A 121,635-nucleotide genomic window follows, 5' to 3' on the forward strand; every position below is an offset into this window, starting at 1 on the left:
TCGACTGGATAAAGACAACAACATGATCATAGATATCGTAGCCTACAGTTGGGTGAAAGCTGCGCATTGTGAAGAATTGTCATTTTCCAGACTGGCAGGCAAAGTTAAGCGAGCACAACAGGACACACGTGCAGTCAAAGCGGCTTTCAGTGCCGCTTTGCTGCCAACCATAGCGCTTATCTGAAGCCAGGGCGCGCCACTGAGCAGCCGAGGCTTGAGCAGGTGGATTCAGGTCTTTTTTACTTTGTCGCGCACACACCCCCACGAGACGAGAGCGCGGGGCAAGCAGCGGCAGCGGCAGTGGTAACTATATCAGGAGTCACCCTGGCTCACACACACACAGGAGGAAAAGACATCTGCACTGCTTTTCTTTGTTTACCGCCTGCTGCCTCTGAAATGAAGGAGATCGCCGCTGGTTTTGAAATGCCAAGAAGAGCTTTTCGGCATGGATGAGGGAAAAGTGTGCCGCGCTCTGTCGCCTCCCGCTGCACGCTGTTAATTGCTACCCGAAGACAATTAGGCAGGCGTAGAAGAAGATATTGGAGAGGAGAGACGCTGCAGCGAAGCCGGTTTGGTGAAGTTTCTTTTTTTTTTTCCTCTCTTTTTTTTTTTGAGTGAACTTTTGAAGATCAAGTCAAGTGAATGTTGCGCCATGGAGATAAGGACGCGACTCGGAGCCATGCTGATGTTAACGTGGATTATTCAAGGTAAGCTAATTAAACTGCTCAGCTTAATTAAGCTGCATGTCGCGTGAAAAAGCAGAGTGGAACGTGCCTGCACATGTGAAGTTTACAAGTCTATATCATGAGAAAGTGAACCTGTCCTTGAAGTCCATCCATGTACATGTAAGTAAGTTGTATTACCTTTTCCCCCACACACTTATCGGATGTCGGCATATTATTTACTTATTATTATTATTATTATTATTATTATTATTATTATTATTATTATTATTATTATTATTATTATTATTATGCTATTATCATTTCAGACACTCATTACTGTAAAATTTTGAGCACAACTACGTCATCCATCCATTCCAGCTTTCCCCCCCTCTTCTTGCACTGTGACTGACTGCTGTTCTTTCTTGAGGGAGAATATGGTTGAATGCGCTGAATCGAAGGGAAGTTAAATGTTACTCCTTTTTGGTTTCGTTTGAAGGTTACTGGCGCTTGTGAGATTTCTACCTGAGAGAGCAGGATGTCCTTTACCGATTTTGCCCTGGAAAATCCCTCATGTCAGATTTGGGATGTGGGTCACGTAACTATTAAGGTCAAATATAATAGCATCCTACATTAATTATCACTCTTCTCCTTGCAGTTTGTCATAGTGGGGCTGAATAAACTTTAATTGCATTGTCAGCATTCAGACTTTAATTCCAAAATGGCTAAATGTCACCTCTTCTCTCCCCCTGTGATCCGTAAAGGCTCTTAAAAGACCTAATGACATCACGTGCCACTTGCTAATGTTTGGGTTAAATGCAGTTAATTTGTTCCTTTCCTATTGCCACATGCTCTATTCAGTGCCACAGCCATTTCCAAACCCCTTAAGGCTTGTCTGAATTGGCCAATCTTGTAGCTGTCAACTGTGTTCCAGCTTCACTCCTTAAAAGATGTTGGTATCCCTCTAGTGTGGAAATCAGAGATTGTTACAAACTCTATCTGGATGTCAGGATCAGTTTGGTTCAAAACCAAATGTCAGCCAAAGACGAGGACTATGAAGGAATTCTGTGTCCCTTCGGAAACCTAATTTTAAATCTTGATTTACATCGAAGAACAGACAAATGAAAAATGCAAGTTTTTGTGTAAAGTCTGTTTATTTATTTTTAATTCCAAGCTTTTGCCTTTATGGACTGTCACATTAGATTGTCTGCCTTGTAGCATGCACCGATTCATACAATGAGTTTTTACACTGAATCTTTATCCTGATGCAATTTACTTGGACATTCATCAGGAAAGTGTTAGGGTTATGGCTGAAATATTGAATCTTTAAGTAAAATGCGAAAAGTGAAGCTAGTACGCATGAATTTGACTTTTCCAATTGACGAGTTTAGCTTCCACTGATGAAAAATAAATGAATAAAATGAAAGTGACAAATTGCAAAACAAAACACTGTATGCTTTTAATTAAAATGTCTGACACATCTAGTCACAAGGGGTCACAACCAGTTAGAAAGCCAGGATCAATGTAGAGAGTGGTTCAAACAAATGTTTTAAAAGAAAAGCTTTATGGTACACCAGGTAATGTATCTTCTATGTATATTTATTACAAGTATAGGCAAACCTTTGGTATCCTTGTTTCTCCAATGTCTTTCTGTCTGGCCGCCTTTTGAAATTGTGCTCAGGTTATGCTCTGCAGACGCAGGGTCTATAAGCTGCTGTTTGCGAGCAGCTATATCCCTTTCACGGAATAACTCAGGGCTTATGGTAATTCTGATTATGTATTGCATGATTAGCTAAACAAGAAATGAGATTGGGTGGCCAGACCCTGAAACATGCAGCGATCCCAGTTGGATGCATGGATTTTAATGACGATGACTGCTAAGCTTGGCCTGTGAAGTGACAATAGCCCTGCTTATCCAGTGATCTCGGGACAACCAAAGTCATGCCGCAAAGCACACACGACAAATAATGAAATCGCCCCCCCTGAAAATGCCAAATAGTCCAGTACTTTAAATGCCATTCAAATATCACACTGACTAGGCAAGGGAAGGGTTTGATATTTTGTGTGGTTTATTAGAGGAAGAGTAACAATTTATTAAAATCCAAATAAGAATGCAATTTACAGTCAAATGCAATGCAATTTCTCCATGTTTCTCTGAGTGAAAATGGCACATATACAGTACCAGAAGCTCCTATAGAGGCACAGTAACAGAACATACATGACCGATACAGTCTTCCCCACTGTGTTCACCTGCTGTGTCGGCTTTACTATAAGAGCAGGCCACAGTGATGTGATTCAATTCCCTCATAAGAGACTGACTTTCTAATTTATTATCATAGATTTAAGGAGGTAAAGCTAAATGTATTAAGTACATTTCTCCATTGTGAGATCAATAAAGGCCATCTTGTCTTATATTTCAATAGTATGTTTTTTTTGTGTATTGACCGTTTTGGTATTAGACAATAATAAAGGACCAGTTGCATAGAATTCTCAGCACATTTGACCAGTTGCTTCAATCATACCTGTTTTCTTGCACAAAAGAGTACCGATCACTAGGAGTGAATCATAACCATCAATTATCTCCATCTGCTGCAGAAAAAAACACTGTTCTGAAAGTGTTGTGAGTCACTTTCCTGAGTTTTAATTTGCCCGGTCCCTGCCACCTCTTTCATGGCCCATTGCATCTGTTAGGCTAACTCCTGTACCTCTGTTTGATGAGGGAGCCTAATTGACCGCAGTGTCTTATGTGGACCACAGACCCCCGCGGAGGTTACAGACTCGAACTGACGGCACCGCGGCCTCCGGTTACTACAGGTCTCTCTCATGTAAAACTGGGTCATATTAATTGGCTTCACAATATAGCGGACAGTGCAGTTGTTTGTGTTTGTTTGGACCTTAAAGCTGTGTCCATAGACCGAGTCATTATAAACATGGTGTGTACACAAATGTGTTCCAATCTTAGTATATGTGTTACTAACATTCTGCATGTATAGTTGTGGGGGCTAAGTGCTCTATAGTGTATGTTGACTCATCCACCACATGGGAACTTTTAACTTTGCTAATCAGATTAACCAGATCTGATTTGAAGGGTGCAAACCTAAGCATTAACACTTTTAAAATGCAGGGTTGTGTCATTATTATTACAACTATTGATTAAGAACAGTTAGTGACAAAATTAATTATTTAAATCCAGTGACATCCTAAAGTTTTTATATCTGTTCTATTTATGAAGCAGGTTGAGGTAACACTTTATTTTACACTACCCTTGATACATTGTACTTAGCTAAATTTAGTACAATGTAATGTGCTCTGCAACAATGTGTAATAACTTGTACCTGGGTTAGATATACAATGGAATAATATGTATTTGTAGTTTGTAGGTTCAAAATGTAAGAAGACATAACTCTAAGTTAAAGCCCTAACCCCAAGGGTCTCATGTCCTATTACATTACATACCTATAAAGTACTAATACAAGTTATTCCACTGTGTATCTAACCCATAGGTACAGGTTATTACACATTGTTAGGAGCACATTACAGAGCACATTACATTGTTCTAGATTAAGTTAGGTACAGTGTATCAAGGTACTGTAAAAGAAAGTGATACCCAGGTGGGTAATAAAATCCACATGTACATGTTTGTGCTGCTGCAAAAATAATACAAATGTACGGTTTTGAGAAAACATGAAAAAAGGGGGGGGGGGGAATCTAGTTTGCTGCTTTTGCACACTCACAAAAGTTCACGCCTGTTGTAGATTACATGATTTGCCTCTATATTACAGAAGGATGCAGCTTCTATATAAGCCTGAGTGTAGAGTCTTGATTTTTCTTTCCACTATCAGAGTTTGACATAGAATGAATAGGGGCGTACGTGCTGATGCCACTGTATGTACGTTTGTTTACACAAATGATCAAACATGGTTAATGCACTTATTATTTTGTACTTTTTTCATTTACATATTATAAATATCTCATGTAGTTTATATTCTTTTGCCAAAACAAAAACTAAACGAATAAACAAAATCCTGGCTGGTAAGTTACGTTACTCAAAACACTTCTGACAAATTTACTTTTTTAATGAGTTGGCGTGAATGTTAATGAACTCAAAATCAAAAATGAAAACCGTAAAAAATAAAGAATAGCTTTTAAAATTACAGTCACCTCCATGTTCCCAGATCTGTCAGCGTTTTGCTTTGAGCGTGAATCCCTTTGAAGTCTGAAACCTTGCTTTTTGTGCATCAACAGCACATATTTTCTTTCCCTTTAATCTCTCTGGACCAGGATTTATTATATTTTATTTTTGCTTTTGTAAGTGTAGCATATAGTTAACTCATTAAATAGCTTTCATTTAAATTTTTAACCATCAGCATATAGGAAGGTCTGTATTTTCCAATTGAAGTTACATCTTAGTCTCAGAGTATGACTTTGTGATGGACTCAACATCATGTCTCCTCTGGATACATGTGGGACTTATTGTATTATCATCTGTTGTTTGGTTGCTTTGTGAACAGCAAAAGCATTTAGCAAGAGCATTCAGTTGTCCACAATCTCCACATCTGATAATTAGAGCAGATATTATCCAACTCAGGAGTCACCGCCTGAACCAGTTCACCCTCCATTACAGAGCTGCTGTTTCTCAGAACAAACCCAGTGTACAGTGTGGACCATTATTACTGGGAATCATGTGGTTGAGCTATAGTTCACAGTTCTCGTTCCTTTCGATAATAAATATCTCAGTGATTTCAAGATGATGACTGTATATCTGCGAAACCACTATACTATTGTTGATCGACCATGACTGAATATTCTGCTGAGGTGGAGGTTGTGAATACTAGTTTTCATTTCTGATTAATACTTGTTGCCGCTGTTGCGTGTTTGACACAGAGGCAGTAGAGACGGATGGAGGCCAGTTCATGTAGCGAGTGTTGGATCTGGAGTAACGATCCGTCAGTGGTTACCAGTCGCTTGGACCAATAAGGAGTCTTCACTGCTGCCAATTAAGCTGTCACTGTCCCCCCCCCCCCCCCCCCCCCCCCCCCTTTGACCCCACCTCCTCTCCCCCGCACGCACCTGAAGTTGTGTAAAGAAGCTCCCTCAAATGAGCGCGCTGCATTGGACTCGGCTCCTGTAAGTGATGCGTTGCACAAGAATATGGCATTTACGCGGCAGGCGTAGGCGAAGGTTGTGATGATTTAGCCCAGGTGCACTCTGGGAAAATGGCTCTCACTAATGAGGTCCATTCCTACTTTGAATGAGACCTTTGCTCTGGCAGAAACCAGTGGGTAAACTTCACAGACCAGGCCTCTGCCCACACACCAGGGATATGCAAGAATGCTAACGAGAATGCAGCACATTTGAACTGACATTAGAAAGACATTTTGCCATTATGTGCATTGCAATTTCTACTCAAACTTTAAATCGATTGTTCCAGAAGCCCAAAGAAGTGTGTGTTTAGTTGTAAAGTGAAATACCTGTTTTCTAAAAGCTTTATTCTCTGGACTGTGCTTCTGCTGGGCTGTCAGGTGGCAGAAGATGAGTTTTGCACTAAGACGTTGGAAGATTATAGTCCTGTTTTTTTTCTAAGAGCAATGGGAAATGGGATTTTTTTTTTCCTGGGGTGTCATAGGTTTGGATTGGTTTGCAGTCAGTCTGTATCTGCAATCACTTGCAGGTAAAAGGCCTGAGACCAGGGCAGTTTAGGCTGAACATGTGTGCGAGAGGCGCTAGATGCTATCAGGCCAGAGATGAGAGATTAGTATTCATTGAGGACTGAGGGCCCTCCTTGTGCTCGTGTTGCTCGACTGTGTGGCAGATGGAGGCAGCTTGTTGTGGCCAGATTAATAGTGTCATCTGCAAGAGGTGTAACCTGGGCTTGCGATTATGTGAGGCCAAAGCAGGTCCTTGAGGTCAATCCTCTGGCACTGGTGCAACACTTTCACGCTCTCCACTGTTAATAAGTGCATTACGATCTGGCCACACCAATGTGTTAGGCAATTTAAAGAAAGCACAAATCCTCTGTACTTTTCATTGCATGCTGACAGTGTATTTCTCTAGTACTCGTCATTGCATATTAACAGAAATTCTACACAAATGGCTTTTGCTGTTACCACAAAACCCACCACTTAGCGCTGCAGCCCCCGGGTGTATGTTGTGGTCGCAACATCAATTTACTTTGAGGATCAAATTTTCACTCTGTTTGTTCCCAGTGGTGCTTAGGCCATTGCCATTACAATGAATACCTCTGGGTGTTGATGCTTAGAATAGAACAACCACACGCAGCGTTAAAGGCTGAGGTATTTTTTTATGATCTAAGGAATGTGTCAAACTCAGGAATAATTGGCTCTTTGAGAAGACGGAGGGCTGAAGCTGGTCAAAGTAATGACCCTGCCATCACTCGCACTGACACACTGCCTCTGAGCTACTCTGATGCCATTAGAGTGGCCTGAGAGGTCTGATACAGGGACAGTTCCCTGCATCATCACTAATGTTCATGGCCTTCTGCAGCAAATGCATGCTTCAAAAGTTTAATATTAGATGACCGCATTAATAAATTGTAGGTAAATATTGGACTCAAGTCACCTTCATCCTTCTTGTTGCTGCTGGTTCAAATATAATCAGATATGTTATACAAATCATGTTTTTACAGAGTTGAATGTTGAATGTCTGATCTGAAGATCTCTTTTTTCTAAAGCCAATATTAAAACGGCTGCCCACTTTGAGCAGCTGCGTCAACATATTTGCATTTGTGCATAGTTTGTTTTGCTCTTGAAGATCCGTCTGGAAATACCAGTAAATTCGGTTCAGTGCTTCACACTTTTAATTGTGTTTGAGATGGTTTAAGATTGTTTTAGTGTAATGCATTTGCAGTCCATAAACCTGAAAACGTCACTTGCTTGGAAAGCTCCGATTTGTTTATGTTTATAAACAATTGCTTTAAAGAAAACCATTTCCTGGAGTATTGGCACAATGAGGTCCAATATCATCACATTGTGTTCATATTTGATGGATGATTTTCAACATAGTCTTGCATTACTTGCTGACTGTGTATCTTGGCCAGCCAAACGCAGCAGCCGCTCATGCGGTAAGCTACATATACGAGGATGCATTTTTTTCAGGAGGGAATTTGCTCAATTCTATTTCCAGCCCCAGAGGTTGGTTAGTCCTCTAAATTGATCTGGGAACACAGCTGCCTCAAAGAGACCTGCTCCAACCTGATAAGGCCAGTAGCCATGGCACCTTCACAGCAACCCCCCACATCAAATATGTTCATACATTTGGCACAGAACAGGTTAAAGGCTCAAACTTTTAAATGTAAAGTTAAAAGAATGTGCTGCTATTTCTGGAATATATTGTACATTTTGTACAATCTATTTTAAGGCTGCACAATTTATCACTATTGAATCAAAATCATATTTTGAATGTTAGCAATTGCCAAATCACCAGACTGAAATGTTTTGGTAAGTACAATCAACATCCTTAGCAAAGAACAAAAATATGTTGTCTTCATGCTACACTAAATGCAGGCGCTTTTTCAATATAGGACTGAGAGCTTCATCTGAATTTAATAAAAATTGCAATCGCAACTTAAGTCAACAATGAAAACCGTCATGAAAATCGTGAATGGTCACTGCATGTGATTTGGAGTTTGGAGGAGAGCAATTGAACATGTATTAGGCATTATACAGAAAATTAATCTGGATTGATGTGTCTCATTCATATACAGTATTTACCTCCAAAATGTTGCGCACACAAACACACACACACAAACACACACACACACACGCGCACACACACACACACACACACGCACTCACACACTCACACACTCACACACACACACGCGCGCACACACTCACACGCACGCACACGCACGCACACACACACACACACACACACTCACACACGCACACACACACACACACACGCACACACACACACGCGCACACACGCACGCACACACACACACACACGCGCGCACACACACACACACACACACACACACACACACACACACACACACAGACACACACACACACATGGCTGTCTAAAGAGCTGAAACTACATGTGACAACTATAAGGATCAAACACATTTTTAAAGTTTAGTTTAGAAGCTGTGCTGAATACGTGCAGCTTCTGTGGTGGCATAATTCAGTTTTCGAATAAATATTTTATGTTGCAAACAGATAACTAGTGTTCTTTTAAAAGTACAAAAGTGCTCCAGTTTCTCTGCTGTGCTCCACAACACTACCCTTAATACTGTACATGTATTATTCATTAGATCAAACCCAAACATATCATTACCAGAAAAAACAGCTCATATCTTCTCATCTGGGCACTGACATCTGGGCTGATTTAATAGGATGAAATAAATTACCAGTAATTGTCTATAAGCATTTGACAAGTCCAGATAAAGCTCAGTTGATGGTATTTCCTCACCACATGAATCTTTATGTGGCACATGAGGGACGAATCCAAACTATTTCTGATCATCCATATGCAAATCAAAATAAATGAGGCAACCTTTCAGCCTAATAAATTTAGCTGCAATAGTTTGAGTCACAGGAGCTTGCTTTCCCTCAGAGACTGTAGAGCCAAAAGGTTTTAAGGCGTTAGTTTTACACAGCTTGTCTATGAGCTGAGAATAGTTATAAGTCAGTCTAAAGATATTGAGTCACTCTTTTAGAAAAAATATGACTTAGTAATGATCTTTTGCATTAATAGTCATTTATTCAACATGTAGCATTTTCATTTAATCATGAGAATGTGCATAGTTAATATAGAAACCTAAACTACAAGCACTTGAGTGGCATCAACTTTTGGTCTTTTATGTAGAAAGATTTATTGCAAATAATCACATAGATATTGAACTTTCATGGAGTATGAGCATAAAGCTGGCCTCAAGAGCACACAAATTTTGATCTTATAACAAACTGTTACTAACTAAGTAACTAGTAAAAAAAAAAGTAACATTGCATTTTGCATTTTGAAATCTTGAAAACTCAACAAAGGGCAAGCAAAGTGTAACTCTCTGGCAGTTATGGAGTTTCTCATTCCCATGGTGGTCTCCTCAGTCATGCCAGGGGACAGTGGTCAGTGGCCATAATGTCGCCTCGTGTACAACTTTTGTCTTTGGCGTCTCCCTGCTTCCTAAATCCGCTCAGGCGGGTAATAGGATTAGAACATGGAGAGGCAGCTTAGAGGACCTGGTCTGCTGAAACACAATGATTGTTTATGTGAAAGACATTTGCTCGTAGATGAGAGTGTGTGTGGGCGGGGTTTGGGGGGGGGGGGGTTGGCAACCATTGGTGACACTCATCATTGTCATTACTATTCGAACGCCAGTAAAACAGGGCCCCTTCCAAATACACTACATAAACAATATAAAGATGTTGACTATACTTTCGCCTGCCTCAGTGGCCTCAGCCATCTACAGTACTCTGATCAATGCTCTGTGGAAGTGTGGCCGAATTAAACGCTTAACCCCTCTGTTGCCTCCAGCCCAGAGATCAGGACTGAAGTGATTTAAGACAGGCTTCCTGCACGGTTTACTATCAGCTGTGGATTCCCTTAGTCTTCTCTGCTATTTGTCTGCATTCATGGACTGTGGATGTTCAGGTGTATTTTCTTTGATGATTCAAAGTCAGTACATGTGTAGCATTTTAAACATACACAGGAAAAACTATACTATACTGTATTAGGGTTTTCATTACATGAGCTGTTTGTGCTTTGCTGCCTGTATATTGTGTATTGCTTTATATTTTTGTACAGTAGACCTTTCTGTAAAGCGCTTTGGTCAACAAGAGTTGTTTTAAAATGTGCTATATAAATACATTTGATTTGATGTCAGAAATTTTCACAAGACAGGAATTTACTCTTACCCAAAATAATAATAACATGCTGTATCAGAAAAGTGTGTTTTACAGTTTTATTATTGAGCCCTCGAAGGTCCTGTGAAATGCTGTCTTTTGTTTTGTTTTTTATTTGTCTAAAAGGTCAAAAGAAACGCCTGGATAGAGTTCGACCAATGAGGGTTCTTTTATTTCAGATAATTTGATCCCAAATGATATGATATGAAATTACAATGAATCCCATTCCTGCTAACAGACAGCGCTGTGGCACAGATAATACAAGTATAAAGTATATCTTCATATCAACACCAACCCAAAAGCAAGAAAAGCCTCATGTCTCGCTCCTGTAGTCAGATTGGTTTATGCCCATACTTCAAGACCAAAAGACAATATTCTGAAAGCATGAATTGTTTTTAGCTCTTTAGAAAAAGACACTTTATATATGTAATATGCATGAATGAACCGGAACACAACTCCAGGTACCTGTATGAAGAAACATTTTGACAATTAAAAGCTCAATTGAATTGCCCGATTTTTACCCAGTCCTACTAATCATGCTATTTACTTCTAATTTAGTCCAACTTTTAAGAGGTGGTGCTGCCAAAAAAAGTTTGGGATTTAAAAGACACTGCATTTGGTGTAATTTTGTTATTAGCGATTCATAATGAACTCAAACCGTTTATATGTATTGTTTGTCTTGACATTTGCCCATGTAATTGTGTAATACTTCTGTCAGGCAGCTGCTCTCATCAATAAACTAATTGCAGTCGTACTTAGTGTTGCTAAGGGGGATTACATTAACACCAGTCTAAATCTCTTACATTTGTCACTAAGCATTTAAAAGAGATGGCACAGTCGATTCTCTTGAGAGCAACTCTTCAGAGTGTGATCCAGGCACTTACACCAAAGCTGTGTTTATGAGGCTTGAGGAGCCTTTAAAGCCACTCTTCCATCATGCCAAGGTGAGGAAGCACTGCACATCCCTCTTAACACCTGACAAATTGTGCACAAAGCGATATTTGTGCCGCATGGCCTTTGTTGTGTTTACCAGTCTGTTTGTACATCTGTTCCAATCTGTGTTTTCCACAAATAGAGCCCTGTTAAAGTCAATAGCTGAAGTATATGGTACATCACGCCGGAACAATCCTGGCTGAGTGTTTATAGGCCTATTTATTATAAAATATCAACTGTTCCCATACAGCCTTTTGAGGTAATTTAATCAGCTGGGCCTTGTCTTATTCCCTCATTGGCAATCATTACATGAGCACAGTGTTCTCTATGGTGCATTCAATCTAAACATAATCTCTGCCATTTCACCCTCTCTACAAACTGTATGAGCATATGCCTCATGCTTTATGATGCTATGCAGTTTCGTCTGTCTCAGGGAGCTCTTTTTGACAAGTGTTTGTGAAAACAATATACTGCAAGGAAGCAAAAAGGAATCCTCGCTTAGTCTTTGACTTCTAGACTTGTTCCAAAGTATTCAGATAGCTAATGGGTCCTGAGACAGTGCTAGGCTCTAATAAATTATATACAATTAATAGATGCTGTCTTTTATGGAATAAATGAACATCATCTTTGTGTTTTATGGTTCTAGATAATACATTAATAATGCAAAGTATAGGTAGTGAAAAAAGCAAGGTAGCTGTAAACCGAGTAATGTTAAAGTTCTGGACTTGAACAGTCCTCAGCCCTATTGGTAAGTAGGCATTAAGAGATAATACATTTTGTCACACATGTATGTAAATATGCCACACTGAATTGTAGCCAGGGACTGATTTAAATGTGTTGTTCCACAATGTAAAAAAAACACTCTCATTGCATGCCCTCGTAGCCACTGAGCCGCTGTCGCCCCGGCAGTGCTGTGTTAAAAGGGTTTGATGTGACTTTATGTGTTATTATTTGCCTCTCCTATGAAATTCAATAACAAAAAGTGCTGGCGTCACATGAAGCAGCCTTGCAGAGAAACAGGAAGAATGTGATTTCTTGGAAGCATATTGAGCTGACTGTCCTCGAACCACAGCGCTCAGGTCCTAGCCTGGAGTGGAGCACATCCTTCAGACAGACACTGAATCTTTACCAGCTGCAGCGGCCTCTCCTGTTACTGACCCTGCTGCACTTAGACCTAACTGGGAACAGAACATCTCCCTATTGGGATCAATAACATGCCACATTAGCTGAGTGATGCGCAGCAGACTCCAAATTACCAGTGCAAATCGCTGTGCCTTGTTCGCCATGAATCAACACCCTGCGAGACAGCTGAGTGTGTAAAGTGCCACACGTGCTTCGCCGCCGGTGCTGCTGCTGCATGAGGCTGCGCTTGAGCACAAGAAGCAAGGAGAAGTGAGGCATTTACAATTCAGATAACAGATCAGGACCAGGAGCATTGTCTATACCAGAGAAAAGGAAAAATATAAGTGTAAAAGGCTGCTGCACTTGATAGGAAGCATGGTTTTGAAGACACCCATTGCAGTTGTGAAAGCTTTTGTGAAACTGGGGGGAAAAAAGTTCCCTGGTACAAAAAATATAATGATGTGCAAATTGCACAAGAGGCACAACGAGTAACTATGTCAGTGACTTGAGCCACTTACGCAAACCGTGAATGTTGGATGGATTGATCTCAAGGGTGACGAGTAGCAAAACAACAAACTAGCAATCACAAAAACCATAGAAAGCTGTTGACCCTGCCCTGAGCTGACCCGATCCATATGTGTGGGCGTCAGGTGTAAGGCCCAGGTGTTCAATGCAATGCACTGGCATGAATCATAATAGTTTTTCTTGCTTGTTTCCTCTTGTTTACAACATTCTCGGCACAAACAGGAAAATAGAGAAACAAGCAAAAGTTTCAAACCTATTGAGAAGGTGTCAAGAGGCTTTAAAACCTTTGTATTAAAGGAACAGGCCACTGTTTTTTCCATACTGAGATATGTTCTTACCTGAGCTTAGACGAGTTGATGCGTACCTGTCTGGTCTTTGTGCGTGCCTGTGGAGGAGCTTGGTCGCTTCTAGCTTCACCCCGTTTGGAGCTCTAGGAACATACTGAGAGAGGCCAGATGCTAACAACATCTTTGGTAGTTTTGTGACCAGACATGTACGCATCAACTCGTCTAATCTCAGGTAAGAACATATCTCAGTATGTAAAAACGGTGGCCTGTACCTTTAATGTAAATGTTTAAATGTGACTCTTGATTCAACCCTCTCTATCTCAGTGATAAACTTGGCAAGGCTTTGAGTTTGTCATGTTGCTCTCTCCGATCATAATCCACACTCCTCTGGTGATAGCTGTGTGGAAATCTGAAATCAGATCACTCAACTCCTTAATTACACTGCATTAAGCCTCCTGTCCCAGCGGCGATGGGGATCATACCCGGCACCGTTCTTCTTAGCTTGTCCTATCAACGCCACAATCTCCCTGTCACCGTTTTGCCTCTTCCAGTGGGGGGGGGAACATATGACAGATCTCAGAGATATAACAGCCACGCTCGCCCTGGTGCCTGCCACACTAATGGTTTATAAATATCACCTTCAAAGACCAGTGGAGGTGCGAGGGTGGAGGGCGCCGTGGTGGTGTAGCATTGCAGACCCATTTAGGCACAATGATTTCCATGCCACTTGCCCCTTTTGAGCTCAAAGGTCCGGGGTTAGGGAAAGAGCTGGACTCGTGATGGACAGCTGGGCAGCTGCTGGGTCAGGCCTGCTCATGCACTGCCTACTGTAATAATGGTCAGCTACCAAATGGCTTAATCAGACGGCTTCTTACGCACACACGCCCCCTCAGCTAGCCTTCTTACTGTCACAATGGGCATTTTTGTTAGTTTGCTTGCACACACAGCGTAAACAGCTACAAGTTGTGTGTGGCATGTGCATATGACAATTACAAATGTTGTGTTGTTGAGTTTTTCCAGCTCGGGGGCATGCGGTTAAACGTGTTGGATATCCAAGCTCTAAGACCGACATGAGGGGCATTTAACCCTCCGCAAACATGCACAGCTCTGTAAGCGTGAATACATAATCACCTCTGCAAACGATCTCAGATGACAAGCTGCAAATACTCCATCGGGCTTGGTCCAATCAGGTCCTTTACTGTTATTTGAAATCATGCATTGTGAAGCAAAAATATGCCATTTTAATATAATACCTCTGAAAGGAAGAGCCGGAGGGAGAGTTTGTCCTTTTGTCCGGTTATCTATCCTCTACTGTAAATCTGGATTTACCCTCTGGGAAAGGTATATTCCCTTAGGATTTATGGGTTAAATGGTTTCATCATTCATTGGTCAATGTTCAAAGTCACTTTAATCCAGATTGGTGTAGGTAACGCATTACTCTCTGTCAAATTACATTTTTGGCATAAACAAAATGCTTCAGAATTCTGTTTGTGCTTTTTGTTTTAGATACATTTACTACACATTTGACCATGCCTTGAATGTTATGATCTAAATTAATGTTATTTATTGGAGAAACAAATAATACTACAATTTGAATGTAGATAAGTGTATTATCTGAAGTTCGGGAGCAGGAGTCAGGACTGCACCTTTCCGGTCTCCATCCTATAAATACTCTCCCTGTCCGTCTCCTCAGTCTCTCCTCAGCGTCCCTCCCACCCTTATTTCAATACTCCTTCTATCTTTTAGGTCAGTGGGGATGAAAGCCAGAGAGCTCGTCGTTGTCTCCTACAAAGCCCCAAAACGACAACAGAACATTATTCACCGCTGTCATCCTGTTCAATAAAGTTGTTTCACTTTGAGGCTGTGGTCCTTGTGAGTGAAGTGGCCATTACAAGTTAAGAATATGAAGAATAAGATGCACAGTAGTGGTCATTCAGGGTGTCCGCAGGGCATTAAAAGTCATTCAACGAATTTAGCCAAAATCAAGGCAATGTCATTAAAAAGCATTCAATCAGATTGCATTACATGTCATTTTGTTCAATTGTCTTTCCTCTGTTTGATGAAATGTTTGCAAATCTTAAGAAATGAGATATGCAGTTACTTGTTTTGTTTTGATTTGTGGAGGGCAATATACAAGTTGATGGTAGTGTGTGCTTCATCTCTGTGGTTTGACATTTCAATTGTTTACTCTTGATTGTACTGAAGGAAGTCAAATGTCTGTTTCAGCATGCTGCGCTTGGTTAAAACTGCCCCTGTGAGAATCATGTGAAGATTAAGCGAGTTTAGAGCCATGCGTGGAGAATCAATTTCGACACAATGAAAAGTTGAAAGGGATTAAGGCGCGTGCGATGTGATAGCATACCCGAAAACACTTTAAAATAGCTGCAGAGATTACAGTAATGTAATCCAATTGAGAAAGCTTCCCCAAATATTTATTATTAAAGCACCATCTGTTTTTATGCCTGCAGGGTCAGTCCAATAGGCACTATTACACCAGCACGCCCATACTGTTGTCCTACATTCTTCTCTTTCTTGTCTGGCACAAAGTTGGAGAATAACCCAATTTCCCCTTTGTTAATTTCAGTTCTCTTTTAGCATCAACAAATAAGGCACACATGCAGTTTCAAAGCACTCATTTCAAAATAAAGGTCACATGCACAGTTTATCCAAAGGAACCGTTTGTGGAGGAGTCAAAAATATAAATAATAAATGAATGTACAGTGTGTTTCATGGCTGAACCTCTGGGGACAGTTTGTTGATACAAGATTTAAGAAGTAAAAAAAAGAAAAGTAACGCTGACCATGAACTCTCTCGAGGTGCAGATGAAGAGGCAACGCCATGGACATATAAATAGGCAAAAACTCTCAAATTTAAAAAAAAAAATATCACACACTCCTATTGTGTCAAAAAACAACATTTTAATTATGACTTTTTGGCCCTGAGGCCTTCTTCAGATTATTTTGTTCTTTTCTTGAACCAGTGCACGAGTTCATCATGATATGAAAATATATTTTTCGACATCTGCAATAAGAGTGTGTGATGTTGATTAGAAGAAGATTCAAGTACAGCAGCTATGAAGCTGGCTCACATATCTTCTAAAGTCGGGCTACATGATTTAACAGTGCACATCTTTATAAGGTTTCTCTTGAGAGGGCGAGAGTGAAATATTTCTCTTTTATTTCTTTCTTTTTGACAGAGACAAGGTAATCAAGACAAGGTAGAAAGCACGTTTGTAGCTGACGAGATGTGTAAAGAGTGTACGGTGATTTTCTACTCCTGTTTCTGGTTTCTACACTATACATTACAAATACAGTACTAGATGCTACATTACATGATCACACACTAAAGATATCAATGCATTGCAGTTTTTATTGTTGCTAAATTGCTAATTAAGTTCCATCTTATCCCAAATGTACATAGTGAACTTGGGCTGGACTGTATATCCAATATTGTTATTGCAATATTGTATAGTTGACAAAATATTTATAGAAATGACAATATATAACAAAATTAGTCTTTCATTCATTCCATACTTTTTGTTTTTGCTATCACGGGTTACAATGAAAAGGAATGGTAACTTAAAATGTCTTTTTTTTTTGGCAAGAATTGTACACAATTTGATATGTAAAATATGCTTAGATTTCTGTTTACTTTGAATTGAATGTACCATGTAGAAATGGTTTGGTATAATATAAAAATATTCAATATTCTCATATTGTACTGGCCAAGAGGTCCCTCACGTATTGTGGAAAATACTTTTCCCACAGGAATGAGTTGATCTACTTTCATGTCAAAGCTTTTAGGACATTTGCAGCGTGTGGCATGATTAACAAACTGATAGAGTATGGTTTAAGAGTCAAGTGAAGACTCACAGGAGGAGGTAGAGCAGGAGATTTCACGGTAGCAGCAGGATGACTTAATATTCACCAGCCCAAGTGCTCCTGGGAGATTTAACAGGGGGGGGGGGGGGGGGGGGCACACAGACTAGGACAGGGCAGTCTTTATACCCTGCAAACTGTTTGGTCCTCACCTCGGCTTGAAGAGAAGAATATAGTTTCTTTACATATATCTTCTACAGAAGAGCACAAACATGTATCATTTAGTACTTGGTGTTTGTCTTTAGTAACACACAAGTTTAAGACTCATATTATTACTGAACACTTTGTGTGAGTGAGTGGTTGGTGGTGGTCGGAGGGGCCGATGGCGCAGACTGGTTGCCTCGCTTCCATCAGTCTACCCCAGGGCAGCGGTGGCTACAATAGTAGCTTACCACCACCGGGTATGGAGTGAATGAATAATGCAATGTAAAGCATCTTTGAGTGTCCGGAACAGCGCTATATAAAACCATGCATTATTTTTATTATTAAACACGGATGCTCTGTTTCAAGTCGCTTCCTTTGGATGTGCTGCCCCCTGTGGGTCACAACGAGTCAGTAGGAGAGATAGTGCTAACACTGAGGGTTTCATGTGATTACACAGGGCTGTGTTAATTGGACAGTTAACTCTTGAACAATAGCTCATATCCAGGATGCCCTGAAGACAAACAAAACATTGTTTTTAAAAGAGAAGAATCCAATTAGTAGATATACAGTGTGGCAGGCCTGAACGCCTAAGGCACGGTGTAATTAGGACAGAGTTTGCACAAGCTGTATGCTATCATGTCTTTATCCTTGTTATTGGCAGCCCTTCCTGACTTTTTCTGAGGAGGATTTTGTTTGACTAGATCCAAATGTCAAACTGTTATCTGTGGGCTAAGACACACACACACCACAGATGGAGACAGGGACAGATTAGTGCAGATTTTCTTCATTTAATAAACAATTGAATGACATAATTCTGAGGATAAACCTGTTCTTAGAAGCAGCGTCTGCAGTGACTAGGGCATGATAACACTCAATATCAGCGTCCATTCACATAAAGGTGAACACGTCTTTTATCCTATGACATTCTGTACATTTGTACACAGTGTTCAAAGTAGTAGTAAATGTCTCACCTCTTTTATCAGGTCCTAAACAGTCAAATTGTGTTCATTGTTACACAAATATTGTGCATTTCTCTGTTGAAGAACAAATTATATCTGAAGACATACGACCTGATCCAGAAACCTATTTGAAGAAAAACAGACAGACAATCTCAACAAACCGATACACACATATTAATCTGGTGGTGCTTGTCCAGGACATGGCTTAGCATTGCAAAGAGAGGGCTGGAATCAAGGCTGCATGATTTGATGTGCTGCATTTTCTTCTAATGCTTCTTAGGGTCAGTTAGGGTCAACTCTACATATCCACAGGTTAATCCGGCATGCTTGAGAGAATTCAACACAGAAAAAACAATAATTTTAGATTAGACGTTATTTTTTATGACATATTCCTTTTCATCTGAACATATACTTGTCTCTAACACAGTTTGAATCAGCTGAAATAAACTTCAGACTGTGAGAACCGTACATCAGCCGGGCATGATCATGATGACACAGAGGATTAAAAGTGAAGTCATGCCTGCGTGTGGAGTGGTAGTTTAAATGCTGTTTTGATGATGACCCACTGACCACGTATTACATCATATCCATGTCTTGCTGCACCTCGTGCTCACGTGAGGTGACAGGATTGGGCCTCAGATCGTTAAAGGATTACGGAGCTCATTCTGGATGACTTTGCACTGTCCCAGAACCACATGGCGGGTCTACAGACAGCTTCAATTCTATGTAATCTATATAATCTATAAGCTCCGTGTCTGCTGGGCTGTTCATGCATGTATAATTTCTATGCCACTCACACAGTACTCTGTGTCCTGTCCCGGTGCCACAGCCAATCGGCAAACTCTGGTGGGACATGTTTTTTTTTTTGGTCTGAAAAGAAGGAAGGCGTGTCTGAGTGAACAGATGTGGAGAACTCGGCTGAGTATCAGTCATTTCGACTGCTCTCTCTCCACATCCCCATCTAATCATCTGCGCTCTCTGGCTTTATCCAGTTGAGCATTTCCATGACTAAGTTTTGCACTTTGCTAAAGGATTTACTGCAGTGGCTTTAGTTGCCATTTTTATTTGGGATAGGTTTGGAGCTAGGTTCAAACTGGAGCTGCCGCCAGAGACAGGCTGCGGAGACCAGCTGATTCAACTTCAGCTGGGCAGCTCCGGTGACGGGGCGCCTTGTGAGTTTTATTGTTTGCTTTTATTTATTTTTACCACCATATCATCCCATTATCTGTCCTCATCTGTATTTATGAGATATGATTTAATCTGTTGAATCTGTGTCTCTCAGTCACAGGAGATTTCCAATGCAGACAAAGGTTTTTATACCGCAATCTGTTCTGGGTTGCTTTTGTGCTGCAACCCAGTGCAGATGATGGCTTCAGAACTGTGTCTACATTGACTATGGCACACATATGTAATTTCTCTGTGTAATGTTTATATTTAGTGGCAAAACAGCAGTTCAAACATATCACCCTGTTGCGCTACACCTGACTTTGAAAAGAATAACTGCATATAAGTGCTTTTTATTGTACTCATCTTTGAAAATCATGTTTAATTGTGTTTCAGGTGACACACACGGCGTGGAGATCCCTTCTAGAAAGATCGAGGCGGTGAAGGGTCAGAAGGTTACGCTACAGGCCTGGTACAGCCCCAGCTCTGACATCAGTAAAAACGTTGTCCTCTGGACCTTTGCCAACAACCAGACCACTTCGGTGAGAGCTTCTTAACATAGTATAAACAATCAAATACAGCTTTGATCTTTTGTTTAAAAGGGATGATTACATTTTTTTCTCCTGTTTGATAATCGTAAAAAAGATCAGAAATATTGTGGCCAAAAAGATTCAGCTGATGACTTATCTGCCAACACTGTTCTTGGTGTCGCTGCACATATGTGCTGCTGTCACATTGTGTAAGCGTGGTTGATATAATCTTTCACCCTGTGGATGAGCTCGTCTTGAACTGACAATCTTATACCACCGTCTGTATAAGTATTTTATTGATTATTGGTTGATATGTATTATGTACAGTTTTAGAAACATGATTATTTCATGTTTCTATGACATTATTTATGTTATAGTAATTGTCTAGGCCTACATATCTTATTTTGCATAAGGAGATCATGAGTTTGGAACTTGTTAACATTATTATGATTAATTTTTATTTGAAGAAAAATATTCACTCCTCTTTATGTTCTACATTGCAGCTAATTCATTATAGCTCAGGTGAGGTGGGTTATGGCAAAAATGTGTTCACTAAAAGAGTGGGCTTCAGCACGGAGATGCCCTCAGCAAACCTCTCCATCTACATCAACAACACCCAGGAATCAGACAGCGGGCGATACGTCTGCTCAGTCATCGTCCCGGAAGATGTTCTCATAGGAGAGCTCACCCTAAATGTCAAAGGTAAGGACGACAGCATCGGAAATGTTTCAAAGGTTAGAGTGCAGTGACCGGGTGGTTACATGGACGTGTTAGTAAATACATATTGTAAACAGATAGCGCTTAATCAGAGATTCAAACAAGGTTACCATTTTTTTGCTCCTTGCATCAGACAGAGCTGTCTGTCAGCGTGAGAGCTGCATCCTGCTGCATGTCCATATGACAGTGTATGCTGCTGCTATGTGTTTTACTCACTTCAATCTTCAACATGATAGTACAGACAGCCGCATATACCTTGTATGAAAATAATGAACACATAGGTTTGTGTTTATTGTGTGTGCTGGCAGGTTTCTTAGAAAGCACTTTAAATGCATAGCTGCTCAGTGAGGCACTACAGTAAAACAGCCTCTGTCTGTCATATTACGAATCACTCCAGACGTTTGTCTTAAGCAGCAGGCATTCCCTTGTTGCTTTCTAAATCTAACTCACTGTCACTTTTAGGTGAACTTTACTGCTGGACACTTTGTATGTTTGCTGTTAACTTCAAGAAGCGGGTAGAAGTAAGAGTGGGTTCTATGACCACTGCTCACTTTCAGCCCTAGATTATGTACAGCTCACATGCACCTGCACCTGTCAAAAGCACAGTCTGTTGACGTGTCTGTGTCTGCCCACAGTCCCTCCATCGCCACCTGTCTGCACCATGACAGGGAACCCAGTGGTGAAGGGAAATGTGACTCTGCGCTGCACGTCCAGCCAGGGGAAGCCCGCTCCTCAGTACAAGTGGACCAAGGCTGCTCCCTTGTCTGAGGTCTTCTTCTCACCAATGCAAAGTAGGTTCACTCGACATTTTAGTTGACCTTATTCCAGCCTACTAGTTTTGTATGTGAACTATACAAAAAACAACTCTTTTTTAAAAAATACCAGCAATACTATGAGTGTAAAAAGATTCACAAATTATGGCATTGTGAACATTTTATATGCTATTTTGTATGTATATGTATATATATGTACAAACATCATAATACTACTATACTATAGGTTCTTGGATTCACTAGGTTACGGGGACTAGAGGGAATGTTTGTCTGTTTACCCTGATCTCTACATTGTGTTGAAAAGTCATTTACTCAGTGGTATACAATCATTAAAAGATCAGTGCGTGTGTTATTCTTCCACAGTCAATTGACGACATAGTACCCTTTGACCTAAAGCAGATGAACCCTCATCTGCGCCCACGGGGTCACACAGCAGCTTTGACCGCTTCAACTGCGCGCTTTGATTCTGCATCGTCCTGCCATGTAATGCTAAATCCTCTTTACAGATTGACTCAGACCATAGACTGCTGCTTACTGGTAGACATGAAAGTCAAATGAGAGGTATAGACACTGAAATTAAACCCTGAATTGAAGGCTCAAACAAAAGCCATTGCACTTAATACATTTAATTAAATGCCAAATGCATACAATATAACATAATGCAAGTATTTAGTTCATTAGATATCGTGATAATACCCCCCCCCCCCTGCCTTTTGAAATATTGCATCAAGGGAAAAAATATACCTATCATTGCTTTTCTCTATCAATATCACATTATTTTGCGATGATTTCTGTATCCAGTGAGACAGTATAGAAAACACCATCTGTTCCTGAACAGTAGGATTTACAGTGATTGGTTTAGTATTGGCTTGACTTTTTTGACCTCTTGCCTCAATCAGTTTAAGGCATAAAAGTCCCATGTCTTGTATCAGGAAAACTACTCTCTCTGATTGTGCTCTGGGCGGAGATCTCTGCTCTCTGTTAGCAGCAGCACTGCTTCTTTATCTGCTCATGGCATTCCTCTGGATCATTATTGAGTAGTATATGGGCTGTAAAAAAAAAAAAAAAAGAATGAATTGCAAAAGATATAGGCTATACAGTAACATAACCAATGTATAGAATAGAAAGTTAATGGAAACAAATAGACTATTTCCATAAATGGCAAGCGTGATGACACTGTACAGTAAATGGTTGGTAAAATGTCAGGACAGTTTGGGCTTTTTCTCTCACTCACAGTGAGTTCCCTCCTCCTGACCCTGGTGCCCATTCTAAGAAGCACCATGTCATTACTTGATCAGACATCTAAAAAACCATAAGTGCTTCTCTCTCATCCACCATTGCATTCACTCATCGCCTTCACTATGTCATTTTTCGTTCTGTACAAACCCAGAGTGGAGATCCTGTCCCCAGCCATTGCTTGTCCTTGGTTACATTGGTAAGGGCTTTCACTCATATGATCTCCCCACTGTCCGTCAGCTGTACCTGTGGACCCTGACAACCCTAATAGTCACAGCCGATTAGTCGAGAACCTTTAGAAGTGTTGTAAAGGAAAAACTCAACCCAGCAATTAAGTTCATTTTGTCATCTGTAAAAGAAAAGGTGAAAAGTAAGTAAAAGACCTAAACCTAAATGTCCGCATTATATGGGGATAACATTGTTTTACTGCATAGTCAGAAAAAAAGCAAAATAACTTTACTCTCAATAATTGCTGTAATATATATTAGGCCTTCTTGATGCAACCCTCTGTCTACAATACATTTAACAGGCTTGACTAAACAACACAAGCACTTACTACCAAGAGGGAAAAAAAGAGATGAATTTATTAAATTATACAGGGGTGAGTTTTTCCTTGTTCATTGACTGTTTTTGACCTGTAGTTACTTCTCTTCAATTGTTCATTCATAATTTTGTTGTTGTTGTTTTGGGCATTTATTTCTTGTTGGGATTAAAATGCTTTACACTTTAAAAGCAACATCTTGAAAAATGTGTTCATTTTTAATACTTTTTATTATACTATCATGTATTTACATTTGTAGAGAGTGCTGTTTATTCCGTTGTATTGTAACATTTAATGCATAAAGCAAAACTGATGTTGAGATATTTAGTGTTTTTTTAATTTCTTGACAGATTTCTTTTTGTTTGTTTATTTCATATTATCATGTTTAACAAAGTGTATTTTTTATCAGCTGAATGGTCACTTAACATTATAGTGTCAAGAGTGTCGTTCATTACAGTCACCTCCAGGGGTGGAAGAAATACTCAATATTCTTACTTAGTAAAAGTGCAGATACAGGACCAAAAATGTACTTAAAGGGACTATACGGAATTTAAAAATGTTAAATTAAGTATTTTCCTCCCCCTACATGTTCCAATAATGTCCTAATGTGTAGAATGAGCCCAGACCACAACTGCTTCTAAAATCCTGCACTGTCACTAAAACTGTGTTACTTCGGCCAGAATTAGTATCTGATAAAATGTTTACTTAAGTAAAAGTATAAAGGTATGCATTGTAAAATGTACTTTACAAATAAAAAGTACAAGTATTTAAGAGTCTAATGTGCAGGATTTTTTAAATAATTTGACTCAAACCAGGTCTAAACGAGTAAATCAAAAGTAGATTTTCACGTCAAAAACAGGAACTAAACCAGGTCTAAACCAGATCTAAACAGGAGTAAACCGCTAAACTGAATCTAAATTGGGACTAAACCACTACTTCTACTACGTCATCAGATACTTCTGATGACGGCCTGCAGATGGCGGCTGAAACATGTAAAGGTAAAAGATCTTTAACATCTCTAACCCTAGTGTCTGTCAAAACGAACCTAAAAAGTGATACTGGGACTAAACCAGTTCATCGTAGAGAGGTCACTTTGAAAATAAAATACTTTTAACCCTTAATTACACCCAAGCACATTTTTGGTAATTTTAAATTATTTGGATTTTTATCCTAATGTAAACACTCATAAAAAAAATACTCACGTTAAGGGTGCCTCGACACAAAAATGTGCTTGGAACTTTAGACAGCTCCATGAAGGAACAATATTTCTTTTTACTTTTTATTTTATTTTGAAGGTCTGACTCTCCTCTTTCCATACATATAAAACTAATATTACTTTCATAATGTTTTAACCCTTTCATTGCCAACTATCAGACTCAAAGTTGCTACAGCGTGTGTTCCAAAAACACAAACAAATTTATACTTTTGAAATTTCAAATACAAAATGAGAAATTAAAGACATTTCTGGTCTGGCTGATGTGGCCTGATGTCTGTGAAATATGACCCGACGGATTTGTTTAAAATGTGTTTATGTTGTGGCAATTTTAGTATAACACTAGTGTTGTAGGAGCTTCCACACAAAAATGTGCTTGTCAGCTATTAAAAAAATGAAGGAACAATATTTTTGAAAACTTTTTTTTTTTTTTACCTCTCCTCTTGTCATACATATAAAAAATAATGCAACTTTTTAAATATTTGAACTTTCTTTGCCAACTTTCTGTCGCAAAGTCACTAAGATGGCTCCACAGACTTACATTATAATCACAATTTTTCAAAACACTTAATAAATAAATAATAAAACACATTAAAAATTTAATTTCAAACTTCTGCATATTTTCTGAACCTTGAGGCTTCAAACTAACGCCCTGACACAGTTTTTGAAAGGTGTTTTTAAGGGTTTACCCAATTTAAAAATGTAGTCGAGTAGAAGATACAGATACAGGCTCTAAAATGTAGTGAAGTAAAAATAAAAAGTATTCATCATAAAATGTATTTAAGTAAAGTAAAAGTACCTATTATTTGCATCTTTTACTTTGTTACTTTCCACCACTGGTCACCTCTGTATTTCCGTTCAGTATTAACGGCCATGCATGGAGCGGCCTGCTGCATGTGTGGAAATCGAGCTTATTTACATCCATCACGTGGGAGGTCTCCTGGCTTGTCAAATGCCGCTCATTGACCTTGCAGTAATGGCAGCATCATTTGAGTAATGCTCTGCCTCGGCACCTCAACCGCGTCAGCGCCTTCCGGCCCATCACTGTGGGGCTTGAACTCACTCCAAGCTCGCGGTCAGCTGACGTGCCGCTAATCCGACAAAAGTGGGTTTGGTTTCTCACAGCTGGTTTTTAAGCCCGGCTATTACATAGTTATCACTTGGTTAGTAAAAAACAACAGGGATGCCACATTCTTAATCAATTTATTGATGAGACTTTAATGGATTTCTAATATATGTATTTGCACAATTATAGAGCTGAACAATTTTGGAAAAAACCTCTTTGTGCTTTAGAATGGAAATATAATTCACAGTGCACTGATCATTTTAAACAAGTACAGGAGAATCCGCATTTGAGAGACAACTGCCTAATGAACTGCTAAACTAATACAAGAGGTCTATTCTCCAGAGAGTTTTCAGGTTTCATACATAAGCTCAAAGACCGCTGGGGTTTTGTTCCCCAAGAGGACATTGTGTTACCTAAACATTTGCAAACTTTCTCTACCACTGGAATTGTGATTTTGAGCAGCCCTAGCAATAGTTTCATTATTATATTTGTGTGTGTGTGGCTTGTGTGGCTTAATCTTGGTCCCGAAGCAGCAGCAGATGGTACAAACAAAACTCAGATCCCAGAGTACACAGTAGGACCGCAGACTTCGGGATGAACACAGCTGTGTGGGGTTATTTTTTTTATTTTTTTCATATCTTATGTGATTTGTTTAACTTTTAGTCTGGATCTAGCAGTATTAATATTGTCTGCTTCTGTATATTCACTAGACGACCATGTTAGAAGGTAAATTGGACACCAGTTTTTCAATACATCATAGTTTTGATGTATTGTTGCTTAATTTTGGAAAAACGTCGAATTGTCAATTTTGGAGCCAATAATTCGGATAACAATTTGATTTGTGGTTTATATTATAAAATCAGTTCACTGTGCTTTGGAGCATTAATATTTGAAAGAGGGATAGCTAAACTAATACATGAATCACATGGGTTTCTGAACAGGTTTGAACTATTGGCGCTATAAAGTTAGCAGCTTTTGTGCAACATGAAAGCCAGATATTTTGTTGTTTGCTAAAGATTTGGCGATTTGCTTATAGCAACCATTCAGATTCCAATTTTGATTCGATTACGATTAATTGTGCCGCCCGACCAGCTATTTCCCTTGTCCCCATGAAAGCAAAATGACACCAGATGAAACCATATTGCAATGTGCTATCTGAAATTGGATTGCGGAGGATTTGTGGAGATAAGTCTCTGTAATAAAGCTTGTTTATTTCTCTGCAATCTGTGTTGCAACAAATCACGTTTAAGAAGTGCGGAGAGGAATTGATTGTGTTGCATGGTAATACGTAAACCACAGTGATGGGCAAACACATTTGTCCGTGTCATGACCTCTGGAGGGAGAAAGCATCAAAGGAAAGTGTATAGAAAGCTTTACACTGCGGCTGAAAGTGAAGGCGGCGCTGAAGAGTTGTGATGGTTAAGAAGGGGATTGATTTGTGTTGAAAGCAGCTACAATGTGGGAAGAAAAAAAGTATATTCAATAACTGACAAGAATATTCCAATAACTATATTTTTGTAATAATTATGCCTTTTTGCTAGATGAGAGACAGGGCACCCTCCGCCTGACTAACCTCACCAAAAGCGTGTCAGGGAAGTACGTTTGCCGAGCCAGCAACACGGCCGGTTCAGAGACCTGCTCGATAAATCTGGAGGTTGTCACCTGTAAGTATTTACAAAATATAATATTTCCTTTTATTGCAAGCTTGAATTCAAATCTATTAATACGTGTTGTGGGTTTTCCAAGCCTCAAATGCTGGGATGATTGCTGCAGCCACACTGGGTTCCATCCTGGGACTCGTCGCCATGGTGCTGTTTCTCATATTTCTACTGAGAAGAAGAGAGGACCCTGAAGAAGAGACGGCCAATGAGATCAAGTATGACTGCCTTTGATCTTATTGTATTTGAAAAGCCACCCCCACTTAATGAATAATTCAAATAAAAGTTGCTCTGTGTTATTGGTCAATCTTCTCAAAGTCACACTGGAACTTGTTATGTTAAAAGAGAAACGTGGTATTTGTGTGTCACCTTTATGCGACCCAGCGGCTGTATATGTGGTTTGCACTGCGCTATCACTTACGATAACGGTGGCTTCTATAACCTTCCAGGATCAGTTGTTCTGTAGGTTTTATGGTGAGAGGGTCTGTCAGCAGTGAAAACCTACTAGAAACTCCAAGAACAATTGATCCTGCAGCATCTCTCATGGCAAATAAAGGCGTCATGCTAAGCACACATACCGCCACAGAGTCACTACAAGGTCAAATACACACTAATAAATAATTTGTTTTTTTTTCCTACGTAAAACGTTGCACAATGCATTATTATTTTATATAATTTCTATTGAAGTCCCACTGCCGTTGGCCTATTTTGTGGACATTTGATTGTGACTTTTTTTTTCTTGTTCAGGGAGGACGCCCAGGCACCAAAGCGAGTGTCTTGGGCTAAGAGCACCACAGGATCCGACATCATGTCTAAAAATGGCACTCTGTCGTCTATAGCCACCAGCCCAAGACCACGAGACCCTCCGAACTTTCACTACCCCTACTCCCCAACCCCGGCTTTGGACAGTTGCTCTGTCATACACGCTTACCAGCTTCGGCCGGGGGAGGCGAACACCTTACAGGGACTTCCAGGTTACAACATCGGAGGAACTGCTTCACGGAAACCTAAACCACCTCCCACTGCAAATGGTGCTCCTCCGTACATGCGTAGTCCAGGAAACGGTGCCCCTGCAAGGCCAAATGGTGCACAACCTCAAGTCCCACCCCCGGTCGCAGTGTCTCCTCAGGTGAGCTCCTCCACCCTGACGCGGATGGGAGCAGTGGCTGTGATGGTGCCTGCTCAAAGCCAGGCTGGGTCACTGGTGTAACTTGCTGTAGCATGTCCACTGAGGCAAAAGGACAGTGGCTAAACAGTAAACAAATGCCTTTAAATGGAAAGCACCTTTTTAGTGAAGATGGATTGGGAGGAAATTACACTTTGTGCATTTGAACAAACAACTTTCAGCGACTAACTCTTCAAACTGTGCTTTCATTTGGTTTCTTTTTATATTCGGCAATTTTATTCTAGAGGAATATTTTCCAAATGGCTTTCAGTAGCTTTACAATGTGAACCATAGTTACGTAACTTTTGGTAACACAATACATACAAGTAAGAATAATGTAACGATCAGGGGAGGACAATTTAATTTAGTAGTTTTGAGCCAAGTATTTTTCTAATGGAGGTCAGGTTACGCTGTGTCAGTCAAATATTCTCAGGCCCTCTGGACTGAACACTATCCAGGTTATTCACCAAATGGGACACCTGCTTTATTTTAAACTCAGTCCAAATTTAAATGATTTTACTTTTTTGGGAATACATACAGTGTATATTTCATTTGTCTGGTAGATGGAATTGATGTTACAGTCTTATGGTTTTAGAGTATGACTTCGCAGGTTGTTGGTATGTTTTCAGATAATCACGGTGAGTCATTCTGACAGAGTGTTTTTCTTTACATTCACCAATGTGTGTTGATGGTTTGTCTGGTGAGGAAATACATTATTTTTGTCACATGAAGATAACATGTAGCACACTACTGACGCAGCTTTGTTGTTTTTCTTGTTTTCTTTATGTTTTTTAAATAAAGTCTATATTTGAACAAAAAAAGTTTACAGGATTTGTTAATATTGCACCACATGTACAATGAACTAAATAAAAACAAGCAATTGTTAAAATAACCCATTCTTACACTTGGAGCAACAAAGTACGATAATACAAACCAAAAAACCTCTCTAACCAAGTGTATCCACTAACAGTAACTATGATAAGTTCTAAAAGGCAACTTAAGGAGTTTCTTACAATACATAAGAAAGATTGATTCAGTTTGCAGCCAATAGTGTCGACAGTAACTGTTCACCCACATGAGCATGATTTTTTTTTTTTAACTGAGTTGGTTTGGTTAACATTTTGCTCTTGTTTAAAGGAAAAAGCCACCGTTTTTCCATACTGAGATACGTTCTTACCTTAGCCTAGACGAGTTGATGTATACCTGTCTGGTCTTTGTGCGTGCGCTCAGTCACTTTGACGATATCACTGCGCAGAAGTCGAAGTACTCCAGGTGTCATTACGCCTCACAATATAGTGCCCCTTTTTATCTATTTAGAAAATCAACACGTTTACTTTTGTGCAATTAGACTTGGATCATGTAACACTTCACATAACTGTATAGGGAAAATGTCTAACAGCTTGGTCGCTTCTAACGTCCTCCCAGTTTAGGGATATATCTTTGCTGGGAGAGGCTAAACGCTCACAACATTTGCGTGACTGAGCACACGCACAAAGACCAGACAGGTATATATCAACTCGCCTAAGCTAAGGTAAGAATATATCTCAGTATGTTAAAACTGTGGCTTTTTTCTTTAAAAGCAGTTATGTTTTTACTGCATAGGTCATAATCTAAACATTTTAATATGTTTTAATGTCCACAGAGAAAACCGTTGAAAAGAAAAATAAAGTACAGCAAGACACATCAGGAAAAATGCCTCAAATAAATCAAGATTCTGACAAAAGATTTCTCGAAATAATCATCCTCATGACTTCATTTGTACCTAAAAAAAAAAGAAGGGGAATTTACATACAGGGTTGCTTTGAGAAGACAACAGAGTTACATGTGACTGTAAAACTCACCCTCCAGGATTTGGTGTACTCTAATGTCACGGACAAACTGCTGAACGGGATAGTCCTTAAGGTAACCATACCCACCATACATCTGAAGGGCCTGGTTACAGATCTGCCAAAGTGGACATTAATAACACCTCAGAAAAGCCAAGAGGGAATATGAAGTAGTAAGTTAGACTCACAGAAAAGCATTCATCAGTCGCAAAGAGTTTGGCCATTGAACACAGAGAAACAGCATCGGACCGTCCCTCCTGGAGAGCTTTTGCAGCCTCTCGAACCATTAGTCGAGATGCTATGAGTCTGGTCGCCATTTCTGCCAGTTTGAACTGTAGATACTAGACCCAGATAACAGACACACTGATGAGATTTGCATAAACAGTGGGTTAATCGACAAATCTTTTTTTATTATTATTAAAAGCCATGTACCTGATTGTTGGACAGTGTTTCTCCAAACTGCTTGCGAACTGACAGGTGGTCTCTTGCTAAAAGCAGTGATGCATGTGCAGCTCCAAGGGAACAAGATGCTATGAAATATGATTGAAACATGTAGCGTGATTTTAATTTCAGCTCGAGAAGATAGTGTTATAAAGAGGACATAGATTTTGCTCACCAATATTAATTCTACCACCATTCAGGCCTTTCATGGCAATATTAAAGCCCTGCCCTTCTTCCCCGAGCCGGTTCGACACAGGAACCGCACAGTCCTCAAATATTACTGCCCTAGTTGGCTGCGAGTTCCAGCCCACCTGCAGAGCACAGTCAGCAGATTAACTCAAACACACCTACTGGTGCCATCTAGTGGCGTTATGTAAATATTCCAGTGGAGTAGTGATTAGAATGAGCAACATCTTTACCTTACGTTCCTTTTTGCCAAAGCAAAGACCTGGGGTTCCCTTTTCCACCACTAGACACGAAATCCCCTTGGGTCCTTTGCCACCTGTTCTGCACATCACAACATAAACATCTGTATCTCCTCCTCCACTGATGAAGGCCTGCAAAAGGATAAAAATAATAACTGGCATGACATCTCAAATGCAACTGTCCTTGAACTTATACCTTGGAGCCATTCAGGATGTAGTGGTCTCCATTTTTCTGTGCACTTGTCAGGAGGGATGCGGCATCACTGCCGCTACCTAAGACACACATCTCAAGTGTGATCAAGGTGTTATTCTCATTTTGAATTTTTGACATCATTACAACAAACCTGGTTCTGTCAGACAATAAGAGGCAAATTTCTCCATTAGACAGAGGTCAGGACAAAACTTTTCTCTTTGTTCATCGTTACCAAATGTGTCTATCATCCATGCACACATACTAAATAAATAAACAAAATGTGTTAATAAAGAAGTACTGTAAATTATGCATAATAAGTTATAGCCGTCATGTATTTGCTTAGTACTTGTGAATACTGATGTAAGCCGTAGTGCTGACACATCCTGTGGACAAAGCCTCAAAAATAATGGATGTGTCAAGTCGGGAAAGTCCAGATCCACCGACCTCAGGCTGAACATAAATGCCACCAAAGCCCAACTGTGCAGCTTTTCTCATAGTCTCCACCGGAAAGATTTCCTTCAAGAGATCAAATCAAACACTTGATTATTTATTTGTGACAAGGGCCAAACATGAACCAAACGAACCCTAACCTTTTGGTCCCATTCTGCCATGTGTGGTGCCATTTCATTGGCTGCAAAGTCAAAAGCCACTTTTTGAAACTCCTTCTGCTCATCTGTGAGTCCATGAGAAGCTGTGAGGAAACAAACCCAACGATCAGAGATAATAATGAATCTTTGTAGAATTGCAATTTCTTGTCAGCACTTTCGACATTATTTTACAAATCTCAACCATAGACTGTAGGGGTCGGCGTGAAACAAAGGGGTGTAGGGTCTGGAGGACACAGCCTGGACCAGAAGCAAGTGCATGTAACGTGATCACATGATAACTTTCTATTAAAATTCAAAATGTGGACACGCGCGGATCATTAATCACAAATTGCTACGTTATCTAAAGCCAGTGAAGCTGTGCAGTGACCGTTTTGTAACATAGTAGCTTAGCTTTGTATTTCGTAATGCCGTCACTTAACCTTTTTTTGGTTTGTTTTTTTTGCAACACTTACGGTCAATGCTTGAAGCTATTCCTCTGGTAGGTCCGCATCTGTTCAAAATGAGACGGTGGCTCTTGCAGATGTTAGAACCCCATCTGACTGCTCTTGCCAGGGGAGCCAAGGCTGCCATGTTTACCTTCACACTGCGTCACTGAGGTACGTCACCACGCAGCCGCTGGGGCACGTGGGTAGTGGAGTTTTTGTGCTGGAGCAGCAGCAGCAGCTACTCGTTGGAGGGAAAGTAGCTCAGCCTTATGAACAGAAAAAGGCAGCGTTTAGCCACATTGCTGGGTGCAAGAATAGCCTATCAGGGCAATCAATCGATCATTTCAATTGCGCCAACTTTGCAGTCAGCCAAGTCAATCTAAACGCGTGCACGCCTCACCTGTCTCAAAACTACCAGTGAGTGAGTGAGTGAGTAACTTGCCTAACTAATGCACAATTTTATTTACTGTTTTTTTTTTTTGACACGCCTGCTGCTGTTATAACAGGTTGACATTGTACAAAGTGGAAGATGCCACCAAAGAAAAGGACCAGATCATGTTTAAGAGCTGCAGATTCAGGTAAAGTCAATGCATACAGTTGTGTCGTTGACTGAGTGACATTTAGTTCCAATCACAGGTGAGATTGACTGTGCTGTGGATGGGGACAGTGCAATTATCCCCTCTGCAAAGGAGGCCAATAAAACAACAGGGAGCAGGAGGAAAGCTGCTGGATCAGATAAAAATGGAAATAAGGACACTGCAGACACGGCCCCTGAATACAGACACTGGCTGATGAAGTCTGAGCCCGAAAGTCGGTTTGAGAATGGCATTGATGTAAAGGTACAATAGATCTTCTGTTGTTAACATGGCATTATTTGGTTTAGTTTTCCATGTGTCATTCATTTGTTGCATCAAATGGTATCAAACTGATTGTATCCTTAGTATTAGTACTGCAATGCTGTTCAAACAATCCACGAGAGCTTTATTTGTGGAAAACATATCTTTTCATATAATGAGTTCTTGAAGACTGAGGTATTTTGTACAATTCTGCAGTTTGGAATTGAGGATCTGAAAGCCCTGCCAGATCAAACTGGCTGCTGGGATGGAGTTCGCAATTATCAGGTAGTGTTTTGAAGACTCTAACACACTATGGAAATGTGTGTTAAGTTTTATTCATTATCTACCTATAGGCCCGTAATTTTATGAGACAAATGAAAGAAGGACACTTGGCGTTCTTTTATCACAGCAACTGTAAGGAGCCCGGAGTTGCAGGACTCATGAAAGTAGATCCTTTTTTTTTATCCATATCAAGATTTGTTTTGTTTTTTCAGTGTTCTCCTTAACTACTTAATGTCTCTGCTCTAGATTGTGAAGGAGGCTTATGTGGACCACACTCAGTTTGATAAAAAGGATGTTCATTATGATGCATCAAGCAAACCGGAAAATCCTAAGTGGAGCATGGTCACTAATGACTCTTTTAAATAGTCCTCACCCTACAACATCATTTAAAATATGGTCAAACCTTTTATTCCAGGTTGATGTCAAATATCAGAGAATGATGAAGCGATATCTTCCCTTGTCAGAGCTTAAGAAGTACCATCAACAGCACAGCACTAAAGGAGGGCCTCTAAAAAACCTAGCGCTCTTTACTCGTGCAAGACTGTCAGTTCAACCATTAACTAAAGGTAAGTGAAGTTCTTTTTTTCATGTTGTGATGGAAAAGTAATAATAGTTGTTCTTTGTTTGGCAGAGGAGTTTGACTATATACAGAGTTTGGAAGACAAGGAACCATTTGAATAAGTTCATAGGCTACTGTGTCAATAAAAAGTTCAAGTAACTCATCTTTCTTACATAAAAAAAAACAGGGATTCAGATTCATTTGACACACTTCAGCTTTTATTTAATTTTTGTCAGCATGTATTTCATTGATTAGAGACCTCACTGAAGATGATGTAATAATAAACAAGGACAAAAATGTGTTATTTCAATTCACATTTCATTTTTTTCTCTGAATCAGAAAATACCATTACAACAGAGTTTGACACAGTTTTCTGAACTTAAAATTCAGCAAGACTAAGCTAAACGAAGAGTTGTGTATAGTGTTTCCTTATTTGGCATCAGTTATTCGACTTTTGTGTTAAAATGAGAAATACATGATTAGTCGTGTTACTGGTTTCAAAGACGAAAAGAATAAAAGGCAGGAGAATTTAATTTGATACATGTTAGGCACAACTTTAAAGTTTCTTCTAGTAAAGTTAGAGAAGAGTTCATACTATTAGACTTAAGTACAAATGCTCTGTATTAGCACTCTGAACACTGCTAGAATGCTGAGGTAAAGCATAATGGAAGAATAGGAAAGGTCATTCTGTGGCAATGCGAACTTCATTCTCTCAGGACACACCGAGACAAAAAAGGTTTATGCCGAACATATTTACAGAAAAGAGCGTGATAATACTTAGAAATGGACAATACATTTAAATTCTATCAAATCTCCACGTGCAAACTCATACACAGAAATGCATTGGGGAACAAAGCAGTGCAACATAAGGAAATAATGTGGAATGTCTGAAATATAAAATGCTGTAAATTACAATTAAGTAAAGTGAATATAAATTGCGAAGACGAAAATGACAAGCAGAATGTGGTCACATGAAAAACACCACATACAGTACATTTTACACAGTGTGTTGTGTTCCCACAGAGAAAAATCAAAAGCCTCTGAAACGCCTCATGGCAGCTTGAAGGCTCGATTTTTTTCCTTGTTTGTCTGTATTTGATCTCCCTTCTTCCCCCAGCAGTGAGTAAAATAGGTGCTACACCAGATGCGTTACTAGTCTGTCTCTGCAGTACTGTAGCAGACGGGTTTTGTAAATGAAAATTAGGCAGCACTCTTTACCCACTCGCACTCTCCTCCTTCGCCGCCTGTTCCAGGGCGCTCTCTGAGGCCGCTGAGCCCTCAAACCTCTGAGATGCAATGGCAGCTTGGTGAGACATGCTCTTCCTCACCACATCGCCCTTCCTCCATAAGGTGATCTCCTTCAAAGAAAATCAGGAGGAAACAATATTAGTGCCCAGCTATTGAACTTGTGTGTCAGCAAATCACAGTTTCTTCAAATCGTGAGTATTTTTAACTTTCTTTTTTTTTTCCTACCTGCTGTTTGAAGTATCGTCTTTCTTCCTCATCTATCAGAACCAGGTTCAGGTAGTATCGCACAGAAAATTTCTTGTTGATGTCTCTCATGGTTGGGGTGAGGTCATAGCCAGCCAGAAACAATCTGATTGGAATGGACTCTCCTAAAAATACAATTAAATACAACATTACTAGTCCTGACACTAAGAGAAGTTAATCCAACAGTGTCGAGTCGCTGTGTGCTTCACCCCTGACTGGTGCCCCATCCATAATCTCATACTTGGCGATCGTGTCATTTTCGTGGTACACACTGGGTCCTGTGCCTGTGGTCTCACGTTTGATTATGTCGATTTCCATGTGCTTGATTTTGATCCTCACCAACAAGAAATAGATTTTACCCACAATCACGTCTTTGAGGTGGTACCTGGACAACAAAAGGACAACATGACTAGTATGCACATACATTATTTTTCCTCTAAACAAAACCCTCAACATTCCAAACCCAGTAACAAAATCAGACAAAACAATGCACACTTGTCACTCATTTGGATTCTTTGGTCATGATAAGACATTATTCACAAATAGGGTGACCACCTGTCCCTCTTGATTGTACTGCACAGCCATTAAGGCCTCGGTCCCACCATTTTTTATAATTGTCCAGTGACATTTTTCACATCCATGTTACTCAAAACTATTTAATTTTCAGTCCTTATTTCATTTAAAAATAAATAAACATCAACACTCGCCATCATGTGAGCTTCCCCATGTTTGGTTTTGGTGATCACCACAAATAGATGTAGATATACGATGTTCTAAGAGTCCAGTTGTTTTGTTTATTGTTAGAAGTTTGAGTCAATATTAGTTTGTTGTGATTCTATGCCATCTCACTCGCTAAAATGAGTGTGTTCTTGTGATAAAATGGTTTACAGACACAATGCATTTCTCAAGTCAACCCCTCCACGTCAACTGATCAGTTAGTCACACATTTTGACAATCTGAGGTGGGCACGTTAGGTATTTGTGATTACGTGGCTGTGAAATGCTTACTTGGATTTGTTATACTCAAACTCGATGTGCAGGCAGTCTTCAATGCCAACTTCCATTTTGATGGAAGAGTTCATTTCAGGATATGTACTCAAGGTGTGCACAACAATGTCCATCTCTTTACTGATGTCATTCAGTCTTCTGATCACGGTCGCGCGCAGAAAATACCTGTAAATGGGACCAGGAAGAAAAAGATGTTAGTTTTCACTACAACAAGTAGTAAGTAAGGAGGGGGAGGGGGGGACTTCTTGTTAATACTCACCTTAACTTTACATTCTGCCCTGTGTATGATTCATATGGTTTTTCAACATGAGTAAACTCAAAGTCAAAGGTCTGTGACTGAGTTATCTCACCGGGACGGGCAAGATCTTTTACAAGAGACACAAACTCGTGGTGGTTTCCTCTGTCATAATACAGCTCTGGAAGATGAATGAAACAAAGGGGGAAGCCATTTTTTAACAGTTTTGAACCGACACATTAGTAGAGATAGTGGAAAAACTGATGAGTAAACATTTCATAAGCAATTGAATATTAAGCATCTTACCTATTTGACCAACAAACTCGATTTTTATCCCTTGGTGCTCCAGCCTCTTGCCCGGGGTTTTCAGTGTCACGTTAACCTTGCCTCCCACAGTTTCGCCGTCATAGAAAAGATAATATTTGTCTTTCTTTCCATCCTCTGTCTTGTGCTCGGCCTTTTTTCTTGTTTCAGCATCATTCAAGACGACATCAATTTCAGCACTCTGGCCAAAACTAAAGAAACTCATCGTTGGCTCTCCCACAAAGACGTGGTCTTCCTGACAAACCTGTTAATGTGTCTGTTTGGCCTGTGGAGTGTCTGATCAACGCTCCTCAGTTCGCACTCACAACACTGTTACAAAGAAAGTCAAATATACTTTACATTTACGTAGCATAAGTTACATCTCCGTGTTCACACCAGACCAAGAATCAAAATAACAGTGCGGTAGCAAAGCCAAAACGCCAAATATTGCAGCCATTAGCGCACGAGCCGCCCTTGGTGCGCGCGAGTAATGTTTCCGATAAAGCCTGCACTGGTTACAATGTTGCGGACTTTGGCTTATTTAAAAAAGCTTCAAACTGTCAATGTATTTTTGTTTTTCATGAGTAAAAACATGGAGAAAACTGACTATGTTGTCAAATGAACAGGATGTACGCCACAACTGGCACAATTACATCCGGGTGAGGATTTTCAAATTAAAGCAGTGCTGTGTCAGGAATGAACGTAGCATTGCATTCAGGTTGTTCCCTCTTATATGTGCTTGTCACAGTTATACAATTCCCTCAGGTTTTAAATTGTTAAACTTCAATGATTTAATAGAAAAGAATCATGAACATATAAGTGAACAGTGGACACTTGACACTTCCTGAGTTGGTACACAGATCAGTGACAAAAGACAGATGCTGACATTAAACACTGCAAATATACAGTCATCACTAAATACAGAGCATATACTTTCAACAGTTTTATTGCCATATTTACAATAAGGTATGGAGCGTAATAAAAATTGAAAACATAAAAAACTATGTCATATGTACAATATACTGTATATTGAGAATTCTGGACAATATGTCCAATATTCAAAACATTAAGTAAAGCACAGAAGGTCACTTATACACAGAAACAGCACTCCATAAGAAATCATACGTACCATGGTACATTTTGCAGCATTGTCATATATATGTAAGTCAGTCTTATTTATTTATTCATTAATGTTTTTAACTATTTTCAGATAGATACAATAACTGTTGTAAAGTTGTGCCTTGCCAATAGATTCCAAACATTATCCAATCTGCTACTTATTGCCAGTGTACCTACTACAGTATATACAAAAAAAACTTTTCACATGATAACGCAAGATGTTTTTTGTATGAAAGGTCAACAGTTTTGAAAAAATCATGTTCTTTGTAGAAAATGTATCAACAGTTATCAAAATTAAGTTAAAAACTGTTAAGGAATATAAAACTTCCAACATATTTTGCAATTACACAAAGTAGACCAAATTAAACAGTTTACACCATTGAAGATGTTTTCCAGGAACTGAAAATAAAAGTTTAACCAACAAGAATCAACAAAACATCACACAATACTGTAACTGTATAAAAACTTATATCAGTGCCACAAAATGATACTTAAATTACTTTGGCAAGTTGGTGATTGGATGTGCATCAGAGAATTATGTGCCTTGTTATACGTCAGACATTATCGGTCGTTGTAGGTGTTTTTCTGTCTCTTTTGTCATTTTCAGTCTTCAAATGATAAAAGACGATTTGTGCCGGAAGTGCCCCTATTAATTGGGGGAAATGCATGTTACTACAAATGTTACAGGCATCTACAGCACATGTCACAATAGTTTAGTTTGTAGTGAATTACCTCATCAGCGTCAGCGTAGTCAGTGCCATTATTCTGTGTTGGCCAGTTGTAGCTGAAAAATATAACAACAAAATAAACATTAGTGACAAAGCCCAAGCAATTCTGTGTTGACTTTAATTAAATTGTTGTGTTTTCTAACTTATTCTCGTGGTGTCCTTTTTTGTTGAAACAGCCGCGTCTGAATGTGCGACAGATGGTAAAAGTCACGCAGAAGGAAACAACCACGGCTCCAAACGACTTAAGAAAAATCCCGAGGATGTCGACATCATCTGCACATAAAGACAGTACGACAGGAGGGTTTGAGCGTCAGGAAAACATGCAGCAATTTCACAAACACTTCAATTGTAAGTTACAAAATACATGTCACTCACAAACTTCCATCATCTGTCCAGGGCACTGTGCAAAGCCAGCATCGTTTTTGGCCTGGCAGTAGTACTCCCCTGCATCTTCTTTTCTTACTCTTTGAAACTTCTGTTGAGACAATAAGTATTTTTGTATGTTTTGGCTTGCCGCAGGAGGGTAGCTAAAAAATGTACTTAATTAAGACTTTACTTTGAAATAAATTTACTCAAGAAGTAAAAAATAATCACCAAAATAGTCAATAGCAAATAAAAAAAAGTACCTGGGGAAAATGCTACTTAACTATTGTGAGTACTGAGTAACTGTTTGAGAGTAGAAGTCCGAGTTACGATTCAGTAGTGACAGAAATTAGGAAAAACAAACATGAAATTGTGTAAAACTCCTAGCATTTCCACAGGACATGCCTAAAAAATATACAAAAATATGTTTTCGGAAGAATAAAGTGCTTGAAACAAAAACGAATTATAGTCAACATGAAGCTTTTACCACTTAAAGACTTAGTACAAAGTACAAACATACTACATTATAATATTACTTAAGAAGAAGTAAAAAAATATGGTGGGGGGGCAAATAGAATGCAAATAAATAAAAACCTGTCAGTATTGTGATATTACTAACCAGGCTTCCTGTGTCTGGGTTTATGCTGTAGGAGGAGTTGATGAACTTAGGACTGGCTTTGGGGTCCTGTGGTAGCTCTTCGTCATTGTGGAACCAGCGATACTGAGGCGCGGGGAAGCCCTCGTTCTCCAGACAGCGCAGCTCAGTGGATGTCCCAACAGTGACCGCCTCAGGCACACTGCAGCGGGGAACTACAGGCTTCACTAACCAGAGAAGAGACGCAAGCATGAATTCTTAGAACGTATGTTGCTCTTTACCAGCCCTCTGAAAATAGCCCATTTTACTGCAACAATGTCCTATTGACCTATTTGAAAGAATTGGATCAGGTATAGCTGTAATGGTAATGTATGACTGTCACAGCATGAACTATATCAAATTATTGTTACAGTATAATATGTAGTATTCTATGAATGTTTTATTTGCACCGGTGGCAAACCTTTTAACATGTAATCTCCCAGGGGTTGGAAAGTTTTTCCAAGTCAAATGATGAGAGGGTCTTGCTAAAACACAAGCACCACTGTGTACAAATGTATTTGAACATCCAACAGGCAACAGGGGAGTTGTTGAAGGCCAGCTTCATCCACAAGGAAGCTGAACTCTCCCCCTCACTCCCTCTGCTTTCCCCCCTTTATAGTGTACATATGTTTTTAGTATTGATATCTATTGTCTTTTTGTATCAATGAATTGGGGGGAGCTAATTTCGGATGTGCTTTCATAGAATAAATTCAATTAAATATGGAGGTCACGACATCACCAGTAATTCAAAATAATTGACATAATATAAATTAAACAGTTCATTAGATCTTTTCTGTGCGCAAATATATTTCTTCCCCCTGGTTTGACTTTGCATATAGCTATATACAGCTGAATAATTAAGAAATCTGCAGCACGCTATTGTAGTGAAGTAATTGTTTTCTTGTGCTTATGATTTAAGACAGCTCATGCATTATTTAGGTGCATTAGCTTATAAAGATGACAATGGTATTATCTTGCAGTACAGTAAAGGTCTGGTTGTACCTCTTACAGCCAAACTGATCAGGATCTCGTCGAAGTCCCTCTGATCGTCAATAGCTGCCACTTCACAGCGATACTCAGCCGTGTCGGACCGGGTTGCGTTGAAGATCAGAATGTTGGCTGGCTCTCGGAGTTGGGCCCTGTGCTCCAAGTCGCCTTTTTAAAGAGAGGAAACGATTACAATGGCTCATTCAAACACACAGTGCGACTTCACAGCTCAATGGCCACTTCAACGCCAACGTTTTCACAGAACTATTCATTCTGCAAGGGTTTGAAAAGGGACTGTATTTGCGCTGCAGTAAAATGCCAGTTTACCTGCTATCCTGTTTTGAAAGTAGACATAACTTGGCACACCATTTTTAATCTTTTTCCATTCAATTCTTGGGTTGTTTGTAGAAATGGACTCTATTAAGCAGGTCAGTTCAATGGCTGCGAAGAAAAACACAGTGGATGAAAAGCAGCTCAGGCATCATGGATCAGGATGAGAAAAGCTACTTTAATGTGTGACTTACGCTCAAACTCATTTGCCCACACGATCTTGTCCGTGGTCCGGAGGATTACACTCAGTGATGATGGCATGTGCCCTAAGAAAGAAGAGGCAAAATTCTGATTAACCTCGATATCATAGCACACATAAGCTTTTTTATTAGAAAACGTCACCATTTGGCTGTGCTGCCCAAAAACTCTGGATTAGAGAGATAAATATAGACACAGATATGGATCGGGAGGATCTGTTTTAGCATAAACACATCCTGTTTAGAAGAAGATTAACACCTAAGAGACTAAGATGTGCTTCCTTAATAAACACATGGCTTTGTCGTTGGCAAAGACTGTATTCTTTGACACATTATGCCTGCTGGTTGTATTTTTCAAATCTGTTACAAATGCTTAGTGATTAAAAAAAAAAAAAAAAGTTCTTATTTTAGGTTTCCATACACTCTTTTAGACTTTCCAAACTGTTACGTAAAATCGAAAGAGTCAAAATAGCTCAGTGAGTAGAGAGCTTGCTCCAATGTTGTGAAGTCAATTCTACTTTGCTTACCATATTTCATATTACTTTTGAACCATTTTTATTTTATCAAAATGTTTTACTTCACACTGTAAGAAGATTTGCAGGTCTAAAATGTATCATTTTTGTTATTCTCTTTTTCCTGAATATGCAGCTATTTGAGAACAAATGCTGAGTTTCACCTTTGGTGTCTCAACACCTGAGTCAACCTGTCAGTACACACAGTACCTTTGGTTCGGCACAATGCAGAAACTGTCTCTCTGAGTGCTGTCAAAGGTCTAATATTACTAGACACCTCAATGTCCGCAGAACGACATCTGGTTATGTGGGCAATGTGCAGTCTACTGTATAACGCATGGTCTCAGTTTGGTGGCGAATACAGAGAATAAAACAGAGTGAGTCTCCTGTCAAAAAGAGCTGATCTCAGATCTTGGCTGTGTCGCTCCCGGCGGACCAGCGCTCGTGTTGTGTGTTTGAATGACAACATTCCTCTGAGGAGCAGCCACAGACAGTCAAAGATGTGTCACTGTGCAGCACGTGCTCCTCTAAGAACAAATAAGAAGAATTCACAAAAATGTTTGTTTATATAAGCAGCAAAATGAAAATATACCACATTAAGTTTTAATTGAATAAAAAGCTCTGGTTTCCCTTGGGCAAAAAACAACAACACATACATTGGAGTTCATCGCTTCAGTGCTCTCCTTAAAGCAATCAGTGTTATTTGCAAATGTCAACTCCAAATGCAAGAGACATTACAGGGTCTATGCACAGTTCACACATAATGTAGCACCGTACAGCAGCAATTAGGGAAAATTTGAAAATTATACGTTATCAGAACACACATGTATTTATTGGGGACAAATAACCATGTCTCTCTATTGGGCTGAAGAAGACCTTTATTCACTTGTCTGTGTGTGCGCTACTTCCAAACGTAATAATTACTGGGTACACACGCTTCACGCTGAGTAATGAAGGCATTTCAACTCCCAGACAAGACAAATGAACACTGAATTAGAGCAACAATAATCATCAGGGACAGCTTTCAAAAGATGGTCCCGTTTAGCCTGGAGCATTCTGGGTATTTTGTCAGACTGGCCGTGTTAGCACTCGAGTGACCGTGAGGCACACACAATACATCTCCAAGCCAGGGAGGGTTTAACATATAGCTGATGCTCACGCAATGGTGACTTATAGCCATAGCATCATCCGGACGGTCATATGTTCACAGCTGTGGGCAGAAGCCGATGAGATTTGACTCCCAGGTCTCAGCTTCCGTCTGTTGCTGATTTTCCCACTGTGTGTCGAGGGCTATTTTTACCCCTGCACTGACTGGACATCCTGAGAGACACAAGGGAAGCTCCCCCTACGAATGCTTTTGGTCTAGTCTTACACCCATAGTTTGTTTAGTGCATGTTGAAATTAATAAAAAACAATCAGTAGAAACAAGATCTACTATGGTTGACGTTTTTTTTCTGAAAACTGTTGACTTTAATCAGTAGCCTATAGCTTGACTCAATTGGTCTAAGATCCAAAGCCTATTCTGGCCCTTGGAGTCGGCCTCTGTAGTAAGCCCCCCTCCCCTTTGTGAAGGAGATTGGTATAATTCACAAAGAAATTTGCAAAAACAAACTTTTTTAGGTTAAATTAGGATATGAGACAGGAAAGTAGGCCATGTGAAAGCAGCATAATGTGTAACTAATGTGGAATTTGAATAAAGCACAAAAGATGACCCACAATGATGAGAATGCTGAAGCAGGACAATAAGCAAACAGCCTAATTTCTACCCCCACTGTTGTGAATCAAACACAAACTAGCTCTGTAGACGGCCTCATAAGTCCTGCTCCTCAATAGCCAGTCTGCAATCCTCTTATGTGCTAAATATGAATACAACTGCCATCCCCTCCTCCCCAAACAAAAGTCACATTTCTATAAAAAGATTCTTTCTCAGACATTCCATGCAGCAAATACATGCAAGTTTTCTCCTCCAAACATGAGGCACTGAGCAAGACCAAGGGCCCGAGGGACTCTGGAAGGATTGTGTAATAAGAGCTCAACAGCCATGTTACAGAATGATACTGTGTTGGGGGTAATGTTATTGATATGTGTGAGGGCTGCACAAATTGCAATTTTATGGTCAAAATGAGCAAATTGCAAAGGATGCATTTATATAGATAACACGATGTCCTCTGAACATTACAAAATAAACTTTATAAATTGGGATTTATTTATTTTTTTAAACTTGCAAATGTGTAGGTTAGCCCTTTACAAATGTGTGGAGTGCATGTGATTCTTATATCAGATTGTATTCCAGGATTTTCTCAAGTGTTGTTACTTCTGAAGTTGATTGTCTAAAACGTGCACTAAGCAGTGAATCCTAATTTTACATTACCTGAGAAGGTGATTGGCTGTGAGCTCCCATCTCTCCAAGTGCTGTTCAGCTCCAGGACCTGGAGACGTCAGATCACTGCTGACCCTTCCCACCCAGACACGGACTATTCACCCCTCTCCCCTCAGGCGATCTATCAAGACCTATAGATCCCGCCACTTAAACAGTTTTGTCCCTCCGCCATCAGACTCATGGACAAAAACAAGACCCAATAGCTTAACTACTGACTCATGAATGTAATCTGCCCAGTTGCACTGTGTGGTGTGTCCACACTTAGATCCACTGCTATCACTTTATATCACTTTATACACCTACACATCTTTAAATGTAATCCCACTGTTGTTCTATGTCAATTGCTGTCGTCTGACCATATTCTGGGATGACAGGCCGTGACCCAAATACGACTTGTGAAATTAAATGTAAAATATTGTCTTTTCCTCAAAAAAAAGTTGTTGAATAATAAGCATTAAACAAGAAAAAAAAGCTGAAATTGTTATAAAAACATCACGATAACAGTCATTCAATTCGTGTTTCTCTATATAAAATATATAAAAAGAAATGCAATCCCCTGAAAACTGTTCAGCGACCCACTTTTGAGAATTGTGATTTTTCGGACAAATATGGCGATTGTGATTCGATTCGCGATTTTTACATTTGATACATGTAAACGCATAAACTGTTAAAATGATCGGACAACATATTCTTGCTTCCACCTTTCCCCAACATTCAGAGTACCTCTGGGGGACAGCCACGTGACTAAAATAAGTCCGGGATGGAATCACATAGTGTCTATCGAAACACTTTAGAATTTGATTATGGAAACTCACACCTTTTATCTGTCGCAGCTGAACCTGAGATCAGAGGCTCGACAACCCTCAGCCTCTTTAGGTTAGGTTATTTCATCTCATTTATTCATTTATTTGAATGCATAATGAACAGACAACTAGTGCTGTAAACATGCTGGATTTAGCTCAAGGCTAATTGTTATTATTAGGTTGTTGCAGTAGTCAAAACCTCAATTGCGATTCGATAAACCTTGCAGCCCAAACAGACTTAAAGTTTTTTTTATTTATTCATTTACTGTGTAGGTTTCCAAATGAATAACCTTAAAGCTTAGTTATCATCCCCCGGGCCACACTTTGGGCACACCTGACCTACAGGGAGACAATGTGCATTGGTTTGGCTCTTACAGCACCCTTCTAGGTAAGACTGGATAGACTCTGGATTTGTCTCAATTTCGTCCTGAGTTCAAGGAAGAAATATATAAATAAATATTTTCTGTAATGATTTGAAACATTTGTAAAACCCTGGTATAAATGAAATCATTCAAATTGATGGCACGTTCTTAAAGGCTTGGTACTTGTTTGTTCCCACTGGCTCGAGGCAGCTAACAAGCCGGTAAATTCATGTTAGTGGAGCCAGACCAAGCTTATAATTCCCTTTCCTTCATTTTCCACTGCACAATTTCCCCCACGCAGAATTAGTCAACTCAAACATAAGTGTCAAAAACGTTACATATGCGGCACGGCGTGTCAGCCTCTCACACACGTACTCTCTGCAAAAGGACTTAGGTCAGGGGTTCATCTCTGACTGACGTGGGCTGCCATTTAGAAAGTCCCCTTCCATCCCCTGTCCATTTTTCTAAGAGCAGCAGGGTGACCTCCTACAGAGCACACACACACCAGGGAGGACACATCATCTGAGCCCACATAGCAGCATTGATCAGGCTCGAGCTCCAGCTGGTATGGACACAGGGATGTGCAGGCATATTATGAGCAGCAAACAAACTCTCCATGGCTGACTGTCCACGGCAGATGTCTCCAACCTGCTTCACTAGAATGACACAGGGTAGCATTTACAACGCTCTAGAAATACAGCATTCTACATGACAAGTGTTGATTTAATTGCCTTAAGGTGCTTACATTTAAGGTGAGCAACATGTCACCCTATTCACTGTTGTGTCTGCCTCTGTGGGGAGTGATTTGTGTAAGTTGGACATATTATGAAGTGTTGGCAGTGCACTTAAAGCAACCATCTTTCTCTTCATGGGTCTGGTACTGACACAACAACTGCTGTAGTGTGTGACCCCATTTTTTTGCTTAAAAATAGCTTGAACAATAAAAAGCAATATGGTAAATGGTCTCAATACTAAATTGCACTTTTCCCCTTACATTAGGCTCTCAAAGCAGTTTACATAAAGGAACCCCTTACCCATTGAACTCCAGTGTTGATGGCAATTAAAGCATCGTCCGACATTGCCTTGTTTCAGGCTTGTATTTGCAATCAATACGTTGCTTATCTTTAGAGAACAGAGCTCTTCTACGCAAAACTTCACTTCAGTTGTAAAAAATAAAATAAAAAATAGGTATTTTTAAATGTTTTGGTTTTATGCAGTGGGAGCGGAATATAGTAGCCTATAGTAAACTCATGTCAACACTTTGACAAAGACACAGTCGAGCTTTTCTCATTTATGAAAAATCTCAGTCGTTCATCACAATTTTGATAAACGTGGTCAATGGCCATTCAGGATGTTATTTTAATCTAATAGTGGTTTAATGACACGCGGTTATATAGCAACGACATTCAACCTTACTACCTATGTTTCAGCGCTAGGATGGTAACAATTATTTTTCAACAGTTAAAAGTTCATCCGTTTTCTGATTGGCAATCACACATGTATTACTACTACTATTTTTCTGGAAATGTCGTCATACAGTTACTACAAATTCTATTTCACTCCACGGTTTCGGTTCAGTAGATTTTACACATCAGCTCCTCCGTGCAGCGCTAGCTCCCGTCCGTGAGGTTAGCCAAACAGCTCCATAACAGCTGTGATTTAGTCGTCCTCAAAGACGTGCGCGATTTGTAAAAGAAAAAGCACGCAGAGCTTACCCAGACTTATGGAGAGAGCAAAACAAGCCAGGAGTCGCACCATCGCCATCTTGCAGCCTCTCGTTTGTCGGTGCAGTTGCACACACTCAGCACCTCTGCTCGGAGAGGTATGAGGATGGGGGCAGAGGGAGAAAGACTGGTGGATGTTGCCACCGAGGAGTTTCCATAGCTACAGCAGCGGGGACGGAGTGGGCGTCCCTGGGTACTGTCTGACAGGCGACAGACAGGGGGCGTCAAAGGCGCATGGATGGATCGCAAGACCACACATTTATTCATTTTATTTTTTTTGCACAAATGTAAGTAAAGTATGATCATCATCATGATAATATTGATAATAATCACAACAACAGCTACAACAATAATAGCAGTCATAACAGTAATAATAATAATATTAATAATAATAATAATAATAATAATAATAATAATAATAATAATAATAATAATAATAATAATAATAATAATAATAATAATAATAATAATAATAATAATAATAATAATTAAAAATATATATTTTATTTTATTTCATTAATCCAATCAGGCTTGGAAAGCAGTAGTGGAGGATAATAAATTGTATAGGCCTACTTGGACAGCTATTTGTTAAGTAACCAGAAGATGGCAGTGTAGAATCAACTATTGTTATATCGGCCAATGGTAAATTCCTTGCTATCATGTGAGGGGTACGTAGGATATTGGGCCGTTATATGGTTATAGTTGACATCATCACTGCCTCTGGTTCCTAATCATGGATCTATTATTAAATCGATCCTAACTGTTCATAGCTGCACATAGAGCCTACTAGACATAGTAAGTAATATAATTGTAACCAAATGATCTAAAACATCAGGTTTTGGCAAGTTTGTTGCACTTTTGTGTGTGTCTTGTCAAAAGATGGCGGATTTAAACTGAAGCATAACTTCTACAAAGACATATTCAGAGAGAAGGCCCAATCTACTATGGCTATGTCATGTGCAATATTATGTGTAGCTATATTTCAATATTAAATATTCTTAAACGTGGCCAAACTGCAAATTATTAGCGATTAGGCCTATAATAAGTTAATAAAATGCATATTTTTATGTGGGCCATGGGATGTAATAATACACTGAAGGTAGGTCCTGAAGCTACAGAAGAAGCACAGTCTTTTAAAAGAAAACACTACACTGTCCAGAGAAATGCTTGATGTAAGTGAACTGCTTTTAGTGAATTGTCTGTCTGTGACTCACTGTCAGTGTCCTGCAGATATGAACAGACACGTGTATCACCACGTGTTGAAATGTCACTATTGTAACACAGGTTCATGGAAAGTCCTTTCATTACTCATTGTTAGTGGAAAAGCATTATATACATTGATACCATGCATTTACCATTATACATCTTCTCATACTTATATTTTTCGATTAGTGTAAGCGTACCCCTTGTGATACAGCACAAAAAAAGAAACCTCAACAGCTCTGCAGCTCAATTAACACTGTGGTATTAATAGATTTCACAAGTTGAAGACTGATGCACATGAAGAGATGTTTGAAGAACTTGCTATGTATGTGGTGGTGTAAAGCTCTCAAAGCTGACCTCATCAGTTATTAAAGATGCTGAGTAAAATTGAACAGTGCATATTCTGACATAGTTTATTGTTTATCTCATCACTAGTCTCTTATTTTCACAGCTGGTCTAATGTTCTCAGAACCCGTTCACGAACATGAAAAAGGAGCCTGGCCTGAGCTGCACAGAGTTTCATGATCAGGGAACACCTTAAAGCAGACATGACAGGTTAGACTTCCCATTTCACTGCAACTTTAACCCAATTATAAAGGAAGAAAGAAATAGCAAGTTTTATCATGTTTTGTGATATTTAACATTTCAATTCCTTGTCGAACAAGGGCACAGGATGTACATGATGGGGAATTTCCATGACTGTGACCATGCAACCATATACCGATGGGCCCAAAACAAACCCATGGCAGCATCCTAATGTTCACCCCTCATTCCATACTTTATAGCAATATCAGTCTGTTTATTAATTATGTGTGGCGTGTGCATGTTCTCCCTGTGTCTGTGCTGGTTTCTCCCATGTGCTTGTTTCCCCCATCAACATAAAACATTATGGGCTTGTTAAGTTGCTCCTGATTAAGATCCACACCTCAAGATCTGGAGATGGGAGTCCCCAGTGGGTCATGAAACAACACATGTTCATTGCAACGTATTAATAATTTAGAAACATTAAAATAATACAATGTAATAATATTTTATACACAGGGAAAAATGTGAATTGAAAACAAGTATACAGTTTCAAGGGTATGCCATATGCAACAAAACAAGTTTAATCATTCAAAGCAATTCAAGTACTTTGGCCTAGGGATAAAAGAGGACTCATTTGTTGATGTTTTTTAAAACCAAAAAGAGACACATGTGGCAGTTTCCATGTACAGTATGCCACTGTATGCATTTGGAGTGTGGAACTTAAAAATTACCCTCAATGAGCTCAATTTGTGACTTTATAGTTTAGGCAGTAAACAGTTAGTCTAAAAAAAAATGTGGTCAACGCGAATTCAGAAGTGGGCAGACCAAATTTGAATTCCAAACTTCAAATATGGTGTTGTTTTCAAGTATCTCACAACTTGCATGCTTGAATACCTTTTATGCGCGTAACGCCTTTTGTTTTTACATTTACAAAGTTAACGCATTGAAGGGGCCTTGGTGCATCGCATAGCTACTACACAATTCTCTTCCAAACCATAAGAATGCCACAACCACAGAGAGAATAAGACTCTGATTTCAGACATAAATAGGTGGAGGGATGTGAGGCGAGCTGAGACTTAAATTACGATTGAGTCTGCTTAAAGCATATCGATTCAAGATCTTTGGCTTTATATATTTTATCGTGCGCATATAGACCTTTGCAGCGTGTTTCAGCAGCCAGACCGCGTCTTCTTTGGTCTGGTCATGCAGACAGAGGGGAGTGAAGACTCGACTGGCTTATCAGCCCTGAGCATGTCTGCGCATTGGGTATCGTGATCCAACAGCATCAAAGGGGGGAAAAAACATGCTTATTGTAATTGTCGCCACACCCTTCACAGACGCGTTGCATGAAAGCGTCAGGAGCCCGTTTTGCGCGTGTAAAACGGCGACATGACAACAGCCGGGCGCTATATGGCTGAGCGACAGATGAGTCACATACACACACACACTCACACACGCACAGACACACTCACACGCTCGCGCTTGCCTTGCCTCAACCATATAGGCGATGCCGATAAAATGAAATAACTGTGCAAAGGGAAGTGTGGCTCAATGGCCGTTGGGTGTTAATGGTGCACGTGGGGCCACTTTATGAGAGGTGTTTAAAGATGTGGACACGGTTTACTGTCAATGCGCATGATACTGCGGTTCCACTACTACGGCACGCTCCAACTCACCTTGCTTCTCCTGTCATTCGGGGTGCGGGCCGTACAAGGAACCAATACACGCCCCAAAGCCTCAATCAGCAGCCAATGGAGTGACGGCAGAGGCGGACCTGTGGCTGCATTCTCACACTTGGTTTCACTATGCGCTCGTAAAAACGGCCCCGTCTACTACAAACGCGGCGGTGCAGGTGTTCTGTCTCTTCGGGAGAGGATGCGGATGGAAGGACGGGGGAGGGAAGGGAAGAAGGAAAGAAAATAGGAATATGAAAACGCGGTTCTGCTAGGAGACCGTGTGGCGCAAGGTCGAATATGAGAGATTGTTTGAACGGGGCACTTTGCGTGGTATTAGCTGGTCGGCAATAGTACTATGATTTGGTATGTGGCCACTCTGATAGCAAGTGTATTCAGCACCAGAGGAACGGCCGCTCAAGGTGAGTTGAAGTGCAATATATGTTTTTTTTTGCCGCACGAAGCTCAAACGTGTCCGTGCGCGCCCGGTGCTGTGTGCTGCTTTTTTCGCATGACATTTCCATGTGTTAGGTCATTTGCACCGAGGGATGCTTCATTATCTTTCAGATGGCTTAATATGTCACGTGAAAGTTCCAACGTAAGATCGCTGATATCGGAAGAGAGATCTTTTGTGTTTCCTCCGTCGCTGACTGCTCCAGACATTTGGTGTTGTGTGAGATTTGTGCACCAGTGGTCGGCCCGGATTGTGATCGCTCCACGTCTCATCTGTGTGGTAAAATAGCAAACAGCTATAGGGCGCATTGAAACTAGCGAGGCTGCTGGAGGGATATGCGTGCAACAAAGCCTAACAAGCAGTCCCATTTGAGTTCTCCAGAGAGGGGTGTGACCGTCTTAGCCCTGAATATGGAAAAGTAGCTAAATAATGCATCACGTGTCTGGAGGAGAGAGAGAGAAGAAGAAAAAAAACACACTCTTCCGAATATGATGGAGTACAATGTTACACGCGTGCCATTCATATGCTGATTTGCGCGCAGCATCCACGGAGGGTCGTTGAGCTGAAGCACTTGCAGGGGGATCAGCCCGAGCGAACCTATAAGTGCTTTACTCTAATCAGCCGTGGTATAAACTATCAGCGCAGTGTCTCTTTTGGTAATATTTTCTGAGTACTCTCTTATTGACCCATGTACTTATTTAACCTTGCTTTTCCAACCGTGTCCAGACGAGGGAGACATGTGCCAAGCTGTCGCCTGGTAACTGATCCCAATGACCCCACAAACCCAGTCTGAACTGGTCTGCTCGCAGAGTCTGGCTCATCCGTGATGCTGCTGCCCAAGCTTCCAGCTCAGCAATATGTGGCCGACTCTTTTACTCTGCAAAAAAAAAAAAAAAACGTTCTTCCATCTCATAAGACAAGAGTTGCAATAGGACTGAGGGGGAGGATGGAAAGGGGTACAGCTTGTTACAGTTTATATGGTCAGCAACAATGTGAATATCCTGTATTGTATCCTGAGTACTTTATGAAAACTTAAGAACTTGTTTTGTTTTCATGTTGTGTTCGCTACAACTTTCCAACATAGCTCAATTATGATTTGTATGCCTTTTGATCATTATAAGGCGACAGGTGACAAGATGCATTATCAGTTATCATTTGGAGTATAATTTTGGTTGTTGTTTAGATTTGTGAATGAGTTAAAAAAAACAAAAACAATTACATTTCCTTGCCGCCATTGTCAAAGACTGTGTGGTCTAACTTCTGTCTTGTACCAAGTGCTCGTTGGGGAGGAAGCATATGGTCAGGGAGACTCCAGGTTAGTTCAACAAAGTCAACGATGACTTGGCAACAAATCAAGAAGAGACAACGGGGATGCTTGTGGCTATATAGAAGTAATTAAATGTCATTGGAAAGTGTTGGACTGCGGGATGTTGGGAGGACTATTTTGAGCTTCACTCAAAGGTCTCTCCACCCTGTCCTGTCCTGGGACCTCACTCTTTTAAGTGTTTTTGATGCTGGATTTAGGCCAACAGTTACCCTTCTCTTTGTGTGTGCTCGTTCCCAGTCTTGTGGGGTTTGCCTATGTCTTGGCACCATTTAGTCTTTTATAGGCTTCCTCTCAGCAACTGACTCGTATATGTTTGGGGAAACAGTTGCCTAAATATGAGAAAAGGTCACTGTTTTGTAAAAGACAAATGCAACAAAAAACACAGTGTATTGATATTGAGAAAGCCTTGTCTTAGAGCTGTTGTGCTTTTGTGTGATGGAAAGACTATTCAATCAACTATTCATTGACCAGAAAGTATCAAAACAATATGAAATGTTCTATGCACTAAATATATTGGTAAAAAAGATGAAGCAATTAGGTGCACTGATGCATTTGATGTGCTTATAATAGACAGTTAATATAAATCATTTTTTTTCGGCTACAAAAGTTCTCTGTCAGAGTGCAGGTGTGCAGGCAAGTGTCAGTTCGCCCCAGCTGTGATTACTGCAGTAGCTCTCCACCCGGAGTGCCGACACTGTGCACAATGCAATATAAAGTGCTTTGGATGTCATGAAAGTTGCCGTTTCTGTCATTATTGTTTCATACAATAGCGAGTCAAGCCAAAATAGTAGCCTATAGTTCATTGGTGATGGACAGTACTAAAGGCTGCGTTGCTATAGCGACGGCCCGAGTGACTACACATCGTGCATGATGTGTCTCATTATGAGCAAAGCTTACTCTACTGTAGCTGACCTGTGTGTGACTGAGCACTGTACATTCAGTCACAGCTTTACACTGTTGGATACATGTCTTTATTTGCCACTTTCATTTTCATGTTAATTCTATGAATTTATATAATAGACAATGACTATGCTAAAGTATGGATTAGTGTGCTATTACCAACATTTAAATTAATTATAAAACACACTTTCAAACCGGAAACTTTTATTTATGACAAGGAGGCTTTGTTTTTGCTGATATTTACAAAATAATGTCTGTTTGCAAGATTTGTTTTGACAGCAGAATATTCTATTGTACCATTTTTCAGAATATTCTATCTAGGACAGTGATTTCCTTAAGCTCTGGGGCCCAACTTCAGTTTGTCATGACAACCCACATAATCATATTAATTTCAACTTCTAATCAAAACATTTTGCAGTTTGGCTCCTTTTAGAGTAAAATACAGTAATTCAATCTTAAGAAACCATCAAAACTATCTGCCAGATTTTAAGTCCCACACCGACAATGGTCACTATCAACTCTTGGGTCCCAAACCACCAGTTGGGAACTAATGGTCAACATTTGAAAACTATGGACAATGATAATGATAATGACATTGATTTGGTGATTGTATAGAATATTGGAAGATGGTGAGCCGTGTATTCTGTGTCATGGAATATAAACCTGTCTTCCTCATGCTCCTATTTAGCATGTCATTTTAATGTACTGGTATAATACTACTACCACTACTACTACAACTACTACTACTACTAATAATAATAATAATAATATAGTAATAGTAATATTAATGACAATACAAGGGAACTGAGAAAGCGATTTTCCCCCAATATTTTGGAATTGCAAAAGGTGTAAAAGCATTAATTTTCCCTTTGGTTGCAGACCATGTGTTGAATCAATGTCTTGTAGGCTTGAAGTGGAAGTAATCGTTAGAAATAAATACTGTTGCATTGCTTCAGTAAATATAATTTTCTTCAATAGTGCTACAGTCTTCCTTCCTGTGCATTTCCTTATAGTGTTTTTTATTTCATTTTGACCTCTGCTATGATAGCAGTTAATCGAGTAAGCCAGAAGTCAGATCCATGTTGTAATAGTGAACTGGGCATGTGCCTCCTCCTCTGTCTGTCTGTCAGTCAGTCAGTCCCAGTGGAGTCGCCTCACAAACAAACCCTACAGCATTGTGGGAAAGCCATTTTTTTTGTGCTCATGTGCTGCTGGTCAGATGGTCGGCTTTGCCACCTGCTAAAACTCTTTTTTTCACAGAACGTTTTCTCAATAATCAAGGATAATATAATTTAATATAAAGGAAACGATAACACTGCATTCCTGGTTTAAATTTGCATGTAGTACTTTATAAATAAGTGCCAATGCCCTGTGACTAAGTTTGCTGTTGTCCTGACTGTTCAACACCAGTTTTTTCTGAAACAGATGTGATGGCTGAGATAGGTGATGTGACCATAAAGTAATCTGGCTACAAACAGTGTCTCTATTTGACTTATGTACAATTAAAATACATATACATATTCCTATATACATATTCCTTTCCATTTTGACTATTTGCCTAAAGAACAAGATCAGCTGACTACCTGAATATCCTGAGTCACCAGGTTATTCCGTCAATTGATTTCTTCTTTCCTGCATGGGCATATCCCTAGATGACAATGCCAGGGTTCCATGGGTTCATGTTTTGAAAGAGGGTCCAGGATCTGAACCTCATTGAGAGTCTTTGGGCTATGCTGGAGGAGGCTTTGCGCAGTGGTCACACTCTCCCATCACCAATACGAGATCATGTGGAACAATTAATGCAACACTTTTGACATTGCAGAAGCTTATTCAAACAATGCCACAGCGACTGAGTTCTGTAATCAAAGCTCAAGGCAGCCCAGCAAAATATTAGAGCGCGTGATCTTTTTTTTTCTTTTCTTGCGTCAGGCACAGGCTTTTTATTGGGTCAGGCAGTGTGTATCTTTTTAGTTATAATGTTTTTGTGGTCAGAATAATGCAAGTGTTATTGTTTTGTCTGCAATGTTTTTGCTGCACGTATCATGCACAAGAGAACATAATGTCCAAACTGGGTGTAAACCAGAAAAGCACTTTGCTTAAATGCTTTAAGCATACAGTATGTACGTACCTCTAGTTAAAATTAATAAAGTCTAACATTGTGGAATAACACACAAACAAGCCCAAATACCATCAGTGATGCAAACGCCCCAGTTTAAGAAACACAGATTTATTTGATTTATTTGATTTATGTGATTTATATGACAGCAGAATGATAAATGACTTCTTCGGCATTGACAATCACTGTCGTAAAACCACCATAAACTGATGAAAAGGGCATTAACCATATTGGTGCTGTGGATTTATTGGTCTGATTTAAGAAGATCTTACTCGGTTGCCTTTTTGAATGTGGATAGTTTCACCCTGTGAAACTAACTACAGTCTGTCTTTACAAAGCTTGGCATCCAGATAGCACCTATAGGCACTATTGGATATTTTGTCCCTATAAACCTCCTGTTTTTGTTAAGGAAATCATGTCGCCCTAATTTTAACAGTAGGCTCAGGTTAAGCTTATGTCAAGTGACTCGACTTACACCAACTAAACAATGTCTCCATTGTTTTTCCACACTTACTGCAACCCTGATCATTTATCTTTTTTTAAAGCACGAGCGCAACACTTCCATAGAACACCCAAAACCTGTCTTTTTACCATTCAATTGCACTCTTTGGTTAAGGAAATGCCCATTCACCAGCTGGTTTTGTGTAAGTGGAGTGTGTTCCATTGATTCGTTATTTGCCTCATGTCAAATTTGTACAAAACATGCCTTCAGAGTTATGCGCTGTTAGTAAGTTGGTGGTCACACTTATTGGCTTTACATTAGCAATAGCATAACCATGATTTAAGGTTACTATTCTCAGATTTAGTGAATACCTGATTAAAAATCTGCTTAGAAACAGTCATGATTGTGTCTTGTATATATTTACCATTGACCGTTCAGATTTCAGTGCAGTATAACTGGCATATCTGAGCACTTTAAAAAGTGTAATTTGATGAAATCGGCTCTGCTTCTGTTCAGAATCTGCTCTGGCTCAGATGAACAAAGTGGATTAACTCAATCACAGGATAATGCAGATTAAACTGCTCAACACAATCTGTAAGCAGTAGGCTACATATTGCAGACAAACTGTTAGAATTTGGTTTTAATGCACACGTGTGAGGCACATTGTCCACATGGTAGTTTGATCGGTACAGTACAGTAGTTTTTGTCCACTCTGAACTTGTACGAATTGCAGGTATTTGCAGTTCTTGTATAAATAGGCGTTCTAATGCAGATGATAGCGCTAATGAATGTGTTAAGTTATTCAGCTGGTGTGCCTCGACAGTGAAACGTCAGCATGTGTCTGATCCCTAAAGTGATTTTTCCCCTGGGTGAGGCTGGGTGTCGTGCTTTCTCTGACGCTGGAGATCTAACCGGTTCAATGCAAGCGGAGGAGGCAGCTGTAAAAAATCTATCCAGAGAAAGTAGTGCTGAGGCAGGTACCAGCTTCTCAGTCATCTGATAGGTCAACTCTGGGCTGCAGGCCTGCACATCTGTGGCCATATGCCAGGCACGTTGACAGCTCCTATAGCAAGCACAACCACAGAATCATTCATGCTTTATTTTTATAATGTGCTTAATGTTTGAAGTCATTCATTATAAATCATTGGTTGAGAGAGCATGCATGGCTATTGTGATGTTGAATAGAGAAAACAGACACGATGTTTTTATTTGTTTGTGTCACTATGTTTCATACAAATGTAATTTTTCTAAACAATAGACTTTACATGAAACTAATCATTGATGAAAACATTCTGCAGGTGCCCACGGTGTGAGAGAGGAGCCTCGGTTTGTGACAGCGCGCGCTGGAGAGAGCGTGATCCTGGGGTGTGACGTGTCCCCTCCCCTGGATGGCCAGCAGCCCCCATATGTGGTGGAGTGGTTCAAGTTCGGAGTGCCTATCCCTTTCTTTATCAACTTTCGATACTACCCTCCTCATGTGGATCCAGAGTACACAGGTATGTTCCATGCATGTAGGTAGTTCTTTACTTAGAGAAAACTGTAGGTTCTCTGTTAATGAATTGGCTTTTAAACGATTCTCCCCTTGCTCTAATATGGCAGCCTCTGAGAGCAGAGGAGCAAATAACTCTGTCTCAGCAATTTACTGCTGCATTGTACATGCATGACTTCGAACTCCAGCACCACAGAGCAACGCTCCACACTTTAGACGGAGCACTCATGTACAACAGGATCATGAATAAAGCAACATTTGTCTTACACATACTGTCCAGTGGAAGACTGCATTACAATGGTATTAACAGTTAAATCTGAGACACATTTGTTATGTGTTTCTCTGTTGAGAAATAAAAATAAAAGTCATTCTTAGTTGCCTATAGAGAAGTGAACGTTAGACCAGGTCATCATAAGAGAGAGAACAAGTGTTAACCCCAGCACTGACTTGTCTGCCATTGCTCTCTTGGCGGAGGAGAATTTGGACTTGTTTAACTAGAATGCATCTGCTATATCCACTGCTGATGGTTGCTGTTGGTATTAATATGGCTAAACGTATTCCACTCTAATACACCACCATTAGAGATCGACAAATGGCCATGGTGTGCATTCTGTTAATCTCATATTGTTTTGTTTTTGTGATTTAGTCTATTGTGATTCCATCACGGCATGTTTACTATTTACAAAAGCTGAAAGGAGAAAGAAGCAAACTGGCCCGCTCAGTCTTTTGTGAGTCAGTGTGACCTTCTCCTTAAATGCCCCTCAGTGAATTACTGTAGGAGCCCATGGTGTACCCTGTCTCGGTAAATACTGTAGCTAAGGATCATAGTAGCACAAAAGATATTGTGTGGTTCCTCCCTGTTTCTCTTGATCGATCCACCAAATATTGCAACAGATTATACACAATGATGTGCATATCCCATGTGTTTGTAATGTTCTGATGTAACATGTTGCGATCGTCAAAATAGATGCTTTAACTCTTAGTGTGAAATCTTTTCATGTGAACAAGGTACAAGTGGTGTGTGTTGAGCAGACAGCCGTGTGTACTGTAACAGTGCTGATGCCCAGGGCCAGTCTGACAGTCTGCAGCAGCCTCTCACTGACAAATGAAGCTGAGCCTGATCCCTACCCTTCACACCGCAGCGCCCCGCTCAGCACTTCAATGGGCAGGCAAAAATAGACATGACTTTTTAAGTCTAGCCTTTTTACTGCAAACGGCAAGACTGTGGGCACTCTTTGCCTCTTTGCTTCATTGATTTTCTTTTACCAAAAAGCGTCAGTGGCATGCATGACAATGTCACAAATCTGAACTATTTATCTGTTTTAATTTAGATATTCAGCTTTTAGTGCATGTGCGTTCACTTCAAACCTCTGCTTTCGGGTCTAAACTAACATCAAGCAGAGCACACCGCACTCTACAGTCTAAGGGGAATGCTGTATCTCTGCCCACTTGTCAAAGAGAACAGCCGCAAATGCTGAAGTTTGTTCTGCATTTGTTAGAATGAGCCCCGTGAGCAGTCGTCTGGAGGCAGACAGCTCTGGGTTTCACAAATTTCTTCACTCATTTGTAAACTTTTGTATACTGACATAAATCCATGAAATGTTTCTCAGCCCCTGATTTTCCTGTATTTTTACAGGCTTCAAGCAACTTTAAAGTAACTCCTATGTACATTATATTATGTGTATACTGTAGATATCAGCTGTGCAGAAACTTGGCGCTCCACTTGCATTACACTACAGTGATAATCGTGGACACATTGCGCCTAGAGCCGTCATGAATGCTAAGGTGTTTGTGTGCAGGTCGAGCGTTACTGCACGGGAAGGCGTCCCTGCAGATCGACCCAGTGCGCTCTGAGGACCAGGGCTGGTACGAGTGTCGGGTCCTGATGTTGGAGCAACAGTACGACACCTTCCACAATGGCAGCTGGGTGCACCTCACAGTCAATGGTGAGTCACAGCTACAGCAGGTGGACATTTAACATTCTTCTGCCTGGTTACAAAGCATTCAGGATAAGAACCTAGAAAGAAATATGTAGTGGGACTGCAACGACTAATTGGATCAATTGAGACTATAGCCCAATTTTAGCCACAACACTTGACAATGCCCAATCTCATTCGATCTCACAAGCTAAGCTAAGTCCGGTCTACCAAGATGGGAGACTGATGTGGAAATACCAGAGGCTGTAACTAGGGGAGTGGCAATGTAGAGATTTTGCAAGATTTTGCATCATTTTGCGACATTTTGCGCTACAATACAACTTTTTATGACGTTATGCATATTACTGGTCAATGTCATGTAGTAGTGAGGCTGCCGTGCTCCACTGCGTTCACAGTCTGTAGAGGCTAATAATGGTCAACAATACAGTGAGGGCAGTAGTGGGCAGCACTACAATTTAAGCCATTGTACCAACCAGTGTCGCACAAATACATAACCTTTAATGACAGTGTTTATAATCATAAATACGATTAACTTAATAGTTAATTGATTATTTTTGGAAACAGGACTGTACTACTGAGTGTGGATTGAATGAGTACCATAATTGTCCTTTGCAGTGTTTTGTGAATAATATGTCGGTAAAAAAGGATTGTATAAATTATTTTCCTTCCCATCACTAATTTTGTGGTCTATAATTGTCTATGATGAAGGTCGATTATTTTAAGGTTTTATCACCAGAAATAGTATTTATTCATTCTGTATATATCTGTACATTAATTTGCTCAGCAAAACACATGAGGTATAATTCAAGTAATTTTGACTTGAATCGCTGACTAGTTGAAAGCTAAAATAATAAGAATTGCAGCCCTAATATTTAGTACATTTTGATTTCTATAGGGAAGGAGTGGAACTAATTGCTGAGTAACTTACATAAAATACTTATATTTAAACCCATCTTTTTGAGTCTAAAAAGGAGAGGCTGTTGGAGGAGAATTGATTGTGGTCTCTTTGCAGCCACTCGGACAGGGATTGTCTGATACACTGAAAGCCATCCAAGTGATGACAAGACGGAAAAAAAATCTGCACCTTTGCATTTCACAGGACTGCCCCAATGCTGCAGAGGGTCCTGAGCTCCACACAGACGAGACATCAATGTCTTTCATTGGTGCCATCAGTTTGCATTGTGTGGCCCATTTTCACACAAACCCAGCACTGACCAATCTGGAATCAACTTGTGTACCTCTAATAAGCAATGTATACTTTGGCATGGCCTTTGGCAATTTAAATATGAATATTCAATTATAAAAAATGTATAATGTCACCAAAATATACTGAAGAAGAACCTTATTTTGTATAGCGCCTTTCACAGACATAGTCGCAAAGCGCTTTACGCTGTCATGACTGCACACATCTGCACCAATGGTCTCTCTGACCACCACCATGCATTCACACACATCATTCATTCTGGCCTATTGTACATGTATTTAGTGGTAGGAGAAACTGGGGTACCTGGAGGAAGCCTACACAGACACGGGGAGCACATGCAAACTCCACACAGAAAGGCCCCGTCCAAGTGGGAAAAGCTGTAAAGCACGAGCGCTAACCAGTGCGCTACTGTGTATTTTACAGAAAAGTCCATATGTTTTAGTACTTCAATTTGCATTTTCAGTTACTTTTTTCTGTTATGGGTGTCATTTTAAGGAGTATTCACAATTTAAAAGCTAAAAAGAAGAATTTTTGTTATTATTATTATTAGCTGTTATGGCAGTGTCCCTCATTATACATCACTGTGCAACCAATCTATGCTTTAAGTTTGTGGTGAAGGACAGGTCAGGTAGAATTAAATGTGGAGTTATATGTGGTGTCTTTTAGCACAAATACACTCAGGTGAATTATTTATTTTCGGCAGTAATTGGTGAAATTGTTCGAAATAACGTTTGTGATTGTTGGTAGTTGAAAGGAGTTTTTGCTAGGAGTTTGGATACTTCTTTGAAAAACAGTAACTGATCCGCTGAATTATGTAATATTTTGACGTAATTCTATTTCAGAACGTAAAAATATACCTTTGGTATAATATTATGTCGGGTTGCACAAAGAATATATGAAAATATTGTTATTGCAGGATTAGGTGCAAAATCCATATTGTAGGAAGCCACATTTCTCGAAAGCACTGAGGTCTTCAATCTGACTTTACACATTTTTTGCAAACACAGCCTTAGACAAAATCTAGGAAAGTTCTTTTTTAGTCACAATTTTCCTCTTGTGAATCATGTTTTGACCCATTTTCCCCCCAAAATAAAAACATGTTCAAATTAATAGAAATAGCACAGTAAAAATATTGCATTTTGTTTTCGCAATATTAAAAGTTTTTTTGTCTCATATTGTACGCTAGACTCAGAATGAGGCCTGTATTTCCTAACTCTGCAGTGTAGCCGAATGCTCCAATATGTATGTGCTTTGATGGCTGACAATGACAAATGAATAGGGTCGTCTGCCTAGTGTCACCTGCACACTGATGTTGAGTTTGCATGTGTCTGTGGGCTTATGAATGTCTTTTTGTGTTGGGATACCGCAGTCCTCCTCATCAGTATTCAGTCCGAGCAGCTCTCCGCTCCTGTCAGGCCTCTGTACAGCCCCAGTCACTCAGCCCATAACACATCAAATCATAGCCTTAAATGTTATGTATAGTTCACATATTACACCGCGGCATGGGCACGACCTCACTTACATTACGTGTTGCTGTTGTAGAGTGAGCGGCGGTTCGGCGCTGGGAAACGCGCATCAGCATCTGCGGAGCTGTCCTTTAGATACAGTAATGTGCAATAGGCTTTGAAGAGTTTGAAAAGGAATAAATAATACAAAAGGTTTTATATTGTTTTAACTATTTAAACCCTCTTCAAAAGCATTCCTGGATTGGTGTTTTGTGTCATTCACGCATTTTTCAGTGATGTTGCATATTTAGTCCCTCTTCCGCTCTGGCCACCGGTGTTCAGAAGGAGGAAGTGTGCCCTCTGCTGGCCATTAGTACAACCGCATTTTATAATATCATGAAACACAAGGATATTATTGAGACACATGCATTGTTTAAAGTTATGCTACAAACAATATCAAGGCAAAAGTCCACAAAGTAGTTGTGAAAGCCTGATGAAAGCATGAACCTTTAAATTGAAATGAGAGAATGTAGTATGATAAATGTTACGAGTGTTTCTCCCATAACCACCAGTTCATTTGCACAACAGTTTCATTAAATCCTGCTCTTCAATAATACAAGGTTGTGTTACTGCTACATTCATGCAGTTTGTGGTTGCCTGAATGGATATTTGTTGGGACACAGGTGTCACCACGTCTCTACACACACCGAGCACAAGCGTTTCATTGCTGTTCGATATCTGCATACGCTCCTTGTTTAGTTCCTGTGTGGGGCCGGAGCTTCCTGCCAAACGGACAGGGACGGTGCCCGCGCAGGTGTCAGATGGCGCGGCCCGGAGACACTAGGCCACTCTTCCCTTAGCACGCCCACGGCTTTAATCTTCATAGCCTTATCCTCAGTCCTTCCTGGTCCGGTTTGATGTTGTTGCATCATTTTTTTTTTTAGATCATTCTTATCACTTTGTCTTTGGTTATTATGGTTGTAATATAATGTTGACGATCATAGTAAGGGATGTGTTATTTTCTACCAGCGATGAAGCTCAACAATCAGCGGGTTTTTCGGACAGCCACCTCAAAATGAATGGAAGATTTACTGCTTTTTGTGGGCCTTTGTGCGACATGACAGGACAGCAGGAAAGGGGTTGAAGAGAGAGAGACATTGAGCAAATTGTCAGGGATTTAGACAAGCTCACAACAGAGGCAGTGTCCAGTATAGCCTGCGTGACTTTAACCGACTAGACTTTTATTTTATCTTACGTCGTGCTTTGCAATAAGTTTACATTTGTTAATTATCCGATAATGCTGATTTACCTCACTGCTGAATGTACGTGATTTCCTTGGAGACGGTGTCATAGTATGCAAATTGTGTGAACGCGTGTCTCGAGCATCCAGGCCATCTGCCGTTGTAGCGGGGTTTACAGGAGAAAATTGTGGGCGTGAGGATCCAAAAGCCTCTTTGATGTGGATATAATTAATGAACGCTGGAGTAAGTAGGGCAAGAATTTGACGTGAGCTTAAATGTTTTTTTGTGGAACATCTCTCTGGTTTCCCCCCTCACGGTGACAGTAGCTGCGTGCTGGGCTGCACACTTGACGGCGCATCGGAACTCCCTGGTTGACCAACTTTACGTACCTGCAGTTTTGGGCCCAGCGCGTTGATATTTTCGGCATCATCCCCGAAGGCTGTCATCACATTTAGGATGAGAAGGAGTGTTAAACAACACACCTACTGTAGCTACAAAACGAGGAGCTGAGGAAAAGCATAGAAAGGAAGCTCATCAATTTGTCAGCCAATGTTTTTTTTACTCACGAAGCATTGTCTTATTTATGTATCAGACTTGTGGGGGCTGATACTGTAATACAGGCTACATCAAATGCCCACAAAACATTAGATTTTATTATTCAGCTAGTTAACACTGCCTTGATAAATGACCCCTTTAGTGCACTGTGTGAATGAATAATCTCACTGTTTCTATAGCGTCGGTAATCATGGAAAACACAATATTTTAGTGTCTTTTCATGACACTAAAATATAACATAATGTGTCTCTGCGCAGCCCCACCTACTTTCACATCAACGCCACCTCAATATGTGGAGGCAAAGGAAGGAGGTAACTCGATGCTGAGCTGCTCCGCCCAGGGAAATCCTAAACCAATGATCAGCTGGCTGCGGGAGGGGGAGGAGCTTCAAAGCAACACAAAATACTTGGTAAGAAGCATCAGATTTCTGTGTGTTCATGAATACAGAACATGGATTTCACAAACCGATGGTGCGATTGTGGGAAAATGAAATGCTTTAAGCGTTGGATGATATTGAGTCAAATATCTTAAAGCAGAACTAAGTAACGTGTTTACTTTAATAAATCATTTTCATAGTCCCTCTGGGGGTAATACAAGTGTGATGGGATGGTGGGTGGTCTTTCATATCCCCCTGATGTCTTTGGCCAGAAAACCACATTTGCAACTTTCCCTGCTCCGACCCGGAGGCCTCAGTACACACTAATGGAATGACAAAGAAGAAGCTAACAGGCTAACGGGCAAGGTAACTGTGCGCTAGCACCACTTTAGCTGTGTTTACAGCAGTGAGAGTGACAAAACTGATCTCCATTGTGTAATTGGCTGGTGGCACAATGTTCAATATTCCTCTCTCCCCTTGTTTTTTCTGTCAGCGTAGTATCTACTCTCACGGACAATTAATGAATAAAAAACGCAACATGCTACGACATCTGCAGTGGCGCTTATGGCCTCATGAGTTACATAGTTCTGCTTTAATCTAGACCATTTAATATATAAATATTCTGATGGTAAATACGTTGTTTTTGTGTCGTTTTCATGTTTTCAGTTTGAGCGAATAATCCATAAAATGTAAATGGTAAAAGGACTCAACCTATAAAGCGCTTTTCTGCCTTTATCAGGCCCAAAGCACTTTACAGTGAGGAAACACACCCATTCACTCTCTCATTCATACACCAATGCAGACACTGGAGGCATATTGGGTGAAGTGTCTTGCCCAAGGACACAATGACTGTTTGCTTTACGGGAGCACGAGACGACCTGCTCTGTATCCACTACTATTTTAGTAGATATTCACGGTGTTGCATATGAACAGTGGCTGGAAAAGCAGCCATCTATGATCTACTCAGCAAGGCTGTCAGCAAATCAATGCTGCCCGAAGTAGAAAAAAAAAGCATGACTTAAGATGTGCTAAGAAAAGGCACAAGGAGTGATGTCGCCTGCTTTATTTTTTCCCAAATCAAAGACACACTCAGCACAGTCAGAATGATGCCATGACAATATATTTTTGGTCACAAGCCAGATCAGAGTGACTACCCAAATCTACATTGAACTATATGGGCTTGCAGGTGTGAAGTCTTTTACCACAGGGGTCTATTAGCGGTGACTCAGAGCTGGAGCACAGAGGAGTGATGTATTGCTGCCATGAGACGTTGCATCTTAAGTGGAAGGTGCAAATGTCACCTTTTCTCAAGTGGAAATCTCATCCTCTAACTATACTATAACAAGTGCTCGATTGAAAACACGCACAGCCTGAAGCACCAGCGGCGGCTTCGAGACTGAGCCACATGTGTGATGACTGCTGCTAAAAATTGTGACAAAAATATACAACTATAAAGCCACATTTTTGTTTTTTTTAGGAAAAGAACAAAGGATGGTTTCAGTCTTTTCTGTGAAAACACTTTCAGTTTGCATCAGATTAGAATATATTAGACCCTAGCTGGTAGTTGTAGTAGTGTGATATTATACTATTAATTGAAGTTGGAAGGGTATTTGTTGTAAATTCTATGTCAAATGACTGCACTAGAAAGCTGATGGTTTTACTTTATAGTTTTATCTGTCTGTTTACACATTTTACTCCAGTCCTAAGTTATAAGGCGGATACATTCGTAGAACTTGGACAGATTGTCAATAGTTCTCCCGGCAGCGCAGTAAAGCCTTTTAAGGATTCTAGGATCTCCTCTCTGTTGTCTGTCTTTTAACATTTTGGATCAGTAGCCCTCTGAGTATCACCCCATTTAACTTGTCTCTCTCAGTAAACGATTGGACAACATTCTGATGCATTATTAATATACCCGTCTCCTTTATAAATATTGTATTAGCCCAAATAAAAACGTTACGCTAAAACCAAAATCGCTGGTGAAAGCTGTACACTGCAATGGTTTCCGAACATGTGTAGCTGCTCCCTTCTCGCAAAAAAAAAAAAAAAAAAAAACGACGTGAGAGGCGAGATGTGCCTTTTTCTGTCATGGTCAGGGGTTTGTTCAGCTCCAAGGAAACGTCGGGGACAAATAGAGGAATGTGACAGACACAGACACACAGGGAGAGAGAGAGAAGGAAACATCTTCACACTGGACATTATTATCTGTATCTGCAGAGCGACACGAGCTTCACTCAAAGAACAGTCAACTTTCAAATTTGACATAAACTGACAAGTTGAAAACCAAATGTGGGGCTTGATTTATTTATTTATTTTTTCTTTCACTTGTACCAGGTTGTTATTTATTTCACAACTTGTGTGTCAGTAGAACCTTTGTTGAGATAACTTACTTCCAATGATATTGATCAAAATATAAGAGATTCTGCTTTAAGGCCACACTGCGTAACATTTCACCTAATAAATACAATGAAATCCAAGCATTTATTTCATTACACATATTCTTATCTGTGAAAATCCCCAATAAATGACCAAACAAATGTGTGTTTGCTGTGACCAGCTCATCTCTCCGAAGACCAGACTGACCAGATTAATTTTATTTATTATGGCAGACATATATGTAAAACGGGCTGTGGAAGTAACATACTCAGTGTAAATGAGGCGTTACTGGGAGCAGGACGTCTCCAGCTCATCTCCATGGAGATGTTGACTAAAGACAGCCAAATATGAGATTTAAATAGATTAGGTCCTCATCCAAATCCAATCTTTAATTACCCAAAGCAAATATAGCATTATTTGTGTCCCGCTCATTAGGAGCATGTTTTTTGTCGGTGGCAATAGTATTATCTATAAATGTTATGCAGTGTGCCTTTAACAGTAAATCCAGTCAACGTAATCTATTAATGACTTGTTCATAAAAACTGCAACATCAGTGGTTCTCGGGTTGCACTCGGAGGCGCCCGAATGGCAGGGGGGCTCAGAGCTTTTTCTGGTCAATGGGTCAGATCGTAAGAGCTATTATTTGAGCAAGTTAAATTGTGTTATTCAACACATACAGTGAAAAACATATGTTTACATGCACTTCATAAAAAGACACATTTGCTGTCTCACTGTCAGACAAGAAACCAGAATAAACTTCTATTTTTCTTAGGTCAATTTGAATTTTAAAAGATATTTCTATTTGTCAAATTCCAGAATAATAAGAAATAGAATTTTCAACACAATTTTTATTACTTTTTATATTTTGGGCCAAACTTTTTGGATTTCCTTCCACAAGCTTCTCACAATAGTTGGCAGGAATTCTGGTCCATTCCTCCAAACAGAACTGGTGTAACTGAGCCACATTTGTTGGCCACCTTGCGTGCACATGCCTTTCCAGCTCTGCCCATACATTTTCACCTGGATTGAGATCAGGATTTGAGATGACCACTTCAAAACATTGACTTTGTTATCCTGAGGCCACTTTGTAACCAGTATTGGCCGTTTGCTTTTGAGAATTGTCCATTTGAAAGACCCATCTGCGCCCAGGCTTTAACCACCTCACTGATGTCTTGAGATCTTGCTCCAATATTTCCTGATAGTGTTCTTTCTTCATGATTTTGTGATGATATTTTGTGAAATGCACCAGTCCCTCTCACAGCAAAACAGCCCCACAGCATGACGCTGCCACCCCCATATTTCAAAGTTGGGATGGTGTTCTCAGGCTTGCAAGATTCCCCTTTTTCCTCCAAACATGACGATGGACATTATGGCCCACAATATATATATTTTTTCCGTCAGACCACAGGATTTGACTCCAATCTGGCTTTTTGATGTTTCTTTTGGAGTAAGGGCTTCTTCCTGGCAGCATACACTCTCAGCCCATGTCGGTACAGGACTTTTCACTCTGGATAATGACAAACTCTTACCAGGTTCAGCATCTTCACCAGGTCTTCACCAGGAATTTGTTCTTGAGTTGATATTCACATTTCAGGCCACAGCACGTTCATCTCTGGGCCACAGATCCCGCCTTCTTTCTGATCTGTATGATGACTGGTCATTTCCATCAGTGTTTTAACCAATGAACGTGGCACCTTCAAGTGTCTTGAAATTGCACCCAAGGATGAACCAGACATCATCATCTGGGCTTTCCCAAATTCCCATCTCTCATTCTTCTGGAATTGGACAAATAGAAATATTTTTTTAAATTCTAATTGACCTAAAAAAATATATGATTTAATTCTGCTTTCATGTCTGACAGTGATAAAAAAAAAATGCAAATGTTTCTTTATATGAAGTGTTGGTAAACATGGTTGTCACTGTATATGACTTTACATAGGATTCCATTTGTTGAAAACATGCACAACTGTGTTATGAAGTTTTATTAAAAGGTTTTATTGATTTGGAAAAAAAGAGAGAAATGTTTAGATGCACTAGCACTTGCAACTATTGTTGTGCTAGTTTTCATTTTCAATGACTTATTGTTTTTATCACAGATCAGTCACAGAGTTGGACAGAGTGTGAATCTTGTGACTGACTGTGCGCTGCCACATTTGCAGACAGACTGGCACAGCACCAGTTTGATGATGTCTGCTCCAGTGGCCAGTGTCAGCTCAAACAGCAGAGAGGCAGATGAAGCAGGGACAGGGCTGTTGAAGATTCCCTCCTACAGCCCACATGAATGGACGGACTACAGCTGTGTGTGACTTGAATGGCCACACAACCTGTTGCATTATTTATGAGGCTATTTCTATTAGCTTTGGTTAATGTGTTTCTTCACCGCTTATTGCTTCTCGTCAATGCTTGCACACAGGGTCGTTCAGCAGCAACGTGGCTGTTTCCAAGGCTACTGTTTGAACGTGACCTAAGATAAACAAAACATATAATGCTGTATGTGTGATTTAAGTTCAATTTTTCTTTTTCTACATAATAATAGGTACATGATGGAAGTCTCACCATCCTTGGAATCACGAGAGATGACAGAGGAGCATACACGTGTCGAGCCTACAGTGATCAGGGAGAGGTGCTCCACACCACACGGCTGCTGGTTCAAGGTACGGATTACTTATTTTAAGATAAAGGGGGAACAATGCATATTAATGGACACTTAAATGTAAATATGCCAGATTATAGCCTTTGGCTAATTTCCATCTGCAGACCCCCTGGCAGGTTGATGTGTACAGAAAACATAAAAACACAAACTATACAAAGACACTATATTTCTCAGACTATTCACCTTATTCCGGAAGTTCACATTTGCACCGCCATGAATTGTGCCCGCCTCCTTTCTCCTATCAGTTAACATGGGACTGGAGAAGAATTAAATGAGTTACTACACGAAAACAAAGCCATTTTTTCGGCCGTGTTGAGAAACGGTGCAGTGTTGAAATGTTGGTGCAAATGAACATTGGCCATTTTACACAAATCAGTCTACTAAACATCAGATTTGAGTGAGGAATATTTTTCCTCGTTCTCCATTTAAATGATCGGGCTTTGCGCTCGACCCGAAGTGTCAGGACAACGGAAGTGCAGAGGCAAAACAAAAAGAGGCAAAAGTGGGCAGGGCGGAATAAGGTGAATATACACAGGATAATAACATTGGATGAACCTGTTTTAAAATGTTAAAGCACATGTTCTAATTTTAAACACCTGTCCATAGGGGGTCACTTAGGTTATAATAGATCAAACACATTATTTAACAAGACAAGAAAAGGCATTTTACAGGAGGACAACAATCCTTCAACCCTTTGAAGGAGAAGCTGGACTGTCTGACAGATTAGCAAATGTATCAGGATCTGTCAACAACTTTTTGTCATTTCAGGTTGAAAATTCACTTTTAAATGAAAAATGCTCTCATATTTACACAGCTACAGCTACACATTTACACAGCTCACCACACATCACTGACTAATACTAAAACATTTGCAGTAACATAACATGTAGAAGTAGCAGTATGTATTGCAATGTCACTCAGTGTGTCTATGCTAAGACTTTTGCTGAGCACTTATACAGTCTTCAGTTGTAAATGCTTGCAATAACAGTGCTTTTTGTGTGTGTGTGCAATTCCAATATTATGATGCTATTTTGAAAACACCTCCACAAACTATCTCGAGGTTTGCAGATAAACAAAATCAAAAACACACACAATTTAGAGATTATGACTTACACTCAAAGCAATGAATTACTCGGATCTGTCTCCTCTGTGATCTGTTTTTATTTGTCCGATGCTGTCCCTCTCTCTGCAGCACTTAGAGTCAGTAGTCCCGACTGATGTCTGAAGTTGAACTCACAGAGAGGAAAATAACCAGGAGGCTCGTATCTGGGCCCACTCATAAAAGACAGCTTACCTTTCATGGCCTCTGAGTTTGGAGCATCCTCCACTGTCTCAGAAGCCTGGAGACGATACAATGTAAAGCATGCATAAGCTTCAACCCTCTCATGTATGGTATGACTTACTGTATGTAGTATTTTAACATAAACATCTGGAGGAGTGGAAAGCTTGTGTAGTGATAGCGATTCTTATTGTTATTGATGATTTTGAGAGTTAACTATAAATGACATTTCACCCTAAGTGAGTATGAGGACACACATGTAAAAATCTCTATTTAGTTTATTAATATCGAATTCACAAAGCATCCCAGGAATCTTACTGGTTTTGACAACACAACCTCACGCTCCACACCAAATTAATTTCTTGTTCCTCCTGTGACGTGCACGTTCCGTTTTGAAGTATTGTAGCATTTCTCTCCTTTGCTTTCCTTAGGGCCTCCATATATCGTCTCGCCACCTGAAAATGTCACAGTGAACATATCCCAGAATGCACTCTTCACATGTCAAGCAGAGGCGTATCCTGGCAACCTGACCTACACCTGGTTTTGGGAAGAAGACAATGTCTATTTCAAAAAGTATGTTATTTTTTTGTTTGTTGCTGGGCACTGTTGATCAAACATGTGTGGCCAGTTCCTGCTACCGAAGTAAAGCCAAATCGTAGATATACTGTATTCCTAATATAAGAGCAGTGGCGTACCTACTTCTGTTGCGGCATCATGTTGGTTTTGTTGAGCTTGTGTCCTTTCGCTGTATTTTGACTGTGCCTGTCATTGCCTGTGCGTGTGAGCCCTGTCCCGCTGTGGCCCGGGAGGCAGTAAAAGAGGACCTAGCAGGGGTCTGTCTGCAGCGTGCCAAGCCAGTGCACTCGGATGGCAATATCACAATATTGCATGATGACTCCAGCCATGTGTCATCATATGCTCCTTATACAGTCAAGAGCTGGGCCTGCGCCAAGACTGGAGAGTAGCGTAAGATAAAGTGAGGATTATTATTGTCATTGGAAAGCAGTGCCTCGTAGAAAGAGTCGGGGACGAGATAAAACCTTATTGTCAGTGGAGCTACTTTGCGCCATTCTCCTGTGTGCGTATATATCCCAAATGATGTCCATTGTTGCTTGGCTTTTCCGCACTGCAGATTTTGATAATGCCTGTTTACTACCGTAGTTGTATCCAGAGGTGGTCAGTAGCGAAGTAAAGGTACTAAAGTACTGAAGCAGAATTTCTGAGGAGCTCTTCTTCACTTGAGTAGTATTTACATTGAGAAAGTAGCAGGCAGTATTATGTCCAAAATAAGCTTTAAAGTGCGCACTGTGGAACAGTAGGTGTGCAGATGTACTGGCAATACCACAGTCTCACAACAAGGTTTGTCCCCATCGTGTCGGAATAGATGTGGGGCCCTAATTCCCCACATCTACGGCGACACGATCCATATGTTGCTGAAGCTGTTGAGTTATTATTGCCAGCACTTAGTATTTAAAGTAATTTGTGCTTTTTACATTAAATACACATACTTTAGTATTTAAAAGCAAGCCAAAAATTCTGACTGAGCAACTTTTGCTTTCATCTGAGTAATATATGACCGGTAATATCTGTACTCAAGTAATGAAATAATGTACTTTGAACAACTACTGAACCTATCCATGGGTTTCAAATGACAAAATAAAGCAATTAACAATTCAAAACAAAGTCATTGACAACCCACCTTAATTATTCTGATGTATTTTTGCCGACGCTGTATTTCCTATTTCCATTCACTTTCTTTACCCCTGGAGTGTCTCAGGCGGCTGCAGTCTGACACTCTGCTGCTCTCTCATGGCAGCTTCATGTTATATAGCCCACTCTACACCCTCACTTGTTTTCTCTCCATGCCTTAGCCATGTTTATCCGTTGCAGTGATCTGAAGCTCCGTGTGCGTATCCTCATCGACGGCACACTCATCATCTTCCGGGTCAAACCAGAGGATGCTGGGAAATACACCTGCAGTCCGAGCAACAGCCTGGGTATCTCGCCCTCAGCATCGGCCTACCTGACTGTTCAGTGTGAGTGTTTCCATGGCAACGCTAAAGTGAAGGGGGAGGGGCGGCCCGGTGCAGAGGAGCAGCAGCAGCAGCAGCAGTAGCGCTGCCTCTGTTTAAGGCTGTTGTATTGTTTGACAACGCTGTATAGTGATGACCTTCCAAAATTTCAAGGTCACATTTCTGCACTAATCACATGCAATTAGCAATGATATTTGTCCATTTTCTTTATTAGAATGGCCTGGCACATTTTGTTCTGTGCCTTTCAGAATAACCTTTAACCTGTGATAATAATACTACTGTCATTTTGTGTTCACATTTATTGCGTAACAAGTCATTCAGTAGCCATTGCTCCCTCTTTTTTTCATCTCAGTATAAAGTTTTAGTGTGTATCTTTTTCGCAGGCTTGAGGTAGCAAAACTGTTGATCCACTTTTCTTTTTTTTAATGTGTAGACCCAGCCCGAGTGATCAATATGCCCTCAGTCATCTATGTGCCGCGGAAACTTCCAGGCATCATTCGCTGTCCAGTGGATGCCAACCCCCCTGTGACATCAGTGAAGTGGGAGAAAGATGGCTACCCTCTCAGAGTGGAAAAGGTCTGTCTTTCCTTTTTTTGCCAATAGATCTGCTACAGCTTTACAAAGAGAAAATAATTTAGTTTTTTAATGTTTTGCAAATAAACATTTAAGTCCATATGTTGTGTACTATGTCCTGAAACAAATCTCAGTGAAAAAAGTAGCAGTTGATAGTTTTATATCATCATCATAGCTTTGCTTGTCTGACAGTGATCTGTAAAACATAATAATACTGATTGTGAGCTTAAGATTGAAACTTTTTGTGTAGTACCCTGGTTGGAGTTTGATGACAGATGGAAGTATCCGTGTGGCAGAGGCCACAGAGGACTCTCTGGGCACCTACACCTGTGTGCCTTACAACGCCCTGGGTACTATGGGCAAATCCCCCCATGCCACTCTGGTGCTCAAGGTCTGTTGCTGTCAATTTAGAAGAAAATCATAAATATTATTTGAGTATTCATATACATTTGCTCATGAATGCTATGTTGATACAGGATCCCCCTTACTTTAATGTGAGGCCTGGGGGGGAGTATCGGCAGGAGGCGGGCAGAGAGTTAGTAATCCCATGTGCTGCTTCTGGAGACCCTGATATACCAACGATCACCTGGAGAAAAGTACAATTTCCTTCTTTATCCTTTATGCGTCAGCAGCCATTAGTTAATAAATGTTTTGTTTTTAGGTGGGGAAGCCTAGCAGGAGTAAGCACAATGTCCTACCCAGTGGTAGCTTGCAGTTTTTGTCTCTCGGCAAGGAGGACCATGGAGAATGGGAATGTGTTGCCACAAATGTGGTTACAAGCATCACTGCCAGCACACGTATCCTCGTGATTGGTATGAATCCACTTTGCTCTGTAACTTACAGTATACACTCTTTTTGATTTATTCTCTTTATTTTCACCATAAAGAAGTGCTACTTTTTTGGTTTATACTCTATTATCCTCTTCAACCATACAGGCACCAGTCCGCATGCACCTGGCAATATCCATGTGATGCCGTTAACAACCTCAGCTAATGTCTCTTGGGAACCTGGTTATGATGGCGGCTTCGAACAGACATTTTCTGTGTGGTATGGCCCAGTGTGAGTGCTCTTACTTTATTTCTCTTTTGCTTCAAAGTTGATGGTTAGTTACTGTTTACAAACAGAAATTCTTCGTTTTAATTATTAATTCAATTTAAAGATCAGTCAGATATTCTCTTATATCTTTGCTAAACTATACTTGTGTGTTTTTAGGTCAAAGAGAACAGACTTTGGGCCTCATGACTGGCATTCGATGCCAGTCTCTGGTGCTCAGACGTGGTTGGCGGTGCCCGGCCTAGAGCCTGGGACTGAGTACCAGTTCAGTGTGCTGGCACAGAACAAACTGGGCACGGGGCCTTTCAGTGAAGTAGTGACAGTCACCACTGCAGGTGAGTTCTGCTTTCAGCTAATTTTATTGTTTCTTTTTTGATAATTGCTGTTGTGATAGAGAGTTTATTCAACATTTCTTTCAACCACAGACACATTTAGTTTGGAAACACACAATTTTACTGAATTCTGGTAAGCAGATTAGTGTTTCAGCTCATGCCTCAAGGGCATGTTGCCACTTCAGGCTTTTTGTGCTGCCTCTTCGATGGAAATTGAATTTTAGGCAGCATGGTATTTAAAATCACTGTCTCAGCAGAAAAACCCAAGGATGTAGAATTGCATGAGGAGGGATTTTCAGCAACATCCGTGTAAAGGACAGGGCTGTGATGCTTGCACAGGTCATGGTCCTCTCTGTTGGGCAGCAAAGAGTCCAGGAATCCAATCTCTAAAAATGCCTAGTATAATTGTGTAAGATCTTTTTCAAAGGCCTATATCATGCAAAATGGACTTCTTTGATTGAGGTTTTTAATGTGAGGTCCTTCTCAAACAGTTAGTCCTCTGTCTTGACCAGGCTCTCCTCTGGGCACCCCAGAACCACTGGTGCTTCTTACTCCACCACGGTGCCTCACAGCCAACCGCACTCAGCAGGGCGTCCTCCTCACATGGCTCCCACCAGCCAACCACTCGTCTCCCATCGACCGCTACATCATGGAGTTTCGTCTTGGAGAGAAATGGGAGGTCCTGGATGACCTGATCTCCTCCACAGAGACAGAGCTGATAGCCAGAGATCTTGTTCAGGTGAGATAGAAGACTGTGCACATTATATAGTAATAGCATTGGGGTTGAGTTTGCATAAATGCAGTATACACTAAAAGCTCTTCCTTGCATATAAAGAAGCTCTAATGATTTTTACTTACTGCTTGTGCTGTACGGAATGGTTCTTGTGCATTAGGAGGCCTGGTATGAATTTCGAGTGATGGCCGTCATGGATGATCTGATCAGCGAGAGCAGCAACGTTGTAGGAGTGTCGAGCACAGGTAAGTTTTGATCGATTAAGTTTCTTTTATAAAAAAACGTACATATTTCCTTTATAACTCCTATCCACTGCACCAGATCCCTTTCCCCATGCAGAGTTGACTGATGAGGGCCTGGCTCGGCCTGTGGTGGCGGGGGTTGTGGCAACTATCTGTTTTCTGGCAGCAGCAGTATTGTTTAGCACTCTAGCAGCTTGCTTTGTAAACAAGCAACATCGTCGCAAGCTCAAGCGTAAACCAGGTTAGTTCTGAGGAACATGTGCGTGAATACAGCAAAAGAGTGAATGATAAATGTGTTATCATGTTGTTATGTCATCACAGATCCTCCTTTGTCTGTGACACACTTCAGGAAAAGCATAGAGTCACCGTAAGTAAATCCTCCGATAAGAGCTCGATCTGCCAGAAGAGGCCAGTTCTGTGCAACATCAATAGTCTTTTCATACAAATCACTAAACATTACGTCAGTGTTTATTCAATTATTGGGACATCCCAGCTATAGGTACAAAGAAGAAGTTAAAAAAAAGTGTGAAAATGCTGTTATTGAGGCATTGAATGTGGAAGAACATGGGCAGTAGCAGCCTCTAGCGGAAAATGAGTTCAGAAAAGCCATGTCAGCATTTCAGACACATTACTCAGTGCCCAGGCTGCAGTGTTTGTATTGATTTTTGATCTGTCTGTATACTTAAACCACAAATGCTGTTTGCTTTTTGCATGAGTGTTAATTAAAAAAAAGTTTTGTTTTTTGACTCATTGAATGTACACAACTCACTACATGTCTGTATTTGTCTGTATTCGTCTGTAATACATCTGTATAGTAAAATACTAAACCGCCAGTGCAAGTCCCATTCAAGATGAGAAATTGTAAAGATTTGTATATTTTTAAAAAGGGGTCCAGGCAGGTCAGGGACTTTACCCTAATGTGTTAAAGTGGAATGAACCAGGCCCATGTCATTTGTCTCCCACCGCAGGCCTCCTCTTACCCCCTTGCCCGGGGTAGAGCCCTGCTGGGATGAGCCTGCCAGGAGCAGTTTCTTGCCCCCGCCCGCCAGCCCCCTGTGAGTGCCTGCCTGCACCTATCTATAGAGTGTGCTGCACTGCACTGGCTTGGCTGCATGTTCAATGCAATGCATAGTAATAATCCTAAATGAGTATTCATGGTAGTAAATCCTCCTTGCATGTTCAGTAGAGAGAAGTCTCAAACAGCTGCATGTACAGTGCAGTGTTGTAAATATGATATTTTTGTACTAAAGCATTATGGGACCTAAGGAGCTGACTGACTGTGCTGCTCCTGGTGTGGGCAAATGAGGCCTGGTTAGATTTATTTTGCTTTCTCTCACATCACCATTTGGTGCAGCATATGGAAGCTGTTTCACTTCCGCTCCAGAAAATGTAGAGTCAATAGTTGTCATGGTTGCGTCTTTGATTCTTCTCTCATCTGTCATTGTGGCTTTGTTCATTATTTGTCCAATCAGGACCTAATCATTGGTTTATTATAATCATAATGCTGTTCATTATGACTATCCTGATGGTTGTTACATTATACTTGGAATTTTAAAATCTTTGTATCCCACTTCACCTTTTTGTGTTTTTAGGTTGTCGTCTGGGAAAATAAGTCCAGAGAGTTCACCTCCATCTCGACCCCGTTCTCTGTCTTCAGAGGGATCCCATGGTCCAGGCCTGTATGTTCGCAAGTTGCCCAGCCCTCTAAGAGAGAAAGAAAAGGAGCTTTCCTTCTATAAGAAAACCAAGCGTGCCATAGCCAGCAAGAAGTACAGTGTGTCTAAATATGAGGCAGAGGTCACTACTCCGATAGAGCTGATAAGCCGGGGTCCTGATGGTCGCTTTGTTATGGAGAGCCCCCCACCCCGGCGCATCCAGGGCTTCCCTTTTGCAGAGGAGTCCGACCTGTATCCCGAATTCCGGCAATCAGATGAGGAGAATGACTTTGACCCTGGGCCACTGCCACCCATCATGCCCACTCTGAGGCCTCAGCTCTCCCCCACGTCCTCCAGTCTGGAGTCCACGCAGCCCCCCACCTACAGCCCCCGTCTGCACAGGCCCATGGAAGGTATGAGCTTTGCAGAGGGCAGTGCACTTCATGCCTCAGGGCAGGCCCCAGCCTCTCGCTACAGGGGCTTCTCCCAGGGCCCTTTCTATGGCTATCTAGGCAGCCGCGGTGAATCAGGGATTCCACCTCCATTCTACATGCCAGATATGAGCCCACGCAGCTCTGCTCTGTCCTCACCTCCGGGCACCGCAGAGGGACCTTTTGGTTACCCCTCCATCCCTGAGGAGAGTGAAGGGCTGGAGCTTCATCAGTACACTGCCTCTGGCCATTCTCTATCACATGTTCACAGCCCTCCTCACTCACCTGATAGCTGGCAGCCTCATGAGCTGCCCTTCCTGGGCCTGGAGGGCCCTCGCTTCATGTATCCCCACCACAGCCTGCACCACCCCCAGGACCTCCCTGAGCCGCCTCCATACCCACCAGGCCGCTTGCACCTGCCCCCACTCACAGACCCAACCAGCCCTGGACTTCTGCAGCTGGAGGTCCCTATGGCTCCCCCAGGCAGAGACCGGACCATGGGTCCCTTGGGGCCCCTGGGGCCTCCCATGAGGCGTTTAGCTATGCAACAGGCCCAGAGTATCGGCCAGCTCAGACACACGGCCCACGGTGTGGGTGTACCAGTGTTGCCTTACCCTGACCCGGCGGCCCGTGCAGGGAGCCCAAGCACAGCCCCCAGTAGTAGCCCTCAGTCCTGGCTGAGCCCAAGGGCGGGGCGCCGGGCAGACCCCAGTCTACCCCCTTTAGTACTCCAGCCGTCCCGCCTCTCACCACTGTCCCAAAGCCCCCTGAGCACCCAGCCTGGTTCCCCAGACATTCTAGTACGCCCCCCACCCCGACCTACCGTCCTGCGCACCTCCCGGTCTCTGGAGATGCCCGAGATCACCCTTCAGCCCACGGCTACGGTCTCCTTCACACGGAGGTCCTCCCTCACAGCCTCTCCCACTCAGGGCCAGGCCAGGCAGCCCAGCCCTAGTTTCCATGCCCACATGTCGTATGCCTCTACTGCAGCCAGTTACCCGTCCCAGTCCCCTTCTCCCCCTCCCGAGGGCAGGGATGTGTTCGGGCAGCGGCCGTCACAGAGAAGGACAGAGGAGGAGATGCTGCCCTCAGAGCCTACTCAGCTCCACATATCAGCCTCAGGGTAGGTGATTCACTCCAAGACCTATCTCTGCTTTTTTTCAAGGGGGCACTCTTTGCTTTTGTTCCCTTTTTCCAAATAACGAGACACCGTTTTGTGCTTCCCTCGAGACATCTTGAAAAGATGCATATTGTTATGTAATATGCAGAGGGCATGTAATTGCATTTAGCACATTTTCTTGACATACAATACACCAATTGAAATGCTGGGAGTGATCTACACTATCACTGATTGTATACAGCTATTTGATAGGCTACTTCCCATAGTATTCACATTGGTGTAAATAATTATATTCTGCATAGCTTTAAATATAACAGCCCCCACATACGAATCAATTAGAGACTAGGAGGAAGGCTTTTTTTCATGCAACATCAAGTAATTTCCTCTAAACATTCTGCAGCCAATTGCACATTTGAAAACAGTGGTTAGATTGTGTCCTCTAAAGTGACATACTTCGTTATGTTATTAAGCAGAGACGCGCTGCTGCACCATCTCTGGCCTAAAAGCAGGCAGGGTCTTACCTGATTTGTTTTTGATTGATCTCAGCTATCTGGGCAGCGGTGTTGTGACCCGGTCCCCCACGCCGCAATAGGTAAGGGTCGGACCCATGTCTGAACGGGGAGGGGTCAGCAGGGGGAGGGCTCTAATCACTCTCTTCTTTAAAGGGGAATCGCTTTGGGTTGTGCCTCTGTGCAGATTCAAGTGATGTACTGGTAATAAAACAGCAGCTTCTGTACTGCAGGTGTACGCAGTTAAGTGACTGTGGTGAACGCCACAGTTATGAAAGCTGAACTGATGTACATCTGGCCAGTTGAATACAGATGCTTCCCTAAACAACTTGAATCAACGGAGGACATACACAAATGATTTCAAGAGTATTCCCCTTTAAAGTTTTGTTCCATGTGCAAAATGCCATGCATGCAATCTCTAAACTTCTTTGACCAATCAAATAACGACTAAAATCTGTCACATATGTTGTCTTAGTGCTTTCGTTCCTTCTGTCATTTGACTGTTTTAATGGCCATTACCTCTTCCTGTCATGTGACTGTTCTTAACGGCCATTTCCTCTTCCTGCCATCTCCTCCCGTCAGCATGGTGAAGCCTCTGTACGCAGTGTTCATGTCGATTACAGTGTGCTGTACAGTGTTTTGTCAGTGGAGATAACATTAACCTGGCTTCTGCTCAGTACAATGGAAATGTTCTGTAACTGTTTTAACAAGTGTGCAACTCTCTGATGATGGCTCTGAGTCTCTCTCTCCACAGTGACAATCAAGGACAACGTCTAAAGATTTGGATTTCTTTTTAAAATGTTGGGGTCATACATATGCTTTGGCTTAGTGCAAGCAATGAGCCTCTTTCATACAAATATTGTATATCACATTTACACACAAAAAATGCTAAATTGAATAACACACAGAATACAGAGCTACACACCATACACATAATGTGTCAAATGTAAATGATTGAGATGATTTAGGTGTCTTGAATAATCGATCACATGTGGAAACAAAACACATAATAAAATATACATACTGTATATACAGTATCAAGAGTGCAACATTACTGCTTTCATTTCAGTTTTTTTTTTAACGTACATAATCAAAACAATGTTGCCTGTCTCCTCAAAGCTGTCACTCTTTAGAGTCCCACAGATATGGCCTCTGAGTCCAGTGTTTGTGTTATACAATATAAATCATTCTGATTACTCTTAAACATATTTCAAACAAATTTAAGTCTTAAGTTGACTGTGCAAAAACTGGCCAGGGTCTTGATAAAAGTGACAAAACACATCAGTTCTCTCATCAACTAGATTCATACAACTTTTCTTTTTATCTTTTTAACAGTTTTGATTCCATCGTTTTGTTACTTTGTGTCTGACTCTTATTATGTCATTGCAAATGTATATTTTAATCACCCCACTAGAATTTCAACATCTCATCTTCATATCCATTGCAGGAAGTAGCAGAGAAAGTGCCCTCATGGGTTTGTGTGACGGGGCATAGCTAACTGTTGGCTAACGCAGACACATGTGCCTCTGTCTCAGGGAACCTCTAGGTGCGTCTGTTGATCCTGCCAGCTCTGAGAGTTTACCAGCTCTGCTACACCACTGCATCACTAAAACCAAGGGAGCAGCTGCAAACAACAACAACAACACAAACTCCACGGGAAAAGCAGGTTAGTGTTGCTACTGATTGTTATTGATCACTATCAATGGAATCAGTATGTGACAAACAAGACGCATGCTTCATATGGCTATTATAAATATCATACTTTTAGGTAGTTATTCCTCTACTGTGCACCTTTGGTAAGGCCACATTTATAATATTCCATTTCAAACATTGATTCTATACTGCAGGTGTGGCTTCCTCTCAGATCCAGCAGCAATCGCAGACACCCTCAGAGGGATGGGACCTCAGCTTCCATAGAAAAAGGAGACGCCAGAACAAGAGCCCTTATGAGTATTTGACCGCACTCCTACAGCGCAGGCTGTCTGAGGAGGACCAGACAGGCATCCTGGCCAGTGCAGACTCTGAGGGCCCCAACTATGGGACTCTCCGCTGACCTGTGTGCACACTTTCACTGACAGGACAAGCCATTGGACTCGACTAGACTCTCTCTCCCACTCCTGAAAGGCTCCCATCTATACCAGTCTCTGCAATAAGAGAATATTTCTTACCTTCACTAAAGCTCATTGTAATTCAGGCAGCAGAAAGCATCCATCTGAATCTTCTGTGGGTGGGAATCCTATTTAAAGACAGAAACAATGGCAATTTTCTGCTCTATTACCACACAACATCTCTGAATCTCACTTGAAAATGCTCTGAAAGTATGAAATGTATATAAATAGTAAAACAAGGGAATTAAGCTTCCTCTTTCAATAATGTCAATGTGTTGGTTGGTAACGTCACAACACATGAAACATGTTTTGCTTGTGCATCATTGAGAGGTCCATATCTTTTTAGTGTGATACAGTGTACTGTTAAGCCTGGTTGGCCCTTGGACAGGGGCCTAATCTACCTTACTACAATACAATAGTGTCAGTTTCACACAGGGTTTACCACAAAATATACCTCAGAGTAAATGCAGAGTTGCTGTCATTCTTGTGGTATACTGTACTTCACCTTTTTACAGAGAAACTATATAAGCAAAAGGGTTGTGATACACTTGCTGATACACACAGGATAGATTGCTGAAGCCGAACCAATTTTGAAACTTTTTCACAAAAAATACATGGCATATCATGATGTATTTGATTTATTATACAATGCCAATTGAACAGCGGTGTCTTAATTTATATGCTTTATTCATTCTAGCACAGCATTATGATAATGTGCAAAACAATTTGAGATTTCAGTGCTCAGAGGAGACTTGGCCAGAGAATAGTGGAACAGGGTGATGGCTTGTGCAGTGTACTGTATGTATCTCATTAAGCATCATTTATGAAAAGTTGGCACAGTGTATGGTGCCTTTAGCCTTTCTCTTGTTTTTCTGACGTGAGAGCTGCCTTTCCTTTGCCTTGTTATATTTATCTCTTTGAATTGAGGGCAAGCTTTCTGTGTTTTATGTTCTCTGCCAAGGACACGTGAAGAAACTCAATTTCACATAGAAAACCTATACCTTCTTTAACTGTGCATACCCACCTATTGAGAAATGGTGAAATCATATAAAAACATAACCAACAGATGACTGACGTATAATGCAGTATGGTGACATGTACGGAAGCACTGCATACCGCAGTGTTGTGCTGAGGCTGTTGGTCTGTAACTACAGCTCTTAGAAGAGAATGTACTTGCTTCATTGAATTGCTGTTATTTTAGCAAAGGCCACTCTTGACTGTTTCTCTTTTAACTGTATATTATGTGCTAGACACTTGTGTGTGTGTCCTTTTTTTTCTTTTTTTTTTTTTTTTACACTAACCGATTATGAATGTATGTTTTTTCTGTACAGGAAATGAATGTTGCAATGTCACGGAACACTGAAACATGTCGTTCATATGACATATTGACCATTGGGTACATAAGGTCTGAAGTGAAAACTTCTCTGAGAAGCTTAGAAGTGTTGGGACCCAGCTGGTTCAATCTGAGCTGAGCTCTCCTTTGTTTTGCTCTACACAAAATATATTGGCTTTAAATCAATCCAGTCTCATCAGCTACAAATAAAACAGGCTGTCCAACATATACAAGAATTTATTAATGTAACGACTTCACAATGAAACAGTCTAACTCGAGTTAGACATTGATTGTTGGGGGTTGAGAGTATGCGCCAAAGTGCGTATTTTACTAATTGGTTTATTGTAAGATATGAGGAAAAAAAGTCTATATTTGTTATGTACTGTACATGGTGTGTACTGTATTTGTAAAGAATAATCAAACCTGTTTTACAGAAAACCTTCTTGTATAAGGATGAATGAAAAAGAAGGGAAAATCCCTCTAAAAGAAATTAGATTATATAGAAAAGTATTTGCTTACAGTACGGCTTTAAGTGGATAATGTTTTAAAAACATTTAAGGTGCCTCATTTGTCATACTTTAGAAGACATTATTTTATTGAAGAACAAAAGTAACTTTAATGTTAGTACCGTACATTGTAATATTGCCATAGCCCGCTGGCTGCACAAGTTGATTAGTATTTTCTCAGATGTATAGCTTGTGAATACCTATTGGAAAAGCTTTAGAAGCAGAAGTGTGTTGCCCTCTATAATAATTTTGGTTCAAGCAAGACAAATCCCTATCAATGAGCACACATGTAGATTCAGTCCAGATCTGTGCGTGTCCAAAGCAAATATATATATTAAATCATTTTCTACGAATCACACAGACATGCTATAGTCATGTACAATATGTGCTGTGCAGGAAACGTGTTTACATTAGTTTAATACAGACAAGCGTGTTAGGGCATAGTTGCTTTGAAACATTACAACTTGGTGCTATGTTTAACTTTGTGGTGCTGTAGAATAGAGGTCTCAAATTCTTTTGTTTTTCTACGAGCAACTCTTCAGCCCTTTGTGTTGGAGGTAGACACTAGGTCCTACTCATAAACAGTGTGATGACAGTGCCGAACACTGGAAAGTAGAAGTACTTCAGTATATCCTCAGATACTACAGTAGACGTGTGATGCGACTTTCAAAACAATCTCAAGATGACCTGTTTTATAGTGTGTTTGCAATGTCTGTCTGTGCTTCCAAGGTACCCTCTCTGAAGTATACTTGTTATGACAACTTTAAATCCAGCCTATGGTGGAAAAAAAAACAAAAAACAATGTTACTGTTGCCACTAGTCTTTTAGATTAGACAAGGGAGGGAATCTGTAAGCATGGAAACCTTTTCTAACTCACCTGCCATCTTTGGTTAACAATGTCACTCAAGCACACAACAACCGATCTCACAGTCTGTCAAGCCTCCTGGTGCTGTACTGTAGCCATTAGTCGCCAACCGCCATTACACTTATCTCGACATGCTATTGACGAAACTTCAGTCTCACCATGGGTTCGATGAAATGGACACGGTCTTCCTGGCTTTTTTGCATTTTCAACATGTACAGTGTGAAAGAGGGCTGCTTTGGATGTACTGTTTGCGATTTGTTTTAATTTATATTCTGTTCATTGTTTATTTTGTCAGATGTTTCTACTTATGGCTTTTAGCGCATCTCTAGGTGCTGATAGAATGATATAACTGATTTGTTTTTATTGTATTAATCTTGCATGTAGAGACAATACAGAAACGCCTATTTAGCAATCATTCATGGACAAAACTGGTTGTTATTGGACAGAAAAATAGACTATGTAGTATTTTCTATATTCTCTGTTTTTTCATGTGTACCAGCACTGAGAAACTAGAATGTATTATTATGGTAGGCTACTATAAGCACTACATTGTTGACTGTTTTAGATTATTGCTCATACTCAAACCCTGTAGTGCTTGGAGGAGAAAAATTTGACCACATTTCATTTCCATCCAGGGGTCTCTGTGCTGTACATGACATGTTTACATATATTTATGTTACATTACATGATCCGATAATGTTCATATGTAAATATTAAAAAACATTTTTTACTTTCTTTGTACAAAAATAACCGGATGTTTTTTATGTTTTGTAGAATTGCCATTTATTTCCGTCATCAGGTACGCTTCAATTAACTTTTTGTAAAGCAATTAACTCATAATGTATGGTGCTGTACCAAAGCCTTATGTATAATATTTGTATTACTTTTTATTTTTTTCCCATTTGCTGTCCAGTGAACTGTCAAAAAAGACAAAAAAAATCATTTTCACTTCAACTGCCATGGCTCTGGTGCATTTTAAAACAAAATTTAAATCAGCAAAGGTTTCTGATTACAGCTTAGGTAATGGTCATCATAAAGCCGTTTAAGAAAAGTGGCTTGCTCACGGGTGCTACTCCAAATGTAGCCAAGGACCTAGCACATGATCTTTGCTCCATCTGTGGCCAGGCTCAGAACGCAGTGTTGTACTACATCATGTCTTCATTTCATTTCAAATGCTTAGTCCCATAAGAAAATTTCCTCTCAAATTTTTGTATTTTGATATAATAAAAAATCAAAAAGGGTTATTGGTGTGATTTGTCTGTACGGGGAGAGGTGCAGTTCTTTGGCTGAACACAGGGGGTGAGTGTTGGGTATAAAATGGAAGGGACAGTAAAACAGAAAGCTATTTAGGTCAGGGATTTGGGTACAGAGACAGGAACATCTTTGTAAATATGATATGCTAAAGTTCAGGTCAAACTGATAGGCCTGTAAAAAAAACATTGCCTTGTTCTGCACACAAATGTAATAAAGGTATATATATTTTTTTGGTATCATCTTTTTAGTATCTAGTATTCCCATCATCACTTTGATATAGTTGGTGAACTATTATTACCCTCATCAATATGTTAAGATCATTAAATATGACCAGTATAGGCTTAAACCTGCTTAATATTTGAGTAAAACGTCACATAGTTATTTCACCTTGGAAACCCTTGGCCAGTGGTACGGTTTCTGGTTTATAGCCTACATGATATATATCCAATTTAGACATAATTTAACTACTACAATTTCCATGTATCTATGACCTTTTTTAGACCCAGTACTGTGATTGACAGTGTTGGGGAGAATACTTTGCAATTGTATTAAGTTACAGAATGTACTTGCCTTAAAAGTCTATTTTGGAACGTAATCTGTTACTTTGTCCAATCATAGTACTGTATTCTGAATACTTAGAATACTTTCACGTTGATTTGCATTATGATCATGCATAAAAGCGGTGTGTGTCCAGCTGTTGTGAACTTATTTGCAGTTAATTAGGAATGTAAAAAAGCACTTTGCAAACGCCCCCACAGCCCAGAATGACGTAGAGCTAAACATTTCCTTCCTGTTGTTATGAATATTAAACAGAAATTTAATGACTGAGTACTGCGAGGTATTCCTTTGAAGTAACTGCATTCTACCCTCAAGTGAAAGAGTAGCTTTACCAGAATACAGTTACTCAAAAAGAGTATTCTAAGTACGTATTCTGAATACAAGTATTCAGTTACAACACTGGTGATTGATTTGACCACAATCAAGGCCCTGGTGTGGTGGTACTTGGGATGTACTGTATGATGAAGTGGTTTATGTGGCGGTACCATAGGTGGAACCCCTGCCATAGGCCATTTATTTAATTCTACTTCTAACAATAAGTAGATGTTTAATAATTAACCACTGTTTCACGTCGACATCCTTAAAAAGACAAGGAAGAATGATGAGTGTGTGTGCACAAACTTCAGTCAGAAACGAGAATACCTGTTTTAAAGTGTATGAGGACATGACCTTTGAGCTCTAGTTCAAATTCTGCTGTGCATTCTGGGAAATAAACAAAGCAGCCATTATCATATGCCTGGGGAGATGACAGGAAAGAGTTAGTCCACAGCATAGATATAATATACAAGTCCACAGTAATAGCTTTCTCTTCTACTGTCAAAGTCAGTTATTGTTTTCATATTATTTTTCTTTATCAACTACTAAATTATTATATTTGGTAGAGATTGTTTATTTGACAATGCCTTAACCATGAAACTATATTGATGCCATTTATTACAGTGACATGTGTAGCAGATGTGTTGTCATTCAGCGATGGCCAAAATATTTGTGTATACTTGATAAATAATAACCCAATGTGGTAATGGCAAAGATATCAAGCTGTGTAAAAAGTAAATAAACTAGAATAAAGACTGGCTGGGTGATGTACAGTGAGCTGTGCCCACTGCCATACACCTCCACTGATTATATAACGCGCGGCGCATTACCTAACCCCACTCACAGTTACCACATCGCGCTCCAGGGCTTTTAAATTCACAAAACCCCTTTTGCATACATTCTACTACTATCTAATTCACCAGTGTGTGATGCTGAAAGGTCTGACAACCCCTACGGCTAAAATAACCCATGCGCGACCACGAGAATGACTTGTGCGCGCCCCCGTGGCCGAGTGTGCAGTTTCTCTCAGCGGTAGACAGCAGTGAAACAGCCCACACAGATTATCAGAAATGTCGCAGCGAAGACTAAACCCGTGGTGAAAAAAACTGCAGCATCCTTTCCTTCATGTAGGCGGCTCTGGTCGGCTTGGTGTCCGGGCTGTGAGCGCGAGTCTACGGCGATGCTCAGAAAATGTGTCTTCGTCGACAAGAAGAAGCGGTGTAAAGAGAAGGGGAAGGCGGCAGTCTGCAGCAACGTGCACGACCACAGGTAAGCGTTTAAGGTTTTGGGCACGTTGGTGCTACTACTGTGCTAGATTGTGTCCTCGGGAGCGTACCGGTTTGGCGCGCCCCTGGCCCATTTAACACATGATTTTGGCGTGTTGTAGTTTCTAGTGATCCAGCCAATCAGCTGGATGAGACGTTGTCCACATATGTGGCCCAACAGGTCAGAGTACAGGGAGAGGAGCAACTTTCCCTACCTGACTTCCTGTGCAACGGTATGGTCTGAAGTTCGCCTGACCACCCGGGGACCGCAGGGAATAGTAATGCAATATTTTAAGTAGCCTTCGTTATAGTCACAGTCACCGACTGTCTTATCTGTCAGTCATCATAACCAATAAAAACATAGGTGGTAAATTACATAACTTATGGGCTGTTTGACAGCATGAGTTGTTTTGTTATCGTGCAGTCCTAATATGGACATCAATATAGCAACTTCCTACACAGCAGACTATTTATTTTATGCCTATTATTTCTTTATTATTGAAAGAAATCCCAACACTTCTAAGCTTCTCAGAGAACTTTTCACTTCAGACCTTATGTACCCAATATTATTTGCTGTTTAAAGTACTAGAGGAGTTTTTTTTTATGATATAAATGCATTTCTTTGCACCATCTTACTGATATGCAAAGCTGGTGATGTACCACAGGATTTGTTGATTAAATATTTGGTCTTTCTTGACGTAATCACTGTCCTGCTGTCCGCCGGCTCGATTGAGCTGTGTCGCCAACCCCGATGTGAGATGAAATAAAGTTAATCTCACTCTGGTAGATTTCAAGAAGATTAACGGATCATATGACCCCAACTGCTCCTCCTCTCATAACAAATACAGAAGCTGCTAGTAATGTCACAGTAATTGAGTACACATGCACGTGCAACACAATTGGATGACACAAGTCAAAAGTTCATTGTAGGCTGTGTCTCAGTGTGCTGTTTCATCCCTGGTCTACAGAGGAGTATCCAGACATGATGGACCATAGAGGTTACCATGGCAACCGCAGGCCTCTCTCCTCCCATGTTTGCTCCGTGGGCAGACTGCATTCCTAAACCGAGAGGGGGAGCATGAAACTAGCTTTAGATGTTAACATTTAGCATGTCATCGTATCGCCAGGGAATTTCTTAGTTTATTATGCATGCATTTTTGTGATCGCATGTTAAATATATTTGTTTCTGTACAGAGCAGTGGCGAGTTACAGCAGACTTACCCATTATGTAACACTTATCTCCCATGACAGTATCTGTTGTATGGAGCACAGTGTATGTAATCTGTGCAACTTCATTCCTAATTGGGTACGGACTTTGAATTATAATTGGACTCCTGCTGTATATTGCACACTTGCTGGGTTTCAGGTGAAATCAAAGCTATAAATATTAGTAGAGATGGGGGAGGGGGTGCAGGTGCTATTCCTGTTGTTATCAGGATGGCACGGTGGCACACTGAGCACTCATGCCTCACAGCAAGAAGGCCCCGGGTTTGATTCCTGGGCTGGGCCTTTCTGTGTGTAGTTTTCATGTTCTCACGGGTGCTCCGGTTTCCCCCACCGCTAAAAATATGTGCTGAGCGGTTAGCGCTCTTGCCTCACAGCAATAAGGTCCAGGGTTTGATTCCCGGACTTGTGGTCCTTTCTGTGTGGAGTTTGCATATTTCTCTCTTCGTGTCTGGATGGGTTTCTTCTGGGCACTCCGGTTTCCCTCATTTGCCACAAATATGCACTATAGGTGAATCCTCCAGCCAGGTGATTTTGGCCAATTGCCCAGCTCAACATCTGGAGATGGGAACTGCACACAGCAGTCAAGGATGGATTAAATGCAGAGGACAAATTTCATTGTGCAGTTGTATAAAGACAATAAAGGAAGGATCCTTAATGCACAATAGGATCCCCTCTGGAGCCAGGACCTGAAAAAGAAATTCTTTCTCAGTGAGACTTTCCTGGTTAAATAAATGCCAAATATAAGAGCAAGTAATAAATCACCCCTTTTTATTATTTTATCATTTTAGTATGTAGCTTTTTGATCATGGTTCATGAACACAGACTCGATAGACCGATTCAAATTAAACAATTTGCCCATATTTACTCTTTTGTAAAATGAGTCATGCCTCTGAGATAGCTAAGATGTAACATGGCTACTGTTCTTGTCCTTATTGGGTCCTTCCTTTCACAATGAGGGAGAGCTAGGATTTTGTTTTTGATTGTTGTCTTAAATGCACACAGGACACTCTATGCCATTTTTTTTTTTATATCTGCAGACTTGCTGTAAAGATATTTTGGACAGAGTAGCTGAGATTGTGTAGTTGCCCTATTTTTCTTTGAAACATCATGTAGGTCATCATTTTGCAGGAAAGCTTTGTTATATCAGCTTTGGTGGTTCATAAACTATGTTTTAGCAATGTTATGTGTTTGATTTCATATTTGTAGTTTAAAGACAGATTGTTGCAATTGTGGTAAAGATAGCAAGGTGTGTCTGTTTCCCCATTTTTTTTTCATACAATGCACAAAAAGCTTTTTATAGTTTTCATGTGAGAGTCTTTGGTCACACTTTAATTTACACTAACCTTGATACATTGTGCCTAACAGATTTAGTACAATGTAATGTAACCATGTGTAATAACCTTCACAGTATATACACAATGGAATAATGTGTACTAGTACTTTGCAGGTACATAATGTGATAAGACACAAGACCCTTATGGTTAGGGTTAGAGTGAGGCTCTTATGTCTTATTACATTATGTACCTCCAAACTACAAATACATATTATTCCACTGTGTATGCAACCCATAGGTTCCAGTTGTTACACAATGTTCCATAGCACATTATAATGTATTAAATATGGTAAGTACAATGTATCAAGGGTGGTGTAAAATAAAGTGTTCTTTATACTGCAAGGTAATCCCAAAATCTACAGTATAAGTTCAATTTGTTGTAATTGTACTAAAGACTAGAAGGCGTGTCTGGTTTCTCTTCAGTGTGACGCATACAATGCTCTAAAAAGCTTTTTATTGTTGTCACGTGAGAATCTTTTTATAGCGCAAGGTACTGCTGAGTGATTTTATTATGTTGTGTGGAAATTATTTAAGTGCTCGGTTTCTCTTTTTAAGTGTTGTCGGTAATCTTCTAATTTGAAAACTTTCATAGATGTTCAGTATTTCTTTCAATGCATTAACATTTGGTCAGAGTACCCTCTTTTAAAAATGAGCAGACACATGTAGACACAAAGGTAAAACAGGATTGTGTGATTTATCATGTTCTGTATCATCACAAATAAAGCCTGACAGTTTCAAATTACAAAACCAGTCAGCCCTCCCTGCAGCACAATATGTTCCCAAACAAGAAATCTTTCACACACATTTGGATTAGTCAGCAAGGTCAGTCATAGTGCGTTTTGACATGTGCCTTGTCCCTGAATGCGGAAACACATTTCCTAATCTTGCAAAGACAAAATATTGTGTTTTGTGTTCGTAGACTTTTGCTGTGCGCATAGGGAAAGTTGTCTATTTGGCCCATTCTTTCAGCAGTGCCTCGGGACAGCCTGTCAGGCGCTGTAAGCGACTGCAGTGCTGCGCCCGGGGACCATCTCAAGATCTTGGACCAGGTTCATGGTCAGGGGTACCAAGCTGAAGGTTTTAACTTACTGTGCATTAAGGGTGGGCAATATGCCAACAAATGTATGTCATGATTTCTAAATCATTCATTCATTCATTCATTCATTCATTCATTCATTCATTCATTCATTCATTTGCACGTAGTTGCTTTATATTGCCTTTAAGAGGTAACTAAAGCTGTCTGCTTCTTCTGAAAATTCATGCCTTACTGTGATTGGTTAAATCGGTGTGTAGCTCACTCAGTGCATGACAGAGGCGGATCTATAAGAGGAGGTGGTTGTCTGTTTCAGCATAAAGCTGTATTTAACAATATGACAATGTCTCCAAAATAGCAGGTCGTCACAGGGATCAGAAAACAATTCGACCATTATCATCATATTGCCCAGTCGTTCTGTGCATGTTTGAGTGAAACTAGAGCGGCTTGTGGAAACCCACTCAGACACCAGACACGGGGAGCGCATGCAAACTCCACACAGACAGGCCTCTCCCTTGCTCCGGGAATTGTACTCTGGACCTTTTTGTTTTGAGGCAAGGGCCCCAAGCACTGTGCCTCCGTGCTGTCAGTATTGGTGTACAGTATTGGTGGTATTACACATGTTATAATTAGGTTGACAATAAGCACTGTACAAACGACAAGCAAGTTTACTTGAAGTAGAATCTATTGCATTTGTATTCGGTCACATCAGGGTATTATGTATGTTTGTTTACATAGCATATGAAGCAGAAAATGGACTCTTAAATCTTGAATGCTTGTGGCATCGATTGTTTCACGTTATAAATTATTTAAGGGGCTTAAAAGCATAGAATCGGTTATAAATATTAATGTCATTGTAATGGTTGCTTAAGCAAAATACCGTTATAGTGTGTTCAAAGCCACACATGCATTATCGGTCGAAGCAGCGTCCGGCTCTGTCTCATGATGTCACTGCAGATTAGCGTCGAGGGCATCTGTGCGTAATCGCAGCCTTGAGAATCACTGCAGCCTCCAGTCACTGAATGTCCGTCGTCTCCATGTCTCTGTGCTCTCGTGTTTTTACACACCCACCCATCTCCGCCCCTCCCTCTGCCGTATCCTCCTCAGCCGGCTGTTTCCATAAGCCGCCATCATGGAGGCTGGATGCGTGGTTGCCGCGGTGATCGAGAATGCTGCCTCAGAAGATCAGGAAGAAGCAGGAAGTGGTGACGTCCTCCAGGGGTGAGTTACTATTCACCTTTTCTACTCTCTGCTTGTGTCATCTGAATGTATATGAAGAAATAAACAGTATTATGTCAACTCAGGATTGTGGTCATGTAATGTCTTAACGTAATAAAGCGCCTTGGGATTGAAATGGAGAAATTCATGGTAGCATTTCTTAACATCCCACATGTCATCTGCAATTATTATGATTATGGATGATTGTTCTCTGAACCAAATTCTTTACAAAATGTTAAGCATATTATTTTTGTTCATGTAATCTTTTAAAATTTTAACATCTTAAAATGTTTTTATTACATACGTAAACCATTTTCTACATTATGTCAGAGATTTTGCCAACATCGGACCTTCACACTTTAAATGTGTGAACACAAACCACTTCATTGTACAAATGAAATGGGTCTTAGGAATGATGGTGTATTTGTGAGCTTTAGTTGACACTGTATTTGATTGTCTCCATCTGATCCGGCCTAGTCACTGTGATAAGCCATCGGCCTGTCTCTGTCTGTCTTCTCTTTGTTCTTCATTAAAATTGAGTTCAATGGACCTCACCCAGTCACTTTTCAAGTAGAGGATTTCTAAAGCATTCCCTTGTGGGTGGAGAGCCTTTATGACTTTGAATAGACAAGGGTGGCTTTTGAAAAACTACAAAAGTCGTTGGCTTACTTTACACCAGTGCTGCAGCCATAAATAAAACCTCTAATAAGGCATTATAAGTGCATTTATTCTCATACCATTTTTGAAAAGTCTCTATTCTGTGTTTTAACTATTACTTGAATTCCTTATTTATTTCCTCAACTGCTCCCTCTGGTGTACTCCAAAAATACAACACTATATGCTAAGATGAATGACTTGCGCCTTCAAAACCCTGCTTTTAGTAGCAATGTTATTTTATATTTTAATCCACTGTTTTTATTTTTGCAGAGATGTGGCGCCCTGTTCAGACCTGGACAAGTCTGAAGACTTATCTCAAGCTGCCAACAGTAATCCTTCGGAGGAGAAACAAGCACAAGAGACACCCAGTGCCCTGGTACATGCCCACACCAGTCTGACTCATCTCTCACTCACAACACAGACATACAGGGCATTCAGAGTTATCATTAGAATCTTAGATTATTCATTTTGATCTCGTCAAAGGCTATTGGTCACTTGGCATTACAGTATATGTCATGCTCTGTGTGCATTTGGTCATAGTAATCTTCACAGTAATGTTACAGGAGCTAACAGTTATATAAAACATGCATCACAGACCGCTATATTCAGGAGGCTTTAAAGATGGGTAATATTTCTAAAGTTAATACATAAATTGGAAAAAAGTATTTTACAACAATGAACAGCACAGAGCGCAGATTCAGTCATAGAGCAGCAGTGGTTCCCAATGTGGGGTTCGGAGGCACTACTGGGGGGCCCCTAAAGCTTGCCACCAGAGCAAATACATTGAAAAATATACATTTTGAAAGGAAATGTACATTTATTTATTACCTTTTAGTACTTGAAACCAGTATTTAACCTATAGTCATTGATAGATGTTGTTTTTTAATGTAATGTATTTAGTTGTAAGTAATGACAAACTCCTTTGAATAGAGTCACTGTATTATTATTGGGGGGCCCAGAGAGATTTTCAGATCGATAAGGGGTCCGCGATGTCTTGGACAATGGCTGTACAACAGGATATAACTGGGATGAAGTGTTATGAAGTTAGATGATTACTTATCCAAAATTATGACTTACGTTTTCATTATTCCCCAAAAATCCCTCAAATTCATCTGTACGTGATTTACCGATATCCATCACTGAATACTAATACCCGGATATTCAAAGGTAAAGAGACACTACTGTGATGAGGACATTAGTTGGAAATCGTATAGGAATAATTACTTACTTTATACAACACAATGATTACACAATATTTAACTTACTGTGTAGATGTTGAAAATGATCAATAACAATAAATGTAGAGATCCATCAAACCCATTATTTATGAAGTGTAAGTCATTAAAATGTTGTGATATAGTTGATTATAATGTTCTTCAGGATTTGTATGAAGCCAACAGAAACGTCTTGCTCGTTAACTGTCACAGTCGGGAATGAATTTGTAGAATTCACTTCGAAATTAAATAAAAGAGTCAAGAGCTATCACAGCATTTAATAAACATAGACATGAAAGAAGTATGGGAGTTAAAGTTGGCGGTAAAGTAATGTGAATGATCTTGAACAGATTCGATGGTACTAAATTTGGAATGACTGTAAATACTGTAGATAATGGAAGGTCAATATTTGTCAAAACTAAATACTGTGAGTCAGAGCTGGTGTGTGATTATCTGGAACAAACTATTAGTAAAATCTGCAAAAAGACAAAGACTAATAACAGAACTGAGGTCTTTTCCGCATTTGAATGGGCTTTTTTATATTTCAAAGGTATGTCTGGTTTCTAATTATTTTAAACATTTACTCTATTTTCCTCTTTGCCCATTTATGGTTGTACAGACGCCCACTGATGACATCATAGAGCACCCAGCGGAGCCTCTGCTGCGCTCCTGCGTCAGCACCGCCAGCATGAAAGTCAAGAACATGAAGAAGTAGGTGCTCCCTCAGACAGTTCTGCTGCTATTACGAGCTGTAAACCAGGACTCTTATCCAGGCCAGTGTAATGGAGGCCTGTGTAGAGTACCTCTTAGGACCAATGAGATTTCTCCTTTTCTTTCATAGATTCCCATTGAGACTTGATGTGTCTTCACGTGTGATGTTTGTGCTTTGTTGTGCAGGCTGACATTCACCAAAGGACACTTCCCGAGGCTGGAAGAGTGCGCCCATTTCCACTATGAAACGGTTGACTTTGGGAGCGTTCAGGTGATTCAGTGTTCAAATGACCTAGAGCCTCTTTGCACTTGATGCCCCCGCTCTAATACCGGAGTCAGGCCCCAGTCCAAAACATTTTTTTTTTTTCCATTCAAGTAAAAGGAAATTCACAAGTCAGCAACCACTGATCTAGAAATAGTGTTAAACATTTCATATAATTCTGCATTTGCCTCTCAGGATTTTTCGTTAAAATACAGGAAAAGAAATAGGAAACATTTTTTGCTTTACCTTATACAGCAAAGTGACCATGCTACCACAGTTAAAGCCATTTCCGCTACTAATACTGATATTGCTGGAGCTTTCTGGATTATTATGCATTATCTTGGAGGAAAAAGTGTTCTTGCCCTGTAGGCTTTCACATAGTTATAATACATCTCAAAATTCCACTTTAAGAAGGTTCACATTTTGTAAAGGTTTATACGTGCAGTTCAGTGTACCTGCCAGCAGAGTGCAGTAGCCTCCCCCCCAGAACCCTCAGTGGCAGCAGAAGACAAAAGACTGCATGAGCAAAACAAAAACACCGGCCCAAAGCATATCCCTCCACGCTCCAATAATACGATTCGCTGCAGCCAATCCCAATCCTCGATCCCAGGGTGCCACAGTTCAGTTTGGCCAAAGTGTCCCGCTGCGGTTGCCATGACTGCGTGATGGCTTTATCTGCACGGCCAGAGGAAGTTGGGCTGCTCCGACTTGCCAGTTCGAGTGACCTTGGGGTATTGCTCAGAGACAAGGCCATCGTGACTGAGTGAGTGAGCGGACACGGTCTCTAGTGTCCTCACAAATAAGCCCTGTACTTGTATTTATTTGAGTGTCTTCATTTAGTCTGAAGGGAATCGTCTCAAAGCTTTTGGCTGAATTCTGTCCATAGATAATGCACTTTGGCACTTTCTACTGTCTTGGCCACTTTCGATTCGATCCATTCATCTCAAAAATTACCTTTAAATTGCTAAATAAGCCCTGGCGATTTATAAGTCACCTACGATTTACCTATTGTGTAATGAGGTCGTATGTCTACATATACAGGCATTGACCATGTACCCGCCAAGCCGCTTCATCACAAGAGACAGAGAGCAGAGACTAGCTCAGACAGAAAAGAGGGGGGTTGCATAATGAGCACGGGGGGGATCGAATCACGGATGGGATGGGGGGAAGACTCAGTTGCATCCTCTTTCTTTCCCCCCCATTGCTGTGAATAGACTAGAGCAAGCACAGAGAGCCAGGGCACTGTGAATGATCGTTTTACATAAGACGGCGACGTTAAGGGGATAGGAGAGCGAGGAGCCGCATTTAAAGTCGCCGAACCCTGGGCCGTCATTTGTCTGGTCGGAGAACATTATTGAGCTGCCCCCCCCGGCTGCAGCTTAGCACGAGGGTAGACAAGCGTGTAGGAGGATGCACGTGGAGGTTCGGGATGCTGTAGTTGTTGCAGGAGTTGGGTAGGTGGCTTGCATGTTTGGTAGTTATTTGGAATCTTATCGGCGTTATAAGTGAAACTACAATGCATGATGGAAGAGTAGCATTTCTTAATTTCTTCCTATGCATTTCGGTTGTGGTGGTGGGGGTGATTCTTGAGTTGTCCCTCCTCCCTGTGTAAAATGCGGGTTGGTTTGCACTTCTCAGATGTCCTTCAGAGTTTCTGTCTGTAAGAGGTCATTGTTGTGTCCCTCAAAAGAAGCCTCAAATGGCAATAAGTGGGAAAAGATATTTCTTGAATCATTTTGAGATCAGTGGCATTTTCTGTCACCATTTACTCATTATTTTATTGCGCAGACATGAATATACACGTTTTATCGTCCACATATCACATCATAAGTTATTAAGATCATTTTGCCTCACATTTTGACAGCTGTTTGCTGCTGCTGTACCGTAACTAGGTCGCTGTGTGTTACAATATTGGATCTGGAGGAGCTGCTGCAAGTTATAAATAACCAGAACTTCCCTCGGCTTCAGGCCTTTTGAAGTTTCATGTCGATCAATGAATTCCCAAACTCCTGTACGGCTCAGTACTGTATTTTTGGAAACATGCAGTGTGTCAGTGAAAACAAGAGGCTGACAGACAGACTGCTAAATCTCTTTCACCTCTCAGTTTACCGCAACAGTGCTTATTTATAATACATATTTCTGAAGGAATTCAGATGAGTTGAGGACATGGCCAATGGAATCAAATAATTGATGTCAAAGTGGTTATTTGTTTCTGCCTTATTTTTAGTTGTTCCTAAAAGATGATCAGAATGAGGGGCCAAAGGCAAATCTGGACTTGAAAGAGCTTGTCTACCTTGTTCAAATAACCTGCCAGGTAATTTATAAAAACAAATTCTGATACTCATTCACTGCACAACTTAACAGCTGGTAATAATCATTGTTGGCTCATCTCTTTGACTTTGTTTCAGGGGAAAAACTGGTTGGTGAAGAGGACTTATGAAGATTTCCGGGTTCTGGATAAACACCTTCATCTGTGCATCTTCGATCGCCGCTTCTCCCAACTCACTGAGCTGCCCAAATTTGACCCATACAGGGACACTGTAGAGGTACTGACATCTTCCCTTTTCAATTACAGTGTGGACTCGAGACATTAAAAGACACATATTGTTCACTGTTTTCTGTAGGTCATAACAAAGATGCTGGCCACATACCTTTCCCGCTTCTCAGCCATCGCAGACAACAAGATAAACTGTGGCCCGGTGCTAACTTGGATGGAGGTAAGATTATTATTTAGCATTTTGAGTGTTTAGAAAATCAACAATTAAATGACCGTTAATACTGGGCGGGGCTTGTGACTTACAACTGTCATGTATAGAATTTAATGTCATGCTTGGTCACATCCCAGCGTGTCTTTAAGTGGGACTGTATAGACGTTCTTGTAAATGCAGCACATTTTCTCCAGTTTGGCTTTACCCAAATCTAAAAGCTTCTTGAAAACATAATAGCGATAAAATTAAGATAAAAACAAGGATGAAAACACAGCAAAAAAGTGATAAAAATGCAAAAAAGGTGATGAAAAAGTGACAAAAATGTAGCGAAAAAGTTACTTAAAAGTGACGAAAAAGGGGGGGAAATTTGACGAAAAAGTGGCAAAAAATTAGCAAAAGTGAAAAAAAATAATTGACGAAAAAGGGGGGGGGGAAATACGAAGAATTGACAAAAAATTCACAAAAATGTGAAGAGAAAGTGACAAAAATGTGATGACAAAAATTTCACAAAAAAGTGGCAATGCAACAAAAATGCAAGGAAAAATATCAGTTTAAACGAGTTTTGTAGGTCTTAACTTTCAAGTGAGGCGTACACACTGGCCAATACTGTATGCTGTAACCTTTTAGATTTGGGGAAAGCTGAACTGGAGCAAATGCACTTGGTTAAAGCGGGGGTTAAGAGGTGAACTTTTGGGAAAAATAAAAGTGCATATGGGTGCATGTGTACCTCTCCATTGTGAGGTCGTCTCCAGGTTCTCACAATTTGCTGAATTTTTCTCTTGAATCGTCACCCTCTTTCAGGCAACACTCTCCTTTTCTAATCAAGTCTGTTGGTTCAAAGAAAATATATATAAAATCCTTAATTGCATTCATCAGATCGACAACAAGGGAAATCACCTGCTGGTTTCAGAGGAAGCTTCAATCAACGTTCCTGCCATCGCTGCTGCCCATGTGACCAAACGCTACACTGCTCAGGCCACGGATGAATTAACTTTTGAGGTAAGAAGTGGAGTTTATTTTCCTTGCCTCTGCCGTGCTCATGCCAGTTTTAAAAGTCTTATTGTTATCGTAGGTTGGGGATATTGTTTCTGTGATTGACATGCCTCCTAAAGAAGACACTGGCTGGTGGAGGGGCAAGCATGGATTTCAGGTAAATGGGCACTGGGCAGTGATTCCTTGATACAAGCAATCCAAGCAGCAAAAAAGCAAGTAATTTTTTGTATATGGGCAAATGCTCTAACCATAAAGCCACTGACGCTGTTTTGCAGGTTGGCTTCTTCCCCTGTGACTGTGTTGAGCTAATAAATGACAAAATACCCCCCAGTGTTCAGAGCTCAATGCCAAAGCCAGGTACATAGACGTCATCAATACTAACATACATGTTTTTTGTATGTTCATTGGATTCATTTTTTCTTTTTTATTGTGACACAAGTGTGCAAGAAGCATGGCAAATTAGTGACATTCCTGAGGTCTTTCATGAAGTCCAGACCTCCGCCACAGAAGCTCCGGCAGCGAGGCATCCTCAGAGAGAGAGTGTTCGGCTGTGACCTGGGGGAGCATCTCCACAACTCAGGACATGACGGTGCGAACATTCATTACAAGTGCGGTGGTGATTGCTGCGGTCAGTTTTGGTTTTGTCTTTGTGTCTTGTAGCTGTGGTTTAGAGGGACTAACATTTCTCGACGTGTGCTTTAATGCTTGAGCAGCTTCACTTTGTTCAGTTTACACTGAAAATCCAAATCACTTTTAGACATTTAGAAGATACAAGACTCAGGCTTTTTCTTGTAAACTTCTATCCTCTTTTGTTATTTTGTTTTCATTATTAGGTCACCGTGATTCTTAGACTTTACTAACCTACCTATTCTGTGACCAGCAGTCCCACAGGTCGTCCAGAGCTGCTCTGAATTCATAGAGAAGCACGGTGTTGTTGATGGAATATACAGGCTTTCTGGGATCTCCTCCAATATCCAGAAACTCAGGTTTGTATCTTGTCTTGATGTAATAACAATAACAAGTTCTTACTTTATCTTATCATTTGGCTGTGTATAAGGGATGCACAATATGTGCAATATTTCACATATTCAAACAAAAGCTGTATTTATTTATTTATTTTTAATTGTGTCAACCCAAGATGTAAGGTTTACTCTCTCTCTGTCTTTATGTGTAGGCATGAGTTTGACTCGGAGCAGGTCCCAGACCTGACCAGGGAGAACTTCAGGCAGGACATCCACTCTGTGGGCTCCCTGTGTAAGCTTTACTTCAGAGAGCTGCCCAACCCGCTGCTCACCTACCAGCTCTACGATCGATTTGCTGTAAGTATCAAACCAACATGGCGGCACAAGGCGTGAGAAGATCCCGGGTTCAAGCCCCAGCCAGATGGAGAGTTTCTGTGTGGAGTTGGCATATTCTCCCTGTGCTTGCGTGGGTTTCCTCCAGTTTCCACGACCACTAAAAACATGTACAATAGGCCAGGATGAATGAGAGTGTGTTTTAGAGAGCAAGTGGGGGACAATGGATGGAAATTAGCCCATGGCTACAATCCACAAGGCGTGTTTACATGCAGGAGTCTCAAGTGTGTTCATTAACATGCACTGTCTCGACCAAATAAACAAACAGATTTTAAATGGGGTCACTGGATTACTTCAGGCTTCTGGGAACAGCAGGGGATGTTCATGCTAAAACCAATAAGGCTAGAACAGTGGCACCACATAAAACTGTGCTGTGTGTTCTCAGGAGGCTGTTTCTGCAGCGACTGATGAGGAACGGCTGGTCAAGATCTACAATGTCATCCAGCAGCTGCCCCCGCCTCACTATAGGTTTGTCTATAGAAAATAGTCGCCCTCTAGTGGTTTTCTTGTGTTCATTTATCAGTGAGTAAATAGAATAGTGTCCCCTTTGCTTTATTGCAGTAGTTCTCATACTGTGATACATGTACCTCTGGTGGTGCTTTGACTTTTTCAGGAAATCTTCAGGATCATCTATAATTTTACACTTTATTCATTTTAATTCCATGCTCAAAGTTTGGTGTGGACGCAGCATTACACACACACGCACACTCTCATGCTGACAAAGACGGAATTAGACATAATTTAGTCCAATTTTAGACCCGGTTTAGGCCTGATTTGATTTGTATTTAATAAGATGGTACTTACTTGGTGTGAAAGGTTTGAGAGCCACTGCTTTACTCCATGTCTTTTGTTACAGGACTCTAGAATTCCTCATGAAACACTTAACTCGGCTGGCCACATTTAGCACTGTCACCAACATGCACACAAAGAACCTGGCTATTGTCTGGGCTCCGAACCTTCTCAGGTGACTTTTGACACTTTTATCACTGAAATCCACGTCTTTTGTTGCGCTGTTTGATTTCATTGTTGAAAACTGGGTCACGTCTCAGCAACATGATAAACTTTTGCATTGTGTTTCAGGTCTAGACAAATCGAATCGGCATGTTTTAGTGGCACGGCCGCTTTTATGGAAGTACGGATTCAGTCTGTGGTAGTGGAGTTCATTCTCAACAATACCGAGGCTCTGTTCAGCCAGAAAATCAATGCCATCATCCGGGAAAACAATGGTTAGTCACTTTTTTGCAATCCATACTGATTTCTTTGATAAACCACATACTTTGAAGAGGTGAAACAAATCTTTATGACATGTGTTTTTTGCCTAGGCAACAACTCTATGGCCAGGCCCAAATCCCTGCTGGTCTGTTCTCCATCCACCAAGTTACTGTCTTTAGAAGAGGCCCAGGCTCGTACTCAGGCACAGCTGGGGTCGCCAGCCACCACCCCATGCCTGTCCCACAGCACAGACTACATCGAGGTGGGAGAGGGACCTGAAGCCCTTCTCGGGAAGTTTCATACTGTCATAGACCTGCCCATGGAAAAGTATGTATCTAGTTCTAACAAATACTTTTTACATACATCCTTTTGATTTCCACCCTTCTCATGTCATCATTTATATACCTAGCAATATAACTGTTAAAAGTTCATTGTTCTTTTCTGACAGCCTCAAACGAGCTCCCGTCAAATCGAAGAAATCTCCCGTCGGCAACTGGCTTTCTTTCTTTCACCTGGGCAAGTCCCATTCTGTGTCCAAACGGAAACTAAAGCGCCATCCCAGTGAGCCGAATGAGATGAAGAGCATTGCACTGCCAGGTTATTGTCAATGTGGATACAGTCACGGAAGTCTTTACTTACTGATTGAGAATGATCATTATTTTGAAATTACACAGGTGGAAGAGGTGACACTGGTACACTGCGTTCAACCAAAAGTGAAGAATCTCTCACGTCCTTGCATAATATTGAAGGTAAATTATATTTAGCATAATTCAGCAATACAGCAGAGTAGTTCAACAAACCACAAGACAACAAACATTACATATTGTTCTACTGTATGCAGTGAATGTTACAAATTTAATTATAAAGTGACAAACCACAAGTTATTCAGTCTCCTCGTTCATGTATAGTTCATAGATATTATTTTTTAGCACGCTATAGCTTCTCTTGTGTGTTGCATTGTGGGTTACTATGAAGAACTATCAACAAAGTTTTTAAAGTTTGACTCTCAGATGTTTTTCTTTTCTTCCAGTCGGTCCGCACAGTTACCGGCCCCTAAGACCTCGGTCCACCAGCGAGGCTATTTCTGCTGCTGTCAGTAAAGATGACCTGCACTCCTCCAGAAGTAGAGAAGAAGTGCGCGCTCACTCTCTGCACACGCCTGCCTCTATACCGTCCCCACAAGAGGACGAGCTCGACCTGAGTCCGCCAGCCGTGGGCATCTCCTCTCTGGACTTTGACCCAATGTCTTTTCAGTGCAGCAAGAGTGGATACAAATGGAGAAAAAGTGCAGGATGCTCAAGTGAATCTGAGCCCATCTCTTCTCCCAACAATAACTTAGACGAGCTATCACCAGACATCAGCCCAGGTCTGGATGTAGACACCAAGAAGGTATCTAAATCTCCCAAACTCAGGAAGAAGTCGTTTAAGACTCAAGCCGATGTTCAAAATGCTTCAACAGCTTTTGGAAGTTCGACATCTCCTTCCCCCTGTACGCCATCACCCCTGGAAGATAGGTGTGACGCTACAGATGGAAAAGAGCGCAGACCTCCATATCCTCTCTGCAGCCCGATCAGCACAGTGAGCCACGCGTCGGACCTCCCAGATCCAGGTTAGTACCAAACTACATGTCTATAGTAGTGCACAGTTAGCCAAAGCAACTTCTTAATCTAGTTTCTTATGAAAGCTTCTGTGTCTTGTCCCATCATGTCTTTACCATAGCTTTGTTTGTCCTGTCATACTGTAGCGTTGTTTGTCTTATGCCTCCCCAGGAACAGATAGACTTGTGAGTACAGTCTCTGTTCTCCCTCCTCACCCTCCCCTGATGAGCGCCGCACGCAAGCTGGCCTTGGCCCTGGCTGAATCCGCGCAGAGGGCCAGCGGCTACCCCCCGAGGAGAAACACCTACACCCCTCCTCACCCACTGCTCCTCCCCAGACAGGATGCCCCTCCCAACCACGGGACAGGCCAGGACAGACCCGCCAGGCCCTCCATGCTGGATCTCAAAGTGTACTTACAGGAGCACCGCGGCAACCCATCATCAGGGCACAGCCCGGCCAAGGGCCAACGTCACCCCCAACCTGTCCACTTCCTCCCCGCCCACCTACGCCCCGAGTTGGTACAGACGGGCGACGGACAGGAGAGCGCGAGCAATTTCACACCTAACGTCAGCCCACTAGGATCAGGGAGTCTGGACGAAGGCAGGGACGATATACGGCTCGAAGACACGCCAACAGAACCAACCTATCAGAGCGTAGGAGTCTCCACGCCTACGCAGCCTGTCTGTCCGACACAAAGCCCCTTGACCTCCCCTGTTTATGTCAACACCGACTCTATAAACGTCTTCAACTTCCGAGCGGTCCTCGCAGAAACCTCTATGCCGACTTCTATCGAGCAGGTCCTCCCGCGCCCACTGCACTGCCGCTACAGCACTGAGGAGGACAGCGCTGATGACTACGGTTATCTTGTTCAAACACGCCATATGCCCCGCTGCCCTCCGCCCGACGCTTTGCCAATTCATTTACAAAAAAGCATATATCGGCAGTCCTCCGAGGGCCACTACAGCGCTTTAGCTTCCAGATACCCTTTGTCACCCCAGAACAGGCATCACTATAAAGATGAGCACGTCGTAAGTGGTTTTCATAGGTCAAACAGCCAGCAGCAACGGCCGGACACTAGAGAGCTCGGGCACCCCGCAATCAGGAGGGCTAGATCTTTCCACGCACCTCAGATTAGCCACTATGAGTTAGCCGAGGCTGAAATTATGCCTCCGGATACTATGTTCTACGTGGAGGGATCCTCAAACCAAGACGCATTCTATTCAAGACTCGGGCGGCACCCTCCCTCCCCATTGGAGAGTGACCAGCGATACCAGTGTTATCAAGGAGACAACTCTCAATACTATGCTGAGCCCTGCCAACCTAGTGGTATTCGCCACAGCCAGTCCTATACGCTACATTCCACGAGGGAAGGTGGACAGTCCGACTACTACGCTCAGCCAGTCAACAGAGAGCTTTTTATCGAGCGGGACACCGTCGTCTACGAAGCTCGAGATGCAGAGTTGTATGAAAGGGTAGTGTATCAACCGTATAGAAGTGGTAAGTGCAAAATTACAGAGTCACCCTATGACAGCCCGGGCTCCAGAAATCGAGATATTATGCATACCCGCAGCAAGTCTGACCCGGGAAATGCCTACCTGCTTTGCGCCGATAGAAAAGAAAACATCCCCGCCACCTCCCCAACTTCGCCCCTATCCCAGCAAAGCGAGCCAGAAGTGGGCAAACATCAAGTCAGTTATCGGCCGAGTTTAGAGCCGGGGCAAACCAGGCGAATCCATATTAAAGAGAGCTCTTCTCAACACCTCCATAAAGTCCCATCCCTTCCAGAGAGGGCTTGTCCTAACCTCAGAAACATGGAGCACAAAAGCCACGCACAGGGTTACGAGCAGGATCCGCTCATGATGGCGAAAGCTACCAGCTACTCTGGCATTTTGAAACCGGGAATCCTCCGACGGCCCGGCAGATCGCAGAGCACGAGGGAAAACCGACACCATCGCTACCAGGTCAAATCCCCGCAAGAATCAGAGCACCCGGGATCTTTCTCTCAATCCGGGAGGAGGACACAAAGCTATAAAGTCAGGCCCGCACAGCACGACTTTACCGAGGGATATTACGCCGCCCCCAGATCAAAACCTGCGCGATCGAACAAGGCTGTGGCCGGGTTTACACAGGGTCAAAGCTGCATGTCTCCGAATAGACACAGACTCCTCTCCCAGGCGCTGGGCAGAGAGGCGTTCTACCAGGCCGCGTTCAGATCAGAAGGTGGAGTCTACGATTGATTCGAATTTGAGACGTTTTTAGTTTTATCCCATGTCGCGGCCAAAGGACATGAGCACTTTATCCCCTGCCAGACCACTAGACTGTTGTAGGTTTTTTTTTTTCTTTCTTTTTTTTTCATTCAACCCATGGGATATCTGTTTGAATAGGTTGTTTTCATAATTTTGACAGAGCTCAGGCAAAAAAAAAGTTGGCATGGCATACGGTTAATGAGATCAGTGATATTCATTTGCCTAACCGGATGAAACAAAACAAAAAAGCCTCTCTCAGTAGAAATGTGCTTAAGGGACCTTTTTTTCTCTTTTTTTTTTAATTATCGGCACAGAAAGTCATCATATTAAAAGCACTGCTATAATCTTTGATAGACAGGATATTTAGCCATAAAATAAATCAAATACGGTTGTGGACGTGGTCAAAAATCCTGCAGTGTTTCACCTATTGCTCAAAATCATACAAAGAACGTCCACCGAAATGATTTCTACCTACGGTCCAGAATTTCATGCTACACCCCTGCCAACTGCTCACGAAACGTGTGTCAAGGTTGAACATTCGTGGACTTTCTTGGTGAAGTTTTATATTAAAATTGTACCGATGAAAACAACCTATTTGGGGCGCAGCTAACGACTTTAATGTTGCCAGCATCTGTGAAAGTGTCAAAAATGTGCAATGTAAGAACGCTATACAAGGGAACAAATCCATCATGCCAATAATACACATGGGGGAGCATATTTTAAACAACATGGACGTTCTGTAACAACTTGTTTATTTTGAATATGTTTAAGAATGTGTAAAGAAAATAATTAATTTGAATGCTTTGACAAGTATTTGTATAATAACACAGCTAACATGTGCCCAATGTACTGTACACTGTTTTTATTTTGTTTTTTCAGTCTGCTTTGAGACTTCCACATGCACTTTGGAGGACAGCTGTATAATGTCTTGGTGAAGATATACATATATATATATAAGTCGATGCAGTATATTTTTATTTGTACAAACAACTGGCTTTAAAACATTGCAAAATCCTCCGTATACGCACTTTTTCGGGAAAGACCTCATGACTTTAATAATGCAAGTACGTTTTGTTCAACGCTTCCACGTGGAGATATGCTGAAGTACATTATAAAGCTCATTTGTGAGAAAACAATGCATTTTGTAATTTCGTGTGTGACATTGTGGTTTTGTCACAGTCAGATTGAAAAATTATATATTTTACTCTTTTAGGAACCTTTTAAAAAAAAAACTGTGTTTTAAATGCTCTGTGTGTCGGTTTCAATGATCATCAGACGTGTAAAAATATTCAGTTAAGACATGCTCGGTTCGTTATTTTAATGACGTCTTCAAAAAATAAATATATACCTTATGAATTCAAATGCGGTCTGGTTTTTGTAATGATCATTTAAACATATGGACGCTAGGTGGCAGTGTAGCACCGTTATGTGTTGAGTGTTTCTTGTGAAGATCAGAGGCTTTTTACATAGTTTTGATCTTGGCAACTTCAAACATTACTTAAGGGGTTGTTCTGGGATACATTCATGATAAGAAATAGGAGCTGGACAAGTGAATGCAATTTCCAAGTAGCAACATAATTACTAATAATTTGCTTTTCCTTGACTGAGCCCATCTTTGGCTTCCAACGCTAACCTTTATTATCAAACAAGGCCATTTAAGTGTGAACATGCTGAGCATCATGAATTGGGATTTTATTTAGTATATGTGTTTTCCACGTAGCTACGAATGGTTATAAATACAAATAAAATGGTCTTTGTTGATTGAAATGAGCATCTTCAGCTTTGAAATGTTTACCATATACTCTATTGACATTCAAGTCGTTTGCTTCAACAAGTTGTCATGCCCACCGAGACTACCCATAATGCGTTAGGAGTAGCCGAATTTGACATAATTTAGTATAGAAGGCCCTTCACATGGGCACATCCAGGCTGCCCTTCATTCACACAGGACTAAAGAGCTGCTTCTGTGCTGAAATCCCATTAGTGGAGTTTGCGGGCTCCGGGCAGTGTCTCTTGGCAGCTCTGTAGTAGTGCTCCATTGTTTATTCATTGGCACATTGGCATTCAAACTGCCTCCTCACTGTTCTTTCTCATAACCAACAAGTTGCAATTTTGATGCATCTGAAGGCAAATTATTTATGGGGGACTGGACCCGAGGAAAGAGAACAGCCCTCAGTAAAAAAAAATGGTTTATGTTGAGTGCAATCCTATAGCTATTGAAAAGCGTTGGATCCTTGCGAGATACCTATGTATTATTCAGCTTTTCGCAGAAAGACTTGCTTGTGATGCATTTGAGACATCCTGCCTTTCACCATCTGGTTATAGAAGCCTTCATTTTTAGGAAGCCAATTCACAAGAAGAGGTGCTGTGTAAAATGTAAATCTAAACGTTATTCAGTGGTTTAGAGTAAAAATATGGATAATGACATAACATACAAAAGGATATTGATGATTTTCATGACAAAGATGTGCGACAAGTCAACTTTTTCCCTCTTTTTATTTGTTTATTCATTTATCTATCTATTTAGTTGTTTATGTGTTCATTCATTCAGCACAGCAATGAAAAGCTGTATTTCAATCAACACATTTTGCACCAAAGCCAAGATAAGTCTGTGGTATTGATCTCCTGTCGGCTAATGATCATTGAGCACATACAGTATTCTATGCAAATGCCTTCTGTTTTGCACAGACATTGGCAGGAATTGGCCTCATTGTCCGGATGTGCGCGTGTCGACTGGAGGAAATGTTGACAAAGATGATTCTGTTGGCAAAGGCAGAGACCTCTGACCTGTGTGAGAAATGTGTCCAGAACATCTGTGAGGGCCAGATGCATGATGGGATGTGCGAGGCGCGTGGAGCCAGGCAGCAGCAGGTGTGAGGTGGAAGCTCTGTCACCTCTCCTGGAGCGGAGCATCGCCAGGATAATTACAGCCAAACTATCTCCTTGAGTTATTAGTTAGCAAAATAAAACAACATCGCTGAGAAACGGGGGATACTTTGAAGCGTTGAAAGTGGTTTACAAGATGGGGATTTATTTATTTGTTTTATTTCACCATGGCGATTCCATAAACATCGCTTATCTGAGTCCACAGATTTGGGGATTTACTAGTAACATGTCGATTAATTCACAATCATAACAAACATTTTACATTTTTGTTTTGTTTTTGTTCTTTAGCCAATTATCCAATCCGAAACCCCATACTTCAGGTTGCCAGATCCTGTGGATCTAAATCTAGCAAGCATAAAAGGACAATCCTTGATCTTAATCCTCACAACCAAAATCCCAGCACCTGGCCCCGAATCAAGTCCAGTAGTGCAGGTCCTCCTTTAGTTAAAACTCATCCTCTGAATTCTCAAGGTTTAGTGGCTTTGGAACCGGTGTGGCTTATTGTCCATAAACTTGTATTTGTGTCTTATTTATACTTTATTCAAAGAAATTGCAGCATATTTTAAAGCCACACCGCGTAGAATTTGACCCGAAAAATAAAATTGAAATACAAGCATTTATTTTATGATTTTCATCATTGAAAAATCCCTCATAAATGTACAAACAAACTTTTATGAGGCTCACCTCTCCGAAGATATGACTTTATGTAAACTTTACCAGGAGTTGGTACGTCTCCAGCTCGTCTCCATGGAGATGTGACAAAAGGCAGTAGAATTTGAGATTTAAACAGGTAGTTTCTCATCCAAATCCACTCTTTTTTTACACACTGCAGTAATAGCATTTTCTGTGTTGAGCTGGACATTAGGAGCATGTACATGTCCAAAATGTTACGCAGTGTACCTTTAAGTTTTGCTACATTTAGGGGGTGAAAAAAATCCAAAAGGAATTAGATCGGACGCCTATAAAAGTCTGAATTGGCTACTTTTAGTGGAGATGTACCATAGTGCACGTGTTGTTTTTTTTCATACAGTACTTTTTACTTCTATTGCATGATATTAAAATGAAGTATCTGTACTCTTACTTGAGTAAAAAAAAAATGCAACTTGTGAAACCGAGTAAATCTTTAAATGACAAATCTTCATTTTGACATGTAAAATACAGTATTTTGTGTTTTGTTCAATGATTTATTTTAAGAAAATACACTTTTCACATTATTTCTTGTTTGTTTCTTATAATTTATGTCAGTACAGAGCATAAATCATACTTTCATGCTCAAACAGTTACTCAGTGTACTCACACACTAATATTTTCTCCAAGTACTTTTTGTACTCTTACTTTTTACTTCTAATTGAGTAAAAAAAATTTAAAGTAATGTTACTCTTGAGTAAAACATGTGGTTGCTCTACCCACCTCTGTAGTATGCAGGGGCGGATCTAGAAAAACAATGTTGAATGTTTATAGCGGGGTATGCAAGTTTTGCCTGATCACGAGGCAATTTTTCCGTTTCAATGAAGCCTTCCAAAATGATATACAAATAGTAGCATTGTCCATAATATAAGTAGGGGGTTTATAACTCAAGTAAAATTTTAACTGTTGTAAAAAAAAAAAGACAAAAAAAGACAAAAACATCATCTTGGGTCACAGGAGTTGGCACCTCGCGCCTTATTTATCTATAAAGTTGTTGTAATTCTTTGTCCTGTCAAAAAAGTAATGAGAATGAGCCTCTGTAAGCACCCAAGTAGCTTCTAGAGCAGCAGTGAGACATCACATGACATTAATGCGGCAGCAGCTGGGTGGAAAGACCTTGGTATATAACAAAACATGCACTATTTTTTCTCTATCATATAGTTTGAAATCAGCATGGGACTTCCAGCTCAGTGCTCACTACCTTGGGTTGATTTGATCTTTGTTTTCTGTTGAAATGACATAATGTTGAAGTAGCAAACTGGCCAAAGACATCAGAACTGAAGCTATTGATGAGCTGAATTACATGACAGACAGTCCTACATTAGATTTAGGAAGAAAACTTCCCCCGTCTTTCAGTTAACCCTGGCCAGTGAGATAAGTCTGTCTATGTATGTATTGTATGTGTAGCCATGGTTTTTCAGGCATCGAGAAAATAAATTCTGTTTTGGTTTGAATGACGCTTAGAGGTGGAGGAGAGCAGGGCACAATGCATAGTGATTGAATAAGTGATTAGCTTTACACAAAGGCGCCACACTTGCCAAAACGGTCGCCTATTAGAGCTCGGTTTTCTAATTTGACATTCACATGCATATCAAAGTGACCAGGCAACTACAAGACTATGCATGGTCCGCACAATAGACTGCGTGGGTTTGTATTGAAAATAATGCTCTTGACCTTTAACTGATGAATAATAGTCCACAGAAACAGAATGTAATTAAGGCATTACAATTGGTCCGAAGGGTAACCACCAGAGGAACAGACCTTGATCATGAGAGGCGGTTCGGGATGTATCTGGACTTTGCAGGGATGGGGGGCATATCAGTTTGGAGGTATCTTTGTAAACCATGAGGTGTTGCTAATGAGAAAAAACACAGCAAAAGCCAAATGACTCACCCTTCAAAAATGAATGAAAAAACCCTTCCGTTTATGCACCCAGCTGGACCTGCCAATCAGATTAACGGGCATCTTCTTTGAGCTCTTCCTTTGATTCAATTATTTTTGGCTAAACTTTAAAGAGAAAAGGAAGCATTGCAAACACCATGTTTTTATGACACAGGGCCTTTATCCTATCTCGTTCCATTATGTACCAAAATGCAGCTTGACTAATGCTCATAGTGAGAAGAAGGGGTGCCTCGAGTGAAGCCAGACTAACCACTCAAATTGTAACAAAAAAAAAAAAAAAAAGAAAGAAAGAAGAAAAAGAAAACTGATTATATAAATTAATTACAAGCTTTGCAAATGACAATTGCCTTCATCTTAGTCACTATAGCCTACTTATCCATCATTGACCTCTCCAGTTACAGTGATGCTGGTTGCAACGGGAAGGTCATCCTGTTTAAAAAACAGTCACCATGTCACTGATTTATTGTGGCAACCATGGTGAAAAGACTAACAACCGAATTAGTGATAATGGTGCTTTTAATTGAAGAGATTTATATGTATAGGCAGTCAGTATTCAGTCTTCTCTTGTTGATATCCAAAGGCAACAGCAATACAGCTTCAGTCAGATTCTTAGTTGTAGTTTCGTTTATTTATTTGAAGGACAACGTGCAGTGTACTTTAGATTTTTTGTTTTTCAAAGTCCATAAAAGACACAATACAGTGCAGTAGCTATTCTAACCGTTTGTGACTAATAACCCTCACAAATGAGTATTTTTGATTGGAGATCTTGTTAGCTTTGGCCTTGTGCCGACTGTATAATAAACTCTGTGAGCACATCCACCAACTAGACGACTCAGATAGTAGAGCTGACTACGGTATAGACCCACCTTGAATGTGTAAATGTAGTGTGTAATTGTAGCTTACCACCACTGAGAAAGGAGTAAATGAATAATGCAATGTTAACCATCTTCATCAAAAACTGTGCTCTTATCAATGTATTATTCATATTCATACATATTTTGTTCATTTTCATTAACTGTTTCAAAGCCAAACTTTTGTCAATTCGAAACAAAGGAACACAAGCTACGAACTTTTTCTCGGGTCTTTGTTCATCTGCAGTGAGGCTTTATGCCGTTCCCCAAAGCAAACACTGGCTATAGAGCATGAAACAGATAATTTTTTAACTTCCCACATCTTCCAGAGCGGAATAGAGGTGAAGTTTAAGCTCAATGAACCTTGTGAAATACGTCCCCCGATGCCTTTTCTTCCCGTGCTCGAATTCAATGCCAATTTAATTAAAATGTGTGACTTTTAATTACCTATAAGTAATTAATTTAATACAATTGGAAGATAAATAATGAAGGTGGAAATGTTCGCGCACCCTCACAATGGCTAACTCCGAGCAGATGCATATTTCCTCTGAAGGTGACGGCGTGGCCCACAAATAGAAAGATTTTGTTTGCCGACAACAAACTCACAAAATGAAAAGTGCATTGGGATACAAAAAGTTGCATCTGTTATTGAAGAAATAAACTTGTACGGCGGGATGTGGAGAGAAAGACACCATTTTCACAACCAATTACAGCTAAAATTTTAGTATTTTGATCTTTTTTTTTAGTTCAAATTATAAATGTAGTTATCAAGTATTTCTAATCATTCAAAATGTGCTAAGAGCGCCGATTGTCAAATTTATAGGGAATGGGACTATTATGGGACACACTTTACATCTGGCCTCCCTGCTGCACATCATTATGGTAAAGAGGCATGTAGCCCTCACTCAGCCAATCAGAGGAGATCACCCAACATCACAGAGCCCACTACTGTGGCATTTGACCAATCAGCAGAGACCGGTCGCGCCCTCAACTTCCTGTTTTCTCTGAAGTCTGAAAAAGACCCGAGTCTGGCTAAATTCATGGTACATTTCTTTACATAACTTGAAAACTAACCATGGTAAGTTGATGAAACTCACACATTTTATTAGTGAATAATTGTGCTAAGTGATGATATATGTGTTGGTTTTGGAGGACGTATTGAAATAAGTGACATTACAGCATGAAAAAGGCAGGCACCATATTTGATCATACGCCCACCCATACGTTCACTTAAAAAGTGTATTTGTTTTGTCCATATTTATTTTGGACATGCCTGTTGCACCTATTATTCATATTTAAAGTTTTTTTCTTGACAAAAGAACCAACCTAGGACTATGTTTTTTGTTGCCTAAGGTTATTTTTTGTAAATTTTTTAGGCAAACAATATTGGAGGTGACTGACCCCACCCACTGTTGTAAAGCACAATCACATTACAAAAACTCTTGCCTTTGACAGGTGTGATCATTCAAACATCAATATCACAAAACACAACGTCTCCTGAATACCAGCTCCCCCGAGACCTGAAAGTACTTTATGTATATTTTATATATAAACCGTTGTAACTTTTTTTTTTACCACATACAAGGCAATGAATCAAATATGGTAACTTTGCTCACATTGATTTTCTGCACGATAATGAAACATTTGGAAAAATGTTACAACAGAAATATTTATTACAGAAAACATTTATTATTTCAAAGTATTTCAATGAGTGCCCGATAAAGGTGGCAGCTGTGAATGTGGACCCTGTTCCGAACTTCTGAGAGGCTCTGGCAGTTTGCAGTCTCTTCCCACTCTTTAGCCACTTTCGCTGTCCTGTCTGAGGGCGCCTTCGCCCACAAACCGAAGTTTGCCGACTCCAGCTTCCGCCTGTGCACATTGTTGCAGTGTCCTTCGGCAAAACACTTAATCTGCCTTACAGTGTCGCTGAATGAATGAGAGTGTGAATGGGTGAGAGGTTCCTTGATGTAAAACGCTCAGAGTGTCTAATGGAGATGGCCTCTTCATATTTACTTCAGGGATCAAATATACAATTATCTGTCTGGCATTGAATTTTGAATAGCATGATGTTGAAAGGAATATATTAAATTAAGAATTCAAAATATATTAGTTGCTGAGAATAGATTTAGCCACAGTTCTAGTCCTCATTAATTACTTCTTACTTGTTTAAATCCACAATTTTAAGGTGCTTTATGGGACTTTTACATATACTGTGTCACACAAAGGTCAATTACACACAAATTAAATATCTAGTTCCATAATGCACCTTTAAGTGAAAGTGTAATTTTCCTCTTTGTGGTAGACAACAATAACAGAAGAGAACCAATCGGAGCGATAAATACACTTTTTCCTCAGTTGATCGGACATTGTTCTTGGCACACATTTACTATCCTAAACACAGCACGATATTTTATTAATGAGGATCAATTCCACAAAGTGCTGTACTCTTGGTAAAGTTTATTTGGTTGAAATTGCTTGTGGTCAAGACCCGCACTCACAGAGCACATAACACACACTGCAAAGCAAAACACTGATCGCTGTTCAGCTTTATCATCTGGAAACGGCGATGGCAACAAAACGTACATGAATCTACTGTTGTCATCACGTGTGCTGTGAATGACATTGTGTGAAATTGTGCCCAGTGGCCTGACAAAGACAGTTAAAGGGTTTGAGCACTGTGAGCAAACCATCAATTGTGTTCAAGGTTTTGACAAAAGAGACACTTTTGGTGGTTTGATGCAACGCTTAATATTCAGTCTAATAAATTATGTTGACATTCTATGCCATAATCTCAGATGGAGGGCAGGTTTAGTTCATTTGAGAAAGGCAATCTCAGAACAGAATATTCGTATGTTGAACCTGATGATTATTGTATTCTTAGTGACTGGATCCACAAACTTATTCATATTCATCTTTTGACTGAAAGTCCTTTCACTGGCCAACATCAAGCACATATATTATTCGACAATATTTGATGTGCTGTCAGAGAAGACATTGAACTTTGAACCGGTTTTAGTTACATGTGGACACTTTCAGTAATTACCAAAGTTTCCTATAGATTTCTTAGAATGAACACAATCTATTGAGAAAAAAACTGTAATGTTTATGACAGCGGTAGACAAAGTAGCTGGAAGTAGTAGCCTAAAAGCGACTTAGTACTACTAGAAGTATTGTTACTCAAGTAAGACTAACGCTGAGTGCTTTAAAAAACACATAAAGTTGTTCGTCAACACTACAGCTTTTCCCTCTCTCTCAGTATCTCCAGATGATAATCGTTCTTGTTTGTATGAATAACGTAAACACATTTTCTTTAAGACAATTAATTATGCATCGGCGCTATTATGTTAAATGTGATATGAACTATGATTGCGCGCAGGCACAGAGTAGATAAGGAGATGGGAAAATGCTTGCTTAATGTATCTTGGTGGCGCCTCTGAAGCGGAACGTCAGTGTAAATTGGGCAAAGAAAACTTGTCTTTTGCGTGTGCGGCGACGGGGGTCACCTTGAGATGCTCAGAGAACTTCAGAGGAGCTGCTCAGGCTGGGGCTCTGCAGATAATTACACATTTACTTTTGGGGGAGATTTTCTTCTAGCTTTTGCGAAATAATCTCATGGAAAAGGCGGACACTGCGAACGCTATGGAGGCACTAGAGGGAACAATGTGTTTTCAAAAATAAATTGATGATAAAATCGCGATGGAACAATGATAGTCTTGAGAGCTATTCAATGTCAACATGTTGCCAGTGTAAAAGAAAAAGTAGCTGCTAACATTTTGAAACATGTCATTCTTTTTCCCATTTATGTTGATCTAACAAGTATACTATTTGGTTTACAGTTTCAGGACCAAATTCTTAGTTGTTGTGATAACATGCTGCACACAGAGAGCCGATGGAACACTCACATAAACTGCATTTACAAATAAAGATCTGTGAACTTTTTCCCTCATCAGTGTGCGGAAAAAGGGCAACACAGAATGTGCTTAGTGCTCTGAGAAAGAGCGAGAAAGGTTTTGGAAACTGAGAGTAAACCATGAACTGTGTTCAAGGTTTTGACGAAAACAGTTTTTCAGAAATGAGTTGATCTGTTGGTGGCGTTGTGCAGCCAACAGCATTTAGTATCTTATCAAATATAAAAGAAAAGTAAAATCTATCTTGACAAAAGCTACATTTGTTCAATGAGTTAAGGATGTATAAAAGGGTGTACCATATTTTCCAGGCTATAAGCCGCACTTTTTTTCATAGTTCGGCTGAGGGTGCGACTTATACTCAGGTGCGACTTAAAATATATGAGTTCACGTTTGTGATTTTCACACTGACAGCCACTAAAGGGCGCTCTAGGCTTGTGTACCAGTATCTATCTGCTACTCTTGTACAGTTTTACAATGACAAATAAAGCACTTGAAGTGAGCAAGAAACTTGTGAGGGCCTGGTGAAAAGCAGAGGTTATAACCACAATGAAGAAAACATAAAATACTAATCGCAGACTAAAAGCTAGATGGCCACAGCAAGAGGAACGAGTTCGCAAAGGAGAGCTTGACCAACGTGATGCCGGGAGAGGCTTGTAGACGATTACACAGTTCCATGCCCAGATAGTTGCCAAGGCTGGTGCGACTTATTCTCCAGGGCGACTTATATATGTTTTTTCATTGTGCATTTTTGGGCAGGTGCGACTTATACTCCGGAGCGACTTAGTGACTTTAGTGTCCTATAGTAGGTGCCACACCCGTCATGATCACCTGATACTTTGCAGTGATATTTTGCCAATGCATTTAATTAAGGATTACTCACATTTGTCCTACTTTTTTTTTTAATTTGGCTGTAAATATCAATCTCTTATTAAGTCCTAGACATCAAAGCGACGCTAAAGCCTATAGCGTTGTTGGCAGTGTTTGCTAATCGCCTCCCTCTCTCTGTGACATTTCCTATGGATTAAGCGGCGCGTGCTCCGAGCCGCAGACTGTGGGTCATTGTGTAGCCTCCGCAGATAATTGTGTGGTGGTTATCACAGGCTTCAGGTGCTCGTCCTTCATCATTGTCTCAAACAACCAGCTCATCTGTTTCACTCAAAATGACTTGGCATTTTTCCCGCTACATTATTAGTTATAAATAGTGCACTCTTTGAAGATGCCAAAGCCGTCGGATGATGTTTTCCACCGCGGCTCCATGACTTGTACGCGTCTAATGGATGGTGCTTTCATGTGTGTGTGTGTGTGTGTGTTTTTTTTCTTCTTTCTGATGAGGAAGGATGGATTCACAGAAATAAAAACAACATTTACGTCAACTGTCAAGAGCTTGTATTAAAAAGAGATCAGACCTTCAAGCTGAAATTCTACAGATTTTAAAACGAAAGTGGTTGGATTTTTGAGCGCAGATGCCCTCCCTTTCAAAAACAGTTACAAAAAAAGACATGAGGGATATGGAAGGGGCAATGTGGTTGAAGTGTTTTGCCAATGGATACAATAATAGTATGCTGCAGATGGTTTTTGGGACCATATGTAAGAAGCCGAAGTAGAAGGAGCAGTAGTAAACTAAGTACGAGGGGCACTGTAAGGTAACAGGGCTATAACATGGCTGGCACCGCAGTTAGCTCAGCCTCACAGGAAGAACTTCCCGGGTTGGATTCCCAGGGGAAGTGAGGCCTCGCTGTGTGGAGTTTGCGTAGGTTTCCTCTGGCACTGCGGTTTTTCCTATACGACTAAAAACATGTGGAATTAGGGTGAGGGTCCCCTGATGATTATGAGTCGCATGTGTGCTCACTGATCTCTTAACCCCCACCTGAACCGAGCACATTTTCTCCAGTTTGGCATTACACAAATCTAAAAGCTTCTTTTCCTACAGAAAAATGGCAAAATAGTGATGAAAATGTGGCAAAAATGTGATGAGGATTTAGATGAGTTACTGTATGTAGGTCAAGGTCTTAGCTTTCAAATGAGGCGTCGCTCTAGCTTGTAGGTGGTAACGTTTTAGATTTTAGAGAGAAAATGCACTTGGTGAAGGCGGGGGGTTCATGCACCATCATGACCAAATAAAAAAATACATAGAATTCAGTTGAATAAATAAAGTAGTCATGCTTCAGTTTCAGAGTTATAATAAAAACTGTACAAATACTAAGCTTTACGGGTTCACTTTTGTCTTAAATCTGGGCTTGCCTATCTTATTTTAGTGATTACTTTCAGTTCTAATAAAGTCATGATTTGAGTGTTTGTTTTATCAGATTTATGATATTGTGAATGAAAGACAATAGTAACGTAATAGGTATTAGTACACAGTATTTGTTGTGGGAGTCGGATGCTTAAGGCTAAAGGCTGACGATTTGGTACAGTGACTTTTGAAAAAGAAATACCCGAAATTTTCTTGAATGTGGTGTTAAGTGGGTAGTAAATGATGTGCCATTTGTTCAGGCAGTATTTATTCCCACATCTTGTAATTATACCTCAGCCAAACTTAGTGCTGCATGCCATCAATCTCAATCCATCAATTAGCCGAACAAACAAGCCATGCGCACACATTCGTTTGCTCTCAATTTCCCCATTGTGCTAATTACACTTAAACATGTCACTCCAAATTGAAATTGAACATTTAAATGGAATAAGCGGCATCTAACTGAAGCATCAGCCTCCCTCTGCAACGGTTTCAGCAAAACAGAAATTGATCAAAGTAAAGGTGTTTTCTCAATTGTAAGACACAGACATCTTTACAAGCAGCTCCCAATACGGCGTAGGTGAAATAGTTTACACCAGGTCATTATTTGATTAGTGATCTATTGTCTGTGAGTGGATTCATGCCTGGGTGATATGAAGAAAGGTGGTGTATGTGTGGACTAATCCAGAGAACTTCAGCTCAGAGTCAGAGGTTAATGGTGTTATGGATGTGCTGAGAGTGTGTGTTATGACACCCTTACGATCATGGCAGTAAATGAATCTAGGGTGCTCAGATGAGGTGCTCAGTATTAATTTAAAAAGTGTTCTGAGGAATTGTTCTGATTTAGTTCATTGGCATTTTTGTTAACATAAAAGCAAAGTTGTTTTTGGCCTTGAACTTTAGAAGAACTCATTTTCATCAGAATTCATCAAATCTGTTAGAAAAGTAACAAAAGCCACACAGACATGTATTTAATGCTCCTTAAGGGGACCATTATCCTGTATTTTAATAATTTTATGAGTCTTGGAGGAAAGTGGGTGGTGTCTCAGGTTAAACTATTCCCATTAAAGTTTGAATAATGTTATTGACCTTTACTGTGGATGGATCACTTAAAGTAATGGGAAATGGCAGCAGTGACAGAATTATGATGACAAAATGGCTCCTAGTTATGAATTAGGTCTTGTACCTGCGAGCGCCTATCAATTTGTCAAATCGCTAGCTGCATGTGTTGGTGTGGAAGCCTTAACAAGAGCCTGAGCTCCTGTGTGTCAGTCATGTAGCACACTGTATATGTCAGTCACTGAGCACTCCGCTGCTGCAGCGCTTCAATCACTGCACACGCTTTTCCACTTCCTACAAGATCTACGTCTGACAAGTATCAGAGATCAGGGCAGAGCCAGCAGCTTCACGCATATATGCAGCATTTAACAGCAGTACAATGTTATCTCTTTAAAAAAGTGTTTATTAGTGTTAGGAATTTACACAACTTTTTGAGCTGAGTTTGCAAATATTGGTTAAACATAAAGGTCAATTCATACAGGTTCATTTGAATTAAACTTACCCACATACAGTACTTTTTTATAAGTAGGTCAGTGCATGTTTCAGGCACTAGTTAACTTTTTGTTTATTTGTGTGGGTTTTGACCCATCTTTTAAAGCAGAGGTGGGTAAACTGCGGCCCGCGGGCCAGATCCGGCCCGCAAGCAATTTTGTCCGGCCCACAACTCTCTTTACACAATTTGTGTAATCTTTTCATCATTTTCCACACAGAATGACCATCCCCTGCCAGAGTGGGCTCAAACGACTATTTTTTATTTATTTATTTAATTCTAAAGTGACAATAAAATATTTGCAACAAAAATCCTATGTCAATTTGAATGAGAATGACCAGAGATTTTACAATATTTACCATGCGAGTTCCAGATATAATTTAGTGCATTTTGCAATGGGAGAAAGTTGAGCAGAATTCAAGTAATCATTGATGCAGCTCTAGACCAAACTCAATTCAAGTGACTCATGTGGCCCCTTGCAAAAATGAATTGCCCAGCCCTTTTTTGAAGCCTCTCGTGCAACTTGTCCGGAGCAGTGGGAGTTTCAAGTGAATTGCTACTATCTTGTGGGATGATAAGCATTCTGTGCAACGTTTGCCGTAACTAAAATATCCACCGGAAATCTCTGATATCGGGAGAACAAGTAAGAGTTCACATAGAAAAGGGTTTGAACAACTGTTACTACAGTATAGACTGGGTATCAACACATCACTGTGCAACTGGCTGCTGGACTTTCTGACGGGGAGAGGACTTGCCACCGTGTTGGCGGCAAGTCCTCCAGAACCATCACACTGAACACAGGGGTTCCCCAAGGCTGTGTGCTGAACCCCCTCCTGTTCACTCTGCTGACCCATGACTGCACTCCAAAGTACGACTCAAACCTCTTCATCAAGTTTGCAGACGACACAACAGTGGTGGGTCTCATCAGCAACAGAGACGAGTCAAACTACAGGAGTGAGGTGAGCAGTCAGGCCATGTGGTGCTCACAGAACAATCTCTCTCTAAATGTGGAGAAGACAAAAGAGATTGTTGTGGACTTTGGAAGAGCGCGGGTCCTGCATGCTCCTCTAACAATCAATGGTTCTGCTGTGGAGAGGGTGACCAGCCTAAGTTCCTGGGTGTGCACATCACAGAGAAGCTCTCCTGGACCTTGCACACTACATCACTGGTCAAGAAAAATAATCAGCTTCTCTACTTTCTCCGCAAGTTGAGAAGAGCCAGAGTCCCAGCCTCCGTTATGTGCAACTTCAACAGAGGGACAATAGAGAGCATCCTGACCAGTTCCATCACTGTGTAACACGGCACCAGCACTGCCTCCTGCCGAAGGAGCCTCCAGCGCATCGTGAGAGCAGCGGAGAAGATCTGCGGCGCCCCTGTCCCCTCTATTAAGGAGATGTACTCCACCCGTCTCACACACAAAGCCGTCAAAATCGCCAGGGACCCTGCGCACCCATCACAGTCTCTTCAAGTTTATGCCTTCAGGGAGGAGACTGATGAATCTACCGGTCAGTTCCAGTCAACTGAGGAACAGTTTCGTACACAGGGCCATCGGGAAGCTGAACTCCCTAACCTCCCTCCCACCCCTCTTCCCCCTCCACCCACTCCACAATCAAGGATGAGAGAATCTTGAATCTCTTGACTCTTGACTCTTTTTCCGGCAGTCAGTGGTTTTTGTTTTCCACAAATTCTTACTTACCTTAATGACCGGCCTCTGTGCCGTGTTACAAAGAGGCCTAGGCTCCTTCAACAAGTCGCTTTAACTGCCAGTATTATTGCATAATACACTGTACATAAAACAACAGCACTGTAAACATTGAAATCTTTTTTTATTAAGACAAGAACTCTTGATCTTTTTTTTTTTTTTCCTTTGTAAAAATGTTGATGAACTAATACAAAATATGAATGGCCTCATGGGGAAAGATAAACTTCACTACAGAAAGTGAAACATGGCCTGGCACAGAGAAAATTGAAACAACCAAACGCCAATTTTTTTCTTGTCATAAAAGCAATTCAGGTTTTAACATCGTCATCCAACATATTCAAGACATGTTACAAATCATTCAAAAATAAAAAGGGAAAAAACCAAACAAAAAGAAAGCCATGTCACAGTAAATACACCACTGTTTCTTTCAAAAGAACAAACGGATGCCTGGATAGTGTTGAAGTCACGTCGTCTAATTGCTAATTGACATACTGTATTAGTGGAGCTTGTATGCACACATTGTGGTTTCGCTGATACCGACTGTACAATTTTTGTCTTCTTAACAAATCTAGTCTCGTTTCTTTGTGAGCTAATAGGTCTAGGCAAAATAATATCTCTACCAGTGCACCATATTGAAAACACTTATAAACATGTACAACTGAGAAGAACATGTACATCTTGAGATTCTCTTTTTCAAATAGTGGTACAATATATACGTGGGCCTTTATGTTTGCAATCTACCTGAGATGCAAAAAAAAAAAGAGAAAAAAAAAAGAAGAAAAACACTCATGAACCTGAGAGAGTGAACACAAAAAATTTCAACAATTTTGAATAAAAATGTGGATTTTTTTCCCCCCCGATCAA

The 121,635-nt window shown here is 40.6% G+C and overlaps 7 protein-coding genes across 12 annotated transcripts; 4 read left to right on the forward strand and 3 right to left on the reverse strand.

Moving 5' to 3' along the window:
* The first annotated feature begins 260 nt into the window (after positions 1 to 260).
* esamb (endothelial cell adhesion molecule b) lies at positions 261 to 29,313 on the forward strand. The gene is made up of 7 exons (XM_079555054.1): positions 261 to 707; positions 19,937 to 20,082; positions 20,574 to 20,772; positions 21,423 to 21,578; positions 27,158 to 27,280; positions 27,363 to 27,492; positions 28,022 to 29,313. The coding sequence occupies exons 1-7, from the start codon at positions 653 to 655 to the stop codon at positions 28,482 to 28,484; spliced, it is 1,272 nt and encodes a 423-aa protein (XP_079411180.1). The 5' UTR covers positions 261 to 652; the 3' UTR covers positions 28,485 to 29,313.
* A 704-nt stretch (positions 29,314 to 30,017) lies between these two features.
* acad8 (acyl-CoA dehydrogenase family, member 8) lies at positions 30,018 to 32,512 on the reverse strand. The gene is made up of 11 exons (XM_079563285.1): positions 32,385 to 32,512; positions 31,915 to 32,015; positions 31,671 to 31,840; positions 31,476 to 31,585; positions 31,328 to 31,404; positions 31,126 to 31,263; positions 30,882 to 31,017; positions 30,698 to 30,795; positions 30,454 to 30,606; positions 30,281 to 30,383; positions 30,018 to 30,201 (listed from the first exon to the last, which is right to left on the reverse strand). The coding sequence occupies exons 1-11, from the start codon at positions 32,500 to 32,502 to the stop codon at positions 30,146 to 30,148; spliced, it is 1,260 nt and encodes a 419-aa protein (XP_079419411.1). The 5' UTR covers positions 32,503 to 32,512; the 3' UTR covers positions 30,018 to 30,145.
* Positions 32,513 to 32,594: 82 nt separating this feature from the next.
* On the forward strand, positions 32,595 to 34,177 carry thyn1 (thymocyte nuclear protein 1). The gene is made up of 8 exons (XM_079555077.1): positions 32,595 to 32,774; positions 32,864 to 32,935; positions 32,994 to 33,196; positions 33,410 to 33,478; positions 33,547 to 33,639; positions 33,722 to 33,817; positions 33,891 to 34,041; positions 34,107 to 34,177. The coding sequence occupies exons 2-8, from the start codon at positions 32,887 to 32,889 to the stop codon at positions 34,154 to 34,156; spliced, it is 711 nt and encodes a 236-aa protein (XP_079411203.1). The 5' UTR covers positions 32,595 to 32,774; positions 32,864 to 32,886; the 3' UTR covers positions 34,157 to 34,177.
* Positions 34,178 to 34,274: 97 nt separating this feature from the next.
* vps26b (VPS26, retromer complex component B) lies at positions 34,275 to 37,715 on the reverse strand. Its single transcript, XM_079555064.1, has 6 exons — positions 37,074 to 37,715; positions 36,792 to 36,948; positions 36,533 to 36,697; positions 35,735 to 35,910; positions 35,508 to 35,650; positions 34,275 to 35,392 (listed from the first exon to the last, which is right to left on the reverse strand). The coding sequence occupies exons 1-6, from the start codon at positions 37,294 to 37,296 to the stop codon at positions 35,249 to 35,251; spliced, it is 1,008 nt and encodes a 335-aa protein (XP_079411190.1). The 5' UTR covers positions 37,297 to 37,715; the 3' UTR covers positions 34,275 to 35,248.
* Positions 37,716 to 38,021: 306 nt separating this feature from the next.
* Positions 38,022 to 47,395, reverse strand: jam3a (junctional adhesion molecule 3a). The gene is made up of 9 exons (XM_079564341.1): positions 47,201 to 47,395; positions 41,426 to 41,497; positions 41,229 to 41,342; positions 40,917 to 41,069; positions 39,900 to 40,102; positions 39,293 to 39,392; positions 39,061 to 39,190; positions 38,922 to 38,973; positions 38,022 to 38,835 (listed from the first exon to the last, which is right to left on the reverse strand). The coding sequence occupies exons 1-9, from the start codon at positions 47,247 to 47,249 to the stop codon at positions 38,800 to 38,802; spliced, it is 909 nt and encodes a 302-aa protein (XP_079420467.1). The 5' UTR covers positions 47,250 to 47,395; the 3' UTR covers positions 38,022 to 38,799.
* Positions 47,396 to 50,726: 3,331 nt separating this feature from the next.
* Positions 50,727 to 85,132, forward strand: igsf9ba (immunoglobulin superfamily, member 9Ba). Of its 3 annotated transcripts, none has more exons than XM_079578978.1 (21): positions 50,727 to 51,032; positions 57,148 to 57,345; positions 59,138 to 59,284; positions 63,978 to 64,129; positions 69,006 to 69,123; positions 70,833 to 70,974; positions 72,292 to 72,437; positions 72,868 to 73,010; positions 73,258 to 73,398; positions 73,484 to 73,603; positions 73,669 to 73,819; positions 73,943 to 74,066; positions 74,220 to 74,395; positions 74,905 to 75,131; positions 75,286 to 75,370; positions 75,447 to 75,608; positions 75,689 to 75,734; positions 76,336 to 76,422; positions 76,960 to 78,576; positions 80,618 to 80,748; positions 80,930 to 85,132. In XM_079578978.1, the coding sequence occupies exons 1-21, from the start codon at positions 50,969 to 50,971 to the stop codon at positions 81,133 to 81,135; spliced, it is 4,383 nt and encodes a 1,460-aa protein (XP_079435104.1). In that variant the 5' UTR covers positions 50,727 to 50,968; the 3' UTR covers positions 81,136 to 85,132. The 3 variants fall into 3 exon arrangements, with proteins under 3 accessions (XP_079435104.1, XP_079435106.1, XP_079435105.1); XM_079578980.1 differs by lacking the exon at positions 80,930 to 85,132 and adding an exon at positions 79,120 to 79,165 and having other exon boundaries at positions 80,618 to 80,750; XM_079578979.1 differs by lacking the exon at positions 76,336 to 76,422 and having other exon boundaries at positions 50,728 to 51,032.
* Positions 85,133 to 86,916: 1,784 nt separating this feature from the next.
* Positions 86,917 to 105,172, forward strand: arhgap32a (Rho GTPase activating protein 32a). Of its 4 annotated transcripts, none has more exons than XM_079556884.1 (22): positions 86,917 to 87,290; positions 91,987 to 92,100; positions 93,025 to 93,130; positions 94,588 to 94,679; positions 94,866 to 94,950; positions 97,169 to 97,255; positions 97,350 to 97,487; positions 97,566 to 97,658; positions 98,526 to 98,648; positions 98,722 to 98,799; positions 98,918 to 98,999; positions 99,082 to 99,270; positions 99,523 to 99,628; positions 99,817 to 99,961; positions 100,383 to 100,465; positions 100,854 to 100,961; positions 101,078 to 101,223; positions 101,320 to 101,536; positions 101,658 to 101,806; positions 101,884 to 101,958; positions 102,240 to 102,818; positions 102,979 to 105,172. In XM_079556884.1, exons 2-22 carry the CDS (start codon positions 92,012 to 92,014, stop codon positions 105,042 to 105,044), a joined length of 4,836 nt encoding a protein of 1,611 aa, XP_079413010.1. In that variant the 5' UTR covers positions 86,917 to 87,290; positions 91,987 to 92,011; the 3' UTR covers positions 105,045 to 105,172. The 4 variants fall into 4 exon arrangements, with proteins under 4 accessions (XP_079413010.1, XP_079413011.1, XP_079413013.1 ...); XM_079556885.1 differs by having other exon boundaries at positions 99,526 to 99,628; XM_079556887.1 differs by having other exon boundaries at positions 99,082 to 99,231; positions 99,526 to 99,628.
* The last annotated feature ends 16,463 nt before the right edge of the window (positions 105,173 to 121,635 follow it).

This window comes from Gobius niger (genome assembly GCF_951799975.1).
Source record: "Gobius niger genome assembly, chromosome: 1".
Classification (NCBI taxonomy): Eukaryota; Metazoa; Chordata; class Actinopteri; order Gobiiformes; family Gobiidae; genus Gobius; species Gobius niger.

Bases quoted from the DNA above. Each gene is read 5' to 3' on its own strand.
- esamb (XM_079555054.1), top strand. From the start codon at position 653: ATGGAGATAAGGACGCGACTCGGAGCCATGCTGATGTTAACGTGGATT. The intron at 20,083-20,573 runs GTGAGAGCTTCT...TCTACATTGCAG, and splicing joins CCAACAACCAGACCACTTCG to CTAATTCATTATAGCTCAGG. The intron at 27,281-27,362 runs GTAAGTATTTAC...GGGTTTTCCAAG, and splicing joins AAATCTGGAGGTTGTCACCT to CCTCAAATGCTGGGATGATT.
- acad8 (XM_079563285.1), bottom strand. From the start codon at position 32,502: ATGGCAGCCTTGGCTCCCCTGGCAAGAGCAGTCAGATGGGGTTCTAAC. The intron at 31,841-31,914 runs GTTAGGGTTCGT...GATCTCTTGAAG, and splicing joins TGGCAGAATGGGACCAAAAG to GAAATCTTTCCGGTGGAGAC. The intron at 31,264-31,327 runs GTATAAGTTCAA...ATCCTTTTGCAG, and splicing joins ACATCCTGAATGGCTCCAAG to GCCTTCATCAGTGGAGGAGG.
- thyn1 (XM_079555077.1), top strand. From the start codon at position 32,887: ATGCCACCAAAGAAAAGGACCAGATCATGTTTAAGAGCTGCAGATTCA. The intron at 32,936-32,993 runs GTAAAGTCAATG...TTCCAATCACAG, and splicing joins TTTAAGAGCTGCAGATTCAG to GTGAGATTGACTGTGCTGTG. The intron at 33,479-33,546 runs GTAGTGTTTTGA...ATCTACCTATAG, and splicing joins ATGGAGTTCGCAATTATCAG to GCCCGTAATTTTATGAGACA.
- vps26b (XM_079555064.1), bottom strand. From the start codon at position 37,296: ATGAGTTTCTTTAGTTTTGGCCAGAGTGCTGAAATTGATGTCGTCTTG. The intron at 36,698-36,791 runs GTGAGTATTAAC...TCCCATTTACAG, and splicing joins GGGCAGAATGTAAAGTTAAG to GTATTTTCTGCGCGCGACCG. The intron at 35,911-36,532 runs GTAAGCATTTCA...TTTGTTGTCCAG, and splicing joins TTTGAGTATAACAAATCCAA to GTACCACCTCAAAGACGTGA.
- jam3a (XM_079564341.1), bottom strand. From the start codon at position 47,249: ATGGCGATGGTGCGACTCCTGGCTTGTTTTGCTCTCTCCATAAGTCTG. The intron at 39,191-39,292 runs GTGAGTGACATG...CTTTATGTGCAG, and splicing joins TGGACAGATGATGGAAGTTT to ATGATGTCGACATCCTCGGG. The intron at 38,974-39,060 runs GTTAGAAAACAC...TATATTTTTCAG, and splicing joins AAAGGACACCACGAGAATAA to CTACAACTGGCCAACACAGA.
- igsf9ba (XM_079578978.1), top strand. From the start codon at position 50,969: ATGATTTGGTATGTGGCCACTCTGATAGCAAGTGTATTCAGCACCAGA. The intron at 64,130-69,005 runs GTAAGAAGCATC...ACATAATAATAG, and splicing joins AAAGCAACACAAAATACTTG to GTACATGATGGAAGTCTCAC. The intron at 73,399-73,483 runs GTCTGTTGCTGT...ATGTTGATACAG, and splicing joins ATGCCACTCTGGTGCTCAAG to GATCCCCCTTACTTTAATGT.
- arhgap32a (XM_079556884.1), top strand. From the start codon at position 92,012: ATGGAGGCTGGATGCGTGGTTGCCGCGGTGATCGAGAATGCTGCCTCA. The intron at 98,800-98,917 runs GTAAATGGGCAC...GCTGTTTTGCAG, and splicing joins GGGGCAAGCATGGATTTCAG to GTTGGCTTCTTCCCCTGTGA. The intron at 101,224-101,319 runs GTTAGTCACTTT...TTTTTTGCCTAG, and splicing joins CATCATCCGGGAAAACAATG to GCAACAACTCTATGGCCAGG.